This window comes from Lissotriton vulgaris, unplaced genomic scaffold, assembly GCF_964263255.1.
Source record: "Lissotriton vulgaris unplaced genomic scaffold, aLisVul1.2 SCAFFOLD_303, whole genome shotgun sequence".
Lineage (NCBI taxonomy): Eukaryota > Metazoa > Chordata > Amphibia > Caudata > Salamandridae > Lissotriton > Lissotriton vulgaris.
The window spans coordinates 595066-732506 of record NW_028246227.1 but is presented as its reverse complement, the minus strand read 5'-3'; the positions used below and the strand labels follow the sequence as shown (position 1 = coordinate 732506).

The following is a 137441-nucleotide window of genomic DNA, read 5'->3' as shown; positions in this document are numbered from 1 at the left end:
TTCCAAGCAGCCCTCTCAGGCAACTGGAATATCGAGACCTGGGATACGAGATACCAGCCCTCCACCATTCTAGAACTCAGGTACAGAACTGAATAACCCCTTACAGAGAATTCTTGAGTCAGTCCCTTGGCAAAGCAAACTAAACTTAAACTGTTACTTATCTACTCCCGCCCACGTATTAGGCTTAGGTCAGGTACACTGGGGTAGGCGTGGTTAGAAGCACCAGTTGAGTACGATTAGCCAATGTATATATGTATGTATCTATTTTATCCATTTTAAAACATCATATGGCTTAGAAACCATATCAATGCTTTTACAGTATTACTTTATAATTCTGCTTTTACTATATGCACTTTACTCAACTCTAAGTATTACAATAGTAGCGATCCATTTCTCTTGTACGAGAAAAGAGACTGATCAATAAATACCATCTTTTATTGAACACGCCCGTCTCTTCCTTTTCTCTACAATCTGGTGAAACTAAGAATGCACGTACTGACTGAGTAAAATAAGTTGTCTTTTGTTTTCACACGACTCTAGAGATACACTCTTGATTAGGGGAGAGCAAAGTTGTCATGTTCTATGGTTGTCAGAAACTAAATCCCTTCTTGTCTATCCAGGGAGGTTAAAACCCTCCTTGCCTATTCGAGAAAGTTTCTAGTGAACTCTGAGCTAGCTGGCAAACACAAAACTTTAAGTCTAATATCGTCAGTAGAAGACCTAGTTAACCTCTGCCCTAGGTCTATACTATTGAAGGTATTATTCCAATGCGCAGAGCCTATTGGGATAATAGGAACTACACTACATGGCTCCCAAACGTTTGGAAAGGCGATAAAACTAACGCAAGACATTAGAGTAACTCAGTCGTGCTTTTTCACACAGACCCCCTTTTTTCCCATAATTCTCCAAAGACGTCTGGAGTGGGTGAAAGGTTATATCCGCCAAACCTCGCAGGAGGAGACTCCTATGTATGGTTCTTGGTTTATTCAACGTTGAAGGATACACTGTTCCAAAATATTGTGGATCTAATCTTTGTTTCCGTGGAAACCTGATCTGTAAACAAAACAGAATAACCTTCCTGTCGGTAAAATGACAGACAGTGAAGAAGAAAGGGAGACAGCTAGAATAGCAGCTGAACTCCTAGCAGCTGATAATACTCTGCAGGAAAATGACCCGGATATAATACTCATCCCGGTCAACATAAGGAAATCTATAACTTTAAAACGTATAGAAAATGGACTGACACCAAGAGGTGGTACAGTCATATTTGTAATTGAGGCACACGAATATCGGCAGACAGAGGTATTCTATTCATGGATAAACTTTCCAGCAGCAAACGCTGTAACAAAGGTCTTCCACTATTACAAAACAGAGGAACCTCCTGATGAGTACATTCCTTTTGAGGAGGTGGAAATACCACTCAAATTCCAAGAGCACCTGCTCTTGTTTAATGGCGCCCTAAAACATAATAATCACATCACCAGGCTCAGTCCACTAGGTAGACCAGGAGCGACGTGGCCGGTCCCAGCTGGATACACACCACATCCAGACATTGAAGGAATGTCTGCAGCAGATCTTTTAGCACAGCTAAAACAATTAATAAAAATACATAGACAATTAGTCCAATATGTAATGCGGACTTCAACGGTCCAACCAGCAATTAAAATTCCACAGCTGACCCCTCATCAGGGGAACACAAATAAAATTACACCACAGAACATACAGTCCTGTCTAGGTAAAGTACCCGCAAAACGGGAACAAATACCTTTCTGGCTAGCACAAAAAAATCACTCAAATAGAGGCGTGTTTCCAGACACCACCCCGGTGGAAAAACACAGGATTCTGACTATCTGTCTTCCTATGGGAATCGCACCACACGTGGAGGACTGTGACACTTGGGGAACAGTCTTTGCTTCCATTTACACAAAAACACATGGTGTACCATCCATGTCAGTAATACCAGATGTGCTAAAACAAATTCAAGATGAATACGGTCCAGAACCCGCTTTAACTCTCGGGATGAAATTACTGAAAGACTTCAAGCAGGTCTCTGCAATATTACTAGCCAACATAAAGGGAGAAGCAGCAAATGTGGCGATCCGCCAAAGGTTAAAAGAAACAGATATAGCAGACCAACCACCTGAAATTGCCATAATCATAGAAAAATCCTATGAAGAACTAGGAAGAGATAGTTCGGGTGGAATACCGGTAAAACCGCAACTAATTGAAAGTCCTGAAAAGGTATTTATTAAAAATAATTTAAACACTCAAAAAAAGAGCTGGGATGGAAATAAACAATCCAATCCTAAAGAAAAAAGATTCCAATCCAGAGGAAGGTCTCCTCGGCGGAGAGAAAGATCTCCAAACCAAGGACGCAGGTCTCCCAAGAGGGAGCCCTCTGGGAAAAAATACAACCTTAGAAATAGGGATAATATAAAAAAACCTGATAGATATCAAGAAATTGATACACGTCCCTCTCAATCTTTTCAGACTTCCTCTCAGAAATCGGAAAGAAGAGGACGATCAGAACACAGGGAAGAGCACGTCAAGTCCAAAGACAAGGAGCCTGCTCATCTGAATAAAAAATTACAATTTCCAAAAAAGAAGGTAGCCAGTATTAAAGTAATCAACAATGCCGAGAATACTGAGGACACAGCTGAAAAACGGAGAATGGGCTCAGACAATGCTAGACAGCACAGCAGAAGTGAGCATAGCTCGCAAAGTCCTTATGAATCATCTGGAGACAGTGGACACGAATGAATACATTCAAGTGGAAACTGCAGATACCAGAGTTAGCAAACCCCATAAAATATATGAAATAACATTACGTATAGAGGGGGATAAGACTAGGAAAATAAGGGGTCTATTTTGGGATAATCTCTCCAAGGGCTATGACATCCTTCTAGCTGAAAAAGACTGGCCACCAGAGTTTGTCAGCGAGTGCCCTCATGGCGAAGGAATAATTATGCCTGCCTTCTCAAATCATATTCCAATACATAAAAAATATACACTTGCAAGAAAGTGGGCAGTAGCTCAAGCTCCTGCTTTATATAAAAATCATGCGGGATGGGATGAGGACTCTCCTCCTCACAAAATCCAGTTAAAATCACAACCTACTGCACAGAGGCAGTACCCAACTAAGCAAGAAGCTAAAAAAACAGGTAAAAGAGATCCTAGATCAACTTGAATACCAGGGGGTGATTGAAACTTGCACCTCACAAATGAACAACCCTTTGTTTCCTGTCTCCAAACCGGACAATTCATATTGTCTAGTTTTGTACTACAGACACCTTAACTCATGTTGCAAAACATTTGCAGTACAAAACTTGCATAGTGCTGCACTAATGAATAACATAGTGCGCAAAAAGTACAAAACAACGTTAGACATCTCTAATGGATTCTTTTGTCAGAATATAGCACCAGAGAGCAGATATTTGACCGCGTTGTCAATAAATGGCGCGCAAAAAAAATTCTGTCGTTTGCCCCAGGGGTTCAAGAACAGCCCAGGATTATTCTCAGCGAGAGTAACAGAGTTACTACAAACCTATGATGATGAGGCATTATCTTATGTCGACGACATCTATCTAACAGATGACGACTTGGATACTCACTTGAAGAGAGTGAACACCATAAACTTGGGTTCGCAGCAGAGGGTTACAAATTCAACTTTAAAAAGTCAAGAATTGCCCATCTAACAGTCCTGTTTTAGGATATGAACTATCAAGTGAAGGCAAAAGCCTGGCTGACAATTTCCTAGAGAAATGTGCTGTAATCCAAGCGCCTAGAACACTAAAAAACCTACAATCAATTCTAGGCTTCCTGAATTTCGGAAGAACTTACATTATAAATTACGCAGAAAGGGTCAAACCCCGTTATGATCTAATAAAACCAGATTTTAAAAGAAACAATTGGACTCAAAAACACACAGAAATTTTGAGATCTTTACAAACAGACATGTTAATTAAAACAAAATTACAAACACGTGACAACACACGCAACCTTGTGATTCGAGTCATCCCAGGAAGATGCGGATTCACATACCTGACCTCTAATGAGGGAGAAAAGGTACCAATTGCATACAAATCACACTTGTACACAAAAGCTGAAATGAAATTCAGCCCAACGGAAAAAATTCTAACCGCGGTACAGACTGCTGTAGCAAAAGAAAGAGCCTTAGCACAAGGTAAATGAATAATCATCGTAACACCGATACCAGCCCTGGAGGCGGTAACGAAGGCTAGCATTCCGAATGCTAAAGCACTCCATCCAAGATGGATACAATGGGCTAATTCTCTTGCAGCAACAGACGTGGTATACGAATTTGATCCCAACCTGAAAACACAAGAATTTCTCCAATATGAATTCGAATGTCCTCTGCCAACCGAAATTTTACCTCTAGAACATTACGGCTGTATAATATTTACAGACGGATCAGCACAACCCGCAGTAGGGGGTAAACAAGCTTACAGTGCTGCGTGCGCGATCGTTAAAGGTCGCTGGCACGAAGGAAAATTTAAACCACTGGTCACTAAAACGCAATCTCTAGGAGATTGCACAGCTCAAAGAGCAGAACTACGAGCATTCAAAATGGCGCTTGAAAATACCGATCGAGAATTCCCCACACTCATAGTGTGTGATTCGTATTACTGCGTCCAGTCTTATAATGAATACTTGCAGATCTGGGCTCAAAACGGCTTTAAAGATGCAAAAGGAGGCACAATCAAGCATAAAATTCTTTGGGAACAAGTAGTTCTTTTGCAAAAAGAACTACAAAAGACTCACGTGATCCATACACTGAGTCATCAACGTGATGGCGTTCACGTTGCAGGGAATTAATTGGCTGATGAGGCCGCGAAGGCAGCTGTACAAACGGCTTCCGTAGCTGCCATCACCCGGTCAAAAACAAAAATAGACAGCGAAATATTACAGGCTGTCAGCGCAACAGTAAAAAAAGCGATAGAAACACTCCCGAAAGGCTTTCCAGTAAAGTACTCATACATAACTGATGCAAATAATGTTCCGTTTGCTCGAATCCCTGGAGGGGGGGATAGGGCAATTCCAAACATGGAACATAGGTTAGGACTCATCATAGCGGCACACGAAAGGCTTGCTTCTGTACATGCTGGCGTTTCAGCCGCAGTATCATTATTAAAGCAGAGATACTGGTGGCCTCAAATGAGAAGACAGACAAGGAACTATGTTCTAGAATGTGAAATATGTCAAAGAATGAAGGTATCAACAGTGAGACGACCAGCGCAGACGCCCCTTCTAATCTCAGACAAACCATTAGCCTGTGTTTATCTGGACCACTGTGGTCCCTTACAAAGGGATGGTAACTATAAATATATCTTGGTCGCAGTGGATTCATGTACGAGATTCACATGGATGTGGCCCCAGCGACCGGCTGACGCCAGAACTGTTATAAAAGATTTGCGAGTCTTTATCGGCACATACGCAATTGGCATGCTACATTCTGACCAGGGTCCTGCTTTTAGCTCTCGGGCTTATACGGAGGCCATGACCAGCATGGGCATTGCATTGCGGTACTCTTGTCCATTTCATCCTGAGGGAAACAGAATCATAGAAAGAAAAAACCGTGACATAAAGCAATCTATAACAGCAAAGGTATTAGGTTCAGGAGCTGGGTGGGTCAAACATCTAATAAGTGTCCAACGTAGTCTAAATAACCTGCCAAGAGATTCTCTGAGGGGATTCAGTCCGTACGAACTATTGTTTGGGACTAGAATGATGATCCAAGATCTTGATAGTCAGACTTCAGTGGTTAAAGACAAAAGCTTTGATATCAAAGATCGTTTGGCTATTTTGCAGGACTTAAATGAAACAAGGAAAGACCTGAGCAACATAAAGTTGAAACAACAGCCAACAACCACTGAAGAAAAACCACCTGTCCCAGCAAGGCCTGTCTGGATTCCAAAAGTCGGGGATCTAGTCAGAGAGAAGATCGCGGTAAAGAAGGAATTTGGGCCTTCTTACAGAAAAGCAGTTCCTGTCCTGTCTGTCAACGGGACAAGATCAGTAGTACTACCGCCCCTTGCTGGTAAAAAGGAGAACAGAGTTGTATCCATCGACCTGGTAAAACCACAATCATGTGGCCGATAACAAATAGTAGGCCAAGTGGACTCCCAAGAAGTAGCAGAACACCAACGTTTGCTACAAATACAGAGGTTCAAACTGAGAGACTAATAACATTCGAAAACTCTACAGTAAATCAACAAGGACTATGCAACAAAGCAATGGAACTTAAACCTCTAAAAACCCAAATAAAAACATTTAGTCGAGACACACCAACCTACGATGAAGTAACAAATGAAACTTCTAGAACAAGAAGTAATCCAGAAGCAATTGGAACAATTGACAGAACGGCATCCGGCTACTTCATCAACTTCGATGATTTCTCTGAAGATCTGAGTGAATCTAAGAAACAGCCATCAATAAAAACTTTTAAAGATAAAACTAAGGAACTTTTTCAACAGCTGAAAGAAACCTATCTGATTTCTCCATGGATTGAATTTTGGGTGGCCTTAGGTGCATTTGTCCTCATACTTTGGTTCATCATGGTACTATGCTTGGGACATTTCATTGAGGGAAAATATGCTAAAATGGACACAGCAAGCCAGAAAATCAACTTGGTCCTTAAACCACACACATCTTCACACGTCGAGAAAAGAGAACTTTCTTCAGTCAACCTTACAGCCAACCCTATCCCCGGCGGGGTAGCATGGGACAATACTGATTATGAAATCTATGGTCCGGTTGAAATCCTGAAGTATCTACACCAATTTAAGATCTCATTGAGTGACTTTGTAAAACCAAGCACATTTGCTGATGATTGGGACTTTGAAAGTATTAATGATATGATGTCTGATCTTGTGATGTCTGCTAAATTTACAGAACATGATTATTTGCAGGGTTTGTCTATCTATGATGAGATGTTCTGCTACAACCACTATGGTAACCATTATCTACATAAATCTGCACAACCTAGAAATGTTTTAAATTATAACCAATGGGAACATTGTGCTACTCCTCCAAAAGGTAGCTCGAAAACATTTTATGATAAATATTCATACTTTTCAGGGTTTAACACAAGTAATGCAGAAACATTGTATTTCAAATTGTCAAATAAGACAGGTACAAAGACCATGCTTACAAACACAAAATTGATATATTCTGATTCATTTTTTGAGCAAATGAATACATTTGGTTTTGATTTCTGGAACAATAACATTGAAGCAAAAACTGTTTGGGGTACAAGAGATTGGCAAGTACAAGGTATAGAATCATTGTTTAGAGCCTGCATGATCCCAGAACAAATTATATTTTTGAATGACACTATTCAACAAACTACCTGTCTTGGCTTAGCCAAAATCAAAGATTTAAACAAACCGTCTATTCCAAAGCCAACAGTGAATAGTAATAGCTCTATAGATGTTGAGATAGACGTAAACCATATATTAAACCAAAACAGAACACATCCTGAATGGAAACAATGGTTGATCTGGCCCACAGATACAAATAACTGTCAAGACTGATTCCTGAACAAAATACAGGGGTTCACATTGACCAGGCCAGACCCTAGATATTCCCAAAGACAACATCCAGGGATAATAACCACTTACAGTGTGGGCAAGCTCTGCCTTCAATGGCTACAAACATCCACACTGGCAGAAATTAAGCAACACCTAACTTTACTTACAGAAGGTGCTGACTTGCGTGATTTCATCATGGGACCACGCAAACAGCGTCAAAAACGTTTCATAGCGGCCTCTATATATGCAGCTTATAACGAAGCCTGGAAAGAAGCTCAAATTGAGACAGCAGAGAAAATACGGGAAATTGACCGTATTCATTTGGAAAAATCGCTTTCTGTTGTGGACAATAGGTTAATGACTCTGTCTTCCAGAATATATTCTTTGGACAGCATTGCGTCTTCAGCAATCGATATAATATCGCAAAACTTACTGTTGTTACAACACGGTCAGTCCCAATTGCGTTCTATTGTACAGCTTGGCTGGACGTTACAAAACCTGCGTTCAGGCTATGTGCCTTGGCGTTTAATCAACACAACGTCATTATTTAATATCTTTAACCTTACTGATAAACAAATCAGTATGGCGCAGAAGGGTGCTGATTATACAATCCTGAGCATTGAAAAACTCGAAAGATTACCATTGACAATGTCAGAACGACCTGTCATTGAATGGATAATACATGGGATAATAAATATTCCGATATCTACTTTCAGGTTTCAGTACTGCCAAAAATATATACAGGCAGGCCAGTATGAAAGGTTGGGTAAAGGGTACATTAAGTCAACATGGAACTTACCCTATACACATGCTTGTGTCAGTAATAAAGGCCAGAAAGTGTTTCTTAGTGGCAATAATTGCGCGAGGTCATTAAGCGGTACACTTCTGTGTCGGGGTATTAGTTTGCATGGAGCCTGTGAAGGGACCTCAAATAACGTTTAATGTCACCAGCTAGGCACACCTGCAACACAAATAGAACCATTTTTTAGGAGACTCTCGAACGGGAGTTACATTCTAATAGTAGATCGCAGATGTTGTAGTTTGCTGCCCGGAAAACCTTATCTCATAACTGTGACTACAAAGGTCATGTGCTGTGAACGGGTATTGTTCCCCAGCGATTCCCCAGACAGGGAGGCAAGGTTATGGCCCAACTTGAAAATTGCTTCTATTCGAATTGATACTTTAAGCAGAATGAAGACAGTGCTCCTACAGATGCCGACCAGGCTAACGTCATCAAAAGAAACGTATGATCTCCAAGTTGCAAGGACAACGGCATAGATTCATTCATTGTTATCAACTAATTCCCCCATACATTTCGCAGAATTACTGAACGAAATCTTAAACATTTCTGATACCAGTGGTGTCTCAAGTGTATTTAAGACAGTGTTTTCGGGAGCCTTAACCCCATTTAAAGCCATTCTGGGTATCTTTCCAGACTTTGTCCATTCCATCTTTGGCGGACTTCCTCTCCTTTTGGGACTGGTGGCAGGCATCCTATTTTTGATCCTGTTATTTCGCTATGGCAAACCATGTCACAGACAAAACACCTGCGACAAGGGAAGAAACGATTCTAGCCATTGGCTACCGGGACCGCATAACTAGAGTCCTTGGACTAGCACGGCTACGGGACTTGAACATGACTTGGTTTCTTTCATTTAGACCAATGTGGCAACGTTGTGTTATGCCTGTATTAAGGTGCTTGCTATGCGGCGAAGAATGCGTGTTGGACACCTGTTTGACACTACAATCGGATGTGCCATTGGACGCAGAAACCTTGTTGGGTCCGGTAACGGCTCATGCATTGTGCTGCCCCCAGCGGCTACCTATCCTGATGACGGCATTCGTGGAGACTTCACCACTACGATTGAGGGGTAGTGAAGTACAAGATGAAAGCAGCATCGATCAGGTACGACCTTCTGTCAGCTATGCTGATCAAACCATCAATGAAGGCAATCATGCTCATGAATGCATTGTGGAAAAGTAAATTTTGCCATGTTCTGTGTCCCTACGTGTCCTCCATCTTATGTTATGTGTGCATGATTAATATGCATATGTACTCCCCATGTTTGATTAAAGACGCAATTACAGTTGTGTCCATCTCTGGTATGCCAGTTTCCAGTCTTCGTGAAAGCTACGAGTTTTAGGCCTATGTACAGCTACGTTGCCACGTTTCTCAGTGTGCACGTTATTTCATTGTAAAGTCCCCGTTTCTAGGCCTCAAAAGGGCCCGGACACCAGATTCAGCTCCTGTCTCTTGAACCCTCGCTGAGGAGCGATACGGCCCCCACCTGTATCCTCGACCCTTCATTTACTTCCTGCCTCATAGTGCCCGGCTCAGCCTGGCTCTGCCTACGAGTCTGCCAAGAGTATGTTATGATTCTAGTTATCAGTCCAGCCCTCCTTCTCTGCATTCCTAAGCTACTGAATCGCATCAATAGTTTCCGTCATTGTCTAGCCTTTACGTCTCTATGTAAGAGAAATACTGTATTTAATGGTCATTTAATATTCTTCATCACGCACTACATGTAGAATAATGCATGCTCCAGTCTTAGAGTCTGTTAGCCTTTCCCCTCCTGACTTCTAGTTTATATCAACATGTTCTCTAAACATTAGATACTCGATAGGGTTTAGGTACATGTTGCCCTGACTCTCCAGACTTCAGTCTCTGCTCCTAGCACAGAGTTCATAGCCCCCAGCTCCTCCTAGTAACACGTCATTGCCAGTTTGCGCGCACCATTAGGTCAGAGGTCCCGGCTCCTTAGGTAGCCCCCTCCATGTTTCCGCCCCATTCATGACATATTCTGTTACGTTTGCATCACATGTCTATGTATACGCCCTGTTACACCCACTTTCACTCTTATCTTTCGCGACTGCTACGCGTCACGCCTTCTGCTCCACCCACTGCTACGCCTACTGTATTCACTGTAATGCTATTGTTTTAGTATATATATGTTGTACATTGTTATTAAAAGTTAGAGCTCTCTTCCCTTCCTGCCCCCGGCAGCTGCCATTCTGTTCCCGTGCAGGTTGTCCTGTTCCTGTCCTTTATGCTGTATTAAACCTGCAAAACTCCTACTACCTCGAATCTTGACTCTTATTTATTGAGCTATCTGTCATTGCTATGTCCAGTAAAACCTAGATCCGGTATTATTTATTTATATACCACATAATGGCGCCCGAATAGGGACTTGCCCTTTCCCCACGCGCCGGTGAAGCCACGCCGGCCCCCTGACCCTCTGCAGCCGTGACGGAACCATACCGTGCACGTGCAGATATTTCTGCTTCAAGTATCCCTCAGGCCCACGGAGGAGACGGAGGTGGCGGTCCAGCATCCAGACGAGGCGGTGGAGGAACGCGGCGAGTCCCGACCAGAGCCCAAGCCGAGAGTCCAAGGTCCGAGGTATCCGGAGGCCCACCCGTAACAGAAGTCCGAAGTTCGTCCGTCCGGCGTCGAAGCAGTCCAGTCCAGTCCGAGGCCTTCCGTTCTTGCTGCCCGGTGAGTACCGTTGCTGGGGTAGTATCTAGACAGGGTCAATTTAATTAACTCTGGTCCGTGGGTTTTGGTGGTACACAGACCCAAAACGAAGTGTCCACTTCGGTGGATGCGGGTCCTGACGTGTCTCTTTATGAGACCGGTAAGTTTCGTACTGTTTCAGCAGTGCAGCTAGTTCTGTTCTAGTCAGTTCTGTTCTCGAGAAAATTCGTGTATTCTGTTTTCAGTATTCCAGGTAGTATTCTGTTCGAACTGTTATTCTAAATGTTCTGCATGTATTTTAACGTCGTGGTATGAATGTGGTGTAATTATCGTGTTCATTGTGTATTGTATTGTGTCTAGATTACAGTTCCGTCATGCCCTTGTTTTCTAAATTACGTCAGTTAAAAACCAGAAAAGGTCTGCTAGAAGCAGCAGTTCCTGTCCCGCCTAGGGACAGTCCAGGTCATTTTATGTATCAGAAGCATGGCATAAGTGCCATATTGTATCTAGATTTATGGGTGGAATACACCAAAGAGTTAGAGGAAAAGTATAGATGGCCCGTATCAGGTACGTGGGATGCCGAGTGCATCATGAGAGTAGAAGAGGCATTATGGAAAAAGAAAGCCAGACAGTCACAGAAAGATGCCATCGAGTTATGGTGCAAAGAATCTCATAAAAGAACCGAAAAAGAAATCAGAAAGTCAGAATTAAGTAGAGAATCCTTAGAACGAGCCCAAGAAAGGGAATTAATCGAGATAGGTGAACGAGTTAAAACCGAACAGTCAGACAGACAGAGGAATGCCCTCATTAAGGGTATGTACCCTCTTCTCGCCGAGGGCTTGCCAAAAGCAACCCCGGAGGCATCCAGCAATTTTCCGCCACCGTTGGTTCCGACCAAGCTACGTCACAAACCGACCGCAGCTGATATTTTCATCTCGTCCTATTTGGACGACACAGTCCCAGAATATGCAAATCCTGTTCCGCCAGCTCCCATAAATAATGTAAATCCTGCTCCTCCAGTCACCGGGGCACCTGCTACGGTACCCCCGGTCCAGCCTACATTACAATTTCCCACTCTACCAGCACGAAGAGTATCAGTCGACAATTCCAGTTTAGGGGCCGCAGGAGGAGGTCCTTCTGGTACCCCGCCACCACACCAACGTGTAACATCAGTCGAGTTACATGAACGTGCGTTACAGCGTACGCCTAAGTATAAGTCCGTTGCAGAAATCCGACGAGCCCTTACTGAATGCCGCTATGATCCAGTTACAGGTGATGATAGTACAGTTATATATTCCATCCGTGTAAGACGGGTGACCGGGTATTTGGACACCCTACCGGACATGAAAGAAGATCTAGACAGAATATATCGTTTCATCCGTACAGGGGATGATCCAGAAAGTATTGGCGAAGCCATGTCTCAAAGGAAAGCTGAGATCCAGCTCATGTTATTAAAATTTCTGATTAATTGTTTAATAAGAGAACAAGATTACCCTTCCAAAGATCCGGCCGAAATGAGAATCCTGACAAGGTGGAGTGAGAATATAGCCGAGGGTAAGCACAAGACCATCAGTAGTATAGAGAGTATGTACAAGAAAATTCGTAAAGAAATAATAAGGTTACACGAGAAACGCAAAGAAGCACAAGTCAGCGAGAAAGAAAATGACTCTTCTACTGAAGAGGTAGACGACGAGAATCCCACCAGAATAGCGTATGTGGGTAGAACTAGACTTTCCGACCGACATTCACGTCTAGATTACAAGAAAACTGTTCCTCATCCAGCACCAGAACAAGGTTCTCTAGAACAAGTATTTCAAGCTACCGATCATATTCTGAAATCACAAATCGGTTACAGTGAGTTAAGTACTATGCATGAACAAGAACTAGCCCGATCAGCAGTCCGATGGATTACTGATTCTACCACTTTTCCCGACGAAATAGTGGCACAAATGTTTCTGAAACTGCCCCCAGCCGAGCAGCGACTGGTGGGTATGTATATGATCCAGCACCTCATTACTCTGTATGAGGGTCAGCATTCCGATCCAGGTCCGTTACATGATGTTCTGAACGAGTTACTCCAGTATAGATGGAAAGGTCTAGGTACCGATTTAATTAGTGTCATTCTAGAACAGCGCCACAAATATAGAACGTTTTTAAACCCGCATTTCGTTCATGTCTCACCCCCAGAAAATAAACCGTTTTACATAGACAGACAGAATCCGTTACGAGAAGTCCACCCAGTTAGAGGAACGGGTGGCGAACTAGAGCGAGTGTTTGTTTACACCCCGATTACAAAGATGGAACTCTTAGAGATGAAGAAATTAATTCCCTGTCATGACAAAGATCCAGCAGGGTTCCATAGAGAATTAAAAGACATGCTCCGTATGGGAGAATACACGTATCCAGATATAATTAAAATGTTAAAGGTCCTGTTGCCCGCAGGGGTATACGAAAAACTCAAGGAAAAAGAATGGGAGGTGGGAGAGAAAAAGATCGATTGGGCAGTCCTAGAAGCTGAAGATAAGGCACGAGTACCAGGTACCGGTCTTGGAGAGAAATGTAAAGAATTACCTGAATTATTAATTCAAGTTTTGCCCAGATTATTAGCAACTAAAAAGGAAGACTGGGATGCAATCTCAGCCTGTAAACAGAAACAAGACGAAGACATTAGTGATTTTTATTCTAGATTTGAGAAATGCTTTAGTATAAACAGTGGCCTCAAGACAAGTAGCGAGTCATACCCTCATCTCTTTGTTACTAAATTAGTCGAGAATTCAAGTCCCCAAGTTAAGAATCGAGTTTTGAAAGTCGAAAGTACCTGGCAAGCTAATACCCCGTCCCAAATGTTACAGATGCTCCAATATCACCAGAATAGAATCAGAGAAGAACAGGATCATGAAAGAAAACGTATGAAAGACACGAAAATGAAAGTACTAGTTGCACAATCTGTCCCACAAGACAGTCAGAAGAGGGGTCCGAATCAAGCCAGTCATCCTGCAGTTCCTGTTAAAGGGACCTGCAATTATTGTAAACAGCCAGGTCATTATATAAACGAGTGTGCAGTTCTGAAACACAACATAGCTACCGGTAAGACTAAAGAAAGACCACGTCCGCCTAGACAAGAACAAGTTTCACAGACTTCCCAGTTACCACAGAATGCACCACAGACAGTTACAGTACCGCAGCCTATCGCTGCAACACAGCATGTTACACAGCAGATGTACCAGTATGCACAGTCCGAGTATCCAGAGTATCAGCCATATTCATGAAACAGCCTAGAGAGGGAGGTAGGCTTGCCTCTCATCGAGATACCTGTAGATCAAGAGGGTCCCTATGTACACAGTCAAGTATTAGGGAAAGACAGAAAGTTTCTGATTGATACAGGGGCAAGTAGGACCACCATTAGCCACGCCGAAGTTCCAGGGGCTCCGCTCTCAGGCTCAAGAAATGTTTCCCTTGGATTTTCAGGTAAACCTATTGTAAACGAAATATCAAAGCCAGTAACTCTAGAAGTAGGTCCATTGTCCCGCACTACTGATCTGTTACTTACAAAGTCATGCCCAGAAAATTTGTTAGGCATTAAAACACTGAAAGAATTAGGTGCAGTTATTTGCTGCTCCCCAGAGGGAATACGCTTGTTCCTACGTGACTTCAAGGGTCACTATGTATTACAAGATTTTGATCCAAGATTGTCCAATGTTCCACAGCATTTATGGGCACAAGGTCCAACTGATGTAGGCTATATGCAAATCACACCCCATCGTGTGACTCTCAAGCCAGGTGTAGTGTTACCACGAATCAGACAGTACAGATTGCCACCTGAGGCTGTAGCAGCCTTATCCAAAATTATTGACGAGCTCATCGCTCAAGGAGTAGTTGTAGAAACTGACTCCAATGTATGTAATTCTCCGATCATTCCAGTCATGAAACGCACTGATCCAAATGCACCCCCAGTATATCGATTAGTGATTGACCTTCGAGAACTCAATAAATGTATTATTCCCCAGTACCCAGTTGTCCCAGATATTTCTTCCCTATTGACAGCCATTGATTCCGAAGCCTCATTTTTCACAGTCATAGACCTCAAGAACGCATTTTTCAGTGTCCCCATTCATCCAGACAGCCAGTTTCTTTACGGATTCTGTTTAAATGGAAGGAGCTATATGTTCACACGAGCTCCTCAAGGTTTCACAGAAAGTCCTAGTATTTACAGTCAAGCACTTAAGAGACAACTAGATAATATTCACATGCCAACTGACACTGCCCTGCTCCAGTATGTCGATGATCTACTGATCACAGCCCGTTCTGAACGTGCTTGCGAGCGAGCGTCCCTTACAGTCTTGTATTTCTTAGCCGAGACGGGGCACAAGGTGTCCCCTTCAAAGCTCCAATTCTGTGTCCAGCAAGTAATCTATTTAGGCCACTTGCTGTCCAAGAGGGGTAGGCAGTTGACACCTGACCGTATCCAGTTAATAGCGAGTCTTCCTCAGCCCAAGACCCAGAAGGAGGTACGTGCTTTTATCGGCCTCACTTCTTATTGCCGACAATGGATTCCTCAGTATGCATTTCTAGCCAAGCCACTGATACAGTTAACGACACAGGAGGCAGCCGTATCGACTGTCCTCCCTTGGACATCTGAACATACACTTAGTTTTAATGAATTAAAGAAAGCTCTATGCCAAGCTCCAGTCCTAGCTACACCGAACTACAGTAAGCCTTTTACACTTTTCGTCACTGAACGTGAAGGTACAGCATTATCTGTTCTCACACAAGATCAAGCAGGACAATACAAGCCCTGTGCTTATTTTTCGAGCACATTAGATCCTGTAGCCCAGGCTCTGCCTGCGTGCCTCAAGTCAGTTGCAGCCACAGCACTAGCTATCAGACAAAGTGATTCCATAGTATTGGGACACTCCCTGACAGTACAAGTTCCACACTCCGTGGAAGTTCTTTTAAATCGAACACAGACTCAGCATTTGACAATTGCACGTTTAACAGGTTATGAATTGACACTGTTCCAGCCACACATAGAAATCAGACGCTGCAACGTTCTAAATCCTGCTACACTGTTACCGTCAGTTAATTCGAATCCCGCCACACACGACTGTGTGGAAGTAGTTAACACTATGACAAAGCCAAGGCAAGATCTGACAGATATCCCATTACCAGATCCCGACCTGACACTTTATGTGGATGGTTCATGCATGAGAACAAGTACAGGAGATCTAGTAGCCGCGTATGCAGTGACTACTGACACTGAAGTTATAGAGACACATCGTATTGACACTCTGTCCGCTCAAGCAGCAGAGCTAGTTGCTCTGACACAAGCCTGCATACACGCCAAGAACCAGAAAGTTAACATATATACAGATTCACGTTACGCATTTGGAGTCGTACACGACTTTGGAGTGCTCTGGCAGGAGAGAGGTTTCATGACTTCTCATGGAACCAAGATTCAGCATGGTCTCCTTATTCAAGCTCTGTTAGATGCCATACATTTACCGACTTCTATCGCTATCATGAAGTGCAAGGCACATACGAAAGTTACTGACATTATTTCTCAAGGTAACGATCTAGCAGATCGAACAGCCAAGCTTACAGCTCAGACTCCCGACATTCCAGTTAGCAAGACACTGACATCCACTCCAGATCAGACTACATGTATGACAGTTAAGGACCCCACTCAAGATGTCATAGATATCCAGTTGCATGCTACTCCCGATGAAATCAAGAAATGGTCCGAACAAGGAGGGGTCCAGACAGATCAGGGATGGGTGACGAAGGGAAAAGCCACATGGTTTCTCCCCGACTCGATGGTTCAAGTCATTATCAATACCGCACATAGTCCAGCACATTTAGGAGAAAAAGCTATGTTAGACAGTATCCAGAACATTTGGTTCAACAAGCATTTACGAGCTGCAGCCAGGCAGAAAGTCCGTACCTGTATTATATGTTGTCAGTTTAATCCAGGTAAAAGTGTCCCAGTGGAACAAGGGGGATTCCAGCCTCCTGACCACCCTTTTGAAGTCCTCCAGATAGATTATATTCAGATGGAGCGATGTCGAGGTTTCAAGTATGTCCTTGTAGTCGTATGCGCTTTGTCCAGATGGACAGAGGCATATCCAGTCCCAGATTACACAGCTGCGACCACTGCCAAGCAGTTGGTTCGTGAATTCTTCCCCCGTTATGGACTCCCTAGGGTCGTGTATTCTGACAACGGCCAGCCATTCTCATCTGAGCTTATGAAACATGTTTCCCTTTTATTAGGGTACCAGTGGAAGTTTCATTGTGTACGCCATCCTGAAGCAGCCGGTCTCGTAGAGAGACATAATCAGACCCTGAAAATCCGAATTGCCAAAGTATGTAAAGAGAAAGGTGTGGACTGGCTAGTAGCTCTGCCAGTTGCTTTGTTTTATATGCGCATGGTCGCACATTCCAGATCAGGTCTGTCCCCGTACGAGGTCGTATTCGGCCGCCCCCCTAATATGTGGGGTACACCTAGACCCCGAAGTATTACCGATGTTTCAAGTAAGATGCTGACAGATTACCTAGCTTCCTTGATGTCTGCCCTACACTCTTGTCGTTCACAGGTTGCCGCCGCATTTCCAGACAATACCGAGGTGGCACCGCATGAAATCGTTCCCGGATGCATGGTTCTTGTGAGGAACTTTGATCGTTCAAGTCCGCTGGAGCCTCGCTGGAAGGAACCCCGACAGGTCCTCCTTACCACCCGTACGGCCGTGAAGTTGGAAGGCCGCAAGGGGTGGGTGCACCTGTCGCACGTCAAAAAGTTTTATGGACTGAAACCTGTTACTAAGAACATTTCCCAGGATTTTAAGGACTGCCAAAGTACTGTTCTCAAGGACTGTCCCGCAAAAGACAATGATACTGAACCCTCCCTGTTAGAGAAAACTCCGCAGAAGGAGTATAAATCGAAATTAAGGTCTAGTAAAATAAGTCAGCCAGTTTGATTGTCTAAGTCCTCCCCTAGGTGAAACGGTTAGACCGGTTTCTGACATGTATATAATAGACCCCCACAGAGAGAGATTTAGTGAGAATTCTAAAAATTGCACTATTATTTTATGTTTTCTGCTATATCTCAGCCTCATGATTACCTGCACCAGTTATGCATTTTATTTGTGTTTTCCAGTTTCTCATGTAAATAAGTCTGCTAATGTTACAGTAGAGCACACGTTTAGTGATCTACCACCTCATGAACTCTCTTACCGCCTTGCTATGCGTAATAATTCCTTTATCCGCATGTTACATTATTCACACCAGACCAGCAATGCCACTAATTGTTGGGTGTGTGGTCGACTCCCCCCTTTCCAGACACCGAAGGGAGTTCTGCCACTCTTTCCTTATCCATTTTCACATAATGGTTCGTGTGGAGCATGGTCCACGTTAACGTCATCCTCAACAGATATGTCTTTTCTTAACAGTACATGTTTTCCAGACAAGCAAGGTCTTCCCCATAGAACCGGGTTAGATCTAGAAAATGAAGTGTATAATTTAGGTAATTATTCTTCGAATTTTATGGTCCTGAATGTTCAGTCTGATACTACTCCAGACTTACCTGCAATTTCAGTATTACCAGTCAAAGGTGAATTATGTGTCCGAAATAATGGTTCCGTACATGTAGGACATAGTGATTGTACTACTATTATCAAGTATAGTGACAGTGGGAAATCTATTTTCAAAGCCTCACGTCATTCTTATTTTATTTGTGGTCAGACCGCATATGTTCGCCTGCCCCTCGATTGGGATGGTACCTGTTACATTGCCTTCCTACTGCCACCAGTTTTCCTAGCCCCATCCGATTATCATAGAAACACACGTCTAGTACACATTAGACATAGAAGGGAGATCGAGTCCCCGATTGTCGATCAAACTGAAACCACTCTAGAACAGTATCAAGACTTTAATAAAGGATTCTTTTTCTTTATAGGTCCTGTCCAGAATAGTAAGCTAATCCGTATGTTAACCAGAACCCTTGAAGCAGTAGTGAATGAGACTACTTCTGCTCTAGGTAACTTAACCGAAGAGCAATCTGCTATGAGATTTGTAGTTTTGCAAAATCGTCTCGTCCTTGACGTCATACTGGCCGATAGGGGCGGGGCATGTAGAGTCATCGGATCTAGTTGCTGCATTTTCATTCCTAATAACGCGCCGTCTGTTTATTCAGCTATAACCAGACTTCATAAAATTGCCCATATGTTACACCAGAATCCAGGCACCTGGACATGGTCCGGTTGGCTCTGGAGTATAATTTCTGCCTGGGGATGGAAAGTATTGTCATTTCTAGGTATTGCAGTAGCGATCATATTCAGTTGCTGCCTCTGTTTACAATGTGGCCCTGCGATTTGCGGCATTTGTGCTACATCCTGTATTCCTAGTCCCAAGTCCCGTCCTAGATCCCGTTCCAGGAAAACTCGAGACGAGCAAATGATACTGTATGAAATGATAGATGGTATCATGAATATTGATGTTTCCTGATGGAAACGTAGTGACAAGGAGGGAATGTGGAAAAGTAAATTTTGCCATGTTCTGTGTCCCTACGTGTCCTCCATCTTATGTTATGTGTGCATGATTAATATGCATATGTACTCCCCATGTTTGATTAAAGATGCAATTACAGTTGTGTCCATCTCTGGTATGCCAGTTTCCAGTCTTCGTGAAAGCTACGAGTATTAGGCCTATGTACAGCTACGTTGCCACGTTTCTCAGTGTGCACGTTATTTCATTGTAAAGTCCCCGTTTCTAGGCCTCAAAAGGGCCCGGACACCAGATTCAGCTCCTGTCTCCTGAACCCTCGCTGAGGAGCGATACGGCCCCCACCTGTATCCTCGACCCTTCACTTACTTCCTGCCTCATAGTGCCCGGCTCAGCCTGGCTCTGCCTACGAGTCTGCCAAGAGTATGTTATGATTCTAGTTATCAGTCCAGCCCTCCTTCTCTGCATTCCTAAGCTACTGAATCGCATCAATAGTTTCCGTCATTGTCTAGCCTTTACGTCTCTATGTAAGAGAAATACTGTATTTAATGGTCATTTAATATTCTTCATCACGCACTACATGTAGAATAATGCATGCTCCAGTCTTAGAGTCTGTTAGCCTTTCCCCTCCTGACTTCTAGTTTATATCAACATGTTCTCTAAACATTAGATACTAGATAGGGTTTAGGTACATGTTGCCCTGACTCTCCAGACTTCAGTCTCTGCTCCTAGCACAGAGTTCATAGCCCCCAGCTCCTCCTAGTAACACGTCATTGCCAGTTTGCGCGCACCATTAGGTCAGAGGTCCCGGCTCCTTAGGTAGCCCCCTCCATGTTTCCGCCCCATTCATGACATATTCTGTTACGTTTGCATCACATGTCTATGTATACGCCCTGTTACACCCACTTTCACTCTTATCTTTCGCGACTGCTACGCGTCACGCCTTCTGCTCCACCCACTGCTACGCCTACTGTATTCACTGTAATGCTATTGTTTTAGTATATATATGTTGTACATTGTTATTAAAAGTTAGAGCTCTCTTCCCTTCCTGCCCCCGGCAGCTGCCATTCTGTTCCCGTGCAGGTTGTCCTGTTCCTGTCCTTTATGCTGTATTAAACCTGCAAAACTCCTACTACCTCGAATCTTGACTCTTATTTATTGAGCTATCTGTCATTGCTATGTCCAGTAAAACCTAGATCCGGTATTATTTATTTATATACCATAGCATGGTAACAACTTTTTCCGAGTTAATGGAACTTTCGCAAGAAGCAGTTGACAGTTTTTTCAAAAGTCTAAATGATATGATGTTTTCACCAGAACAGAAAGAATGACTTTGAGCAAACTAGCACACGGCGTTCCCCACACCCTGAATTTGTCCTCCAACTTTGAAAATAAAGCGATATGGAAATATTTCTCACCATTTTTTTCAGACAGCGGGAACCCTTTTCAAATCCAATAATATTTACAAATTTTTTTGGAACACTCATCTTCTGCTTAAGGTAGAACTATTCTTAGAGAACTAACTTTCTATTCTTAGGTACTCTAGAGACATTAGCTACCCTGTAGCATGTTCATAAGTATGTTATATTTTGTGATGGAATGGTCTCGAATTTTTTCTTCTGTATTAAGAGCCATTTCATGTGTAAATTACGCATTTTTTATTCATGCTGATTTATAATATGTGTTATATGTTTAGCATTATTATACTGCTTGAGTGCATATAGTACATGTAATTGTGTTTTGTATATTTCATAATTCCAAATTTCAGAATGCATATGAATGTATTTTGGGGTGGTACAGTATACACGAACACTACTAGTTTTTTTACTATGCCTAGATTTGTAAATATGGCCATAGTCTACGTGGAGTGGGTGTGATGTATTTCTATAGGTACTGTATCGATCCCCCTACTCCTGACCCTGGTTTGGTTAATAATTAACTAGCAGCCATCCAACGGTGCAAAAACCGCTATCTGATTGAGCCACACCACAGGACAGAAGCGCGTTATCTGATTAGGTCATAACGCATGCCATCTAATTAGGCAAGCACTAGTCCTCCAGCCCCTGATAAGGCATACGGAGTTCTCAAAACAAATCAAACCTACCGCGATCTGGGATTTTCCCGTAGCCATTGTTTTGATTTCACCGAGAACTTCAGTAAAGAATGTGCGAACAAACCCGTTCGTATGACATCCTTATTGACGTATATATGTCCATCCTTACGTCAATCTCGGCACCTTTCAGGTATAAATATTACCGACATTGCCTTAAGCAAACACACGCGGTGGTGACGAGATTGGAGCAGCGAGACTTGCCGAGGAGCCCAGCAAGGAGCGAAGCCCACAGGCGCTGCCCCGCCTTCCTGACGCGCTGAGAGAGAGACGCTGCCTTTCTCCTGCCGAGAAATCCAGCTCCGGCGTTTCCAAGCAGCCCTCGCAGGCAGCTGGAATATCGAGACCTGGGATACGAGATACCAGCCCTCCACCATTCTAGAACTCATTTTGCTTCACCCTCCTGTTTGACAGCAAACGTTGAGTTGCAGCTTGATCTGTTCTCTCCAGATTTGTATACCAGGTTTGTTCCTGCCAATCTCCGCCTTTTCGAGCTGTATTTTGCTTCACATGATATCAAATGTCCATTCACTTTTTTCTTGGCCCCCGCTTGACAAATCTTCCCGAGACTTTCAGGGAATGAATTTTACATCGATGCTTATATTACCAACATGACTTATTTTTCTTCTGCTAATTGCGAAATAGGTATTTACATATATTTTCACTGTTAGTTTTTAATAGCTGATAATACGTTTAATACTGGCGACTGAATTTGATTGTAATGTTATCCTCTACTGTGATGATGCACTTATTTAGCGCTTACTATCCCTGACCAGGCGTCAAATCGCTTTTTCAGTGAGTAGCGTGCTACTCCAGAACCCAAAAATGATTAGTGGTGAATTAGTATAGTGAAATGTGAAAGTGATTTGAGTGGTGGACATGTTAGTCAGTTATTTCGATTCAGAAGGTTGGCGAAGGGACAGAAGAGGGAAAAAGGTTTACAATAATATAACACTTGTTACCCCATATGGGGTGTTGCAGTGCTCTTTTGGCGAGTAGCAGGCTACTCCAGAAACTATAAAGGATTAGTGGATAATTAGTATAGTAAAATACACCTGGAAGTTGTGGAGGCTGTCATCCGACCCTGTGCTCTCGGGTCCAACTCTGCTGGGCTGCCCCCTGTTGCCGCTGCCTCTCGCCGCACCCGCTCCGCGGGTGCCGCTTCGCGGCTTGAAGGAGGGAGAGGCGAAAACCAAGCGCTGTCACTGGGAGGCGCCTGGACTGACCATCTTGTCGGCGCTAAGCAGGGACTCGGAAGACCAGGAGTCCCTGCTTCCCCAGCTGCACAGGCGGACGCGCCCACAATCAGACACGCCCCCGCCTGACCAGAGAAAAGGCGCGGGTTGCTCTGCTCCCAGCGGGACTCACCTGGAAGTTGTGGAGGCTGTCATCCGACCCTGTGCTCTCGGGTCCAACTCTGCTGGGCTGCCCCCTGTTGCCGCTGCCTCTCGCCGCACCCGCTCCGCGGGTGCCGCTTCGCGGCTTGAAGGAGGGAGAGGCGAAAACCAAGCGCTGTCACTGGGAGGCGCCTGAACTGACCATCTTGTCGGCGCTAAGCAGGGACTCGGAAGACCAGGAGTCCCTGCTTCCCCAGCTGCACAGGCGGACGCGCCCACAATCAGACACGCCCCCGCCTGACCAGAGAAAAGGCGCGGGTTGCTCTGCTCCCAGCGGGACTCACCTGGAAGTTGTGGAGGCTGTCATCCGACCCTGTGCTCTCGGGTCCAACTCTGCTGGGCTGCCCCCTGTTGCCGCTGCCTCTCGCCGCACCCGCTCCGCGGGTGCCGCTTCGCGGCTTGAAGGAGGGAGAGGCGAAAACCAAGCGCTGTCACTGGGAGGCGCCTGGACTGACCATCTTGTCGGCGCTAAGCAGGGACTCGGAAGACCAGGAGTCCCTGCTTCCCCAGCTGCACAGGCGGACGCGCCCACAATCAAACACGCCCCCGCCTGCAACGCCCCCTATTTTAAGAACAGCTTCACGCTCAGCGGGACGCGAGCGGGACGCCGAGCGAAGCCCGGGCAAAGGGCGGGCCGTCTGTGGCCGTCCGGGGCAGGAGGAGGCAGGGCAGGGCCACCCCCCTGACACCCACCGTACAGGTCCCAGTTCGTGGCACCTCACTGTGGGGCCGGAACCCAGCATGTCAACACGTTCCGGTAAGGCCTTGAGGGGTGGCGGTGAAAGTGCCCCTGGGGGCACTATGTTTGGCTCTATGGACAAATTCCTCACTAGGGTGGCGGCTGTCATCGACAATGAACTCGCCATATCAGAACGGCGCCTTTCTTTTGACTTTCCTCCCTCCAAAACCACATCTCCAGCAATAGTGTTGTCCTCACAAAACTCCATTCCCCATGCACTCTTGCCTGGGGACCTACCTGGGGATTCTTACATTGCACCATTAGAGGGTGGTATAGATGGGGCAGAAAGCTCGCAGACTGGTAATCACTCCACCAGCCCTTGTGCTGTGCTTATAGAGCCCTGCACCGAGTCTTCCATAGCATGTCCACCTGGCAACCAGTCCCAACATTGCCCTGATGCTCCTGCTCTTGACCCACAACCTCCGCCTAAGATTCGATCTACTCAGGGGCTTAACAAAAGGAAGGGGAAAAGAGCAATTAACATTCGAAAGGGCTGTCCATCCTCGCTTATTAAGCACGCCAGGTACCCGCCCCAGAGGGGTCTTTTCCCCCGGGGCGTCGTAGGACCTGTATCTTCAGGGATTCCCATTACCGCTCCAATTGTAGCTGACACAGTATTACCTTCCTTGCTGGTCCCATCAGCGCCTGACCTAGCCAATGTGGGTCCCTCTCTGGAGTCGATCGAGAAGCTGGTCAGGTCCCTTTTGGTACCACTTACTGACCAAGTTAAGAGGTTGGGGGATAGGCTCGACTGCTTTGAACAGGCAACCAGGGACAATTTTTTCTCCCTTAAAACCCTGTTCAAACTTCAGCCAAAGCTCAGTGAGGATAAGACAGACAGGATAGATAAGAACACTAGGATAGAGGTTCCAGTGAGACCCCCTTCAGGAGAACAGTTGCCACGGCCGCCCAAGCGACCAGTCTCTGGGAATACTATCTCGGTTGCCCCTGAGGATGGCCCTAGGCAGACAAGGCCGAATGTCTCCACCCATGCTGCCCAAGTGCATGCTATCCCCCCCCCAGTAGTAACAACCTCGGCGCCTATTCAAGGCCTAAGGCAACATCAGAAGGGAGGGACGGGCCCAACTTCGCAACCTGGGGCCGCTTCACCTGTTACAACTGGCGGTATAGCATCAACTCCTAAGGCTATACCCATTCCTGTCCCACCAACAAACCCTCCTCCTTCAGGTTTTCCTCAGAATATTAGACGAAAGTGTCCCCCAGTTAATCTCCCCCCTGAGTGCCACCCGTATGTTGTTATCCTCACCAAAGTCCCCCCTATCAGGAGTACCCAGCAGGAAAACCATCAGGCACTTAAGAATAAGGTCATCCACTGGCTGAGAGCCAACAGGCCCTTGCCTCCGGGAGTGGATGGTATAATTCTTGGTGTACGCAGGGTGGGATGGATTGGAAACGGGAAAAAATCTCTTGAAGGGGATTGCGTGGTGATAAATTTCCAAGATGTTAGGGTTGCCCATCTGATATGCTCCCAAGGACAACCCACGGTTGGAACGGTATCGACGTAGTCGACTTAACATTCTTTTACCCCCGGTCCATTACGACCACTTCCTCCTCTCACCTTGGACAATCCACCCACACTAGCAGTCCTGGGGGCCAATTTCCTGTGGAGAATACCGTTCACGGCCACTCTCCCCCGGGAGTTTTCCCACAGCAGCTATTCCTAGCTCCAGTGATACCGAACTGGGGATCCTGGGGTTGCTGACTCTGTGATGTTCCCGGGGAGGTCCCTGTGGCTTCGAGCCCTGCTGTTGAGCCAATACCTTACCTTAAAACCAATAGCTCCTCGTCCTCATCGCAAATTCAGGCTACGGCCGAGTTTGTAGAAGAGCAAGGGGAGACCGGGGCATCTTTTAACCTTCCGGCTAGCCTCCCTGGTGTGGGTGTTTTGGACTTACCGCTCCCTGTCGAGGACTGTCGCATTACGGCTGTGACGGACCCCCCGATTAGGGTTTTCAGCTGGAATGTGGCGGGCCTCGAGAGGAAGCTAGCGCTGCCGGACTGGAACGAGCTTGTGGAGCAATACTCCATATGCCTGTTCCAGGAAACCTGGAGTCGGGTGCCCCTACACAAGGCGGGATATTCCACCCACTTTTTGCCGGCAGTACATAGTGCAACTGGTAGGGGCCGCCCTTCAGGTGGCCTACTTATCTGGGTGGCCTCAAAACTCAATTGCAGGGTGGTGGAGCGGGACACCAATTGCCCGGATCTCCTTAATATATTGCTGAGAAACTCCCAGGGCCGAGTCATCTTAAACATTTTCAACATCTACGCCCGAGGCACAAAGGGGGGCAGAGAATCCCCAGTAATAGCCTGTCTGGAAGCCCAGCTCCGCTCATCTTCTCATAGGTCCTGTACCTTGTTGGCGGGTGACCTGAACTGCACTTTTGAGCCCCTGGACCTTGAAATCCTAACAGACCAAGAGGAATATGATAGTGGGTGGGGGATTCCGCCCCTCGAGCTTAGTCCTATTAAAAAGTGGACAGAAGTGGCCCTCCAGATCAACTCACTAGCTATGGAGTTTGGTCTCAGGGCTGCCAATGGCAGGACAAGGTCCGACAAAGCAGGGGCCCACACCTACAACAGGCCAGGGCACATGTCACGGATTGATTATTTTCGCCTTGACATACACCTGTGGAGCATGGTGGAGGACATGGTGATTGTACCATCGGTTGAGAGTGATCACAATCTCCTGTCCCTCACCCTGTCCTACAGGTGTCTTAATATCACCGCGAGTAGATTTTCTAGTAACCCCGCCCCGGACCTGTCAGTGGTTACAAACTGTGGAAGACGGCTAAAGTGGGCGAAGTTGGCACTTTCAGAGGAGAAAACTTCTGCCATTAGGCAGCTCCTTGCCTCAGCCCTAGTCAATCTCGACCCCCAAGAGGAAGGGCTGATGGAGGTGGCACCCAGGTACTGTGTCATAACTCAGGCTATTAGTGACCTCTTTGTAGTTCCAGCTAATTCGAGCAGAAGGAAACCAGGCTCACGATCGGGACAGGGCTGGTACAATCAGAAGTGTAGGGAGGCGAAGTCACTCCTCATTGAGGCAGTCAAGTCCAAATTACCATCCATGGCTAGGGAGGCAAGAAGACACTATGCACTATGCCAAAAAAATGCTAGGATGGAGTGGGAGGATAATTTCTGGCAGGACCTCCTGGCTGCCAGTCGTGGGAAAGATGCCAAAGGTTTTTGGGACATGGTGGGCAAAAGGAACCGTCCTGAAGATACCCGGAGGACCTGTACCATCAATGCCCAGACTTGGTTCTCTCACTTCCAAAAACTTTACTCTGCTGTTGAAGGCCCACTTAACGATTCTTTTAACCTCCCACCCTTTACCCTAGTTCGTGACCTGGAACTTTTTTCTGTTTTGGATGTAACAAAGCAGATTAAAACCCTGGTTCCATTGAAAGCAGCTGGTCCGGATGGCCTACCAGGGGATATCCTCCGCGCTTATCCGGAAGAATGGGGGGTACTAATCTCTGCACTCCTCAACGCAATCATTGGGGGAGGCCACGTGCCTGACTCCTGGAGAGGTGCGGAGGTGGTCCCCATCTACAAAAAGGGCAGTCGGGATCTACCCGGGAACTATAGGCCTATAAGCCTAATAGATTCAAGCCAGAAATTGGCGGGGAAAGCCATTTTGGGGAGGATCTCCCAATGGGTGGACGATAATCACATCCTGTCCGATATGCAAGCTGGGTTCCGTTCAGGTACAGGAACTATCGAACAGGTCTTCAGGCTCTTGTTATTATACTGGAAGGTGGTGGTACTGGGCAAAGGCAGTCTTTATTTGGCCTTTATTGACCTTAAGACTGCCTTTGACCTGGTACCTAGGGAGGAACTCTGGAGGGTTCTTTACGGTTTAGGGATGCCCCCGTACATACTAAACCTCCTTATCAACCTGCACACCAACACCTATGCCCAGGTTAGATGGGGATTGAACGGGGAAAAGACCGATAAGATCAGGGTCGAGAGGGGAGTAAGGCAGGGCTGCGTTCTGGCCCCTACCTTATTCTCCCTCTACATTAACGGGGTGGTAGATCACCTACTGGGCGAACCAGCAGACGCTCCCACCCTGGGAGGAGTAAAAATTCCAACCTTGTTGTTCGCCGACGACACCCTCCTCATCTCTAAAACCCCCCAAGGTCTCCAGACACTGCTGAACCGCTTTCAGGACTTCTGTACCTCTAAGGGCCTTGTCATCAACGTAGATAAGACTAAGTACCTAGTTATGCATCCACCTCGCAAACTTGGCCGCCCTCCCATTCTGAACTCCATACCTCTAGAAAGAGTGGCAGAATTTGATTATCTGGGAATCCGACTGAACGACGTGATGAGCTGGACTGCCCACATTGACAAAATGACTTTGGCCCACAAAAGGGTGGGGGGCGCCCTTCTTAAGGAGTTCAACAACTCTTCAAAACATTGTGTTGCCCTTCTACTTGAGATATATAAAGCACGTGTGGTCCCTGCGTCACTTTATGGAGCGGAACTGTGGGGCTCGGGCAAAGTTGACTCACTGAGAAAGGCTGAAAATAAATTCATCAAGGATCTCCTTGCCATTCCATCGAGTAGCCCGACCATCCCAGTGCTCATGGACACTGGCTGCAAAGCCATAAGGGACCAGGCTCGGCTTCGACCCCTTTTGCTTTGGGCACGTTTGTGGAGGGTCACGGAGCTAAAATCCTATGCCAATGGTCTGGCAGAGGTGATGCACTCTGACGGTTGGCGTAGCATTAAATGGCTGAAGGACATAAAACACCTTTTAGGGGACCTAGGCCTGGACTCTTGCTGGCATAGCCACTCCGCTCCCCCGAAGGAGACTTTAAAAAAACTTTTCTGGGAGTGGGTTTGTATGAAGCGTTTGAGAAGCCAGCAGCACTGCAAAACCACCGCAGCTTTTCTGCTGCTAAAAGACGCTGTCATGTATGAGCCGTACATGGACATTATATCAGTGGCTATGGATAGGTCCTTGTACATCAAATTTCGGTTAGGAACCCTACCCTTGGCCGACTTTTGCTCGAGGTGGAATAAATCCCAGCCTATATCATGCTTCTGTGCTCTTTGTTGTGATAAGCCAGAGACGGTGCCACATTTTCTTTTTGAATGCCCGGACTATGGTCGCCCCAGATCACGTTGGCTTGGTCCCATCTGCAGAGAACTGGGTACTCGTCAGCACTCCGTTGCACTCCGGATTCTTTTAACTAACACAGCCCCTCCCATTGTTTGTGCTGTTGCTAAGTTTTTAAAATGGGCTTGGTTGATTAGAATTAGAAGACTGTCCATATCAATTTAATTCTCTTTTTATCTAATTTATGCTGACCTAACATGTTTTATTATTATACTAAATGTACAGTCTTACTTTTTTCGACATGCTGTTTTTATCTTTTGTACTGCTTTTATGATATGTGCATATCGAAATAAAGCATCAATCAATCAATCAATATGAAAGTAATTTAAGTGGTGGATATTAGTCAGTTATTTTGATTGAGGAGAATAGCTGAGAGATAGAAGAGGGAAAAAGGTTTGCATTTATATAGTCCTTGCAGCCCCTGATGGAGTTGTAAAGCATTTCTTTTAACAAGTATAGGTTAGAATTGTGTGGAGGGAGCCTGGAGGCATTTTAGAGTTCTTAGAGTGCTGGTAGAGTGTTGTTCTTGGGCCACCTGTGAAAGGGGATGGCGTTGTTTGGGGTTCTGATGGCATATTCACAGGTAAAGACAGTCTCAAGGTAAGTCATGCACCACACTAATTAACCAGCTCATTTCTCCAACTGTCATCTACCTATAGTGGCCTAAACAGCCTTGGTGCTCTCTCTGTGTCTTTTACTCACTATTATCTTTTGCAGTTTTCCACTCTTAGTCGCTCATTAGAAATTCAGTTTTTGGCCCGACTCCTTATTATCTGTTTGTGAACCTTGGTATTTGACTCACACACACCCCTACATATACAGAAGCATATCTGGCAGTCATGCGCTCTCCTCCCTCCTAAAGCCAGGGATGATCGCCCCCTGTGCATCAGAGTCACCACCTCCGTGCTTGAATTCCACTAGAAAGTGAAGACCTGGCTCTTGATCTAGCACCTACTCTGGCCTAAATATTTCCTGGTTCAGCTCCAGAATACCCTTCTGGGATAACATGACATGACATGGATATCTGACATCATGCACAGGCCTCTAGCTGCATGGCTTGTTTGATGAACCTCCAGCAAGCATTGGCCTCTTGGTATCATGTTGTCAGGGGGATGGTCAGATCGGTAGTTATTCTAGAAGCAGCGTCCTGTTCTGTGACTATCTTTTGATCTCAGCTTGGATAAACAATGAGCTTAGCCTTGCGTGACCTTGCGGACAGTGCAGAGTGAATGGAACTGCTATACCCTGCATAATAAATAGCAGTCTAACTTATCAGAAAAGGATACAGAGAAGCATACTGTCTTGTCTGACAAGTGTGTGGATATAAACCAGTGGAAAATCAGTCGCGTTTGATTTGGGGGTGAGCTAGGGTGACCAATGTCTTTTTGGAAGTGATTTTATTGCCCTTGGTTTAGCTCTACATGGTTTCACTAACTGTGTTCTGCATGAGAGTTTCTGATAGAATGCTCTGCCTCTGAAATTGCTACTTTCAATCCAACTCTGTATAGTAAATGGGCAAATAAATGGATGGGTGTGATTTGGGGATGTGTGACTTGTAGTACTTAATCATTAAATTATGTTTTTTCTTCACAAGGTGGAAACCGTACTCACGAGAACACTGTGATGAAGGTGAAGAAGATGAACAATCACGTCACGCTGGAAAGACTGTTGGATGTTGCCAAAGAAAAATCATTCAGGTAAGTCGGTGACTAGAAGGTATACCAAATCTGTGGACCTCCCGGGAAGCATCTTGGTATACGCTCTAGGAATCCGGATCTAGTTCTAACTCTTACAATAAGAGGAGCATAGGGTCAGGTTATAGACATTTCCTTTTTTCCTTCCTAGGTGGACCAGGAACTTCAACAATAGTCAACTACACGTTTAGCTTAGGGACAGCTTGTAAGTTTATGGCAGCTTGCCTTGAGCTAATGGCCTCACTGAGGTGCGTTTACTGCCAGCAGAGCCACAGCACCCCTTTGTACCGTTGGTTCAAGGTAACCTGCCTCTCGTTTTGTATCTCCTCACTTTGCCATGAATGTTTAGAACAGGGACAGGTTGTAGGCACACTCTCTCTCTTTTCCCCCTTCTAGGTGGACCAGAACTTCAACAACCATCACCTACAAGGGTTTAGCCTAGGGACAGCTTGTAGGTACATGCTTTGCAGCTTGCCTTGAGCTAATGCCCTCACTGAGGTGCGTTTGCTGCCAGCAAAGCCACAGCACCCCTTTGTACAGTTGGTTCAAGGTAACCTGCCTCTCGTTTTGTATCTCCTCACTTTGCCATGAATGTTTAGAACAGGGACAGGTTGTAGGCACACTCTCTCTCTTTTTCCCATTCTAGGTGGACCAGAACTTCGACAACTATCCACAACACATGTTTAGCCTAGGGACAGCTGTAGGTACATGCTTTGCCGCTTGCCTTGAGCTAATGCCCTCACTGAGGTGCGTTTACTGCCAGCAGAGCCACAGCACCCCTTTGTACAGTTGGTTCAAGGTAACCTGCCTCTCGTTTTGTATCTCCTCACTTTGCCATGAATGTTTAGAACAGGGACAGGTTGTAGGCACACTCTCTCTCTTTTTCCCATTCTAGGTGGACCAGAACTTCGACAACTATCCACAACACATGTTTAGCCTAGGGACAGCTGTAGGTACATGCTTTGCTGCTTGCCTTGAGCTAATGCCCTCACTGAGGTGCGTTTACTGCCAGCAGAGCCACAGCACCCCTTTGTACAGTTGGTTCAAGGTAACCTGCCTCTCGTTTTGTATCTCCTCACTTTGCCATGAATGTTTAGAACAGGGACAGGTTGTAGGCACACTCTCTCTCTTTTCCCCCTTCTAGGTGGACCAGAACTTCAACAACCATCACCTACAAGGGTTTAGCCTAGGGACAGCTTGTAGGTACATGCTTTGCAGCTTGCCTTGAGCTAATGCCCTCACTGAGGTGCGTTTGCTGCCAGCAGAGCCACAGCACCCCTTTGTACCGTTGGTTCAAGGTAACCTGCCTCTCGTTTTGTATCTCCTCACTTTGCCATGAATGTTTAGAACAGGGACAGGTTGTAGGCACACTCTCTCTCTTTTCCCCCTTCTAGGTGGACCAGAACTTCAACAACCATCACCTACAAGGGTTTAGCCTAGGGACAGCTTGTAGGTACATGCTCTGCAGCTTTCCTTGAGCTAATGCCCGCACTGAGGTGCGTTTACTGCCAGCAAAGCCACAGCACTGCTTTTGACAGTTGGTTCAAGGTAACCTCGCTCTTGTTTTGTCTCCCCTGGCTCTGCCAAGAATGTTATTTTTTTAACATATCTTTATTGCCATTTTACAATATACATTGCAATCATATATTCAAAGCACTTTACAAGGATTTAATTAATCACCTTACAGTTATCCCCAATATGAGATATGACCACACATGCAACCCCGGCTGGTGATACCATAGGGTTTCCACATGTGTCCATGGGATACTATTTCTGCCTGTCTGACGTATTCATCCAGATGTTAGTCATTTATTCTCCCTGTGCGTAAAATACCTCTAAGGGAGTTTCCAGGATACCAGGAAACTGTATAATATGTTTTTTACATTTTGCAGTGCTCCACATGTGTCTAAGATAGGAACTATTGCAGTGGCCATTCAACAAAACAAAGGGTAAACTTATAACAACAAACAATCCTAACAGTGTTAATTCTGGGCCGTATAGTGCGCTCTCAGCTTTTTGTCGTAGAAATCGCTCACAACACTCCAGGACCACAGACAACAGAATCTCCTGCCGTAGGAGGTCAGCCTTTCAAGCCAGAAGCTTCTCTAGTAATGCTTCTTTAGGAGTAAATCTACCCGCCAGGCAAGTTTCCTCCCAGCAGGAACCAGCTGTCCACTGTGCTACCCACTGTAGGTTGTCGGACAAATAATAACATTCGAAGTCAGGGGCTCCCAAGCCTCCATCAATGGGAGAGCATCGAAGAGTCTCCATTGGCAACCTGTGTTGACCACCGTCCCACACCGGCTCTCAAGAAATGCTGCCAGGCCATGCTGGTCTAGCAAGTCTGGTCTTTCCAATGGAGACTGGGAATGCCTAGAGCCACACTGCTTGCAGATAAGGAGATTGGTTGCAGGTCCCAAGTTTTGGGGTTAGCACAAGCACAGGGGGGGGAGCTTCAAACAGAACTAAACATACACCACTAGGGACACAGGGGTGGCCATGTGCAGGGTGCCAATTAAGTGCCAGGCGCCCAATGCTTCTCAATGGAGTTTCTTCTTTTGATAAAAAGTCTGCAGGCGTGGCACCGGAGGATGCCGTCAAGAGACCAATGATAGCAGACGTAAGTAGAGGTGTAAGGGGTCATAGGGGCAGGAAGAATCCAGCCGTAATGCATTAATGACATTGAAAGACTTAGAAAAGTGTTATTAGAGGTCAAAGGTCAAGAGACATGATCCCCAACACCAATTAAAATAATGAAAATGAAAGTATTTATCAAGACAATTACAATAATGCAACACTAGTAACAAATGATGCAAGGGTTGTGCAAAAACAACCTTGATGCACCTAAACATGTATAATTAGAGGTCAAAGGTCAAAAAGCATAACCTCCTCCAACACAGTAACTAAGGAGGATGTAGGTACTCATCTTTACTATTCCAATAATGCCTCAATTGTAACAAATGATCTAACAGTAATGGATTAATGACTATGAAACACTTGGATCAGTGGAAATAGAGGTCAAAGGTCAAACTACATGACCCCCTCCCACCAATTTAATGAAAAAAAATGTAAGTACTTATCATTACAAATCAAACACTGCAACACTTGTAAACACTGGTCTCACCATAATGGAATAAACACCTATAAACACCAACACCAACAAAAAGGGAAAATAGAGGTCTCGTGGCTATGTGCAGAGGACTGGCGGTCTCGTGGCTATGTGCGGAGGACTGGTGGTCTCGGGGCTATGTGCTGAGGACTGGCGGTCTTGGGGCTATGTGCGGAGGACTGGCGGTCTCATGCGCGGAGGACTGGCGGTCTCGGGGCTATGTGCAGAGGACTGGCGGTCTCGGGGCTATGTGCGGAGGACTGGTGGTCTCGGGGCTATGTGCGGAGGACTGGCGGTCTCGGGGCTATGTGCGGAGGACTGGCGGTGTCCTGCACGGAGGACTGGCGGTGTCATGCACGGAGGCCTGGCGGTGTCATGCACGGAGGCCTGGTGGTGTAATGCACAGAGGCCTGGCGGTGTAATGCACGGAGGCCTGGCGGTGTCATGCACGGAGGCCTGGCGATGTCATGCACAGAGGACTGGCGGTGTCATGCACGGAGGACTGGCGGTGTCATGCACGGAGGACTGGCGGTGTCATGCACAGAGGACTGGCGGTGTCATGCACGGAGGCCTGGCGGTGTCATGCAGCACGGAGGCCTGGCGGTGTCATGCAGCACGGAGGCCTGGCGGTGTCATGCAGCACGGAGGCCTGGCGGTGTCATGCAGCACGGAGGCCTGGCGGTGTCATGCAGCACGGAGGCCTGGCGGTGTCATGCACGGAGGCCTGGCGGTGTCATGCAGCACGGTGGCCTGGCGGTGTCATGCACGGAGGCCTGGCGGTGTCATGCACGGAGGCCTGGCGGTGTCATGCAGCACGGAGGCCTGGCGGTGTCATGCAGCACGGAGGCCTGGCGGTGTCATGCAGCACGGAGGCCTGGCGGTGTCATGCAGCACGGAGGCCTGGCGGTGTCATGCATGGAGGCCTGGCGGTGTCATGCAGCACGGAGGCCTGGCGGTGTCATGCAGCATGGAGGCCTGGCGGTGTCATGCAGCACGGAGGCCTGGCGGTGTCATGCACGGAGGCCTGGCAGTGTCATGCACGGAGGCCTGGCGGTGTCATACAGCACGGAGGCCTGGCGGTGTCATGCAGCACGGAGGCCTGGCGGTGTCATGCAGCATGGAGGCCTGGCGGTGTCATGCACGGAGGCCAGGCGGTGTCATGCAGCACGGAGGCCTGGCGGTGTCATGCAGCACGGAGGCCTGGCGGTGTCATGCAGCACGGAGGCCTGGCGGTGTCATGCAGCACGGAGGCCTGGCGGTGTCATGCAGCACAGAGGCCTGGCGGTGTCATGCACGGAGGCCTGGCGGTGTCATGCAGCATGGAGGCCTGGCGGTGTCATGCAGCACGGAGGCCTGGCGGTGTCATGCAGCACGGACGCCTGGCGGTGTCATGCACGGAGGCCTGGCGGTGTCATGCAGCACGGAGGCCTGGCGGTGTCATGCAGCACGGAGGCCGGGCGGTGTCATGCATGGAGGCCTGGCGGTGTCATGCAGCACGGAGGCCTGGCGGTGTCATGCAGCATGGAGGCCTGGCGGTGTCATGCAGCACGGAGGCCTGGCGGTGTCATGCAGCACGGAGGCCTGGCGGTGTCATGCAGCACGGAGGCCTGGCGGTGTCATGCAGCACGGAGGCCTGGCGGTGTCATGCACGGAGGCCTGGCAGTGTCATGCAGCACGGAGGCCTGGCGGTGTTATGCACGGAGGCCTGGCGGTGTCATGCAGCACGGAGGCCTGGCGGTGTCATGCAGCACGGAGGCCTGGCGGTGTCATGCAGCACGGAGGCCTGGCGGTGTCATGCAGCACGGAGGCCTGGCAGTGTCATGCAGCATGGAGGCCTGGCGGTGTCATGCAGCACAGAGGCCTGGCGGTGTCATGCACGGAGGCCTGGCGGTGTCATGCACGGAGGCCTGGCGGTGTCATGCACGGAGGCCTGGCGGTGTCATGCAGCACGGAGGCCTGGCGGTGTCATGCAGCACGGAGGCCTGGCAGTGTCATGCAGCACGGAGGCCTGGCGGTGTCATGCAGCACGGAGGCCTGGCGGTGTCATGCAGCACGGAGGCCTGGTGGTGTCAAGCAGCACGGAGGCCTGGGGGTGTCATGCAGCACGGAGGCCTGGCGGTGTCATGCAGCACGGAGGCCTAGCGGTGTCATGCACGGAGGCCTGGCGGTGTCATGCAGCACGGAGGCCTGGCGGTGTCATGCAGCACGGAGGCCTGGCGGTGTCATGCAGCACGGAGGCCTGGCGGTGTCATGCAGCACGGAGGCCTGGCGGTGTCATGCAGCACGGAGGCCTGGCGGTGTCATGCAGCACGGAGGCCTGGCGGTGTCATGCAGCACGGAGGCCTGGCGGTGTCATGCAGCACGGAGGCCTGGCGGTGTCATGCAGCACGGAGGCCTGGCGGTGTCATGCAGCACGGAGGCCTGGCGGTGTCATGCAGCACGGAGGCCTGGCGGTGTCATGCACGGAGGCCTGGCTGCGTCATGCAGCACGGAGGCCTGGCGGTGTCATGCAGCACGGAGGCCTGGCGGTGTCATGCAGCACGGAGGCCTGGCGGTGTCATGCAGCACGGAGGCCTGGCGGTGTCATGCAGCACGGAGGCCTGGCGGTGTCAGGCAGCACGGAGGCCTGGCGGTGTCATGCAGCACGGAGGCCTGGCGGTGTCATGCAGCACGGAGGCCTGGCGGTGTCATGCAGCACGGAGGCCTGGCGGTGTCATGCAGCACGGAGGCCTGGCGGTGTCATGCAGCATAGAGGCCTGGCGGTGTCATGCACGGAGGCCTGGCTGTGTCATGCACGGAGGCCTGGCGGTGTCATGCAGCACGGAGGCCTGGCGGTGTCATACACGGAGGCCTGGCGGTGTCATACACGGAGGCCTGGCGGTGTCATGCACGGAGGCCTGGCGGTGTCATGCAGCACGGAGGCCTGGCGGTGTCATGCACGGAGGCCTGGCGGTGTCATGCACGGAGGCCTGGCGGTGTCATGCACGGAGGCCTGGCGGTGTCATGCAGCACGGAGGCCTGGCGGTGTCATGCAGCACGGAGGCCTGGCGGTGTCATGCAGCACGGAGGCCTGGCGGTGTCATGCAGCACGGAGGCCTGGCGGTGTCATGCAGCACGGAGGCCTGGTGGTGTCAAGCAGCACGGAGGCCTGGGGGTGTCATGCAGCACGGAGGCCTGGCGGTGTCATGCAGCACGGAGGCCTAGCGGTGTCATGCACGGAGGCCTGGCGGTGTCATGCAGCACGGAGGCCTGGCGGTGTCATGCAGCACGGAGGCCTGGCGGTGTCATGCAGCACGGAGGCCTGGCGGTGTCATGCAGCACGGAGGCCTGGCGGTGTCATGCAGCACGGAGGCCTGGCGGTGTCATGCAGCACGGAGGCCTGGCGGTGTCATGCAGCACGGAGGCCTGGCGGTGTCATGCAGCACGGAGGCCTGGCGGTGTCATGCAGCACGGAGGCCTGGCGGTGTCATGCACGGAGGCCTGGCTGCGTCATGCAGCACGGAGGCCTGGCGGTGTCATGCAGCACGGAGGCCTGGCGGTGTCATGCAGCACGGAGGCCTGGCGGTGTCATGCAGCACGGAGGCCTGGCGGTGTCATGCAGCACGGAGGCCTGGCGGTGTCAGGCAGCACGGAGGCCTGGCGGTGTCATGCAGCACGGAGGCCTGGCGGTGTCATGCAGCACGGAGGCCTGGCGGTGTCATGCAGCACGGAGGCCTGGCGGTGTCATGCAGCATAGAGGCCTGGCGGTGTCATGCACGGAGGCCTGGCTGTGTCATGCACGGAGGCCTGGCGGTGTCATGCAGCACGGAGGCCTGGCGGTGTCATACACGGAGGCCTGGCGGTGTCATACACGGAGGCCTGGCGGTGTCATGCACGGAGGCCTGGCGGTGTCATGCACGGAGGCCTGGCGGTGTCATGCAGCACGGTGGCCTGGCGGTGTCATGCACGGAGGCCTGGCGGTGTCATGCACGGAGGCCTGGCGGTGTCATGCAGCACGGAGGCCTGGCGGTGTCATGCAGCACGGAGGCCTGGCGGTGTCATGCAGCACGGAGGCCTGGCGGTGTCATGCAGCACGGAGGCCTGGCGGTGTCATGCATGGAGGCCTGGCAGTGTCATGCAGCACGGAGGCCTGGCGGTGTCATGCAGCATGGAGGCCTGGCGGTGTCATGCAGCACGGAGGCCTGGCGGTGTCATGCACGGAGGCCTGGCAGTGTCATGCACGGAGGCCTGGCGGTGTCATACAGCACGGAGGCCTGGCGGTGTCATGCAGCACGGAGGCCTGGCGGTGTCATGCAGCATGGAGGCCTGGCGGTGTCATGCACGGAGGCCAGGCGGTGTCATGCAGCACGGAGGCCTGGCGGTGTCATGCAGCACGGAGGCCTGGCGGTGTCATGCAGCACGGAGGCCTGGCGGTGTCATGCAGCACAGAGGCCTGGCGGTGTCATGCACGGAGGCCTGGCGGTGTCATGCAGCATGGAGGCCTGGCGGTGTCATGCAGCACGGAGGCCTGGCGGTGTCATGCAGCACGGACGCCTGGCGGTGTCATGCACGGAGGCCTGGCGGTGTCATGCAGCACGGAGGCCTGGCGGTGTCATGCAGCACGGAGGCCGGGCGGTGTCATGCATGGAGGCCTGGCGGTGTCATGCAGCACGGAGGCCTGGCGGTGTCATGCAGCATGGAGGCCTGGCGGTGTCATGCAGCACGGAGGCCTGGCGGTGTCATGCAGCACGGAGGCCTGGCGGTGTCATGCAGCACGGAGGCCTGGCGGTGTCATGCAGCACGGAGGCCTGGCGGTGTCATGCACGGAGGCCTGGCAGTGTCATGCAGCACGGAGGCCTGGCGGTGTTATGCACGGAGGCCTGGCGGTGTCATGCAGCACGGAGGCCTGGCGGTGTCATGCAGCACGGAGGCCTGGCGGTGTCATGCAGCACGGAGGCCTGGCGGTGTCATGCAGCACGGAGGCCTGGCGGTGTCATGCAGCATGGAGGCCTGGCGGTGTCATGCAGCACAGAGGCCTGGCGGTGTCATGCACGGAGGCCTGGCGGTGTCATGCACGGAGGCCTGGCGGTGTCATGCACGGAGGCCTGGCGGTGTCATGCAGCACGGAGGCCTGGCGGTGTCATGCAGCACGGAGGCCTGGCGGTGTCATGCAGCACGGAGGCCTGGCGGTGTCATGCAGCACGGAGGCCTGGCGGTGTCATGCAGCACGGAGGCCTGGTGGTGTCAAGCAGCACGGAGGCCTGGGGGTGTCATGCAGCACGGAGGCCTGGCGGTGTCATGCAGCACGGAGGCCTAGCGGTGTCATGCACGGAGGCCTGGCGGTGTCATGCAGCACGGAGGCCTGGCGGTGTCATGCAGCACAGAGGCCTGGCGGTGTCATGCAGCACGGAGGCCTGGCGGTGTCATGCAGCACGGAGGCCTGGCGGTGTCATGCAGCACGGAGGCCTGGCGGTGTCATGCAGCACGGAGGCCTGGCGGTGTCATGCAGCACGGAGGCCTGGCGGTGTCATGCAGCACGGAGGCCTGGCGGTGTCATGCAGCACGGAGGCCTGGCGGTGTCATGCAGCACGGAGGCCTGGCGGTGTCATGCAGCACGGAGGCCTGGCGGTGTCATGCACGGAGGCCTGGCTGCGTCATGCAGCACGGAGGCCTGGCGGTGTCATGCAGCACGGAGGCCTGGCGGTGTCATGCAGCACGGAGGCCTGGCGGTGTCATGCAGCACGGAGGCCTGGCGGTGTCATGCAGCACGGAGGCCTGGCGGTGTCAGGCAGCACGGAGGCCTGGCGGTGTCATGCAGCACGGAGGCCTGGCGGTGTCATGCAGCACGGAGGCCTGGCGGTGTCATGCAGCACGGAGGCCTGGCGGTGTCATGCAGCATAGAGGCCTGGCGGTGTCATGCACGGAGGCCTGGCTGTGTCATGCACGGAGGCCTGGCGGTGTCATGCAGCACGGAGGCCTGGCGGTGTCATACACGGAGGCCTGGCGGTGTCATACACGGAGGCCTGGCGGTGTCATGCACGGAGGCCTGGCGGTGTCATGCAGCACGGAGGCCTGGCGGTGTCATGCACGGAGGCCTGGTGGTGTCATGCAGCACGGAGGCCTGGCGGTATCATGCAGCACGGAGGCCTGGCGGTGTCATGCAGCACGGAGGCCTGGCGGTGTCATGCAGCACGGAGGCCTGGCGGTGTCATGCAGCACGGAGGCCTGGCGGTGTCATGCAGCACGGAGGCCTGGCGGTGTCCTGCAGCACGGAAGCCTGGCAGTGTCATGCAGCACAGAGGCCTGGCGGTGTCATGCAGCACGGAGGCCTGGTGGTGTCATGCAGCACGGAGGCCTGGCGGTGTCATGCACGGAGGCCTGGCGGTGTCATGCACGGAGGCCTGGCGGTATCATGCAGCACGGAGGCCTGGCGGTATCATGCAGCACGGAGGCCTGGCGGTGTCATGCAGCACGGAGGCCTGGTGGTGTCATGCAGCACGGAGGCCTGGCGGTGTCATGCAGCACGGAGGCCTGGCGGTGTCATGCAGCACGGAGGCCTGGCGGTGTCATGCAGCACGGAGGCCTGGCGGTGTCATGCACGGAGGCCTGGCGGTGTCATGCAGCACGGAGGCCTGGCGGTGTCATGCAGCACGGAGGCCTGGCGGTGTGTTGCAGCACAGGGGCCTGGCGGTGTCATGCACGGAGGCCTGGCGGTGTCATGCACGGAGGCCTGGCGGTGTCATGCAGCACGGAGGCCTGGCGGTGTCAGCACCGGCAGTTATGTCAGTCTGGCACATGGTGGTGCTCTTTGCCTAATTTAACAATGAGCACAACAACAGTAGCTTATTAATTTCATATTCATTCAAAATGACTGATGCCTGCCACACAAGCACTTCTCATAGCTTTTGGAGCCTGGAATAATCTGAATTGTCACACTTGTAGGAGTGCGATGGTTAGTAGTTGTGTTGGTACTATCATTGGCAGCGTCAATGTGTGATGCCTGCTGCAGTGACCTCCTGATGAGGGCCGAGGCACTTATTTTTTACAAATTAAACCCTGCATTTCTGCCATCTGCACTGCCCAGACATCACGTTGAGAGGTCAATGTCGAGCACAGCTGTGTACCTGTACGACACACGGCCATCGTGGCTACCGTCCTTGCCACGCTCCCTGTCCTTGCCACGCTCCCTTTCCTAGCCACGCTCCCTGGCGATGACGCTTGATTTTGTTTCTTGACCAGTGTTTCTAGGGGGAGGGTGACAAATGTGACTGTGGTTGGTTTTGTAATAATAGGTAAGGTTATACTTGCTGAGAGTTATCGTATAGGCCTGCTTATCATACTGGGGTAAAGTTCTGTAAGGCTTTAAGCTTTTGTTCATCTGAAGGTTTACACACTATTTACTAAATGGTACTTTTTACTCTTTTTATGGGTATGGATCACTTTCTCAAATTTTGGGGAGTCCAGATTATGGCAGTATATTTTGCTTCACCCTCCTGTTTGACAGCAAACGTTGAGTTGCAGCTTGATCTGTTCTCTCCAGATTTGTATACCAGGTTTGTTCCTGCCAATCTCCGCCTTTTCGAGCTGTATTTTGCTTCACATGATATCAAATGTCCATTCACTTTTTTCTTGGCCCCCGCTTGACAAATCTTCCCGAGACTTTCAGGGAATGAATTTTACATCGATGCTTATATTACCAACATGACTTATTTTTCTTCTGCTAATTGCGAAATAGGTATTTACATATATTTTCACTGTTAGTTTTTAATAGCTGATAATACGTTTAATACTGGTGACTGAATTTGATTGTAATGTTAACCTCTACTGTGATGATGCACTTATTTAGCGCTTACTATCCCTGACCAGGCGTCAAATCGCTTTTTCAGTGAGTAGCATGCTACTCCAGAACCCAAAAATGATTAGTGGTGAATTAGTATAGTGAAATGTGAAAGTGATTTGAGTGGTGGACATGTTAGTCAGTTATTTTGATTCAGAAGGTTGGCGAAGGGACAGAAGAGGGAAAAAGGTTTACAATAATATAACACTTGTTACCCCATATGGGGTGTTGCAGTGCTCTTTTGGCGAGTAGCACGCTACTCCAGAAACTATAAAGGATTAGTGGATAATTAGTATAGTAAAATATGAAAGTAATTTAAGTGGTGGATATTAGTCAGTTATTTTGATTGAGGAGAATAGCTGAGAGATAGAAGAGGGAAAAAGGTTTGCATTTATATAGTCCTTGCAGCCCCTGATGGAGTTGTAAAGCATTTCTTTTAACAAGTATAGGTTAGAATTGTGTGGAGGGAGCCTAGAGGCATTTTAGAGTTCTTAGAGTGCTGGTAGAGTGTTGTTCTTGGGCCACCTGTGAAAGGGGATGGCGTTGTTTGGGGTTCTGATGGCATATTCACAGGTAAAGACAGTCTCAAGGTAAGTCATGCACCACACTAATTAACCAGCTCATTTCTCCAACTGTAATCTACCTATAGTGGCCTAAACAGCCTTGGTGCTCTCTCTGTGTCTTTTACTCACTATTATCTTTTGCAGTTTTCCCCTCTTAGTCGCTCATTAGAAATTCAGTTTTTGGCCCGACTCCTTATTATCTGTTTGTGAACCTTGGTATTTGACTCACACACACCCCTGCATATACAGAAGCATATCTGGCAGTCATGCGCTCTCCTCCCTCCTAAAGCCAGGGATGATCGCCCCCTGTGCATCAGAGTCACCACCTCCGTGCTTGAATTCCACTAGAAAGTGAAGACCTGGCTCTTGATCTAGCACCTACTCTGGCCTAAATATTTCCTGGTTCAGCTCCAGAATACCCTTCTGGGATAATATGACATGACATGGATATCTGACATCATGCACAGGCCTCTAGCTGCATGGCTTGTTTGATGAACCTCCAGCAAGCATTGGCCTCTTGGTATCATGTTGTCAGGGGGATGGTCAGATCGGTAGTTATTCTAGAAGCAGCGTCCTGTTCTGTGACTATCTTTTGATCTCAGCTTGGATAAACAATGAGCTTAGCCTTGCGTGACCTTGCGGACAGTGCAGAGTGAATGGAACTGCTATACCCTGCATAATAAATAGCAGTCTAACTTATCAGAAAAGGATACAGAGAAGCATACTGTCTTGTCTGACAAGTGTGTGGATATAAACCAGTGGAAAATCAGTCGCATTTGATTTGGGGGTGAGCTAGGGTGACCAATGTCTTTTTGGAAGTGATTTTATTGCCCTTGGTTTAGCTCTACATGGTTTCACTAACTGTGTTCTGCATGAGAGTTTCTGATAGAATGCTCTGCCTCTGAAATTGCTACTTTCAATCCAACTCTGTATAGTAAATGGGCAAATAAATGGATGGGTGTGATTTGGGGATGTGTGACTTGTAGTACTTAATCATTAAATTATGTTTTTTCTTCACAAGGTGGAAACCGTACTCACGAGAACACTGTGATGAAGGTGAAGAAGATAAAAAATCACGTCACGCTGGAAAGACTGTTGGATGTTGCCAAAGAAACATCATTCAGGTAAGTCGGTGACTAGAAGGTATACCAAATCTGTGGACCTCCCGGGAAGCATCTTGGTATACGCTCTAGGAATCCGGATCTAGTTCTAACTCTTACAATAAGAGGAGCATAGGGTCAGGTTACAGACATTTCCTTTTTTCCTTCCTAGGTGGACCAGGAACTTCAACAATAGTCAACTACACGTTTAGCTTAGGGACAGCTTGTAAGTTTATGGCAGCTTGCCTTGAGCTAATGCCCTCACTGAGGTGCGTTTACTGCCAGCAGAGCCACAGCACCCCTTTGTACCGTTGGTTCAAGGTAACCTGCCTCTCGTTTTGTATCTCCTCACTTTGCCATGAATGTTTAGAACAGGGACAGGTTGTAGGCACACTCTCTCTCTTTTCCCCCTTCTAGGTGGACCAGAACTTCAACAACCATCACCTACAAGGGTTTAGCCTAGGGACAGCTTGTAGGTACATGCTTTGCAGCTTGCCTTGAGCTAATGCCCTCACTGAGGTGCGTTTGCTGCCAGCAAAGCCACAGCACCCCTTTGTACAGTTGGTTCAAGGTAACCTGCCTCTCGTTTTGTATCTCCTCACTTTGCCATGAATGTTTAGAACAGGGACAGGTTGTAGGCACACTCTCTCTCTTTTTCCCATTCTAGGTGGACCAGAACTTCGACAACTATCCACAACACATGTTTAGCCTAGGGACAGCTGTAGGTACATGCTTTGCCGCTTGCCTTGAGCTAATGCCCTCACTGAGGTGCGTTTACTGCCAGCAGAGCCACAGCACCCCTTTGTACAGTTGGTTTAAGGTAACCTGCCTCTCGTTTTGTATCTCCTCACTTTGCCATGAATGTTTAGAACAGGGACAGGTTGTAGGCACACTCTCTCTCTTTTTCCCATTCTAGGTGGACCAGAACTTCGACAACTATCCACAACACATGTTTAGCCTAGGGACAGCTGTAGGTACATGCTTTGCTGCTTGCCTTGAGCTAATGCCCTCACTGAGGTGCGTTTACTGCCAGCAGAGCCACAGCACCCCTTTGTACAGTTGGTTCAAGGTAACCTGCCTCTCGTTTTGTATCTCCTCACTTTGCCATGAATGTTTAGAACAGGGACAGGTTGTAGGCACACTCTCTCTCTTTTCCCCCTTCTAGGTGGACCAGAACTTCAACAACCATCACCTACAAGGGTTTAGCTTAGGGACAGCTTGTAGGTACATGCTTTGCAGCTTGCCTTGAGCTAATGCCCTCACTGAGGTGCGTTTGCTGCCAGCAGAGCCACAGCACCCCTTTGTACCGTTGGTTCAAGGTAACCTGCCTCTCGTTTTGTATCTCCTCACTTTGCCATGAATGTTTAGAACAGGGACAGGTTGTAGGCACACTCTCTCTCTTTTCCCCCTTCTAGGTGGACCAGAACTTCAACAACCATCACCTACAAGGGTTTAGCCTAGGGACAGCTTGTAGGTACATGCTCTGCAGCTTTCCTTGAGCTAATGCCCGCACTGAGGTGCGTTTACTGCCAGCAAAGCCACAGCACTGCTTTTGACAGTTGGTTCAAGGTAACCTCGCTCTTGTTTTGTCTCCCCTGGCTCTGCCAAGAATGTTATTTTTTTAACATATCTTTATTGCCATTTTACAATATACATTGCAATCATATATTCAAAGCACTTTACAAGGATTTAATTAATCACCTTACAGTTATCCCCAATATGAGATATGACCACACATGCAACCCCGGCTGGTGATACCATAGGGTTTCCACATGTGTCCATGGGATACTATTTCTGCCTGTCTGACGTATTCATCCAGATGTTAGTCATTTATTCTCCCTGTGCGTAAAATACCTCTAAGGGAGTTTCCAGGATACCAGGAAACTGTATAATATGTTTTGACATTTTGCAGTGCTCCACATGTGTCTAAGATAGGAACTATTGCAGTGGCCATTCAACAAAACAAAGGGTAAACTTATAACAACAAACAATCCTAACAGTGTTAATTCTGGGCCGTATAGTGCGCTCTCAGCTTTTTGTCGTAGAAATCGCTCACAACACTCCAGGACCACAGACAACAGAATCTCCTGCCGTAGGAGGTCAGCCTTTCAAGCCAGAAGCTTCTCTAGTAATGCTTCTTTAGGAGTAAATCTACCCGCCAGGCAAGTTTCCTCCCAGCAGGAACCAGCTGTCCACTGTGCTACCCACTGTAGGTTGTCAGACAAATAATAACATTCGAAGTCAGGGGCTCCCAAGCCTCCATCAATGGGAGAGCATCGAAGAGTCTCCATTGGCAACCTGTGTTGACCACCGTCCCACACCGGCTCTCAAGAAATGCTGCCAGGCCATGCTGGTCTAGCAAGTCTGGTCTTTCCAATGGAGACTGGGAATGCCTAGAGCCACACTGCTTGCAGATAAGGAGATTGGTTGCAGGTCCCAAGTTTTGGGGTTAGCACAAGCACAGGGGGGGGAGCTTCAAACAGAACTAAACATACACCACTAGGGGCACAGGGGTGGCCATGTGCAGGGTGCCAATTAAGTGCCAGGCGCCCAATGCTTCTCAATGGAGTTTCTTTTTTTGATAAAAAGTCTGCAGGCGTGGCACCGGAGGATGCCGTCAAGAGACCAATGATAGCAGACGTAAGTAGAGGTGTAAGGGGTCATAGGGGCAGGAAGAATCCAGCCGTAATGCATTAATGACATTGAAAGACTTAGAAAAGTGTTATTAGAGGTCAAAGGTCAAGAGACATGATCCCCAACACCAATTAAAATAATGAAAATGAAAGTATTTATCAAGACAATTACAATAATGCAACACTAGTAACAAATGATCCAAGGGTTGTGCAATAACAACCTCGATGCACCTAAACATGTATAATTAGAGGTCAAAGGTCAAAAAGCATAACCTCCTCCAACACAGTAACTAAGGAGGATGTAGGTACTCATCTTTACAATTCCAATAATGCCTCAATTGTAACAAATGATCTAACAGTAATGGATTAATGACTATGAAACACTTAGATCAGTGGAAATAGAGGTCAAAGGTCAAACTACATGACCCCCTCCCACCAATTTAATGAAAAAAAAATGTAAGTACTTATCATTACAAATCAAACACTGCAACACTTGTAAACACTGGTCTCACCATAATGGAATAAACACCTATAAACACCAACACCAACAAAAAGGGAAAATAGAGGTCTCGTGGCTATGTGCAGAGGGTTGGCGGTCTCGTGGCTATGTGCGGAGGACTGGCGGTCTCATGCACGGAGGACTGGCGGTCTCGGGGCTATGTGCGGAGGACTGGTGGTCTCGGGGCTATGTGCGGAGGACTGGCGGTCTTGGGGCTATGTGCGGAGGACTGGCGGTCTCATGCGCGGAGGACTGGCGGTGTCATGCAGCACGGAGGCCTGGCGGTGTCATGCAGCACGGAGGCCTGGCGGTGTCATGCAGCACGGAGGCCTGGCGGTGTCATGCAGCACGGAGGCCTGGCGGTGTCATGCACGGAGGCCTGGCGGTGTCATGCACGGAGGCCTGGCGGTGTCATGCAGCACGGAGGCCTGGCGGTGTCATGCAGCACGGAGGCCTGGCGGTGTCATGCAGCACGGAGGCCTGGCGGTGTCATGCAGCACGGAGGCCTGGCGGTGTCATGCAGCACAGAGGCCTGGCGGTGTCATGCACGGAGGCCTGGCGGTGTCATGCAGCATGGAGGCCTGGCGGTGTCATGCAGCACGGAGGCCTGGCGGTGTCATGCAGCACGGACGCCTGGCGGTGTCATGCACGGAGGCCTGGCGGTGTCATGCAGCACGGAGGCCTGGCGGTGTCATGCAGCACGGAGGCCTGGCGGTGTCATGCAGCACGGAGGCCTGGCGGTGTCATGCAGCACGGAGGCCTGGCGGTGTCATGCAGCACGGAGGCCTGGCGGTGTCATGCAGCACGGAGGCCTGGCGGTGTCATGCACGGAGGCCTGGCGGTGTCATGCAGCACGGTGGCCTGGCGGTGTCATGCACGGAGGCCTGGCGGTGTCATGCACGGAGGCCTGGCGGTGTCATGCAGCACGGAGGCCTGGCGGTGTCATGCACGGAGGCCTGGCGGTGTCATGCAGCACAGAGGCCTGGCGGTGTCATGCACGGAGGCCTGGCGGTGTCATGCAGCATGGAGGCCTGGCGGTGTCATGCAGCACGGAGGCCTGGCGGTGTCATGCAGCACGGACGCCTGGCGGTGTCATGCACGGAGGCCTGGCGGTGTCATGCAGCACGGAGGCCTGGCGGTGTCATGCAGCACGGAGGCCTGGCGGTGTCATGCAGCACGGAGGCCTGGCGGTGTCATGCAGCACGGAGGCCTGGCGGTGTCATGCAGCACGGAGGCCTGGCGGTGTCATGCAGCACGGAGGCCTGGCGGTGTCATGCAGCACGGTGGCCTGGCGGTGTCATGCACGGAGGCCTGGCGGTGTCATGCACGGAGGCCTGGCGGTGTCATGCAGCACGGAGGCCTGGCGGTGTCATGCACGGAGGCCTGGCGGTGTCATGCAGCACGGAGGACTGGCGGTGTCATGCAGCACGGAGGCCTGGCGGTGTCATGCAGCACGGAGGCCTGGCGGTGTCCTGCACGGAGGCCTGGCGGTGTCATGCAGCACGGAGGCCTGGCGGTGTAATGCATGGAGGCCTGGCGGTGTGATGCAGCACGGAGGCCTGGCGGTGTCATGCACGGAGGCCTGACGGTGTCATGCAGCACGGAGGCCTGGCGGTGTCATGCAGCACGGAGGCCTGGCGGTGTCATGCAGCACGGAGGCCTGGCGGTGTCATGCAGCACGGAAGCCTGGCGGTGTCATGCAGCACGGAGGCCTGGCGGTGTCATGCAGCACGGAGGCCTGGCGGTGTCATGCAGCACGGAGGCCTGGCGGTGTCATGCAGCACGGAGGCCTGGCGGTGTCATGCAGCACGGAAGCCTGGCGGTGTCATGCAGCACGGAGGTCTGGCGGTGTCATGCAGCACGGAGGCCTGGCGGTGTCATGCAGCACGGAGGCCTGGCGGTGTCATGCAGCACGTAGGCCTGGCGGTGTCATGCACGGAGGCCTGGCGGTGTCATGCACGGAGTCCTGGCGGTGTCATGCAGCACGGAGGCCTGGCGGTGTCATGCAGCACGGAGGCCTGGCGGTGTCATGCAGCACGGAGGCCTGGCGGTGTCATGCAGCACGGAGGCCTGGCGGTGTCATGCACGGAGGCCTGGCGGTGTCATGCAGCACGGAGGCCTGGCGGTGTCATGCACGGAGGCCTGGCGGTGTCATGCAGCACGGAGGACTGGCGGTGTCATGCAGCACGGAGGCCTGGCGGTGTCATGCAGCACGGAGGCCTGGCGGTGTCCTGCACGGAGGCCTGGCGGTGTCATGCAGCACGGAGGCCTGGCGGTGTAATGCATGGAGGCCTGGCGGTGTGATGCAGCACGGAGGCCTGGCGGTGTCATGCACGGAGGCCTGACGGTGTCATGCACAGAGGCCTGGCAGTGTCATGCAGCACGGAGGCCTGGCGGTGTCATGCAGCACGGAGGCCTGGCGATGTCATGCAGCACGGAGGCCTGGCGGTGTCATGCAGCACGGAGGCCTGGCGGTGTCATGCAGCACAGAGGCCTGGTGGTGTCATGCAGCATGGATGCCTGGCGGTGTCATGCAGCACGGAAGCCTGGCGGTGTCATGCAGCACGGAAGCCTGGCGGTGTCATGCAGCACGGAGGCCTGGCGGTGTCATGCAGCACGGAGGCCTGGCGGTGTCATGCAGCACGGAGGCCTGGCGGTGTCATGCAGCACGGAGGCCTGGCGGTGTCCTGCACGGAGGCCTGGCGGTGTCATGCAGCACGGAGGCCTGGCGGTGTAATGCATGGAGGCCTGGCGGTGTGATGCAGCACGGAGGCCTGGCGGTGTCATGCACGGAGGCCTGACGGTGTCATGCACAGAGGCCTGGCAGTGTCATGCAGCACGGAGGCCTGGCGGTGTCATGCAGCACGGAGGCCTGGCGATGTCATGCAGCACGGAGGCCTGGCGGTGTCATGCAGCACGGAGGCCTGGCGGTGTCATGCAGCACAGAGGCCTGGTGGTGTCATGCAGCATGGATGCCTGGCGGTGTCATGCAGCACGGAAGCCTGGCGGTGTCATGCAGCACGGAAGCCTGGCGGTGTCATGCAGCACGGAGGCCTGGCGGTGTCATGCAGCACGGAGGCCTGGCGGTGTCATGCAGCACGGAGGCCTGGCGGTGTCATGCAGCACTTAGGCCTGGCGGTGTCATGCAGCACGGAGGCCTGGCGGTGTCATGCAGCACGGAGGCCTGGCGGTGTCATGCAGCACGGCGGCCTGGCGGTGTGCTGCAGCACGGAGGCCTGGCGGTGTCATGCAGCACGGAGGCCTGGCGGTGTCATGCAGCACGGAGGCCTGGCAGTGTCATGCACGGAGGCCTGGCGGTGTCATGCAGCACGGAGGCCTGGCGGTGTCATGCACGGAGGCCTGGCGGTGTAATGCACGGAGGCCTGGTGGTGTCATGCAGCACGGAGGCCTGGCGGTGTCATGCACGGAGGCCTGGCGGTGTCATGCAGCACGGAGGCCTGGCGGTGTCATGCACGGAGGCCTGGCGGTGTCATGCAGCACGGAGGACTGGCGGTGTCATGCAGCACGGAGGCCTGGCGGTGTCATGCAGCACGGAGGCCTGGCGGTGTCCTGCACGGAGGCCTGGCGGTGTCATGCAGCACGGAGGCCTGGCGGTGTAATGCATGGAGGCCTGGCGGTGTGATGCAGCACGGAGGCCTGGCGGTGTCATGCACGGAGGCCTGACGGTGTCATGCACAGAGGCCTGGCAGTGTCATGCAGCACGGAGGCCTGGCGGTGTCATGCAGCACGGAGGCCTGGCGATGTCATGCAGCACGGAGGCCTGGCGGTGTCATGCAGCACGGAGGCCTGGCGGTGTCATGCAGCACAGAGGCCTGGTGGTGTCATGCAGCATGGATGCCTGGCGGTGTCATGCAGCACGGAAGCCTGGCGGTGTCATGCAGCACGGAAGCCTGGCGGTGTCATGCAGCACGGAGGCCTGGCGGTGTCATGCAGCACGGAGGCCTGGCGGTGTCATGCAGCACGGAGGCCTGGCGGTGTCATGCAGCACGGAGGCCTGGCGGTGTCATGCAGCACGGAGGCCTGGCGGTATCATGCACGGAGGCCTGGCGGTGTCATGCAATACGGAGGCCTGGCGGTGTCATGCAGCACGGAGGCCTGGCGGTGTCATGCAGCACGGAGGCCTGGCGGTGTCATGCAGCACGGAGGCCTTGCGGTGTCATGCAGCACGCAGGCCTTGCGGTGTCATGCAGCACGGAGGCCTGGCGGTGTCATGCAGCACGGAGGCCTGGCGGTGTCATGCAGCACGGAGGCCTGGCGGTGTCATGCAGCACGGAGGCCTGGCGGTGTCATGCACGGAGGCCTGGCGGTGTCGTGCAGCACAGAGGCCTGGCGGTGTCATGCAGCACGGAGGCCTGGCGGTGTCATGCATGGAGGCCTGGCGGTGTCATGCAGCACGGAGGCCTGGCGGTATCACGCAGCACGGAGGCCTGGCGGTGTCATGCAGCACGGAGGCCTGGCGGTGTCATGCAGCACGGAGGCCTGGCGGTGTCATGCAGCACGGAGGCCTGGCGGTGTCATGCAGCACGGAAGCCTGGCGGTGTCATGCAGCACGGAGGTCTGGCGGTGTCATGCAGCACGGAGGCCTGGCGGTGTCATGCAGCACGGAGGCCTGGCGGTGTCATGCAGCACGTAGGCCTGGCGGTGTCATGCACGGAGGCCTGGCGGTGTCATGCACGGAGTCCTGGCGGTGTCATGCAGCACGGAGGCCTGGCGGTGTCATGCAGCACGGAGGCCTGGCGGTGTCATGCAGCACGGAGGCCTGGCGGTGTCATGCAGCACGGAGGCCTGGCGGTGTCATGCAAGGAGGCCTGGCGGTGTCATGCAGCACGGAGGCCTGGCGGTGTCATGCAGCACGGAGGCCTGGCGGTGTCATGCACGGAGGCCTGGCGGTGTCATGCACGGAGGCCTGGCGGTGTCATGCAGCACGGAGGCCTGGCGGTGTTATGCACGGAGGCCTGGCGGTGTCATGCAGCCAGAGGCCTGGCGGTGTCATGCAGCACGGAGGCCTGGCGGTGTCATGCACGGAGGCCTGGCGGTGTCATGCAGCACGGAGGCCTGGCGGTGTCATGCAGCACGGAGGCCTGGCGGTGTCATGCAGCACGGAGGCCTGGCGGTGTCATGCAGCACGGAGGCCTGGCGGTGTCATGCAGCACGGAGGCCTGGCGGTGTCATGCAGCACGGAGGCCTGGCGGTGTCATGCAGCACGGAGGCCTGGCGGTGTCATGCAGCACGGAGGCCTGGCGGTGTCATGCAGCACGGAGGCCTGGCGGTGTCATGCACGGAGGCCTGGCGGTGTCATGCAGCACGGAGGCCTGGCGGTGTCATGCAGCACGGAGGCCTGGCGGTGTCATGCATGGAGGCCTGGCGGTGTCATGCAGCACGGAGGCCTGGCGCTGTCATGCAGCACGGAGGCCTGGCGGTGTCATGCACGGAGGCCTGGCGGTGTCATGCAGCATGGAGGCCTGGCGGTGTCATGCACGGAGGCCTGGCGGTGTCATGCAGCACGGAGGCCTGGCGGTGTCATGCAGCACGGAGGCCTGGCGGTGTCATGCAGCACGGAGGCCTGGCGGTGTCATGCGCGGAGGCCTGGCGGTGTCATGCAGCACGGAGGCCTGGCGGTGTCATGCAGCATGGAGGCCTGGCGGTGTCATGCAAGGAGGCCTGGCGGTGTCATGCAGCACGGAGGCCTGGCGGTGTCATGCAGCACGGAGGCCTGGCGGTGTCATGCAGCACGGAGGCCTGGCGGTGTCATGCAGCACGGAGGCCTGGCGGTGTCATGCACGGAGGCCTGGCGGTGTCATGCAGCACGGAGGCCTGGCGGTGTTATGCACGGAGGCCTGGCGGTGTCATGCACGGAGGCCTGGCGGTGTCATGCAGCACGGAGGCCTGGCGGTGTCATGCACGGAGGCCTGGTGGTGTCATGCAGCACGGAGGCCTGGCGGTGTCAAGCACGGAGGCCTGGCGGTGTCATGCAGCATGGAGGCCTGGCGGTGTCATGCAGCACGGAGGCCTGGCGGTGTCATGCAGCACGGAGGCCTGGCGGTGTCATGCAGCACGGAGGCCTGGCGGTGTCATGCAGCATGGAGGCCTGGCGGTGTCATGCAGCACGGAGGCCTGGCGGTGTCATGCAGCATGGAGGCCTGGCGGCGTCATGCAGCACGGAGGCCTGGCGGTGTCATGCACGGAGGCCTGGCGGCGTCATGCAGCACGGAGGCCTGGCGGCGTCATGCAGCACGGAGGCCTGGCGGCGTCATGCAGCACGGAGGCCTGGCGGTGTCATGCTGCACGGAGGCCTGGCGGTGTCATGCATGAAGGCCTGGCGGTGTCATGCAGCATGGAGGCCTGGCGGTGTCATGCACGGAGGCCTGGCGGTGTCATGCAGCACGGAGGCCTGGCGGTGTCATGCAGCACGGAGGCCTGGCGGTGTCATGCAGCACGGAGGCCTGGCGATGTCATGCACAGAGGCCTGGCGGTGTCATGCAGCACAGAGGCCTGGCGGTGTCATGCAGCACGGAGGCCTGGCGGTGTCATGCAGCACGGAGGCCTGGCGGTGTCATGCAGCACGGAGGCCTGGCGGTGTCATGCAGCACGGGGGCCTGGCGGTGTCATGCAGCACGGAGGCCTGGCAGTGTCATGCAGCACGGATGCCTGGCGGTGTCATGCAGCACGGAGGCCTGGCGGTGTCATGCAGCACGGAGGCCTGGCGGTGTCATGCAGCACGGAGGCCTGGCGGTGTCATGCAGCACGGAGGCCTGGCGATGTCATGCACGGAGGCCTGGCGGTGTCATGCAGCACGGAGGCCTGGCGGTGTCATGCAGCACGGAGGCCTGGCCGTGTCATGCACGGAGGCCTGGCGGTGTCATGCAGCACGGAGGCCTGGCGGTGTCATGCAGCACGGAGGCCTGGCGGTGTCATGCAGCACGGAGGCCTGGCGGTGTCATGCACGGAGGCCTGGCGGTGTCATGCAGCACGGAGGCCTGGCGGTGTAATGCACGGAGGCCTGGCGGTGTGATGCAGCACGGAGGCCTGGCGGAGTCATGCAGCACGGAGGCCTGGCGGAGTCATGCAGGGAGGCCTGACGGTGTCATGCACAGAGGCCTGGCAGTGTCATGCAGCACGGAGGCCTGGCGGTGTCATGCAGCACGGAGGCCTGGCGATGTCATGCAGCACGGAGGCCTGGCGGTGTCATGCAGCACGGAGGCCTGGCGGTGTCATGCAGCACGGAGGCCTGGCGGTGTCATGCAGCACGGAGGCCTGGCGGTGTCATGCAGCATGGAGGCCTGGCGGTGTCATGCAGCACGGAGGCCTGGTGGTGTCATGCAGCACGGAGGCCTGGTGGTGTCATGCAGCATGGAGGCCTGGTGGTGTCATGCACGGAGGCCTGGCGGTGTCATGCAGCACGGAGGCCTTGCGGTGTCATGCAGCACGGAGGCCTGGCGGTGTCATGCAGCACGGAGGCCTGGCGGTGTCATGCACGGAGGCCTGGCGGTGTCATGCAGCACGGAGGCCTGGCGGTGTCATGCAGCACGGAGGCCTGGCGGTGTTATGCAGCACGGAGGCCTGGCGGTGTCATGCAGCACGGAGGCCTGGCGGTGTCATGCAGCACGGAGGCCTGGCGGTGTCATGCACGGAGGCCTGGCGGTGTCATGCAGCACGGAAGCCTGGCGGTGTCATGCAGCACGGAGGCCTGGCGGTGTCATGCAGCACGGAGGCCTGGCGGTGTCATGCAGCATGGAGGCCTGGCGGTGTCATGCAGCACGGAGGTCTGGCGGTGTAATGCACGGAGGCCTGGCGGTGTCATGCAGCACGGACGCCTGGCGGTGTCATGCACGGAGGCCTGGCGGTGTCATGCAGCATGGAGGCCTGGCGGTGTCATGCAGCACGGAGGCCTGGCGGTGTCATGCAGCACGGAGGCCTGGCGGTGTCATGCAGCACGTAGGCCTGGCGGTGTCATGCAGCACGTAGGCCTGGCGGTGTCATGCAGCACCCAGGCCTGGCGGTGTCATGCACGGAGGCCTGGCGGTGTCATGAGGCACGGAGGCCTGGCGGTGTCATGCACGGAGGCCTGGCGGTGTCATGCAGCACGGAGGCCTGGCGGTGTCATGCAGCACGGAGGCCTGGCGGTGTCATGCAGCACGGAGGCCTGGCGGTGTCATGCAGCACGGAGGCCTGGCAGTGTCATGCAGCACGGAGGCCTGGCGGTGTCATGCACGGAGGCCTGGCGGTGTCATGCAGCACGGAGGCCTGGGGGTGTCATGCAGCACGGAGGCCTGGCGGTGTCATGCAGCACGGAGGCCTGGCGGTGTCATGCAGCACGGAGGCCTGGCTGTGTCATGCAGCACGGAGGCCTGGCGGTGTCATGCAGGGAGGCCTGACGGTGTCATGCACGGAGGCCTGGCGGTGTCATGCAGCACGGAGGCCTGGCGGTGTCATGCACGGAGGCCTGGCAGTGTCATGCAGCACGGAGGCCTGGCGGTGTCATGCAGCACGGAGGCCTGGCGGTGTCATGCAGCACAGAGGCCTGGCGGTGTCATGCAGCACGAAGGCCTGGCGGTGTCATGCAGCACGGAGGCCTGGCGGTGTCATGCAGCACGGAGGCCTGGCGGTGTCATGCAGCACGGAGGCCTGGCGGTGTCATGCAGCACGGAGGCCTGGCGGTGTCATGCACGGAGGCCTGGTGGTGTCATGCAGCACGGAAACTGGTGGTGTCATGCACGGAGGCCTGGCGGTGTCATGCACGGAGGCCTGGCGGTGTCATGCAGCACGGAGGCCTGGCGGTGTCATGCAGCACGGAGGCCTGGCGGTGTCATGCAGCACGGAGGCCTGGCGGTGCCATGCAGCACGGAGGCCTGGCGGTGTCATGCAGCACGGAGGCCTGGCGGTGTCCTGCAGCTCGGAGGCCTGGCGGTGTCATGCAGCACGGAGGCCTGGCGGTGTCATGCAGCACAGAGGCCTGGCGGTGTCATGCACGGAGGCCTGGCGGTGTCATGCAGCACGGAGGCCTGGCGGTGTCATGCACGGAGGCCTGGCGGTGTCATGCACGGAGGCCTGGCGGTGTCATGCAGCACGGAGGCCTGGCGGTGTCATGCAGCACGGAGGCCTGGCGGTGTCATGCAGCACGGAGGCCTGGCGGTGTCATGCAGCACGGAGGCCTGGCGGTGTCATGCACGGAGGCCTGGCGGTGTCATGCACGGAGGCCTGGCGGTGTAATGCACGGAGGCCTGGTGGTGTCATGCAGCACGGAGGCCTGGCGGTGTCATGCATGGAGGCCTGGCGGTGTCATGCAGCATGGAGGCCTGGCGGTGTCATGCAGCACGGAGGCCTGGCGGTGTCATGCAGCACGGAGGCCTGGCGGTGTCATGCAGCACGGAGGCCTGGCGGTGTCTTGCAGCACGTAGGCCTGGCAGTGTCATGCAGCACGTAGGCCTGGCGGTGTCATGCACGGAGGCCTGGCGGTGTCATGCAGCACGGAGGCCTGGCGTTGTCATGCACGGAGGCCTAGCGGTGTCATGCAGCACGGAGGCCTGGCGGTGTCATGCATGGAGGCCTGGCGGTGTCATGCTGCACGGAGGCCTGGCGGTGTCATGCACGGAGGCCTGGTGGTGTCATGCAGCACGGAGGCCTGGCGGTGTCATGCACGGAGGCCTGGCGGTGTCATGCAGCACGTAGGCCTGGCGGTGTCATGCGGCACGGAGGCCTGGCGGTGTCATGCAGCACGGAGGCCTGGCGGTGTCATGCACGGAGGCCTGGCGGTGTCATGCACGGAGGCCTGGCGGTGTCATGCACGGAGGCCTGGCGGTGTCATGCAGCACGGAGGCCTGGCGGTGTCATGCAGCACGGAGGCCTGGCGGTGTCATGCAGCACGGAGGCCTGGCAGTGTCATGCACGGAGGCCTGGCGGTGTCATGCAGCACGGAGGCCTGGCGGTGTCATGCACGGAGGCCTGGCGGTGTAATGCACGGAGGCCTGGTGGTGTCATGCAGCACGGAGGCCTGGCGGTGTCATGCATGGAGGCCTGGCGGTGTCATGCAGCATGGAGGCCTGGCGGTGTCATGCAGCACGGAGGCCTGGCTGTGTCATGCAGCACGGAGGCCTGGCGGTGTCATGCAGCACGGAGGCCTGGCGGTGTCTTGCAGCACGTAGGCCTGGCAGTGTCATGCAGCACGTAGGCCTGGCGGTGTCATGCACGGAGGCCTGGCGGTGTCATGCAGCACGGAGGCCTGGCGTTGTCATGCACGGAGGCCTGGCGGTGTCATGCACGGAGGCCTGGCGGTGTCATGCAGCACGGAGGCCTGGCGGTGTCATGCATGGAGGCCTGGCGGTGTCATGCTGCACGGAGGCCTGGCGGTGTCATGCACGGAGGCCTGGCGGTGTCATGCAGCACGGAGGCCTGGCGGTGTCATGCACAGAGGCCTGGCGGTGTCATGCAGCACGTAGGCCTGGCGGTGTCATGCGGCACGGAGGCCTGGCGGTGTCATGCAGCACGGAGGCCTGGCGGTGTCATGCAGCACGGAGGCCTGGCTGTGTCATGCAGCACGGAGGCCTGGCGGTGTCATGCAGGGAGGCCTGGCGGTGTCATGCACGGAGGCCTGGCGGTGTCATGCAGCACGGAGGCCTGGCGGTGTCATGCAGCACGGAGGCCTGGCGGTGTCATGCAGCACGGAGGCCTGGCGGTGTCATGCAGCACGGAGGCCTGGCGGTGTCATGCAGCACAGAGGCCTGGCGGTGTCATGCAGCACGGAGGCCTGGCGGTGTCATGCAGCACGGGGGCCTGGCGGTGTCATGCAGCACGGAGGCCTGGCGGTGTCATGCAGCATGGAGGCCTGGCGGTGTCATGCAGCACGGAGGCCTGGCGGTGTCATGCTGCACGGAGGCCTGGCGGTGTCATGCACGGAGGCCTGGCGGTGTCATGCAGCACGGAGGCCTGGCGGTGTCATGCAGCACGGAGGCCTGGCGGTGTCATGCAGCACGGAGGCCTGGCGGTGTCATGCAGCACGGAGGCCTGGCGGTGTCATGCAGCACGGAGGCCTGGCGGTGTCATGCAGCACGGAGGCCTGGCGGTGTCATGCAGCACTTAGGCCTGGCGGTGTCATGCAGCACGGAGGCCTGGCGGTGTCAAGCAGCACGGAGGCCTGGCGGTGTCATGCAGCACGGAGGCCTGGCGGTGTCATGCAGCACGGAGGCCTGGCGGTGTCATGCAGCACGGAGGCCTGGTGGTGTCATGCACGGAGGCCTGGCGGTGTCATGCAGCACGGAGGCCTGGTGGTGTCATGCAGCACAGAGGCCTGGCGGTGTCATGCAGCACGGATGCCTGGCGGTGTCATGCAGCACGGAGGCCTGGCGGTGTCATGCAGCACGGAGGCCTGGCGGTGTCATGCATGGAGGCCTGGCGGTGTCATGCAGCACGGAGGCCTGGCGGTGTCATGCAGCACGGAGGCCTGGCGGTGTCATGCAGCACGGAGGCCTGGCGGTGTCATGCAGCACGGAGGCCTGGCGGTGTCATGCAGCACGGAGGCCTGGCGGTGTCATGCAGCACGGAGGCCTGGCGGTGTCATGCAGCACGGCGGCCTGGCGGTGTGCTGCAGCACGGAGGCCTGGCGGTGTCATGCAGCACGGAGGCCTGGCGGTGTCATGCAGCACGGAGGCCTGGCGGTGTCATGCACGGAGGCCTGGCGGTGTCATGCAGCATGGAGGCCTGGCGGTGTCATGCAGCACGGAGGCCTGGCGGTGTCATGCAGCACGGAGGCCTGGCGGTGGCATGCAACAGAGGCCTGGCGGTGTCATGCAGCACGGAGGCCTGGCGGTGGCATGCAACAGAGGCCTGGCGGTGTCATGCAGCACGGAGGCCTGGCGGTGTCATGCAGCACGGAGGCCTGGCGGTGTCATGCAGCACGGAGGCCTGGCGGTGCCATGCAGCACGGAGGCCTGGCGGTGTCATGCAGCACGGAGGCCTGGCGGTGTCCTGCAGCTCGGAGGCCTGGCGGTGTCATGCAGCACGGAGGCCTGGCGGTGTCATGCAGCACAGAGGCCTGGCGGTGTCATGCACGGAGGCCTGGCGGTGTCATGCAGCACGGAGGCCTGGCGGTGTCATGCACGGAGGCCTGGCGGTGTCATGCACGGAGGCCTGGCGGTGTCATGCAGCACGGAGGCCTGGCGGTGTCATGCAGCACGGAGGCCTGGCGGTGTCATGCAGCACGGAGGCCTGGCGGTGTCATGCAGCACGGAGGCCTGGCGGTGTCATGCAGCACGGAGGCCTGGCGGTGTCATGCACGGAGGCCTGGCGGTGTAATGCACGGAGGCCTGGTGGTGTCATGCAGCACGGAGGCCTGGCGGTGTCATGCATGGAGGCCTGGCGGTGTCATGCAGCATGGAGGCCTGGCGGTGTCATGCAGCACGGAGGCCTGGCGGTGTCATGCAGCACGGAGGCCTGGCGGTGTCATGCAGCACGGAGGCCTGGCGGTGTCATGCAGCACGGAGGCCTGGCGGTGTCTTGCAGCACGTAGGCCTGGCAGTGTCATGCAGCACGTAGGCCTGGCGGTGTCATGCACGGAGGCCTGGCGGTGTCATGCAGCACGGAGGCCTAGCGGTGTCATGCACGGAGGCCTGGCGGTGTCATGCAGCACGGAGGCCTGGCGGTGTCATGCATGGAGGCCTGGCGGTGTCATGCTGCACGGAGGCCTGGCGGTGTCATGCACGGAGGCCTGGCGGTGTCATGCAGCACGGAGGCCTGGCGGTGTCATGCACGGAGGCCTGGCGGTGTCATGCAGCACGTAGGCCTGGCGGTGTCATGCGGCACGGAGGCCTGGCGGTGTCATGCAGCACGGAGGCCTGGCGGTGTCATGCACGGAGGCCTGGCGGTGTCATGCACGGAGGCCTGGCGGTGTCATGCACGGAGGCCTGGCGGTGTCATGCAGCACGGAGGCCTGGCGGTGTCATGCAGCACGGAGGCCTGGCGGTGTCATGCAGCACGGAGGCCTGGCAGTGTCATGCACGGAGGCCTGGCGGTGTCATGCAGCACGGAGGCCTGGCGGTGTCATGCACGGAGGCCTGGCGGTGTAATGCACGGAGGCCTGGTGGTGTCATGCAGCACGGAGGCCTGGCGGTGTCATGCATGGAGGCCTGGCGGTGTCATGCAGCATGGAGGCCTGGCGGTGTCATGCAGCATGGAGGCCTGGCTGTGTCATGCAGCACGGAGGCCTGGCGGTGTCATGCAGCACGGAGGCCTGGCGGTGTCTTGCAGCACGTAGGCCTGGCAGTGTCATGCAGCACGTAGGCCTGGCGGTGTCATGCACGGAGGCCTGGCGGTGTCATGCAGCACGGAGGCCTGGCGTTGTCATGCACGGAGGCCTGGCGGTGTCATGCACGGAGGCCTGGCGGTGTCATGCAGCACGGAGGCCTGGCGGTGTCATGCATGGAGGCCTGGCGGTGTCATGCTGCACGGAGGCCTGGCGGTGTCATGCACGGAGGCCTGGCGGTGTCATGCAGCACGGAGGCCTGGCGGTGTCATGCACAGAGGCCTGGCGGTGTCATGCAGCACGTAGGCCTGGCGGTGTCATGCGGCACGGAGGCCTGGCGGTGTCATGCAGCACGGAGGCCTGGCGGTGTCATGCAGCACGGAGGCCTGGCGATGTCATGCAGCACGGAGGCCTGGCGGTGTCATGCAGCACGGAGGCCTGGCTGTGTCATGCAGCACGGAGGCCTGGCGGTGTCATGCAGCACGGAGGCCTGGCTGTGTCATGCAGCACGGAGGCCTGGCGGTGTCATGCAGGGAGGCCTGGCGGTGTCATGCACGGAGGCCTGGCGGTGTCATGCAGCACGGAGGCCTGGCGGTGTCATGCAGCACGGAGGCCTGGCGGTGTCATGCAGCACGGAGGCCTGGCGGTGTCATGCAGCACAGAGGCCTGGCGGTGTCATGCAGCACGGAGGCCTGGCGGTGTCATGCAGCACGGAGGCCTGGCGGTGTCATGCAGCACGGAGGCCTGGCGGTGTCATGCAGCATGGAGGCCTGGCGGTGTCATGCAGCACGGAGGCCTGGCGGTGTCATGCTGCACGGAGGCCTGGCGGTGTCATGCACGGAGGCCTGGCGGTGTCATGCAGCACGGAGGCCTGGCGGTGTCATGCAGCACGGAGGCCTGGCGGTGTCATGCAGCACGGAGGCCTGGCGGTGTCATGCAGCACTTAGGCCTGGCGGTGTCATGCAGCACGGAGGCCTGGCGGTGTCAAGCAGCACGGAGGCCTGGCGGTGTCATGCAGCACGGAGGCCTGGCGGTGTCATGCAGCACGGAGGCCTGGCGGTGTCATGCAGCACGGAGGCCTGGTGGTGTCATGCACGGAGGCCTGGCGGTGTCATGCAGCACGGAGGCCTGGCGGTGTCATGCAGCACAGAGGCCTGGCGGTGTCATGCAGCACGGATGCCTGGCGGTGTCATGCAGCACGGAGGCCTGGCGGTGTCATGCAGCACGGAGGCCTGGCGGTGTCATGCATGGAGGCCTGGCGGTGTCATGCACGGAGGCCTGGCGGTGTCATGCAGCACGGAGGCCTGGCGGTGTCATGCAGCACGGAGGCCTGGCGGTGTCATGCAGCACGGAGGCCTGGCGGTGTCATGCAGCACGGAGGCCTGGCGGTGTCATGCAGCACGGAGGCCTGGCGGTGTCATGCAGCACGGCGGCCTGGCGGTGTGCTGCAGCACGGAGGCCTGGCGGTGTCATGCAGCACGGAGGCCTGGCGGTGTCATGCAGCACGGAGGCCTGGCGGTGTCATGCACGGAGGCCTGGCGGTGTCATGCAGCATGGAGGCCTGGCGGTGTCATGCAGCACGGAGGCCTGGCGGTGTCATGCAGCACGGAGGCCTGGCGGTGGCATGCAACAGAGGCCTGGCGGTGTCATGCAGCACGGAGGCCTGGCGGTGGCATGCAACAGAGGCCTGGCGGTGTCATGCAGCACGGAGGCCTGGCGGTGTCATGCAGCACGGAGGCCTGGCGGTGTCATGCAGCACGGAGGCCTGGCGGTGCCATGCAGCACGGAGGCCTGGCGGTGTCATGCAGCACGGAGGCCTGGCGGTGTCCTGCAGCTCGGAGGCCTGGCGGTGTCATGCAGCACGGAGGCCTGGCGGTGTCATGCAGCACAGAGGCCTGGCGGTGTCATGCACGGAGGCCTGGCGGTGTCATGCAGCACAGAGGCCTGGCGGTGTCATGCACGGAGGCCTGGCGGTGTCATGCACGGAGGCCTGGCGGTGTCATGCAGCACGGAGGCCTGGCGGTGTCATGCAGCACGGAGGCCTGGCGGTGTCATGCAGCACGGAGGCCTGGCGGTGTCATGCAGCACGGAGGCCTGGCGGTGTCATGCAGCACGGAGGCCTGGCGGTGTCATGCACGGAGGCCTGGCGGTGTAATGCACGGAGGCCTGGTGGTGTCATGCAGCACGGAGGCCTGGCGGTGTCATGCATGGAGGCCTGGCGGTGTCATGCAGCATGGAGGCCTGGCGGTGTCATGCAGCACGGAGGCCTGGCGGTGTCATGCAGCACGGAGGCCTGGCGGTGTCATGCAGCACGGAGGCCTGGCGGTGTCTTGCAGCACGTAGGCCTGGCAGTGTCATGCAGCACGTAGGCCTGGCGGTGTCATGCACGGAGGCCTGGTGGTGTCATGCAGCACGGAGGCCTGGCGTTGTCATGCACGGAGGCCTAGCGGTGTCATGCACGGAGGCCTGGCGGTGTCATGCAGCACGGAGGCCTGGCGGTGTCATGCATGGAGGCCTGGCGGTGTCATGCTGCACGGAGGCCTGGCGGTGTCATGCACGGAGGCCTGGCGGTGTCATGCAGCACGGAGGCCTGGCGGTGTCATGCACGGAGGCCTGGCGGTGTCATGCAGCACGTAGGCCTGGCGGTGTCATGCGGCACGGAGGCCTGGCGGTGTCATGCAGCACGGAGGCCTGGCGGTGTCATGCACGGAGGCCTGGCGGTGTCATGCACGGAGGCCTGGCGGTGTCATGCACGGAGGCCTGGCGGTGTCATGCAGCACGGAGGCCTGGCGGTGTCATGCAGCACGGAGGCCTGGCGGTGTCATGCAGCATGGAGGCCTGGCAGTGTCATGCACGGAGGCCTGGCGGTGTCATGCAGCACGGAGGCCTGGCGGTGTCATGCACGGAGGCCTGGCGGTGTAATGCACGGAGGCCTGGTGGTGTCATGCAGCACGGAGGCCTGGCGGTGTCATGCATGGAGGCCTGGCGGTGTCATGCAGCATGGAGGCCTGGCGGTGTCATGCAGCACGGAGGCCTGGCTGTGTCATGCAGCACGGAGGCCTGGCGGTGTCATGCAGCACGGAGGCCTGGCGGTGTCTTGCAGCACGTAGGCCTGGCAGTGTCATGCAGCACGTAGGCCTGGCGGTGTCATGCACGGAGGCCTGGCGGTGTCATGCAGCACTGAGGCCTGGCGTTGTCATGCACGGAGGCCTGGCGGTGTCATGCACGGAGGCCTGGCGGTGTCATGCACGGAGGCCTGGCGGTGTCATGCAGCACGGAGGCCTGGCGGTGTCATGCATGGAGGCCTGGCGGTGTCATGCTGCATGGAGGCCTGGCGGTGTCATGCACGGAGGCCTGGCGGTGTCATGCAGCACGGAGGCCTGGCGGTGTCATGCACAGAGGCCTGGCGGTGTCATGCAGCACGTAGGCCTGGCGGTGTCATGCGGCACGGAGGCCTGGCGGTGTCATGCAGCACGGAGGCCTGGCGGTGTCATGCAGCACGGAGGCCTGGCGATGTCATGCAGCACGGAGGCCTGGCGGTGTCATGCAGCACGGAGGCCTGGCTGTGTCATGCAGCACGGAGGCCTGGCGGTGTCATGCAGCACGGAGGCCTGGCTGTGTCATGCAGCACGGAGGCCTGGCGGTGTCATGCAGGGAGGCCTGGCGGTGTCATGCACGGAGGCCTGGCGGTGTCATGCAGCACGGAGGCCTGGCGGTGTCATGCAGCACGGAGGCCTGGCGGTGTCATGCAGCACGGAGGCCTGGCGGTGTCATGCAGCACAGAGGCCTGGCGGTGTCATGCAGCACGGAGGCCTGGCGGTGTCATGCAGCACGGAGGCCTGGCGGTGTCATGCAGCACGGAGGCCTGGCGGTGTCATGCAGCACGGAGGCCTGGCGGTGTCATGCTGCACGGAGGCCTGGCGGTGTCATGCACGGAGGCCTGGCGGTGTCATGCAGCACGGAGGCCTGGCGGTGTCATGCAGCACGGAGGCCTGGCGGTGTCATGCAGCACGGAGGCCTGGCGGTGTCATGCAGCACTTAGGCCTGGCGGTGTCATGCAGCACGGAGGCCTGGCGGTGTCAAGCAGCACGGAGGCCTGGCGGTGTCATGCAGCACGGAGGCCTGGCGGTGTCATGCAGCACGGAGGCCTGGCGGTGTCATGCAGCACGGAGGCCTGGTGGTGTCATGCACGGAGGCCTGGCGGTGTCATGCAGCACGGAGGCCTGGCGGTGTCATGCAGCACAGAGGCCTGGCGGTGTCATGCAGCACGGATGCCTGGCGGTGTCATGCAGCACGGAGGCCTGGCGGTGTCATGCAGCACGGAGGCCTGGCGGTGTCATGCATGGAGGCCTGGCGGTGTCATGCACGGAGGCCTGGCGGTGTCATGCAGCACGGAGGCCTGGCGGTGTCATGCAGCACGGAGGCCTGGCGGTGTCATGCAGCACGGAGGCCTGGCGGTGTCATGCAGCACGGAGGCCTGGCGGTGTCATGCAGCACGGAGGCCTGGCGGTGTCATGCAGCACGGCGGCCTGGCGGTGTGCTGCAGCACGGAGGCCTGGCGGTGTCATGCAGCACGGAGGCCTGGCGGTGTCATGCAGCACGGAGGCCTGGCGGTGTCATGCACGGAGGCCTGGCGGTGTCATGCAGCATGGAGGCCTGGCGGTGTCATGCAGCACGGAGGCCTGGCGGTGTCATGCAGCACGGAGGCCTGGCGGTGGCATGCAACAGAGGCCTGGCGGTGTCATGCAGCACGGAGGCCTGGCGGTGGCATGCAACAGAGGCCTGGCGGTGTCATGCAGCACGGAGGCCTGGCGGTGTCATGCAGCACGGAGGCCTGGCGGTGTCATGCAGCACGGAGGCCTGGCGGTGCCATGCAGCACGGAGGCCTGGCGGTGTCATGCAGCACGGAGGCCTGGCGGTGTCCTGCAGCTCGGAGGCCTGGCGGTGTCATGCAGCACGGAGGCCTGGCGGTGTCATGCAGCACAGAGGCCTGGCGGTGTCATGCACGGAGGCCTGGCGGTGTCATGCAGCACGGAGGCCTGGCGGTGTCATGCAGCACGGAGGCCTGGCGGTGTCATGCACGGAGGCCTGGCGGTGTAATGCACGGAGGCCTGGTGGTGTCATGCAGCACGGAGGCCTGGCGGTGTCATGCATGGAGGCCTGGCGGTGTCATGCAGCATGGAGGCCTGGCGGTGTCATGCAGCACGGAGGCCTGGCGGTGTCATGCAGCACGGAGGCCTGGCGGTGTCATGCAGCACGGAGGCCTGGCGGTGTCTTGCAGCACGTAGGCCTGGCAGTGTCATGCAGCACGTAGGCCTGGCGGTGTCATGCACGGAGGCCTGGCGGTGTCATGCAGCACGGAGGCCTGGCGTTGTCATGCACGGAGGCCTAGCGGTGTCATGCACGGAGGCCTGGCGGTGTCATGCAGCACGGAGGCCTGGCGGTGTCATGCATGGAGGCCTGGCGGTGTCATGCTGCACGGAGGCCTGGCGGTGTCATGCACGGAGGCCTGGCGGTGTCATGCAGCACGGAGGCCTGGCGGTGTCATGCACGGAGGCCTGGCGGTGTCATGCAGCACGTAGGCCTGGCGGTGTCATGCGGCACGGAGGCCTGGCGGTGTCATGCAGCACGGAGGCCTGGCGGTGTCATGCACGGAGGCCTGGCGGTGTCATGCACGGAGGCCTGGCGGTGTCATGCACGGAGGCCTGGCGGTGTCATGCAGCACGGAGGCCTGGCGGTGTCATGCAGCACGGAGGCCTGGCGGTGTCATGCAGCATGGAGGCCTGGCAGTGTCATGCACGGAGGCCTGGCGGTGTCATGCAGCACGGAGGCCTGGCGGTGTCATGCACGGAGGCCTGGCGGTGTAATGCACGGAGGCCTGGTGGTGTCATGCAGCACGGAGGCCTGGCGGTGTCATGCATGGAGGCCTGGCGGTGTCATGCAGCATGGAGGCCTGGCGGTGTCATGCAGCACGGAGGCCTGGCTGTGTCATGCAGCACGGAGGCCTGGCGGTGTCATGCAGCACGGAGGCCTGGCGGTGTCTTGCAGCACGTAGGCCTGGCAGTGTCATGCAGCACGTAGGCCTGGCGGTGTCATGCACGGAGGCCTGGCGGTGTCATGCAGCACGGAGGCCTGGCGTTGTCATGCACGGAGGCCTGGCGGTGTCATGCACGGAGGCCTGGCGGTGTCATGCACGGAGGCCTGGCGGTGTCATGCAGCACGGAGGCCTGGCGGTGTCATGCATGGAGGCCTGGCGGTGTCATGCTGCACGGAGGCCTGGCGGTGTCATGCACGGAGGCCTGGCGGTGTCATGCAGCACGGAGGCCTGGCGGTGTCATGCACAGAGGCCTGGCGGTGTCATGCAGCACGTAGGCCTGGCGGTGTCATGCGGCACGGAGGCCTGGCGGTGTCATGCAGCACGGAGGCCTGGCGGTGTCATGCAGCACGGAGGCCTGGCGATGTCATGCAGCACGGAGGCCTGGCGGTGTCATGCAGCACGGAGGCCTGGCTGTGTCATGCAGCACGGAGGCCTGGCGGTGTCATGCAGCACGGAGGCCTGGCTGTGTCATGCAGCACGGAGGCCTGGCGGTGTCATGCAGGGAGGCCTGGCGGTGTCATGCACGGAGGCCTGGCGGTGTCATGCAGCACGGAGGCCTGGCGGTGTCATGCAGCACGGAGGCCTGGCGGTGTCATGCAGCACGGAGGCCTGGCGGTGTCATGCAGCACAGAGGCCTGGCGGTGTCATGCAGCACGGAGGCCTGGCGGTGTCATGCAGCACGGAGGCCTGGCGGTGTCATGCAGCACGGAGGCCTGGCGGTGTCATGCAGCACGGAGGCCTGGCGGTGTCATGCTGCACGGAGGCCTGGCGGTGTCATGCACGGAGGCCTGGCGGTGTCATGCAGCACGGAGGCCTGGCGGTGTCATGCAGCACGGAGGCCTGGCGGTGTCATGCAGCACGGAGGCCTGGCGGTGTCATGCAGCACTTAGGCCTGGCGGTGTCATGCAGCACGGAGGCCTGGCGGTGTCAAGCAGCACGGAGGCCTGGCGGTGTCATGCAGCACGGAGGCCTGGCGGTGTCATGCAGCACGGAGGCCTGGCGGTGTCATGCAGCACGGAGGCCTGGTGGTGTCATGCACGGAGGCCTGGCGGTGTCATGCAGCACGGAGGCCTGGCGGTGTCATGCAGCACAGAGGCCTGGCGGTGTCATGCAGCACGGATGCCTGGCGGTGTCATGCAGCACGGAGGCCTGGCGGTGTCATGCAGCACGGAGGCCTGGCGGTGTCATGCATGGAGGCCTGGCGGTGTCATGCACGGAGGCCTGGCGGTGTCATGCAGCACGGAGGCCTGGCGGTGTCATGCAGCACGGAGGCCTGGCGGTGTCATGCAGCACGGAGGCCTGGCGGTGTCATGCAGCACGGAGGCCTGGCGGTGTCATGCAGCACGGCGGCCTGGCGGTGTGCTGCAGCACGGAGGCCTGGCGGTGTCATGCAGCACGGAGGCCTGGCGGTGTCATGCAGCACGGAGGCCTGGCGGTGTCATGCACGGAGGCCTGGCGGTGTCATGCAGCATGGAGGCCTGGCGGTGTCATGCAGCACGGAGGCCTGGCGGTGTCATGCAGCACGGAGGCCTGGCGGTGGCATGCAACAGAGGCCTGGCGGTGTCATGCAGCACGGAGGCCTGGCGGTGGCATGCAACAGAGGCCTGGCGGTGTCATGCAGCACGGAGGCCTGGCGGTGTCATGCAGCACGGAGGCCTGGCGGTGTCATGCAGCACGGAGGCCTGGCGGTGCCATGCAGCACGGAGGCCTGGCGGTGTCATGCAGCACGGAGGCCTGGCGGTGTCCTGCAGCTCGGAGGCCTGGCGGTGTCATGCAGCACGGAGGCCTGGCGGTGTCATGCAGCACAGAGGCCTGGCGGTGTCATGCACGGAGGCCTGGCGGTGTCATGCAGCACGGAGGCCTGGCGGTGTCATGCACGGAGGCCTGGCGGTGTCATGCACGGAGGCCTGGCGGTGTCATGCAGCACGGAGGCCTGGCGGTGTCATGCAGCACGGAGGCCTGGCGGTGTCATTCAGCACGGAGGCCTGGCGGTGTCATGCAGCACGGAGGCCTGGCGGTGTCATGCAGCACGGAGGCCTGGCGGTGTCATGCACGGAGGCCTGGCGGTGTAATGCACGGAGGCCTGGTGGTGTCATGCAGCACGGAGGCCTGGCGGTGTCATGCATGGAGGCCTGGCGGTGTCATGCAGCATGGAGGCCTGGCGGTGTCATGCAGCACGGAGGCCTGGCGGTGTCATGCAGCACGGAGGCCTGGCGGTGTCATGCAGCACGGAGGCCTGGCGGTGTCTTGCAGCACGTAGGCCTGGCAGTGTCATGCAGCACGTAGGCCTGGCGGTGTCATGCACGGAGGCCTGGCGGTGTCATGCAGCACGGAGGCCTGGCGTTGTCATGCACGGAGGCCTAGCGGTGTCATGCACGGAGGCCTGGCGGTGTCATGCAGCACGGAGGCCTGGCGGTGTCATGCATGGAGGCCTGGCGGTGTCATGCTGCACGGAGGCCTGGCGGTGTCATGCACGGAGGCCTGGCGGTGTCATGCAGCACGGAGGCCTGGCGGTGTCATGCACGGAGGCCTGGCGGTGTCATGCAGCACGTAGGCCTGGCGGTGTCATGCGGCACGGAGGCCTGGCGGTGTCATGCAGCACGGAGGCCTGGCGGTGTCATGCACGGAGGCCTGGCGGTGTCATGCATGGAGGCCTGGCGGTGTCATGCACGGAGGCCTGGCGGTGTCATGCAGCACGGAGGCCTGGCGGTGTCATGCAGCACGGAGGCCTGGCGGTGTCATGCAGCACGGAGGCCTGGCAGTGTCATGCACGGAGGCCTGGCGGTGTCATGCAGCACGGAGGCCTGGCGGTGTCATGCACGGAGGCCTGGTGGTGTAATGCACGGAGGCCTGGTGGTGTCATGCAGCACGGAGGCCTGGCGGTGTCATGCATGGAGGCCTGGCGGTGTCATGCAGCATGGAGGCCTGGCGGTGTCATGCAGCACGGAGGCCTGGCTGTGTCATGCAGCACGGAGGCCTGGCGGTGTCATGCAGCACGGAGGCCTGGCGGTGTCTTGCAGCACGTAGGCCTGGCAGTGTCATGCAGCACGTAGGCCTGGCGGTGTCATGCACGGAGGCCTGGCGGTGTCATGCAGCACGGAGGCCTGGCGTTGTCATGCACGGAGGCCTGGCGGTGTCATGCACGGAGGCCTGGCGGTGTCATGCAGCACGGAGGCCTGGCGGTGTCATGCATGGAGGCCTGGCGGTGTCATGCTGCACGGAGGCCTGGCGGTGTCATGCACGGAGGCCTGGCGGTGTCATGCAGCACGGAGGCCTGGCGGTGTCATGCACAGAGGCCTGGCGGTGTCATGCAGCACGTAGGCCTGGCGGTGTCATGCGGCACGGAGGCCTGGCGGTGTCATGCAGCACGGAGGCCTGGCGGTGTCATGCAGCACGGAGGCCTGGCGATGTCATGCAGCACGGAGGCCTGGCGGTGTCATGCAGCACGGAGGCCTGGCTGTGTCATGCAGCACGGAGGCCTGGCTGCGTCATGCAGCACGGAGGCCTGGCGGTGTCATGCAGGGAGGCCTGGCGGTGTCATGCACGGAGGCCTGGCGGTGTCATGCAGCACGGAGGCCTGGCGGTGTCATGCAGCACGGAGGCCTGGCGGTGTCATGCAGCACGGAGGCCTGGCGGTGTCATGCAGCACAGAGGCCTGGCGGTGTCATGCAGCACGGAGGCCTGGCGGTGTCATGCAGCACGGAGGCCTGGCGGTGTCATGCAGCACGGAGGCCTGGCGGTGTCATGCAGCACGGAGGCCTGGCGGTGTCATGCAGCACGGAGGCCTGGCGGTGTCATGCTGCACGGAGGCCTGGCGGTGTCATGCACGGAGGCCTGGCGGTGTCATGCAGCACGGAGGCCTGGCGGTGTCATGCAGCACGGAGGCCTGGCGGTGTCATGCAGCACGGAGGCCTGGCGGTGTCATGCAGCACTTAGGCCTGGCGGTGTCATGCAGCACGGAGGCCTGGCGGTGTCAAGCAGCACGGAGGCCTGGCGGTGTCATGCAGCACGGAGGCCTGGCGGTGTCATGCAGCACGGAGGCCTGGCGGTGTCATGCAGCACGGAGGCCTGGTGGTGTCATGCACGGAGGCCTGGCGGTGTCATGCAGCACGGAGGCCTGGCGGTGTCATGCAGCACAGAGGCCTGGCGGTGTCATGCAGCACGGATGCCTGGCGGTGTCATGCAGCACGGAGGCCTGGCGGTGTCATGCAGCACGGAGGCCTGGCGGTGTCATGCATGGAGGCCTGGCGGTGTCATGCACGGAGGCCTGGCGGTGTCATGCAGCACGGAGGCCTGGCGGTGTCATGCAGCACGGAGGCCTGGCGGTGTCATGCAGCACGGAGGCCTGGCGGTGTCATGCAGCACGGAGGCCTGGCGGTGTCATGCAGCACGGCGGCCTGGCGGTGTGCTGCAGCACGGAGGCCTGGCGGTGTCATGCAGCACGGAGGCCTGGCGGTGTCATGCAGCACGGAGGCCTGGCGGTGTCATGCACGGAGGCCTGGCGGTGTCATGCAGCATGGAGGCCTGGCGGTGTCATGCAGCACGGAGGCCTGGCGGTGTCATGCAGCACGGAGGCCTGGCGGTGGCATGCAACAGAGGCCTGGCGGTGTCATGCAGCACGGAGGCCTGGCGGTGGCATGCAACAGAGGCCTGGCGGTGTCATGCAGCACGGAGGCCTGGCGGTGTCATGCAGCACGGAGGCCTGGCGGTGTCATGCAGCATGGAGGCCTGGCGGTGCCATGCAGCACGGAGGCCTGGCGGTGTCATGCAGCACGGAGGCCTGGCGGTGTCCTGCAGCTCGGAGGCCTGGCGGTGTCATGCAGCACGGAGGCCTGGCGGTGTCATGCAGCACAGAGGCCTGGCGGTGTCATGCACGGAGGCCTGGCGGTGTCATGCAGCACGGAGGCCTGGCGGTGTCATGCACGGAGGCCTGGCGGTGTCATGCAGCACGGAGGCCTGGCGGTGTCATGCAGCACGGAGGCCTGGCGGTGTCATGCAGCACGGAGGCCTGGCGGTGTCATGCAGCACGGAGGCCTGGCGGTGTCATGCAGCACGGAGGCCTGGCGGTGTCATGCACGGAGGCCTGGCGGTGTAATGCACGGAGGCCTGGTGGTGTCATGCAGCACGGAGGCCTGGCGGTGTCATGCATGGAGGCCTGGCGGTGTCATGCATGGAGGCCTGGCGGTGTCATGCAGCATGGAGGCCTGGCGGTGTCATGCAGCACGGAGGCCTGGCGGTGTCATGCAGCACGGAGGCCTGGCAGTGTCATGCAGCACGGAGGCCTGGCGGTGTCTTGCAGCACGTAGGCCTGGCAGTGTCATGCAGCACGTAGGCCTGGCGGTGTCATGCACGGAGGCCTGGCGGTGTCATGCAGCACGGAGGCCTGGCGTTGTCATGCACGGAGGCCTAGCGGTGTCATGCACGGAGGCCTGGCGGTGTCATGCAGCACGGAGGCCTGGCGGTGTCATGCATGGAGGCCTGGCGGTGTCATGCTGCACGGAGGCCTGGCGGTGTCATGCACGGAGGCCTGGCGGTGTCATGCAGCACGGAGGCCTGGCGGTGTCATGCACGGAGGCCTGGCGGTGTCATGCAGCACGTAGGCCTGGCGGTGTCATGCGGCACGGAGGCCTGGCGGTGTCATGCAGCACGGAGGCCTGGCGGTGTCATGCACGGAGGCCTGGCGGTGTCATGCACGGAGGCCTGGCGGTGTCATGCACGGAGGCCTGGCGTTGTCATGCAGCACGGAGGCCTGGCGGTGTCATGCAGCACGGAGGCCTGGCGGTGTCATGCAGCACGGAGGCCTGGCAGTGTCATGCACGGAGGCCTGGCGGTGTCATGCAGCACGGAGGCCTGGCGGTGTCATGCACGGAGGCCTGGCGGTGTAATGCACGGAGGCCTGGTGGTGTCATGCAGCACGGAGGCCTGGCGGTGTCATGCATGGAGGCCTGGCGGTGTCATGCAGCATGGAGGCCTGGCGGTGTCATGCAGCCTGGAGGCCTGGCTGTGTCATGCAGCACGGAGGCCTGGCGGTGTCATGCAGCACGGAGGCCTGGCGGTGTCTTGCAGCACGTAGGCCTGGCAGTGTCATGCAGCACGTAGGCCTGGCGGTGTCATGCACGGAGGCCTGGCGGTGTCATGCAGCACGGAGGCCTGGCGTTGTCATGCACGGAGGCCTGGCGGTGTCATGCACGGAGGCCTGGCGGTGTCATGCAGCACGGAGGCCTGGCGGTGTCATGCATGGAGGCCTGGCGGTGTCATGCTGCACGGAGGCCTGGCGGTGTCATGCACGGAGGCCTGGCGGTGTCATGCAGCACGGAGGCCTGGCGGTGTCATGCACAGAGGCCTGGCGGTGTCATGCAGCACGTAGGCCTGGCGGTGTCATGCGGCACGGAGGCCTGGCGGTGTCATGCAGCACGGAGGCCTGGCGGTGTCATGCAGCACGGAGGCCTGGCGATGTCATGCAGCACGGAGGCCTGGCGGTGTCATGCAGCACGGAGGCCTGGCTGTGTCATGCAGCACGGAGGCCTGGCGGTGTCATGCAGCACGGAGGCCTGGCTGTGTCATGCAGCACGGAGGCCTGGCGGTGTCATGCAGGGAGGCCTGGCGGTGTCATGCACGGAGGCCTGGCGGTGTCATGCAGCACGGAGGCCTGGCGGTGTCATGCAGCACGGAGGCCTGGCGGTGTCCTGCAGCACGGAGGCCTGGCGGTGTCATGCAGCACAGAGGCCTGGCGGTGTCATGCAGCACGGAGGCCTGGCGGTGTCATGCAGCATGGAGGCCTGGCGGTGTCATGCAGCACGGAGGCCTGGCGGTGTCATGCAGCATGGAGGCCTGGCGGTGTCATGCAGCACGGAGGCCTGGCGGTGTCATGCTGCACGGAGGCCTGGCGGTGTCATGCACGGAGGCCTGGCGGTGTCATGCAGCACGGAGGCCTGGCGGTGTCATGCAGCACGGAGGCCTGGCGGTGTCATGCAGCACGGAGGCCTGGCGGTGTCATGCAGCACTTAGGCCTGGCGGTGTCATGCAGCACGGAGGCCTGGCGGTGTCAAGCAGCACGGAGGCCTGGCGGTGTCATGCAGCACGGAGGCCTGGCGGTGTCATGCAGCACGGAGGCCTGGCGGTGTCATGCAGCACGGAGGCCTGGTGGTGTCATGCACAGAGGCCTGGCGGTGTCATGCAGCACGGAGGCCTGGTGGTGTCATGCAGCACAGAGGCCTGGCGGTGTCATGCAGCACGGATGCCTGGCGGTGTCATGCAGCACGGAGGCCTGGCGGTGTCATGCAGCACGGAGGCCTGGCGGTGTCATGCACGGAGGCCTGGCGGTGTCATGCACGGAGGCCTGGCGGTGTCATGCAGCACGGAGGCCTGGCGGTGTCATGCAGCACGGAGGCCTGGCGGTGTCATGCAGCACGGAGGCCTGGCGGTGTCATGCAGCACGGAGGCCTGGCGGTGTCATGCAGCACGGCGGCCTGGCGGTGTGCTGCAGCACGGAGGCCTGGCGGTGTCATGCAGCACGGAGGCCTGGCGGTGTCATGCAGCACGGAGGCCTGGCGGTGTCATGCACGGAGGCCTGGCGGTGTCATGCAGCATGGAGGCCTGGCGGTGTCATGCAGCACGGAGGCCTGGCGGTGTCATGCAGCACGGAGGCCTGGCGGTGGCATGCAACAGAGGCCTGGCGGTGTCATGCAGCACGGAGGCCTGGCGGTGGCATGCAACAGAGGCCTGGCGGTGTCATGCAGCACGGAGGCCTGGCGGTGTCATGCAGCACGGAGGCCTGGCGGTGTCATGCAGCACGGAGGCCTGGCGGTGCCATGCAGCACGGAGGCCTGGCGGTGTCATGCAGCACGGAGGCCTGGCGGTGTCCTGCAGCTCGGAGGCCTGGCGGTGTCATGCAGCACGGAGGCCTGGCGGTGTCATGCAGCACAGAGGCCTGGCGGTGTCATGCACGGAGGCCTGGCGGTGTCATGCAGCACGGAGGCCTGGCGGTGTCATGCACGGAGGCCTGGCGGTGTCATGCACGGAGGCCTGGCGGTGTCATGCAGCACGGAGGCCTGGCGGTGTCATGCAGCACGGAGGCCTGGCGGTGTCATGCAGCACGGAGGCCTGGCGGTGTCATGCAGCACGGAGGCCTGGCGGTGTCATGCAGCACGGAGGCCTGGCGGTGTCATGCAGCACGGAGGCCTGGCGGTGTCATGCACGGAGGCCTGGCGGTGTAATGCACGGAGGCCTGGTGGTGTCATGCAGCACGGAGGCCTGGCGGTGTCATGCATGGAGGCCTGGCGGTGTCATGCATGGAGGCCTGGCGGTGTCATGCAGCATGGAGGCCTGGCGGTGTCATGCAGCACGGAGGCCTGGCGGTGTCATGCAGCACGGAGGCCTGGCGGTGTCATGCAGCACGGAGGCCTGGCGGTGTCTTGCAGCACGTAGGCCTGGCAGTGTCATGCAGCACGTAGGCCTGGCGGTGTCATGCACGGAGGCCTGGCGGTGTCATGCAGCACGGAGGCCTGGCGTTGTCATGCACGGAGGCCTAGCGGTGTCATGCACGGAGGCCTGGCGGTGTCATGCAGCACGGAGGCCTGGCGGTGTCATGCATGGAGGCCTGGCGGTGTCATGCTGCACGGAGGCCTGGCGGTGTCATGCACGGAGGCCTGGCGGTGTCATGCAGCACGGAGGCCTGGCGGTGTCATGCACGGAGGCCTGGCGGTGTCATGCAGCACGTAGGCCTGGCGGTGTCATGCGGCACGGAGGCCTGGCGGTGTCATGCAGCACGGAGGCCTGGCGGTGTCATGCACGGAGGCCTGGCGGTGTCATGCACGGAGGCCTGGCGGTGTCATGCACGGAGGCCTGGCGTTGTCATGCAGCACGGAGGCCTGGCGGTGTCATGCAGCACGGAGGCCTGGCGGTGTCATGCAGCACGGAGGCCTGGCAGTGTCATGCACGGAGGCCTGGCGGTGTCATGCAGCACGGAGGCCTGGCGGTGTCATGCACGGAGGCCTGGCGGTGTAATGCACGGAGGCCTGGTGGTGTCATGCAGCACGGACGCCTGGCGGTGTCATGCATGGAGGCCTGGCGGTGTCATGCAGCATGGAGGCCTGGCGGTGTCATGCAGCACGGAGGCCTGGCTGTGTCATGCAGCACGGAGGCCTGGCGGTGTCATGCAGCACGGAGGCCTGGCGGTGTCTTGCAGCACGTAGGCCTGGCAGTGTCATGCAGCACGTAGGCCTGGCGGTGTCATGCACGGAGGCCTGGCGGTGTCATGCAGCACGGAGGCCTGGCGTTGTCATGCACGGAGGCCTGGCGGTGTCATGCACGGAGGCCTGGCGGTGTCATGCAGCACGGAGGCCTGGCGGTGTCATGCATGGAGGCCTGGCGGTGTCATGCTGCACGGAGGCCTGGCGGTGTCATGCACGGAGGCCTGGCGGTGTCATGCAGCACGGAGGCCTGGCGGTGTCATGCACAGAGGCCTGGCGGTGTCATGCAGCACGTAGGCCTGGCGGTGTCATGCGGCACGGAGGCCTGGCGGTGTCATGCAGCACGGAGGCCTGGCGGTGTCATGCAGCACGGAGGCCTGGCGGTGTCATGCAGCACGGAGGCCTGGCGGTGTCATGCAGCACGGAGGCCTGGTGGTGTCATGCACGGAGGCCTGGCGGTGTCATGCAGCACGGAGGCCTGGCGGTGTCATGCAGCACAGAGGCCTGGCGGTGTCATGCAGCACGGAGGCCTGGCGGTGTCATGCAGCACGGAGGCCTGGCGGTGTCATGCAGCACGGAGGCCTGGCGGTGTCATGCAGCACGGAGGCCTGGCGGTGTCATGCAGCACGGAGGCCTGGCGGTGTCATGCAGCACGGAGGCCTGGCGGTGTCATGCACGGAGGCCTGGCGGTGTCATGCAGCACGGAGGCCTGGCGGTGTCATGCAGCACAGAGGCCTGGCGGTGTCATGCAGCACGGATGCCTGGCGGTGTCATGCAGCACGGAGGCCTGGCGGTGTCATGCAGCACGGAGGCCTGGCGGTGTCATGCATGGAGGCCTGGCGGTGTCATGCACGGAGGCCTGGCGGTGTCATGCAGCACGGAGGCCTGGCGGTGTCATGCAGCACGGAGGCCTGGCGGTGTCATGCAGCACGGAGGCCTGGCGGTGTCATGCAGCACGGAGGCCTGGCGGTGTCATGCAGCACGGCGGCCTGGCGGTGTGCTGCAGCACGGAGGCCTGGCGGTGTCATGCAGCACGGAGGCCTGGCGGTGTCATGCAGCACGGAGGCCTGGCGGTGTCATGCATGGAGGCCTGGCGGTGTCATGCAGCATGGAGGCCTGGCGGTGTCATGCAGCACGGAGGCCTGGCGGTGTCATGCAGCACGGAGGCCTGGCGGTGGCATGCAACAGAGGCCTGGCGGTGTCATGCAGCACGGAGGCCTGGCGGTGGCATGCAACAGAGGCCTGGCGGTGTCATGCAGCACGGAGGCCTGGCGGTGTCATGCAGCACGGAGGCCTGGCGGTGTCATGCAGCACGGAGGCCTGGCGGTGCCATGCAGCACGGAGGCCTGGCGGTGTCATGCAGCACGGAGGCCTGGCGGTGTCCTGCAGCTCGGAGGCCTGGCGGTGTCATGCAGCACGGAGGCCTGGCGGTGTCATGCAGCACAGAGGCCTGGCAGTGTCATGCACGGAGGCCTGGCGGTGTCATGCAGCACGGAGGCCTGGCGGTGTCATGCACGGAGGCCTGGCGGTGTCAAGCACGGAGGCCTGGCGGTGTCATGCAGCACGGAGGCCTGGCGGTGTCATGCAGCACTGAGGCCTGGCGGTGTCATGCAGCACGGAGGCCTGGCGGTGTCATGCAGCACGGAGGCCTGGCGGTGTCATGCAGCACGGAGGCCTGGCGGTGTAATGCACGGAGGCCTGGTGGTGTCATGCAGCACGGAGGCCTGGCGGTGTCATGCATGGAGGCCTGGCGGTGTCATGCAGCACGGAGGCCTGGCGGTGTCATGCAGCACGGAGGCCTGGCGGTGTCATGCAGCACGGAGGCCTGGCGGTGTCATGCAGCACGGAGGCCTGGCGGTGTCTTGCAGCACGTAGGCCTGGCAGTGTCATGCAGCACGTAGGCCTGGCGGTGTCATGCACGGAGGCCTGGCGGTGTCATGCAGCACGGAGGCCTGGCGTTGTCATGCACGGAGGCCTAGCGGTGTCATGCACGGAGGCCTGGCGGTGTCATGCAGCACGGAGGCCTGGCGGTGTCATGCATGGAGGCCTGGCGGTGTCATGCTGCACGGAGGCCTGGCGGTGTCATGCACGGAGGCCTGGCGGTGTCATGCAGCACGGAGGCCTGGCGGTGTCATGCACGGAGGCCTGGCGGTGTCATGCAGCACGTAGGCCTGGCGGTGTCATGCGGCACGGAGGCCTGGCGGTGTCATGCAGCACGGAGGCCTGGCGGTGTCATGCACGGAGGCCTGGCGGTGTCATGCACGGAGGCCTGGCGGTGTCATGCACGGAGGCCTGGCGGTGTCATGCAGCACGGAGGCCTGGCGGTGTCATGCAGCACGGAGGCCTGGCGGTGTCATGCAGCACGGAGGCCTGGCAGTGTCATGCACGGAGGCCTGGCGGTGTCATGCAGCACGGAGGCCTGGCGGTGTCATGCACGGAGGCCTGGCGGTGTAATGCACGGAGGCCTGGTGGTGTCATGCAGCACGGAGGCCTGGCGGTGTCATGCATGGAGGCCTGGCGGTGTCATGCAGCATGGAGGCCTGGCGGTGTCATGCAGCACGGAGGCCTGGCTGTGTCATGCAGCACGGAGGCCTGGCTGTGTCATGCAGCACGGAGGCCTGGCGGTGTCATGCAGCACGGAGGCCTGGCGGTGTCTTGCAGCACGTAGGCCTGGCAGTGTCATGCAGCACGTAGGCCTGGCGGTGTCATGCACGGAGGCCTGGCGGTGTCATGCAGCACGGAGGCCTGGCGTTGTCATGCACGGAGGCCTGGCGGTGTCATGCACGGAGGCCTGGCGGTGTCATGCAGCACGGAGGCCTGGCGGTGTCATGCATGGAGGCCTGGCGGTGTCATGCTGCACGGAGGCCTGGCGGTGTCATGCACGGAGGCCTGGCGGTGTCATGCAGCACGGAGGCCTGGCGGTGTCATGCACAGAGGCCTGGCGGTGTCATGCAGCACGTAGGCCTGGCGGTGTCATGCGGCACGGAGGCCTGGCGGTGTCATGCAGCACGGAGGCCTGGCGGTGTCATGCAGCACGGAGGCCTGGCGATGTCATGCAGCACGGAGGCCTGGCGGTGTCATGCAGCACGGAGGCCTGGCTGTGTCATGCAGCACGGAGGCCTGGCTGTGTCATGCAGCACGGAGGCCTGGCGGTGTCATGCAGCACGGAGGCCTGGCGGTGTCATGCAGGGAGGCCTGGCGGTGTCATGCACGGAGGCCTGGCGGTGTCATGCAGCACGGAGGCCTGGCGGTGTCATGCAGCACGGAGGCCTGGCGGTGTCATGCAGCACGGAGGCCTGGCGGTGTAATGCAGCACAGAGGCCTGGCGGTGTCATGCAGCACAGAGGCCTGGCGGTGTCATGCAGCACGGAGGCCTGGCGGTGTCATGCAGCACGGAGGCCTGGCGGTGTCATGCAGCACGGAGGCCTGGCGGTGTCATGCAGCATGGAGGCCTGGCGGTGTCATGCAGCACGGAGGCCTGGCGGTGTCATGCTACACGGAGGCCTGGCGGTGTCATGCACGGAGGCCTGGCGGTGTCATGCAGCACGGAGGCCTGGCGGTGTCATGCAGCACGGAGGCCTGGCGGTGTCATGCAGCACGGAGGCCTGGCGGTGTCATGCAGCACTTAGGCCTGGCGGTGTCATGCAGCACGGAGGCCTGGCGGTGTCAAGCAGCACGGAGGCCTGGCGGTGTCATGCAGCACGGAGGCCTGGCGGTGTCATGCAGCACGGAGGCCTGGCGGTGTCATGCAGCACGGAGGCCTGGCGGTGTCATGCAGCACGGAGGCCTGGTGGTGTCATGCACGGAGGCCTGGCGGTGTCATGCAGCACGGAGGCCTGGCGGTGTCATGCAGCACAGAGGCCTGGCGGTGTCATGCAGCACGGATGCCTGGCGGTGTCATGCAGCACGGAGGCCTGGCGGTGTCATGCAGCACGGAGGCCTGGCGGTGTCATGCATGGAGGCCTGGCGGTGTCATGCACGGAGGCCTGGCGGTGTCATGCAGCACGGAGGCCTGGCGGTGTCATGCAGCACGGAGGCCTGGCGGTGTCATGCAGCACGGAGGCCTGGCGGTGTCATGCAGCACGGAGGCCTGGCGGTGTCATGCAGCACGGCGGCCTGGCGGTGTGCTGCAGCACGGAGGCCTGGCGGTGTCATGCAGCACGGAGGCCTGGCGGTGTCATGCAGCACGGAGGCCTGGCGGTGTCATGCACGGAGGCCTGGCGGTGTCATGCAGCATGGAGGCCTGGCGGTGTCATGCAGCACGGAGGCCTGGCGGTGTCATGCAGCACGGAGGCCTGGCGGTGGCATGCAACAGAGGCCTGGCGGTGTCATGCAGCACGGAGGCCTGGCGGTGGCATGCAACAGAGGCCTGGCGGTGTCATGCAGCACGGAGGCCTGGCGGTGTCATGCAGCACGGAGGCCTGGCGGTGTCATGCAGCACGGAGGCCTGGCGGTGCCATGCAGCACGGAGGCCTGGCGGTGTCATGCAGCACGGAGGCCTGGCGGTGTCCTGCAGCTCGGAGGCCTGGCGGTGTCATGCAGCACGGAGGCCTGGCGGTGTCATGCAGCACAGAGGCCTGGCGGTGTCATGCACGGAGGCCTGGCGGTGTCATGCAGCACGGAGGCCTGGCGGTGTCATGCACGGAGGCCTGGCGGTGTCATGCACGGAGGCCTGGCGGTGTCATGCAGCACGGAGGCCTGGCGGTGTCATGCAGCACGGAGGCCTGGCGGTGTCATGCAGCACGGAGGCCTGGCGGTGTCATGCAGCACGGAGGCCTGGCGGTGTCATGCACGGAGGCCTGGCGGTGTAATGCACGGAGGCCTGGTGGTGTCATGCAGCACGGAGGCCTGGCGGTGTCATGCATGGAGGCCTGGCGGTGTCATGCAGCATGGAGGCCTGGCGGTGTCATGCAGCACGGAGGCCTGGCGGTGTCATGCAGCACGGAGGCCTGGCGGTGTCATGCAGCACGGAGGCCTGGCGGTGTCTTGCAGCACGTAGGCCTGGCAGTGTCATGCAGCACGTAGGCCTGGCGGTGTCATGCACGGAGGCCTGGCGGTGTCATGCAGCACGGAGGCCTGGCGTTGTCATGCACGGAGGCCTAGCGGTGTCATGCACGGAGGCCTGGCGGTGTCATGCAGCACGGAGGCCTGGCGGTGTCATGCATGGAGGCCTGGCGGTGTCATGCTGCACGGAGGCCTGGCGGTGTCATGCACGGAGGCCTGGCGGTGTCATGCAGCACGGAGGCCTGGCGGTGTCATGCACGGAGGCCTGGCGGTGTCATGCAGCACGTAGGCCTGGCGGTGTCATGCGGCACGGAGGCCTGGCGGTGTCATGCAGCACGGAGGCCTGGCGGTGTCATGCACGGAGGCCTGGCGGTGTCATGCACGGAGGCCTGGCGGTGTCATGCACGGAGGCCTGGCGGTGTCATGCAGCACGGAGGCCTGGCGGTGTCATGCAGCACGGAGGCCTGGCGGTGTCATGCAGCACGGAGGCCTGGCAGTGTCATGCACGGAGGCCTGGCGGTGTCATGCAGCACGGAGGCCTGGCGGTGTCATGCACGGAGGCCTGGCGGTGTAATGCACAGAGGCCTGGTGGTGTCATGCAGCACGGAGGCCTGGCGGTGTCATGCATGGAGGCCTGGCGGTGTCATGCAGCATGGAGGCCTGGCGGTGTCATGCAGCACGGAGGCCTGGCTGTGTCATGCAGCACGGAGGCCTGGCGGTGTCATGCAGCACGGAGGCCTGGCGGTGTCTTGCAGCACGTAGGCCTGGCAGTGTCATGCAGCACGTAGGCCTGGCGGTGTCATGCACGGAGGCCTGGCGGTGTCATGCAGCACGGAGGCCTGGCGTTGTCATGCACGGAGGCCTGGCGGTGTCATGCACGGAGGCCTGGCGGTGTCATGCAGCACGGAGGCCTGGCGGTGTCATGCATGGAGGCCTGGCGGTGTCATGCTGCACGGAGGCCTGGCGGTGTCATGCACGGAGGCCTGGCGGTGTCATGCAGCACGGAGGCCTGGCGGTGTCATGCACAGAGGCCTGGCGGTGTCATGCAGCACGTAGGCCTGGCGGTGTCATGCGGCACGGAGGCCTGGCGGTGTCATGCAGCACGGAGGCCTGGCGGTGTCATGCAGCACGGAGGCCTGGCGATGTCATGCAGCACGGAGGCCTGGCGGTGTCATGCAGCACGGAGGCCTGGCTGTGTCATGCAGCACGGAGGCCTGGCGGTGTCATGCAGCACGGAGGCCTGGCTGTGTCATGCAGCACGGAGGCCTGGCGGTGTCATGCAGGGAGGCCTGGCGGTGTCATGCACGGAGGCCTGGCGGTGTCATGCAGCACGGAGGCCTGGCGGTGTCATGCAGCACGGAGGCCTGGCGGTGTCATGCAGCACGGAGGCCTGGCGGTGTCATGCAGCACAGAGGCCTGGCGGTGTCATGCAGCACGGAGGCCTGGCGGTGTCATGCAGCACGGAGGCCTGGCGGTGTCATGCAGCACGGAGGCCTGGCGGTGTCATGCAGCATGGAGGCCTGGCGGTGTCATGCAGCACGGAGGCCTGGCGGTGTCATGCTGCACGGAGGCCTGGCGGTGTCATGCACGGAGGCCTGGCGTTGTCATGCAGCACGGAGGCCTGGCGGTGTCATGCAGCACGGAGGCCTGGCGGTGTCATGCAGCACGGAGGCCTGGCGGTGTCATGCAGCACTTAGGCCTGGCGGTGTCATGCAGCACGGAGGCCTGGCGGTGTCAAGCAGCACGGAGGCCTGGCGGTGTCATGCAGCACGGAGGCCTGGCGGTGTCATGCAGCACGGAGGCCTGGCGGTGTCATGCAGCACGGAGGCCTGGTGGTGTCATGCACGGAGGCCTGGCGGTGTCATGCAGCACGGAGGCCTGGCGGTGTCATGCAGCACAGAGGCCTGGCGGTGTCATGCAGCACGGATGCCTGGCGGTGTCATGCAGCACGGAGGCCTGGCGGTGTCATGCAGCACGGAGGCCTGGCGGTGTCATGCATGGAGGCCTGGCGGTGTCATGCACGGAGGCCTGGCGGTGTCATGCAGCACGGAGGCCTGGCGGTGTCATGCAGCACGGAGGCCTGGCGGTGTCATGCAGCACGGAGGCCTGGCGGTGTCATGCAGCACGGCGGCCTGGCGGTGTCATGCAGCACGGAGGCCTGGCGGTGTCATGCAGCACGGAGGCCTGGCGGTGTCATGCACGGAGGCCTGGCGGTGTCATGCAGCATGGAGGCCTGGCGGTGTCATGCAGCACGGAGGCCTGGCGGTGTCATGCAGCACGGAGGCCTGGCGGTGGCATGCAACAGAGGCCTGGCGGTGTCATGCAGCACGGAGGCCTGGCGGTGGCATGCAACAGAGGCCTGGCGGTGTCATGCAGCACGGAGGCCTGGCGGTGTCATGCAGCACGGAGGCCTGGCGGTGTCATGCAGCACGGAGGCCTGGCGGTGCCATGCAGCACGGAGGCCTGGCGGTGTCATGCAGCACGGAGGCCTGGCGGTGTCCTGCAGCTCGGAGGCCTGGCGGTGTCATGCAGCACGGAGGCCTGGCGGTGTCATGCAGCACAGAGGCCTGGCGGTGTCATGCACGGAGGCCTGGCGGTGTCATGCAGCACGGAGGCCTGGCGGTGTCATGCACGGAGGCCTGGCGGTGTCATGCACGGAGGCCTGGCGGTGTCATGCAGCACGGAGGCCTGGCGGTGTCATGCAGCACGGAGGCCTGTCGGTGTCATGCAGCACGGAGGCCTGGCGGTGTCATGCAGCACGGAGGCCTGGCGGTGTCATGCAGCACGGAGGCCTGGCGGTGTCATGCACGGAGGCCTGGCGGTGTAATGCACGGAGGCCTGGTGGTGTCATGCAGCACGGAGGCCTGGCGGTGTCATGCATGGAGGCCTGGCGGTGTCATGCAGCATGGAGGCCTGGCGGTGTCATGCAGCACGGAGGCCTGGCGGTGTCATGCAGCACGGAGGCCTGGCGGTGTCATGCACCACGGAGGCCTGGCGGTGTCTTGCAGCACGTAGGCCTGGCAGTGTCATGCAGCACGTAGGCCTGGCGGTGTCATGCACGGAGGCCTGGCGGTGTCATGCAGCACGGAGGCCTGGCGTTGTCATGCACGGAGGCCTAGCGGTGTCATGCACGGAGGCCTGGCGGTGTCATGCAGCACGGAGGCCTGGCGGTGTCATGCATGGAGGCCTGGCGGTGTCATGCTGCACGGAGGCCTGGCGGTGTCATGCATGGAGGCCTGGCGGTGTCATGCAGCACGGAGGCCTGGCGGTGTCATGCACGGAGGCCTGGCGGTGTCATGCAGCACGTAGGCCTGGCGGTGTCATGCGGCACGGAGGCCTGGCGGTGTCATGCAGCACGGAGGCCTGGCGGTGTCATGCACGGAGGCCTGGCGGTGTCATGCACGGAGGCCTGGCGGTGTCATGCACGGAGGCCTGGCGGTGTCATGCAGCACGGAGGCCTGGCGGTGTCATGCAGCATGGAGGCCTGGCGGTGTCATGCACGGAGGCCTGGCGGTGTCATGCAGCACGGAGGCCTGGCGGTGTCATGCAGCACGGAGGCCTGGCGGTGTCATGCAGCACGGACGCCTGGCGGTGTCATGCAGCACGGAGGCCTGGCGGTGTCATGCAGCACGGCGGCCTGGCGGTGTGCTGCAGCACGGAGGCCTGGCGGTGTCATGCAGCATGGAGGTCTGGCGGTGTCATGCATGGAGGCCTGGCGGTGTCATGCTGCACGGAGGCCTGGCGGTGTCATGCACGGAGGCCTGGCGGTGTCATGCAGCACGGAGGCCTGGCGGTGTCATGCACGGAGGCCTGGCGGTGTCATGCAGCACGTAGGCCTGGCGGTGTCATGCGGCACGGAGGCCTGGCGGTGTCATGCAGCACGGAGGCCTGGCGGTGTCATGCACGGAGGCCTGGCGGTGTCATGCACGGAGGCCTGGCGGTGTCATGCAGCACGGAGGCCTGGCGGTGTCATGCACGGAGGCCTGGCGGTGTCATGCAGCACGGAGGCCTGGCGTTGTCATGCAGCACTTAGGCCTGGCGGTGTCATGCAGCACAGAGGCCTGGCGGTGTCATGCAGCACAGAGGCCTGGCGGTGTCATGCACGGAGGCCTGGCGGTGTCATGCACGGAGGCCTGGCGGTGTCATGCACGGAGGCCTGGCGGTGTCATGCAGCACGGAGGCCTGGCGGTGTCATGCACGGAGGCCTGGCGGTGTCATGCAGCATGGAGGCCTGGCGGTGTCATGCAGCACGGAGGCCTGGCGGTATCATGCAGCACAGAGGCCTGGCGGTGTCATGCAGCACAGAGGCCTGGCGGTGTCATGCACGGAGGCCTGGCGGTGTCATGCAGGGATGCCTGACGGTGTAATGCACGGAGGCCTGGCGGTGTCATGCAGCACGGAGGCCTGGCGGTGTCATGCACGGAGGCCTGGCGGTGTCATGCAGCACGGAGGCCTGGCGGTGTCATGCAGCACGGAGGCCTGGCGGTGTCATGCAGCACGGAGGCCTGGCGGTGTAATGCAGCACGGAGGCCTGGTGGTGTCATGCAGCACGGAGGCCTGGCGGTGTCATGCACGGAGGCCTGGCGGTGTCATGCAGGGATGCCTGACGGTGTCATGCAGCACGGAGGCCTGGCGGTGTCATGCAGCACGGAGGCCTGGCGGTGTCATGCAGCACGGAGGCCTGGCGGTGTCATGCAGCACGGAGGCCTGGCGGTGTCATGCAGCACGGAGGCCTGGCGGTGTCATGCAGCACGGAGGCCTGGCGGTGTCATGCACGGAGGCCTGGCAGTGTCATGCACGGAGGCCTGGCGGTGTCATGCACGGAGGCCTGGCGGTGTCATGCAGCACGGAGGCCTGGCGGTGTCATGCAGCACGGAGGCCTGGCGGTGTCATGCAGCACGGAGGCCTGGCGGTGTCATGCAGCACGGAGGCCTGGCGGTGTCATGCAGCACGGAGGCCTGGCGGTGTCATGTAGCACGGAGGCCTGGCGGTGTCATGCAGCACGGAGGCCTGGCGGTGTCATGCAGCACGGAGGCCTGGCGGTGTCATGCAGCACGGAGGCCTAGCGGTGTCATGCAGCACAGAGGCCTGGCGGTGTCATGCAGCACGGAGGCCTGGCGGTGTCATGCAGCACGGAGGCCTGGCGGTGTCATGCAGCACGGAGGCCTGGCGGTGTCATGCAGCACGGAGGCCTGGCGGTGTCATGCAGCACGGAGGCCTGGCGGTGTCATGCACGGAGGCCTGGCTGCGTCATGCAGCACGGAGGCCTGGCGGTGTCATGCAGCACGGAGGCCTGGCGGTGTCATGCAGCACGGAGGCCTGGCAGTGTCATGCAGCACGGAAGCCTGGCGGTGTCATGCAGCACGGAGGCCTGGCGGTGTCATGCAGCACGGAGGCCTGGCGGTGTCATGCAGCACGGAGGCCTGGCGGTGTCATGCAGCACGGAGGCCTGGCGGTGTCATGCAGCACGGAGGCCTGGCGGTGTCATGCAGCACGGAGGCCTGGCGGTGTCATGCAGCATAGAGGCCTGGCGGTGTCATGCACGGAGGCCTGGCTGTGTCATGCACGGAGGCCTGGCGGTGTCATGCAGCACGGAGGCCTGGCGGTGTCATACACGGAGGCCTGGCGGTGTCATGCACGGAGGCCTGGCGGTGTCATGCAGCACGGAGGCCTGGCGGTGTCATGCACGGAGGCCTGGTGGTGTCATGCAGCACGGAGGCCTGGCGGTGTAATGCAGCACGGAGGCCTGGCGGTGTCATGCACGGAGGCCTGGCGGTGTCATGCAGCACGGAGGCTGGCGGTGTCATGCAGCACGGAGGCCTGGCGGTGTCATGCACGGAGGCCTGGCGGTGTCATGCACGGAGGCCTGGCGGTGTCATGCAGCACGGAGGCCTGGCTGTGTCATGCAGCACGGAGGCCTGGCGGTGTCATGCAGCACGGAGGCCTGGCGGTGTCATGCAGCACGGAGGCCTGGCGGTGTCATGCAGCACGGAGGCCTGGCGGTGTCATGCAGCACGGAGGCCTGGCGGTGTCATGCAGCACGGAGGCCTGGCGGTGTCATGCAGCACGGAGGCCTGGCGGTGTCATGCAGCACGGAGGCCTGGCGGTGTCATGCAGCACGGAGACCTGGCGGTGTCATGCACGGAGGCCTGGCGGTGTCATGCAGCACGGAGGCCTGGCGGTGTCCTGCAGCACGGAAGCCGAGCAGTGTCATGCAGCACAGAGGCCTGGCGGTGTCATGCAGCACGGAGGCCTGGTGGTGTCATGCAGCACGGAGGCCTGGCGGTGTCATGCACGGAGGCCTGGCGGTGTCATGCACGGAGGCCTGGCGGTGTCATGCACGGAGGCCTGGCGGTGTCATGCAGCACGGAGGCCTGGCGGTGTCATGCAGCACGGAGGCCTGGCGGTGTCATGCAGCACGGAGGCCTGGCGGTGTCATGCAGCACGGAGGCCTGGCGGTGTCATGCAGCACGGAGGCCTGGCGGTGTCATGCAGCACGGAGGCCTGGCGGTGTCATGCAGCACGGAGGCCTGGCGGTGTCATGCAGCACGGAGGCCTGGCGGTGTCATGCAGCACGGAGGCCTGGCGGTGTCATGCAGCACGGAGGCCTGGCGGTGTCATGCACGGAGGCCTGGCGGTGTCATGCAGCACGGAGGCCTGGCGGTGTCATGCAGCACAGGGGCCTGGCGGTGTCATGCACGGAGGCCTGGCGGTGTCATGCACGGAGGCCTGGCGGTGTCATGCAGCACGGAGGCCTGGCGGTGTCAGCACCGGCAGTTATGTCAGTCTGGCACATGGTGGTGCTCTTTGCCTAATTTAACAATGAGCACAACAACAGTAGCTTATTAATTTCATATTCATTCAAAATGACTGATGCCTGCCACACAAGCACTTCTTATAGCTTTTGGAGCCTGGAATAATCTGAATTGTCACACTTGTAGGAGTGCGATGGTTAGTAGTTGTGTTGGTACTATCATTGGCAGCGTCAATGTGTGATGCCTGCTGCAGTGACCTCCTGATGAGGGCCGAGGCACTTATTTTTTACAAATTAAACCCTGCATTTCTGCCATCTGCACTGCCCAGACATCACGTTGAGAGGTCAATGTCGAGCACAGCTGTGTACCTGTACGACACACGGCCATCGTGGCTACCGTCCTTGCCACGCTCCCTGTCCTTGCCACGCTCCCTTTCCTAGCCACGCTCCCTGGCGATGACGCTTGATTTTGTTTCTTGACCAGTGTTTCTAGGGGGAGGGTGACAAATGTGACTGTGGTTGGTTTTGTAATAATAGGTAAGGTTATACTTGCTGAGAGTTATCGTATAGGCCTGCTTATCATACTGGGGTAAAGTTCTGCAAGGCTTTAAGCTTTTGTTCATCTGAAGGTTTACACACTATTTACTAAATGGTACTTTTTACTCTTTTTATGGGTATGGATCACTTTCTCAAATTTTGGGGAGTCCAGATTATGGCAGTATATTTTGCTTCACCCTCCTGTTTGACAGCAAACGTTGAGTTGCAGCTTGATCTGTTCTCTCCAGATTTGTATACCAGGTTTGTTCCTGCCAATCTCCGCCTTTTCGAGCTGTATTTTGCTTCACATGATATCAAATGTCCATTCACTTTTTTCTTGGCCCCCGCTTGACAAATCTTCCCGAGACTTTCAGGGAATGAATTTTACATCGATGCTTATATTACCAACATGACTTATTTTTCTTCTGCTAATTGCGAAATAGGTATTTACATATATTTTCACTGTTAGTTTTTAATAGCTGATAATACGTTTAATACTGGTGACTGAATTTGATTGTAATGTTAACCTCTACTGTGATGATGCACTTATTTAGCGCTTACTATCCCTGACCAGGCGTCAAATCGCTTTTTCAGTGAGTAGCATGCTACTCCAGAACCCAAAAATGATTAGTGGTGAATTAGTATAGTGAAATGTGAAAGTGATTTGAGTGGTGGACATGTTAGTCAGTTATTTTGATTCAGAAGGTTGGCGAAGGGACAGAAGAGGGAAAAAGGTTTACAATAATATAACACTTGTTACCCCATATGGGGTGTTGCAGTGCTCTTTTGGCGAGTAGCACGCTACTCCAGAAACTATAAAGGATTAGTGGATAATTAGTATAGTAAAATATGAAAGTAATTTAAGTGGTGGATATTAGTCAGTTATTTTGATTGAGGAGAATAGCTGAGAGATAGAAGAGGGAAAAAGGTTTGCATTTATATAGTCCTTGCAGCCCCTGATGGAGTTGTAAAGCATTTCTTTTAACAAGTATAGGTTAGAATTGTGTGGAGGGAGCCTAGAGGCATTTTAGAGTTCTTAGAGTGCTGGTAGAGTGTTGTTCTTGGGCCACCTGTGAAAGGGGATGGCGTTGTTTGGGTATCTGATGGCATATTCACAGGTAAAGACAGTCTCAAGGTAAGTCATGCACCACACTAATTAACCAGCTCATTTCTCCAACTGTCATCTACCTATAGTGGCCTAAACAGCCTTGGTGCTCTCTCTGTGTCTTTTACTCACTATTATCTTTTGCAGTTTTCCCCTCTTAGTCGCTCATTAGAAATTCAGTTTTTGGCCCGACTCCTTATTATGTGTTTGTGAACCTTGGTATTTGACTCACACACACCCCTACATATACAGAAGCATATCTGGCAGTCATGCGCTCTCCTCCCTCCTAAAGCCAGGGATGATCGCCCCCTGTGCATCAGAGTCACCACCTCCGTGCTTGAATTCCACTAGAAAGTGAAGACCTGGCTCTTGATCTAGCACCTACTCTGGCCTAAATATTTCCTGGTTCAGCTCCAGAATACCCTTCTGGGATAACATGACATGACATGGATATCTGACATCATGCACAGGCCTCTAGCTGCATGGCTTGTTTGATGAACCTCCAGCAAGCATTGGCCTCTTGGTATCATGTTGTCAGGGGGATGGTCAGATCGGTAGTTATTCTAGAAGCAGCGTCCTGTTCTGTGACTATCTTTTGATCTCAGCTTGGATAAACAATGAGCTTAGCCTTGCGTGACCTTGCGGACAGTGCAGAGTGAATGGAACTGCTCTACCCTGCATAATAAATAGCAGTCTAACTTATCAGAAAAGGATACAGAGAAGCATACTGTCTTGTCTGACAAGTGTGTGGATATAAACCAGTGGAAAATCAGTCGCGTTTGATTTGGGGGTGAGCTAGGGTGACCAATGTCTTTGTGGAAGTGATTTTATTGCCCTTGGTTTAGCTCTACATGGTTTCACTAACTGTGTTCTGCATGGGAGTTTCTGATAGAATGCTCTGCCTCTGAAATTGCTACTTTCAATCCAACTCTGTATAGTAAATGGGCAAATAAATGGATGGGTGTGATTTGGGGATGTGTGACTTTTAGTACTTAATCATTAAATTATGTTTTTTCTTCACAAGGTGGAAACCGTACTCACGAGAACACTGTGATGAAGGTGAAGAAGATGAACAATCACGTCACGCTGGAAAGACTGTTGGATGTTGCCAAAGAAACATCATTCAGGTAAGTCGGTGACTAGAAGGTATACCAAATCTGTGGACCTCCCGGGAAGCATCTTGGTATACGCTCTAGGAATCCGGATCTAGTTCTAACTCTTACAATAAGAGGAGCATAGGGTCAGGTTATAGACATTTCCTTTTTTCCTTCCTAGGTGGACCAGGAACTTCAACAATAGTCAACTACACGTTTAGCTTAGGGACAGCTTGTAAGTTTATGGCAGCTTGCCTTGAGCTAATGCCCTCACTGAGGTGCGTTTACTGCCAGCAGAGCCACAGCACCCCTTTGTACAGTTGGTTCAAGGTAACCTGCCTCTCGTTTTGTATCTCCTCACTTTGCCATGAATGTTTAGAACAGGGACAGGTTGTAGGCACACTCTCTCTCTTTTTCCCATTCTAGGTGGACCAGAACTTCGACAACTATCCACAACACATGTTTAGCCTAGGGACAGCTGTAGGTACATGCTTTGCAGCTTGCCTTGAGCTAATGGCCTCACTGAGGTGCGTTTACTGCCAGCAGAGCCACAGCACCCCTTTGTACCGTTGGTTCAAGGTAACCTGCCTCTTGTTTTGTATCTCCTCACTTTGCCATGAATGTTTAGAACAGGGACAGGTTGTAGGCACACTCTCTCTCTTTTTCCCATTCTAGGTGGACCAGAACTTCAACAACCATCACCTACAAGGGTTTAGCCTAGGGACAGCTTGTTAGTACATGCTTTGCAGCTTGCCTTGAGCTAATGCCCGCACTGAGGTGCGTTTACTGCCAGCAAAGCCACAGCACTGCTTTTGACAGTTGGTTCAAGGTAACCTCGCTCTTGTTTTGTCTCCCCTGGCTCTGCCAAGAATGTTATTTTTTTAACATATCTTTATTGCCATTTTACAATATACATTGCAATCATATATTCAAAGCACTTTACAAGGATACCACTATCCAGCACATCAAAGCGCTATGCGTTGTTGTAGGAAGAGGGAGGCTCTAGTTGGCGCAGTGCAACACTAGCGACAAGCAGGGACTCTCTCTTCCTCGTCAGGGCGGAGGGTTACCTTCCAGACAACCTCTGCTTACCCTCTAGGTAGTGTGGCTTAAGCAGTCGTAGGCTAATCTTTGGGGCACATAGGGTTAAACACTTGCAATATTACACCCTCGCAACCAACCCACCACACAATGAGACCAAACTGTATTCTGTAAAAATATATCTTTCTATAAGGTTTTAAGCAGGCTTATGAATACAGTTATCACTTCAAGGTATCGGTTTCAAGTTACTTAGTTCAAGTTGCCACAGTTCGTTCTAGCAATAAGAGTTCTTTAGGGCCTTCTGCCCAGTTCAACAAAGTTCTTGTGGAGCAGGCGGCTCTCAGGGGATCTGTCCCACGTCGCGTTGCCTTCCCGGGGTCGCTGTTCGTTGCGGCTCTCAGCCGAGCAGTTCACGGGTCATCCGGGGCAGCGGTGTTCTGTGGCGGCAGGGTCCTTTCCTCGTCGTCCGCTCCGACCCTGGAGTCGGCGGTTGCGTGGTGGCGGCAAGTGGCAGTACGGTCCTCAAGTGCAGGACGTACCCAGCCAAGTGCCGGTGCAGCTATGCGCTCACAGCTGAGCTGTCGGGCAAGGTACCGACCTAGGGGACTCTCATAGGGCGGCTGTCCGTCTTTGCAAGTGGATTGGCTGCTCGTTGCGCAGTCAACTCGAGAGCTCGGACCGGACGGGTCCTCCTTCACTTTGCTCTCGGGCTCCCGGTGCAGTTGCGGTCACGGTGTTCGGGCCAGCGGCGGCTGGTCCTCACTTTGCTTTCGCTGTTGCTTTGGGCCCCGGTCACGGTGGTCAGGTGGATGTCGTGCCTTGGAGGAGAGTCCTCCGTCGGTACTGCGACGAGGAGCAGCACACGCAGTTGCTTTCTTCAGGGTGTAGCGCCCACTGGTCCTGGGACGCTGGTCAGGGGGCAAGCTCAGTTTCAAGCCCTTGGAGATCTTTTAGCAGAGTTCGGCACAAAGTCTTGTAAAGCAAAAGTCTTTTCGTAGTCTTTCCTTTTCCTCTCCTTCGGCAGCAAGGCACCAGACACAGGCAAGAGACAGCACTCTTCCTTGTCCTTCCCGGTCCTTCTCGTCGGGCAGAGTTCCTTCTGTAGCCCAAACAGGATCTAATTTTCAAGGAGCAGGGCTCCTTCTTTTATAGGGCATTTCTTTTGTTCTCACAGGCCAGGGGGGCCTTTGCATAGCCACTCTCAGTCCTCGAGTACCCTGGCGGGTGTACTCCGGCTTCTGCTTTCAGTGTGAGGGGCAGGCTCATCAGACGCCCCACAGGAGGTGGAGCCAGCATTGTGCGGACAGGGGCAGCCAGAGTACCTTGTTGATGGGGCTTCGCCCTTCCTGGGCCAGGTGTCGGCTGAACCATCCGACACTCCCCAGGAGGGTGGAGCCAGCATTGTGGTGGCAGAGCACAGCAAGATCCAGAGTCAAGAGCCACTCCTACCTCCCACTAAGGTGTAATCTGCGCATTCACCACCTGTCATCCCCCCAGCCCTGTCACTCACACATCCCAGACAGTCAGATACACATACCAGCAGAGGCGGGCTGAAATGGCTAGGCAAGCAAATGCTAACTTTCTAAAAGTAGCATTTGCAAACCCAGGATACTAAAATAAACTTTACTAAAAGAAATATTTTATCATCCTGAGTTCAGGCATACTAAACACGACGCGCTACCATGCTCCTTGAGCCTGCTGGGATTATAGGGTGTAATAATTCCAGCAGCTCAGTCTGGCCTAATGGAGCAGGTAGCCTTTAATAGTGAAATACGGTCTTGGTTGTAAGTCACTACTAGGACATGCCACACACATCAGGGCTTGTCCTACCTTACACCTATAACGCACCCTGCCCGCAGGCCTACCATAGGGGTGACTAACATGTAGTCAAGGGAAGGTTCGGGGGCTGGCAAGTGGGTGCACTTGCCCAGCTAGCGTGACAGTACGAGACCGCACGCGGGTTCTGCGGTCGCAGTTCCCAGACACATCTTTACGGCTGCTTCGGTGGGTGGCGCAACCAGCGCTGCAGGCCCACTAGCAGTATTGGCATCTACAAGCCCCGGCACTCCTAGTGTACTTTACTAGGGTCTAACAGTAAATCCAATGAACCAATCATGGATACCAATCGCATGTACAATTTACAGTAGGGAGCACTTGCACTGCGGCACGGGTCAGCCGTGGCGCAGTGCCCTGAGTATCGGAAAACCAGCAAAACATCGGAGGCACATCAGCAAAAAGTGGAAGGGAGACTCACGCCAAGGTGCCAGGTCTAACATGTGTCCCCTCCAGCTGAAATGTGGGGGGAACTACCCTTCCCCAGGGAGTTCCACATCACTAAGGCGGAAAAATCTGGACAGACCGTCAGCGTGATCGGTGCCAGGGCGGTGTTCCACCGTAAAGTCCATACTCTGTAGAGAAATGGACCACCTCAACAGTTTCGGGTTCTCACCCCTCATTTGCATCAACCATCTGAGGGGCCTGTGGTCCGTCTGAACTCGGAAGTGAGACCCAAACAAGTAGGGTCTTAGCTTCTTCAGCGCCCAGACCACAGCAAATGCTTCACGCTCTATTGCACTCCACCTACTTTCCCGTGGAAGTAACCTCCTACTTATGAAGGCTACGGGTTGGTCAAAGCCCTCCTCAGTCATCTGTGAAAGAACGGCCCCTACACCATGCTCTGAAGCGTCTGTTTGCACTATGAATTCCTTGGAGAAATCAGGAGCCAGGAGCACGGGCGCCGTGCACATGGCAGTCTTCAGGGTGTCAAAAGCCTTCTGACAGGTGTCAGTCCAAATCACATTCCTGGGCTGCTTCTTCGAAGTCAGCTCTGTCAAGGGGGTCACGATCGTGCCATAGCCCTTGACAAACCTCCTGTAATACCCAGTGAGCCCCAGGAAGGCTCTCACTGCAGTCTGGGTCTTGGGGGGTTCCCAAGCCAGGATGGTCTCAATTTTGGGCTGCAAGGGTGCTACCTTGCCACTCCCAACTTGGTGTCCCAAGTACACCACTGAACCCTGCCCAATCTGGCACTTGCTTGCCTTGATTGTGAGGCCTGCTCTGCGCAGAGCCATCAACACTTCCCAGAGGTGTCGCAGGTGTTCTGGCCAGGTGCCACTGAACACCGCGATGTCATCCAGGTAGGCGGCACTGAACTCGTCCAGCCCAGCCAACACCTGGTTGACCAATCTCTGAAAGGTGGCAGGGGCATTCTTCATTCCAAATGGCATAACCCGGAACTGGAAATGCCCATCTGGTGTAGAGAATGCCGACCTCTCCTTTGCCCCATCGGTCAAGGCGATCTGCCAGTACCCAGACGTTAAATCAAACGTACTGAGGAACCGAGCAGCCCCTAGCCGATCAATGAGCTCATCAGCTCTGGGGATGGGGTGCGCGTCAGTCTTCGTGACTGAATTGAGCCTCTGTAGTCCACACAGAACCGGAGTTCGGGTGTGGCTCCCGGCGCAGCAGCCTTCGGAACCAAGACCACGGGGCTGGACAAAGGACTGCTGGAAGACTCAATCACCCCCAGGGCAAGCATCTTGGAGACCTCCTCCTTGATGCAGGCCCGGACCCTGTCAGTCACCCTGTAAGCCTTATGCTTCACAGGTAAGCTGTCTCCAGTGTCCACATCATGGACGCACCAATCTGTGACACTCGGAACCAGGGAGAACAGATCTGGAAACTGCCCCAGCAACTGGCGACAGTCTTCCTGTTGTTCGGGGGTCAGGGTGGGTGAGAGGTTAACTCCATCCACTGACCCATCTTTCTCACAGGCCACTAAGAGGTCAGGAAGAGGCTCCGACTCCTCCTCCATTCCGTCATCAGTTGCCAACAACATGCCCACTTCGGACCTTCGCAAGTGGGGCTTGAGGCGGTCGACATGTAGGACCCGCAAAGGGTTCCTGGGCGTCTTCATGTCTACCAAGTATGTCACGGGGCTCTTGCGCTCCACAACCTCGAATGGACCTGTCCACTTATCCTGAAGGGCACAGGGCTCCACCGGGGCCAGGACATACACCTCTTGTCCAGGCTGAAGCTCGACCAGAGTGGCATTCTGGTCGTACCACCGCTTCATCTCCTCCTGGCTCGCTTCCAGATTTGCCTCGGCAAGTTGTCTGAAGCGTCTGGTTTGGTTTCTCAAGGCCAGCATGTAGCTATATACATTCTGGGGAGGTTTCCTGGGAGATTGCTCCCAGCCTTCCTTTACCAAACTCAGTGGTCCTCTCACGGGGTGACCGTACAGTAGCTCAAAGGGACTGAACCCTAGGGACTTCTGTGGTACCTCGCGATACGCAAAGAGTAGGCATGGTAAGAGGACGTCCCACTTACGTCTCATCGGACCTTCTAGGCCCATGATCATGCCTTTCAGGGTTCGGTTGAATCTTTCAACCAACCCGTTACCTTGGGGATGGTAAGGCGTGGTAAACTTATAGGTTACGCCACACTCTTGCCAAAGGGACTTCATATACTTGGATATGAAATTGGTCCCCCTGTCGCTCACCACCTCTAGAGGGAATCCTACTCGTGAGAAAATTCCCATCAGTGCACGTCCCACCACGGGGGCCGTCACTGTCCTCAGAGGGATGGCTTCAGGGTACCGGGTGGCATGGTCCACCAAGACCAGGATGAACCTGTTGCCCATGGCTGTCTTGGGGTCCAGAGGCCCAACGATGTCAATACCCACTCGCTGGAATGGCGTACCGACCACAGGGAAGGGTTGGAGGGGAGCCTTCTTCTTCCCTCCGGTCTTCCCACTTGCCTGGCAAGTCGGACAGGTTCTGCAATGAGCGTCTGAACTCTTATGCATTTGGGGCCAGTAAAAGTGGGTGACAAGCCTGTCATAGGTCTTGTCCATCCCCAAATGTCCTGCTAAAGGCACATCATGAGCCAGACCCAGTAGGAAGGCTCTGAACTTCTGGGGTACCACCAGCACACGGGCTGACCCAGGTTCAGCAGTCTTAGGCTCTGAATACAGGAGGTCGTTCTCCCAGTACACGTAATGTGTTTTGGCCTGAACACCATTGGCCTGGTGTGCAGCCTGCTGCCGCATACCCATGAGAGAGGGGCACTCCTTCTGCTCCTTGCAGAATTCCCCCCTGGAGGGTCCTCCTTCTTGCTGCCAATGGGTCAGCTCAGGCAGGTCCCCCAGTTCGGCGATCTGTTCCCCTGTAGGCTCCAGGGCATCCCCCTCAAGGTCTGCTTCCTCCTGGACCGTGGGAACCTCAGGGGCCGGTTTCCCGCGCCCCCTGCGCCCTCTCCCTAAGGCCGGTTCCTGGGCCTCTCCTTCAGGCCCCAGGACCTCTTGATCACCCCTACTGGCTGTCATTGACCGGGTGGTCACGCACGCCCAGTCAGGCAGACCCACCATCCGCAGGTGCGTCGTTTTCTCCACCTTTTTCCAAGGGGAGTGCTCCAAGTCATTCCCTAGCAAACAGTCAACAGGCATGGTTTTTCTTACACAGACCTGCAGAGTACCAGAGACCCCCCCCCCACTCGAAGGGAACTTGAGCCATCGGACACTGACTCTCAGAATTATCAGCGTTGATAACCCTACAGTAGGCATGGGGTACAACCTGCTCTTGAGACACCAGGTGCTGCCTCACTGCAGTCACACTGGCTCCTGTGTCTCGAAGAGCCTCAGCTTCCTTGCCATTGATGATCACCATCTGCCCATATTTCTTAGTGTTAGAGGGCAGGTAGTTCGTAGGGATCATCTCACTGTCTCCTAGCGAGATTAGGGTCATCTGAACGGGATCTCCACCCCCCGGGACCATCACTTCTTCTCCTAAGTGAACACTAGTCACTTGACGGGGCGGAGCACCAGTGGGTGCGGGTTTTCCAAACAGGCGACACTTGGGGTCAATGGATATGTGCCCAAGCTCGCCACATTTGTAACAATTGAAGGGCCCCTTTGGAACAGGTTTACCTGCCGGGGCCCCATTCTGCTTTGGGGGTGGGGGAGGCTGAGAACCCTGCTGCGGGCTCCCCTGGGAACTACTTTGGGGGCATTTTTGGAACCCTTTCTGTTTTCCCCCCTTGTCCCCCCCACTCTTCTGCTGGGGACCCTGCCCACTCTTGGCGGAGTCTCCCACGGGACCCTTGTGGACCCTGGTGCTGAGCCAGCGGTCCGCCTCCTCAGCAAGCTTCCTCGGGTTGGACAGCTTGCTATCGATCAGGTGTTGGCGTAACTCAGGAAAACAGTGATCAGACAAGTGCTCCCATGCAATTAAATCAAAGAGACCTTGAAAATCATTCACTTTGCTACCCTTCACCCAACCATCCAGTGCTCTGCAAAAATAAGTCACATACTCCACATACGTATTCCCAGGCCGCTTAGTACATCCCCTAAACTTCTGTCTATACATTTCAGGGGTAAGCCCGTACCTGCGCATTAAAGCTTCTTTCATGTGGGAATAGGATCTCTGTTTCTCAACGGGCAAATCTAGCAAGGTATCTCGCCCTTCGCTAAGGAACCTTCCCCACAACCCCGCTCCCCAATCCTTGTCAGGGACCCGGTGGGAGGACATGGCTACCTCGTATGCCCTAAACCACTGTCCTATGTCATCCCCCTTAAAGAACTCCTTAACTACGTCCTTCGGGATGTGCACTCTTGACTCTACCTGCACTGGCGATGTGCTGCCACCAGAGGGAGGACGATCCAAGTCTCTCTCCTTGAGACTTATCTCCCTCATTTTCACCTCATAATCCATTTGGTGCTTTCGCTCTTCCAGCGCCATTCTTTTTGTTTCCAACTCCAGTTGGATTTTCAATTGCCAGCTTTCTTTCGTGATTCCTTGTTTCCTTCCTGTCTGCCAGCTCCTCTGGCGACAGGCCTTTACCAAAGCTGTGCACGCTGTCTTGCCTTTCGAGATCCACCAGATCCATAGGTGCATTCTGCTCTTCAGTCGCATCTTGCTCCGCGAGGGAATCTTGATCCTCCGGGGCCTTTCTGGACTCTATCCAGGCTTTCAGGGCCTTGTAGAATTCTGGCTTATTCTTGCAACCAGCGTGCGGAACTTTGAGTTTTTTACAGAAAAACTTCAGCTCCGTCTTTGAGTATTTGTCCAGCTTTGCGGCGTCCCACTCCACCTCCAACACCTCAGAGGTCGTGGACTCCGCTCCATCCAGGCTCTTCGTGCCCGGCATGGTTCTCACACTCGGAATCTTCTTTCAGCGAAAAGCAAAGTCTGTGGCTAAGTAACTAGACTGAAATCACTGTGCAATGGTCGGAAGCTAAGGTATAGATCGCGCAAGTGTAAATTCGAAAAATCCCACCGCTGCCACCAATGTAGGAAGGGGGAGGCTCTAGTTGGCGCAGTGCAACACTAGCGACAAGCAGGGACTCTCTCTTCCTCGTCAGGGCGGAGGGTTACCTTCCAGACAACCTCTGCTTACCCTCTAGGTAGTGTGGCTTAAGCAGTCGTAGGCTAATCTTTGGGGCACATAGGGTTAAACACTTGCAATATTACACCCTCGCAACCAACCCACCACACAATGAGACCAAACTGTATTCTGTAAAAATATATCTTTATATAAGGTTTTAAGCAGGCTTATGAATACAGTTATCACTCACTTCAAGGTATCGGTTTCAAGTTACTTAGTTCAAGTTGCCACAGTTCGTTCTAGCAATAAGAGTTCTTTAGGGCCTTCTGCCCAGTTCAACAAAGTTCTTGTGGAGCAGGCGGCTCTCAGGGGATCTGTCCCACGTCGCGTTGCCTTCCCGGGGTCGCTGTTCGTTGCGGCTCTCAGCCGAGCAGTTCACGGGTCATCCGGGGCAGCGGTGTTCTGTGGCGGCAGGGTCCTTTCCTCGTCGTCCGCTCCGACCCTGGAGTCGGCGGTTGCGTGGTGGCGGCAAGTGGCAGTACGGTCCTCAAGTGCAGGACGTACCCAGCCAAGTGCCGGTGCAGCTATGCGCTCACAGCTGAGCTGTCGGGCAAGGTACCGACCTAGGGGACTCTCCCAGGGCGGCTGTCCGTCTTTGCAAGTGGATTGGCTGCTCGTTGCGCAGTCAACTCGAGAGCTCGGACCGGACGGGTCCTCCTTCGCTTTGCTCTCGGGCTCCCGGTGCAGTTGCGGTCACGGTGTTCGGGCCAGCGGCGGCTGGTCCTCCCTTTGCTTTCGCTGTTGCTTTGGGCCCCGGTCACGGTGGTCAGGTGGATGTCGTGCCTTGGAGGAGAGTCCTCCGTCGGTACTGCCACGAGGAGCAGCACACGCAGTTGCTTTCTTCAGGGTGTAGCGCCCACTGGTCCTGGGACGCTGGTCAGGGGGCAAGCTCAGTTTCAAGCCCTTGGAGATCTTTTAGCAGAGTTCGGCACAAAGTCTTGTATAGCAAAAGTCTTTTCGTAGTCTTTCCTTTTCCTCTCCTTCGGCAGCAAGGCACCAGACACAGGCAAGAGACAGCACTCTTCCTTGTCCTTCCCGGTCCTTCTCGTCGGGCAGAGTTCCTTCTGTAGCCCAAACAGGATCTAATTTTCAAGGAGCAGGGCTCCTTCTTTTATAGGACATTTCTTTTGTTCTCGCAGGCCAGGGGGGCCTTTGCATAGCCACTCTCAGTCCTCGAGTACCCTGGTGGGTGTACTCCGGCTTCTGATTTCAGTGTGAGGGGCAGGCTCATCAGACGCCCCACAGGAGGTGGAGCCAGCATTGTGCGGACAGGGGCAGCCAGAGTACCTTGTTGATGGGGCTTCGCCCTTCCTGGGCCAGGTGTCGGCTGAACCATCCGACGCTCCCCAGGAGGGTGGAGCCAGCATTGTGGTGGCAGAGCACAGCAAGATCCAGAGTCAAGAGCCACTCCTACCTCCCACTAAGGTGTAATCTGCGCATTCACCACCTGTCATCCCCCCAGCCCTGTCACTCACACATCCCAGACAGTCAGATACACATACTAGCAGAGGCGGGCTGAAATGGCTAGGCAAGCAAATGCTAACTTTCTAAAAGTAGCATTTGCAAACCCAGGATACTAAAATAAACTTTACTAAAAGAAATATTTTATCATCCTGAGTTCAGGCATACTAAACACGACGCGCTACCATGCTCCTTGAGCCTGCTGGGATTATAGGGTGTAATAATTCCAGCAGCTCAGTCTGGCCTAATGGAGCAGGTAGCCTTCAATAGTGAAATACGGTCTTGGTTGTAAGTCACTACTAGGACATGCCACACACATCAGGGCTTGTCCTACCTTACACCTACAACGCACCCTGCCCGCAGGCCTACCATAGGGGTGACTAACATGTAGTCAAGGGAAGGTTCGGGGGCTGGCAAGTGGGTGCACTTGCCCAGCTAGCGTGACAGTACGAGACCGCACGCGGGTTCTGCGGTCGCAGTTCCCAGACACATCTTTACGGCTGCTTCGGTGGGTGGCGCAACCAGCGCTGCAGGCCCACTAGCAGTATTGGCATCTACAAGCCCCGGCACTCCTAGTGCACTTTACTAGGGTCTAACAGTAAATCCAATGAACCAATCATGGATACCAATCGCATGTACAATTTACAGTAGGGAGCACTTGCACTGCGGCACGGGTCAGCCGTGGCGCAGTGCCCTGAGTATCGGAAAACCAGCAAAACATCGGAGGCACATCAGCAAAAAGTGGAAGGGAGACTCACGCCAAGGTGCCAGGTCTAACAGTTGTAATGGTATGCGTTGTAATGGTCGCGTTGTAACGGTAGGTAGTTGTAATGGTATGCGTTGTAACATGGTACATCCCCCGATCCAAGGGCCTGGCAGACGAGACCCGGGCCAAGGGCCTGGCAGACGAGACCCGGGCCAAGGGCCTGGCAGATGAGACCCGAGCCAAGGGCCTGGCAGACGAAACCCGAGCCAAGGGCCTGGCAGACGAGACCCGAGCCAAGGGCCTGGCAGACGAGACCCGAGCCAAGGGCCTGGCAGACGAGACCCGAGCCAAGGGCCTGGCAGATGAGACCCGAGCCAAGGGCCTGGCAGACGAAACCCGAGCCAAGGGCCTGGCAGACGAGACCCGAGCCAAGGGCCTGGCAGACGAGACCCGAGCCAAGGGCCTGGCAGACGAGACCCGAGCCAAGGGCCTGGCAGACGAGACCCGAGCCAAGGGCCCGGCAGAGATTCGAGCCAAGGACCTGGCAGAAGGACCCATTATATCACTGCATTTAGAGGCTTTTAAATATGACTTTTTAAACATTCATGCCTCCACCCCCCCAATGAAGTTGTTGTTTATGAAATACGAGGCAAAGCACCTGTCTCGTTCACCCTATATGTGGCCTGTATTATTTTTGTGTGTTGAGCAACATTATAGTAGGGGTCACTCGAATTATACTATTGTCTTCCGCTATTTAGAAATTTACCACATAATCCATTATCTTCTCCAAAGTCCAAAGCGTGCAGATTTTAGCAAAAATATATTTGTTTTCAACTTTAAACGGATGAAGTGTATATTTTTTTAAAAACTCCCCCTCCTTTTGCTGCACAGTGGCAGGCCTTTTGACACACATACACAGGTCACCTTTCAGTCCGTGATTGCTGTTTTGAGGTGCTAAAGATATTTAGGTCAAACCGGTAATCATGCAGTGTTAACGTTTAAAAATTATTGAGCAATGCTGCTTCAAAATGTGGTGCATAACAGTGCATTGCCACATAATTTGTACCTCCCATGCCACTTAATTTCAGCGGCCTTGTATATTACACCCCAGTCACCCTGCAGAGCACACATCCTAAGCTCACGCCTCAAGTGCTCTCATATGCATTATTGAAGGGTCTCCTCAGGAGGGGAGAACTGGTCAGTGTAGTTTGTCCAAATGATATGGACATTAATGAGGATTGGAAGCTTCCTAGTGCACAAATTCCTGGTGCCTGAGTTTAGGATGCAAGAAGCCACATAAAAAGCTCGTAGCATGTTAGAGTGGAAGGATCCCAGCCAGAGCTCGGCATCTGGATTAACCCTTAAAGATCTTGCCCACTTTTGCCATCAGGTTCACTTTTACGTTGGAAAATAAAGAGTGCTTAATTTGTAAACGGACTAGTGCTGGCGTCAAACGTTTTTCTAAGAGGATTGTGGCTGGCGATAAATAGCAGGGCTGGATAGTCTGGTGTCTCCCTCATGCATCTTTTATCCACCATCACACTCCCTTACTCCTTCTCCTTGTGCTCATGTATAGCACTCCTATACCATTGAGTCAGGCTTGGAAAATAAGAAAACAAGCATTTACAATGCAATAGGTCTCGCATTTACGCAAGTTTGAGCTATTGGCATTGTAAATGACAATGACTTCTATTCATGTGTTTTTTTAAACCTAAATAAAATACATCGTCTTTTACAATGCCAATAGCTTAAAGTATTGCAAATGGGAGACCTATTGCATTGAAAATGCTTATTTAATTATGTGAATAGTGAATAATATTGCTCACTGTTAGTGGTCTCTGAAATGGAGTATATTAGCTAGAATATGAAGCCATCTGGAAGCTAAGGGAAGTAAAAGCAGTGGCGCCAGCAAACTGTGCACCATATATGTCGGGGGGATGGAGAGAGTGGGTGGAAGCAAGAGGACGGCCTGCAGGCGGGGACGACTGTGATTGGTCCTCCACGGTAGAGCCTGTGAGGCGATGGTATGATGCAGTCTGCAGCTGGAGTGAACATTGATATGTGAGTATAATACTGTACGACCAGAGAAACTCATGTCCCAAGGGGGCTTTGGATGTGGCAGAGGTGAAAAACACCGTGAACTCCCTGGACCTAGGGTGACCAACCGTCCGTAATTTGGGCCTCTTGTCCGTTGTCCGTGAAGGATTCTTTCACGGACGCCTTTTGTCTGTAATTTTAGCTGCCCCCTGCAAGCTGTCTGAGAGTCCTGTGCATGTCACAGCAGGGGCCAGCTCGCGCCCTGTAGAAGCCCCTCCCCGACCGGGCACAGACTGCTATCAGGCCCGTTATCCTTCTGTGTGTCGGCCTCACTATCGCGTACAGAGTGATAGTGGGCCAGGGCCTCCTCTTTCACTCACTCACTGCTCTTCTCAGGGATCCATCGTGTGTGCAGCGGCATTGCTCAGTGAGCGTTACCAGCCGCCACTTTCATCTTTAAGGCCAAGGGGTTCCAATAATGGCGCCAGGGAAGCTTTCTAAACTCCAGTTTATGCTGTGCCTCCTACTCGCTCAGCATTGCTAGGGTGGACAGCTGGGAGAGCAGAGGTATGACTAACAACAAGCATTTGCAATGCATTAGGTCTCGCATTTAAGCTATTGGCATGGTAACTGACAATGCCTTACATTTATGTTTTAAAATGAAAACAAAAAGAAGGCATTGTTATTTACAATGTGAATAGTTCAAATCCGCATGAATGCGAAACCTTTTGCATCGCACATGCTATTTGTCTGTGGTATGCCCTGGAATTCCTTTGTACTTGGGAGAGGGCAACCTTGTGAAGAGCTCTGTCCTGATAATGATCACTTGGGCCACGTTGGGTTTTGCTTACAATGACTTTAGGGAGATTTCCTCAGATGTAAGGTTGGCACTCTGCCAGAACAGGGGACATCTTAAGCCAGTGTCTGTGCTACTTGGAATAATCCCGTCCCAACAGCAGGGAGCAATATCCAACTCTTCTCATGAATCCACTGAAAAACATACTGGTTACCAGCAACATGTTTGCCTGTTGTGTAGGTCGGTATATTGTAGCATTATCCCTGTGATTTTTGTCACTTACCATTCCTTTACCATTTTGTTCAAATGAATATATTCCTTTAATTTTTAACAGCATTGTTGCTTTGTTACAAACACCACAAGAGGGCACACTACCAATAAACACTGGCAAAGCCAATAGGTATGGCTTGTTTAGGTTTATGTGTTGAATGTTCTTCAGTAACATGGTTGTATACTGCATGAACAGAAGAAACACATCTAAGCTCTCCAAATGCACAGTGCACATATACACTCAGAAACACACAGAGAAATGTATGTAGATATGCATTCAGTCAAACAACACATATAAGTGCCCATACAGTCATATTTATATGACAGGTGGATGAATGGCTGTGTAAAGAAGGGTGAGTAGGTACTTCAAAGCTGTGCGTGTCTACAGTGTTGTGGGGAGATTGAAGCAGTTGTATTGTTGGACTGATGCATGCAGACTTGGTGTGGGTGGACCGGTGAATGCATGGATGTTGGTGGTGGATATGACCTGGAGAGACGGCGAATGGTGGAACCAAGGCCGGGATAGGTGGATGCATGGATGTTGGTGGTGGATATGACCTGGAGAGACGGCGAATGGTGGAACCATGGCCGGGATAGGTGGATGCATGGATGTTGGTGGTGGATATGACCTGGAGAGACGGTGAATGGTGGAACCATGGCCGGGATAGGTGGATGCATGGATGTTGGTGGTGGATATGACCTGGAGAGACGGTGAATGGTGGAACCATGGCCGGGATAGGTGGATGCATGGATGTTGGTGGTGGATATGACCTGGAGAGACGGCGAATGGTGGAACCATGGCCGGGATAGGTGGATGCATGGATGTTGGTGGTGGATATGACCTGGAGAGACGGTGAATGGTGGAACCATGGCCGGGATAGGTGGATGCATGGATGTTGGTGGTGGATATGACCTGGAGAGACGGTGAATGGTGGAACCATGGCCGGAATAGGTGGATGCATGGATGTTGGTGGTGGATATGACCTGGAGAGATGGCGAATGGTGGAACCATGGCCGGGATAGGTGGATGCATGCCTGTGTGTAGGCACAGGAGGCTGACGGCCCAGAAAGAGCATCAGGTGGAAAGGGAGCATACGAGCAATGTAAAGGTGTCAAGCGATAGCACAGAAACACTGTACTGGAACCGAGGGAACACAGGCAGCACAAGGGGTTGATTGTCTAAAAACTAGGTGGAGATAAGGGAGAGGGCCTGGCAGGAGGGAAGACAGAGGCTGGGGCTCGAGAGGAGCCAAGGCAGCTATGTGGTTATATCAAATAGGTGGTTCCCTACGTCAAATCTCCCTATTGATGTAATATCGACACTTTCGCAGTTGCTTTATTAACCTTCTTGCTTTCTCAAATATTCTTGGAAAGGCACCATTTGCCCATTCTTTTTGCAAACTTTTCTCAGGCAAGAACCCCCCTAACACCACCACCTCTCCTAATGACTTTCAGGCTCACTCGCTGCTCTCGCCACCGGGCACTCATCACAAATTTTTACGCCCACCACTTTCAAATGTAACCAGCGGCAACTGCTCCTGCGGAGGCCAGGGCATGGCAAAGTGTTTATCGGCTCCTGTCACCTCACCAGGGGTCAAGCTCTGGGGTGGGGGTTTCATTTTGGCTCATGTTACCCAGGTGCATCCAATATGCAAACGCAGGTATTTAAGTTTCACTCCGGCACTCAACAGATGCAGTGCAAGGTTCTCTCAATCTAATATAACCTTATTTTGACTTGTGCTTGTGTTGGTTCTCTGTTTACTTATGTAATATTGCACGACCTCCTCTGATGTGTCGGTAAAATATACCTTTTGTCCCGAATTTTGACCCTTTGTCTTGAATTTTTAGACTCACTGTCCTGAATGTGCACCCATGCCAGTTAGTCACCCTATGTGGGGGACACAGGGGATCATGCCCCCAACCCCCAGATTTCGGAGTGGGGGGACAATGAACCACAATCATTTCCCCTCTCCCTTGCGAGATTAGCGGTGCCATTAGTGCACACAAACGCTTGTAAAGTGGCCCTGCACTCACCCTGTGCCCTTTCTCCCGTCACAGAGGCCGCCTGCCCTGTGAGGTGCTGCCCCCTGCACAGAAAGAGCCCCACCCTGTGGGTGAGGCTTGGCCGCTCCAAGACAGCCGAGAAGGGAAGCAGGATGAGAAGAGCACAGATATGAAACCATCACATTCACATCCATGCTGTGAATGACACAGGGGGTCCCTGCTGTGCACAGGGTGCATCCCACTAGGGGGGCTGAGACACCCCACAGGCAGCAGCAGGTAGGCAAGCATCCCCCACGCACGAAGCTTCCACAGCAGAGCGAGCAAAGGATGCAAAACGCTGCCCCCAGCAAGTACCATTGGCATATGTTGCGACGATATTTTAAAAAGATCTTTCACCCTTGAGATCACGCGTGCTATATTCTGTTCCCTTATGGACCGTTTAGTCACTTAGACTCACTAAAAGTCACCAGATATGTTCTGTTCTGTGTTCCTTAAACTGAATTTTTCAATTTTCTTTTCCCCTAGGCTATTGTGTAGAACAGTTTTTAGGCATAATACTTTGTGTCCTGATGATGATTCCTTGCATTTTGGTTATGGAATCGAAACGTCGTCGACCTCTTGTCACACCATATATGAATATGTATATTTATTGAGATATGCAATTAATGGTGTCTATGAATTTCTGTCATTGCTTCAATTAACAGAAATCGCTCACTTTCTGCCTAAATATCTTTCTCTTTCCCTGCCCTTTCACTTTGCCAATCTGTAAGCGTGAAGGCACAGGCTTGTGTCTCACTCTTGGTTGAATGTAAGAGAATTTTTCGTTGTCCATTTTATTTATATTAAAGATGTTTGTGATCACTGTCCGGCTGGACAAATCACTTCAACCAATATAGTTCCACTGTGTCTATATTATTACAGTCTTCATTCCTAATCTTGCATGGGACCACTGTTGTTAGATATAAAATATGTTGCGGCGGGGGCATCTTTTCCTTAAGTAACCCCTCCGGCTGCGGCACTGCAAGCTCCCCTCACAGACGAGGGCGGAATATTCAGGAGGTCAGCCCAAGACTTTTCTTAAAAGACAAACCTCTCTCTTCCAGCGCCCTACACTCCACTCCTCTCCATGTCACTTTAACAGGTTCTTTTTTAACCCTTCGTCTGCCCACCCCGGCACAAATGAAGCTCTGCGATATCTGGCACAGCACACGTTCATCCATCTAGTAGCTCAGCTCGCCAATGGGGTGAACCGAGGGTTGACGCTCTTCTCCTGCGCGTGACTTGTGAGGGGGGGGGGGGGGGGGGGGGGGAGGCTGGTCACCCTGCTTGTCATTCTTTATCTGGCCTTTGCTGGCCTGTGAGCCCCACGGGTGTGGCGGCCTGGCTTCACCCTCACTGCAGGAACAGGATCTGAGCTCACTCCCACCCTCCATGGAGGACCGAGCAGAAAAAAGACACATGAATCACCACCAGCAGCGCTGCTTGCTGGCAGCGGAGAGAGAGCGCCTAGAAGCATCCCTGGCCTCAGGTATATAAAGGCCGGGCCTGGCCCGACCGCAGCTGAACCTGATTTGGGCTCCCAGCCAGTGGTGAGCAACTGGAGGGCCTGCCCCCACCACGTGGAGTTGGACCTGGGCGAGGGCACTAGCCGGGAGGGCTCTACCTCAACCCCCAGGACGTGCGGGCCCTCCTGGAGGCAGAGCAGGCCTTTGCACAGGAGCTCTATGAGCAGGCCTGGGGGCTGCCCTCCATGGTGGCCATCATGGGACACTGGTGACCGCACTCTGTGCTTGTAAATAAATGATGATGCTGCCTCTCGGTCCCTGTTCCTCAGCCTCCCACCTCTGAGCCAGAGATGGCGGGTGCTCCGCCGCCTCCGAGAGGGGCAAGGTGGCCCTGCGCCACCTGCCCGCCCTCTGCCAACCCCAGGACGTGGCCTGCCTGCTGCTGCTGGTGCACAGCAAGTAGGCGCCTCAGTAGCTGGGCCTTTGCACAGCAGCTCTACGAGCAGGCCTGGGGGATGGCCATCAGGCCAGACTGAGCGGCCCTCTGTGCCTTTCTATATCTAAATAAATGATAATGTGTGCACTGCACCTCGAGTCCGTGGCACTCTGTTCACAGCGACGCTCTAGTTACAACACTAAAGACTCCTCCTTTTGCCTCTCCGTCTTTTCTCTTCCCTCCACAATCCTCCACTTCTCTCCCCTGGCTGCGCTCCTATCCTGCTCCTGTCTTGTGTGCTTTCAACCCTATTTTTAGCATCCCTCTCTTCGGCTTCTTCCTCTGTGTAGTCTCTCTTACACGTTTTGTAATTTTTCTATTTCTTCAGCATTCGTAAAGTGATGATTCGCGCGGGGAGTAATGAAAATGCTTTCATTTATTTCAATTACCGCAGTGTCCTATTTAATCTACTTTCACAACCTTAGAAAAAGCCTGTTCGGAGGTGCGGCATACATCACACACACAAATCCATGTAGAGCTGAAATCCAGACCGAACATACATATGCTGCTGTTGTGGCAAGAAAGCAGAGTCTATAGCTGCAGTGCAGACTTTTAAAGGGAGGATAGACGGATAGCTAAAGTATAACATGGCTGCATTTAGATAGGATGCTAGGCCCCCTGGATGAGATTGCAAAACTCAAGAGGACTCCTTTTGTCGGCTTTATAATGGTACCAAGATTCAAACCTGTGTCCAAATGATCCTGTTCAGATCTCTGCAGCGGGTGCATTAGTCAACTGAGCCACCAACCCACAGTACAGCTCAGTGCAGAGGCAAGAATGAGGATATAGAAAGATTCCAAAGGGAGGGAGACACACTGAGAAAGAATTGAGGAAACACAAAAGCGCGGTTGAAAGAGGCAGAAAGGGGAGCTACATATTAAATTTAACAGCAACTGCAGTGAGATAGGAAGAAAGAGCTAGGAAACAGGAAGAGAGATGGTGGGACTGTTAGAATTGGGGGTCTCTGGTTGGCACAGTGCAGCACTGGCTACAAGCAGGGACCCTCCCCTCTAAGTCAGGGCAAAGGATTACTCACAGAAATAACCCCTGCTCACCCTCTAGGTAGTGTGGCGCAAGCAGTCTAGGCTAAACTCTGGAGTGCATAAGGTTAAACATTTGCAGTATCACACACAATATTCATCAACCTCCACACAATGACACTAGACTGTATTTCTATAAAAATATCTTCTTTATATATATTTAAAGCACGCTTGTAAATACGGTCTTTGTACAAAAAATGGTTCCAGTTTCTTGTTCAGCTTCTTAAAGTCTCTAAAATGTAATCTTTGGGGCCTTCTGCCCAGTTTCTACCAAGTACAGCGGTTCCCAGCGCCTCCGGACGCTTCTGGCGAGTGAATCGGGCCCGGCCTGCCAAAGCTCACGCTTCTCGCGTGAGAGGCGTAAGGCACGGCCGGGTCTAACTCCAAGTGCGAGTCGTACTGCTGTGTGCGACTCGATGCGGAGGGGGCGCCGGCCACGGGGAGCCAAGAGCGGTGCGAGCCTCGCTGGAGGGGGGCAGCTCGTATTGCGGTGCAGGTTCACACGCTGTGGGGCTCCCGGGGGCAGCAGAGGGACACAGAGCGGTGCGAGCTTTGAAGGCAGTACGGCTCGCACCGCGGGGGCAAGGTCGGCTCGGTGTACCGTGTCGCAGTGTCTTCCTTCCTGGGCCGGTCAGAGCGGCGGCTCGGCTCGGGCTCGAAGGTTGGCGTTGCGGCACGGGCCGGGTCAGGGAGTCACAGCGCCTCGGGTCCCAGAAAGAGGGGGCGGCGCCCCGGGCAGCAGAGTGAGGCACAAACAAGCCTTGGCAAGCACAGGGGGTGCTCCTTTTCTCCCCACGCCGCTGCTGCACACGAACGGCGGCGGCTGGGGCTTTAAGGCACTTTCTCCTTTAGGAGCAGGCGGCAAAAGGCAGAGTCCGGTCTTGCGGTGCAGTCCGCAGTTAGGCAGGTGACAGGCACGGTGCTGGGGCCAGCGAGGCTGGTCCTGGTGATGTTAGCTGGGGCCTGCCAGGTAGCAGATGCGTTGCTCGGCGGGATGGGGGTGCCAAGGGCCTTTCAGGGGGCGCAGTGATTCCTTCTCAGGGCACTCAGCTTTTCCTCAGGAGGGTTTACCAGGCAGATGCAGATCTCACGGCAGCTTCTCTTTCCAGGTGGGGGTAGCGCCCACTGTTCCTGGGGCGCAGTACAGGGGGCAAGTTCCACAGCAAGCCCTTGGAGATCTTGGTAAAAGGTTGGCACAAGTTGAAATGAAGCAAAGTCTTTCAGTCTTTCTTCTCCTGCTCTCCTTCAGCAGCAAGGCACCCACCACAGGCCAGTCTCTTGGGGTCAGAGTCAGTACTTCTCCATGCAGCTTCCAGGGTCCACCTCTTCAGGCAGAGCTTCTTCTTTGCGCAAACTGGATCTAATTTACAAAAAGCAGGGCTCCTACTTTTATGCAGCTTTTTCTTCGTTCTTGCAGGCCAGGGGGGCCTCTGCATAACTCCTTTCAGTCTCTGAGCACTTGTGGGGTGTACTCTGGCTGTTGCTTTCAGTGTGAGGGGCAGGCACATCAGACGCTCCACAGAGAGGCCGAGCCAGCATTGTGGTGGCAGAGCACAGCCTGATTAAGAGTCCAGGGGCACTCCCACTTCCCACTAAGGTGTAATCCTTGCATTCACCATCTGTCATCCCCCAGCCCTGTCACTCACACATCAGAGGTGGGCTGAAATGGTTAGGCAAGAAAAGGCTAACTTTCTAAAAGTAGCATTTGCAAACACAGGATATTAAAATAAACTTTACTAAAAGAAGTATTTTATTATTCTGAGTTCAGGCATACTAAACTTTATTTTCTACCATGTTCCCTGAGCCTGCTGGGATTATAGAGTGTAATAATTCCAGCAGCCCATCTGGCCTTACAATAGTGAAAAACGAATTTGGCTGTAATTCACTATTAGGACATGCCACACACATCAGGGCATGTCCTACCTTACACTTACAACGCACCCTGCCCTTGGGCCTACCATAGGGGTGAATAATATGAAGTTAAGGGAAGGTTTAGAGGCTGGCAAGTGTGTGCATTTGCCCAGCCAGCATGACAGTACCAGACTGCACGCAGGTTCTGCAATGGCAGACCCTAGACACATTTTAAGGCTGCTTCTGTGGGTGGCGCAACCAGCGCTGCAGGCCCACTAGCAGTATTGGCATTTACAAGCCCTGGCACTCCTGGTGCACTTTACTAGGGACTAACAGTAAATCCAATGAACCAATCAGGTATACCAATCACAGTTATACTTTTCATAGGGAGCACTTGCACTGCGGCACGGGTTGGCCGTGGCGCAGTGCCCTGAGCGGCGGACACCAGCAAAAACATCTGAGGCACATCAGCAAAAAGTGGAAGGGAAACTCACGCCAAGGTGCCAGGTCTAACAGGGACATTCAGAAACAAGCCGGGTTCGCCACAGTTGGGCTCATCATGTCCTCTCTGCCTTTATAAAAGTCTTGGGGTGTGTGTGCTGCATCTTACTCCTGGGTCACTATTGTGCAAATGCAGTTGCACAATAGTTTCCGAAGTAGTGCAGCAACTGCTACACTATAGGGGATTAGTGGCTAGACCGTTCTTAGCGGGCATCAGGTGGTTTCTGATGTTTGCCACCTCCAAACCCTCCAGCCTCATTGGTAGAAAGTTATCCTTCCAACTCCGTGACTCTTCTCCGGTAAATCACCAGCAGTGGCGGTGACGTTACTATTTCAGCTCTTCTTACACCTCCAGATCGTCAGAGGGCCCAAAGTTTATTGTGATTGTACGATTGCTTAAAAGCACAAAAGTATAACAGAGCTGGACCATACAAGTAAAAAAAAAAAACACACTAAAAGGTTTTTTTCCGGACAGATAAACATTGCTTAATGATTAAAAGAACTAGTTCTCTCTCTCTCTATTCTTGTCACTATCTCTGTTTGCCTCCCTCTGTATCAGTCTCCGCGTCACTTTCCTGTGCTTCACCTTCCTTTGACACTCTCCTCTCTCTTGTTTTATTTCTGATGTTTCCTCTTTTCTTTTCACTACCTTCGTGCCATCTCTTTCTCATTCTCTCCCTCCCTCTTTTATATACTGTCTCTCTGCATTAATTCTCTCTCTTCCCTGGTTTTTATCTCTACTCTCCCGCTCTCTCGACCCCCATCCCTTTCTATTGTATGTGTGAATGGTGTTATTTCTCTCCAGTATTGAGGAAGGCTTCTGTTTCATATGCAATTGTATTTATGGCCCGCTTTGAGATATTTTAACAGAGTAAGCCATGCGTAGTTGGGAGTAAAATTAACCCGCAAAATAAAGGTCATTTCCCGTTCCGGAGTCACTGCACATTGGCTCCTGCAAACTTGTTATACTGGTTGTAAACGTTAATAATCACGGTTCATACTTTGAAGCGCTTAGATTATCACACCATTATGTGAAGCGCTCCCATAGGAAAACTCAATAAAGAAAAGTGTTCCTGTTAGATTACTGAACAGATAGCATGGTCGGTCGCGCACTTGTTGCACAGATCTACTGACTGCACCCCGTGTCGCGTCTGAGCCGGTCACCATTCCAGTATTTGATACAACTTACAACATTCAGTTGAGCATTAACAACGCGTCCTAGTGAAGCACACACAGGCAATTGTGCATGTAGTGTCACTACATCAAATATCCCCATTATTATTATTACACCCACCAGACTGACCGACGTCTGGATCTAAGGGGTTGAATCCCAGATTGATGGGCGGAAGGCAACCGCCCCCAGCTCTGTGGGCTGCCTTGCCAGCCCACCCCAATGTTCTTTAGGTTCCTCTGATGGGCGGCTGTGCTTGTGTTCAGACTGAGGTGCCCCGGATGCTCCCTCAGGGCCAGGGAGGGAGGGCAGGTAGTGTGTTAGTAGTTAGGGGTTGGGGGGCTCAGATGGAAATCTGTTTGGGAGGGTGGCGAGGGTTGTTGCGTTGCCTGATAACATCTGCACACTTGGTTGTGAAACAGCATCGGGCTAGTGCGGGGGCAGCTTGCCCGCAGGACCCTCTATACGCACCCAGTCCTATGGTTTATAACTTTAAACCCTACTGCACCCTGTGCAGAGTGTGATGTGACTTAAAAACAGGCCTCCGGCACCTCCCTTCTAACATTAAAAGTAAAGGGCGGGTGCAGCGATTATACCAATACTATTTTACCATATGTGGCTCCGTTGGGCAATAATTACCATCACTATGCCAGCGCAAACAGCAGACTCAAAAGTATAATACCACATTCACTTCTCACACTCATTTTCACTAACTTGCAATCATTCCATAACGCTCACTCTTACTTTGACGCAATCCTACTTCCCCACTCAGTTACTTAGACTCCCTTTCACTCACTCCATCACTCTCACTAAATTTCACTCACATTATCACAATTTCTAACATTCCCTCACACTCGTTCATTCTGACTCACTCACAGTCACATTCACACATTATCACTCACATGAGCATACACACTCTTACTGACAGTCACATTCACACATTATCACTCACTATCACTCACATGAGCATACACACTCTGTCACATCAACGCACTCTCAAAATACACAGCTGCCAGGTAAGGTTCCATTCCAGCCAACTGTACTCTATTTTTTTTGCACGCTTCTAGTGAAATATTATTTACTAGTAGTGTAATGAAAGACTGGTAGAAAACCAGAGGTGAGCCCCGTCTTTCGCCCATAAGAACAAGCTGGCACAGGGTTGCAAAGGCAGTGCCAGGGGAAAGACAGATGCGACCTCTGATCAACCCTAAATGATGTCATACTATAGAATACTACATAGAAGTGTATTTGGAACGGTAGCTTCTTCATAACCGAAATGGGAGATTAGCTGGTCCGCAGGTGTCCGCTGGTATTTTCTGCAGTCTCTCTTTTAGGCCTAAGTGACCTAATTTGCATTGCTTTGACTCCCTTTGAGTTGAACCTTTTTTAGGTCGAGCCTGGGAAGCGCGTGCGCTGCTCTGCGAGGCGTACTGCATTGAGGTAGGGACTTGAAGCTCTGCCCACTTTCCGCCTACATTTTTAATTGGCTTGTGTCATTGTCCACTGTAAACTGTAGCTGTTCATTGGTCAAAAAATTTAGTAGTCCCTCCTTAGTACCACCGTCTCTCATTTACGTGTGTTGAGAAGTGTGGCTCAATGGTTACAGCGGCAGACCCTGATGCAGAGGTCTAGCCCGGGACCAGGTTTCAATTCCCCGCCTCGGCGGGTCTTGGGCTCTAAATTCCACGGGCCTGATAATTCTCGCCTCGGTGCCTATTCCAATCATGGAGTCCCACTCTGCAACTCTGGGCAATAGCTTGCTTAATCTCCACAACGGCCCCCACAATGCTAAGGATGCCTGGCCTCCACCTTGGGGCTGCCCAGGAGTGGACACCTCACAGGTTGGGTTCCACAGCGGTATTCGTACAAGCGCCTTGAGACCCTTGCGGGTGAGTAGTGCGCTACACAAGTATCAATTTACATTTACATTTTTTGTTGTCCAGTAGGCTTTAATGACAGCTGCCAAGCACTAATTTCTCAAATAGCTTTGTCCTGCCTGCTGTTGCAGTAAGGACACACTCTTCTAAGGTTTTTATAGCACGCAGTTGCAATGTATTACGTCTCGCATTTGCGAGAGTTTAAGATATTGGCATTGTAAAAGACAATGCCTTTTTTTTTAATCTGTTTTAAAAACAGCACATACATAAAAGGCATTGTCATTTACAGAGCCAATAGCTCCAACGCTCATAAATGCCAGACCTATTGCAATTGCTTGTTTAGCTACCCGATTCACTATTGGGGACACTTATTTTGGTGCCCTAGTCTGTTTTCTGACCCTGCCTCCAGTACTTGTGACAACCTTGTGGGTCGCACAATGAGGCTGCTGTCACGAAGGTCCTCCCCAAAGAGACCAATGCAATGTTGTGCATATGAAAACTCTAGGAACTGTGTTCCTGAGTATAATGTGGAGGCCGGGTCAGACATTTGACTACAAAGGGCTTGGTCAACAGTTTAGGCAGAACCAGAATAAAACCAGACCGTTTCTACCCTGCAACTTCACTTGGCCCCCACTGCACTTCAGCAACCTCAGCAAGGCACACGGACTTTCTATCTACACATTCCCAGGGCTAGCCCCACTGCGCTTCAGCAACCTCAGTGAGGCACGTACACACTGTATCTACACATTCCCAGGGCTAGCACCACTGCGCTTCAGCACCCTCAGCGAGGCACACACTCTGTATCTACACATTGCCTGGGCTAGCCCCACTGCGCTTCAGCACCCTCAGCAAGGCACACACTCTTTCTATCTACACATTCCCAGGGCTAGCCCCAGTGTGCTTCAGCAACCTCAGCGAGGCATAAACACTTTCTATCTACACATTCCCAGGGCTAGCCCCACTGCACTTCAGCAACCTCGGCGAGGCACACACACTGTATCTACACATTCCCAGAGTTAGCCCCACTGCGCTTCAGCAACCTCAGCGAGGCATGTACACATTGCCAGGGCTAGCCCCACTCCTCTACAGCACCCTCAGCAAGGCACACACACTTTCTATCTACACATTGCCAGGGCTAGCCTCACTGCACTTCAGCAACCTCGGCGAGGCACACACACTTTCTATTTACACATTGCCTGGGCTAGCCCCACTGCGCTTCAGCAACCTCAGTGAGGCACACACACTTTCTATCTACACATTCCCAGAGTTAGCCCCACTGCGCTTCAGCAACCTCAGCGAGGCATGTACACATTCCCAGGGCTAGCCCCACTGCTCTACAGCACCCTCAGCAAGGCACACACACTTTCTATCTACACATTGCCTGGGCTAGCCCCACTGCGCTTCAGCAACCTCAGTGAGGCACACACACTGTATCTACACATTCCCAGAGTTAGCCCCACTGCGCTTCAGCAACCTCAGCGAGGCATGTACACATTCCCAGGGCTAGCCCCACTGCTCAACAGCACCCTCAGCAAGGCACACACACTTTCTATCTACACATTCCCAGGGCTAGCCCCACTGCTCTTCAGCACCCTCAGCGAGGCACACACTCTTTTTATCTACACATTCCCAGGGCTAGCCCCACTGCACTTCAGCAACCTCGGCGAGGCACACACACTTTCTATCTACACATTGCTAGGGCTAGCCCCACTGCTCTTCAGCAACCTCAGCAAGGCACACACACTTTCTATCTACACATTGCTAGGGCTAGCCCCACTGCACTTCAGCACCCTCAGCGAGGCACACACACTTTCTATCTACACATTGCTAGGGCTAGCCTCACTGTGCTTCAGCACCCTCAGCAAGGCACACACTCTTTCTATCTACACATTGCCTGGGCTAGCCCCACTGCTCTTCAGCACCCTCAGCGAGGCACACACTCTTTCTATCACATTGCCAGGGCTAGCCCCACTGCGCTTCAGCAACCTTTGAAAGGAACAAGCAGATGGGCCCAAACAACCTCCCTTTTTCCCAACTTACACCTTAGTGGCATCAAAGAATGCTCCTCCTTTCCTGACTGCCCCACTTATGATGCGGAGGCCTGACTGCCCCACTCCATTTGTGAGCAACACGAGGTGCTGCCTTTGCGGATTGCCCCAGTCTGTGAGTAAAAAAGACCATGGAAAAAGAGAAGATAGATCTATTTCAAGGCTCCCACCTCCAGCTAAAGCGCTCTACCTTGTCTCTGCTTTGAGACACATTTAGTATGTTTTGTTCAGTATCCAGTCTTTTTAACACCCCCAGAGCACATTTACAAAATAGATGTGGATTATCAGCGTGTAGTCAGGCAAGTTGGGTGCCTTCTGACCATAAATCTGTTTAGGAGAGCTACCTGTTTTTCAAAATACATTTGGTTGTATTTCATCTTGGGGAGAGGACGTGACATTATGGCCAGAGATGCAGACTTTGAAACTGGGGAACTTGATTCAAGTCTTAGTATCAGCTCAGCAGCCTGTGATTCTGGACAAATCACTTCATCTTCCTGTGCCAAAAAAGTAAATAAATGTGATCTTGTATAATGTACCGGGTCGATTTCCTGCTATATAAAGCTGTAAAAAGAATCGCTTACAACCATGCCCTCATAGTATAGAAAATGACAAGGGTTAAAAATATACATATCCAGTAGCTCTCCTGATATGAACCTTTGAAGGATGAAGAGCAGGACCTGCAGAGATTCAAACCGTGAAATCCGGGTTGCGTTTGGCCTTTTGCAGCAGATGTCTTGACTCCCTGAAATACCCTACATTAGGCTGGTTTTGATAAAACCACGCCTGAACTTTGTATGAGGTTATATTAATATCACTATTTTACTTCAAAACTCTGATTGTACAGGTTTATCAGAGCCAGCGGTGTGAAGATAGAGTGCAGCCGATTTGATTCGGGTCACCGAGGCTAAGCATGCCCCCCCCCACCCCAGAAATGTAGTGTCTCCTACGCCCTTGGATTTGAGGTAGAGACATCGGGTAAATAAAGGACCTTCATTCATCTCACTTTTCTTCCGCTAGCTTCTCATGCGAAAGTGACCCAATTAAGAACATGGCGGCTGACCCTGCTTTTGATGTAATGCCCTTTTGGCTGAGGTCGTTAAGCAAGTGATCCAAGAGGCGTCTACATGTCGCAGACCACTAAGAGAGGCCCTGATACTTGATAGCTAAATGTTTCCTAAACCATTAGAAGCCATATGTATGCCAAAACGAAACACCATTTGAATGATATTTAACAAATATATGACTTCTCTCTGCATTCTTCCACATAGGGCCAACAGAGCTGAAAGAAGTTAACATTTGAATGAGATAACCGATTTGTGTATTAATTCTAGCGTCCCCGCTCAAGGCCAGGAGTAACAATGCTTTTTGAGCGTGCGTGCAATGAGTCCTGGTTTACGATTCTCCTCTTCTTTCAGACAGGGTTTGCATTACCCTCTGCAGCGGGTAGGGAGGTAGTGGTAGGCACAGGGTGGTATAGAGAGAACGCGTACAGAACGGTGTTTTGAGAGGGAGTTGATGTAGCTGATGTAGAGAGAGCGGGCGGGTACGTAAAGATGTAGCAATAGGATGAGAGAGAGCGAGAAGAGATGACCTGGAGTAAGGGCAGAAACTTCAGACAGAAAGATGATTTATTTAATGTAATTCAGCTGACTCATAATACAAGGGTTTCGTGTGAGCAGGCGAGGGTAAAAATGCTTGGATTCAGTGACTTCTGCATGCCCATCAGTCACACTTAAAATGATATTTTTTCTGGACTCCATTGTTATAGCGGGCTTGTTCTGATCACGTCACCAGGGGCTGCTTGGAAGGTGGAGCCCCGGGTAATTCTTCATTTTGCCAATGTGTTAAAGCAGCTCTGCTCATGATGCCCCCCTTCCTCGTCCCCTGCAGTGCCTCAGGCTCCCATGCACTTATCCACCCCTCACAGCACCCCAGCTCCCCCTGTACATCTTGTATTGTTAAAGTGGCCCACCCTCCCCAGTAAACAAACCCTTTAGCTCACAGTGTCCACTGGTCCAAGGACTGAGCCTCCCCCAAGGATGGGACCCAATGCAGGCTATTCAGGTGTCCTGTGCTCAAGGACAAGGCCCAGGGGTTTGGGCCTTGGAGTATCGGAGGTTATTAGGGAATTGTGTGTAGGAAGGAAAGCTAGGGCTCAAAGAAGGCACTGGAGAATCGCACGAGCAACAGAGACCATTTCGGGGAGGGTCTGCTGATTCCCCCTGTGAAGCTAGTGCGCATACCCTACCACCAGTGTTGTCTCTGTATTTGTGCACAGACATCTGTGCTGTCCTGCTCATTCTCACTTGTCTGACGGTAGCAAAAGGGCCTGGGTGGTCTGTCCTATGGGGTCAGGGGAAAATGGCGGCCGCACCACTATCAAACTTCACCAGCCGCCACTGCCCGTGGGTATCACAGCACTTCACATACACAAAGGAAAAGAAAAACTGCATTGCATCGCAGCACATGAGGGCGCCTAAATATAAAAGCAAAGACAAAATACTTATGTATCCAGTGAGGGGAGAGAGACGCAGGGAGTTTACACCATCGGGTAATCACCATCCTTGAAGTTCAGAGTGGGGCGGGGTCCATTAGGTTATTGATATCTAGGATGGTTGCCCTTGTTCGGTAAAGTATTGGTTGAGGAGAAGTTTCATTGACTTCGATAGGGAGAGAGTTCTTCATCCTGGGTACGTTGCCAGAGAAGGACCGGTATTGAGTCGTTTTCTTTTTCAGTTTTGGAGGGATGAGAAGAAGTGAGTTGGTGATTCTCAGAGATCTGGATTTTTCAACTTTTTCTAGTTTGCTGTTTAGGTAGTTGGGAGACTTGGCTTGAAGGGCCTTGTGAGTGTGTTGTATGGCGGCTGTTCCGCCGTTCCGGGCACCATGGGACACATACAGGATCGGAATACTCACTTCCGGCCGGAAGTGGTGTCCCGGTCTAGTCCTCCTTCTGACCAAACACTTCCGGGGGAATACGCTTAAATGCGTGTTGCACCGCCGGTTCGGTGCTTCTGATTCAGATTCGGATTCATTCACGGAGCCCAGCAGACGTCGACAGACCAGGTTTTCAGCTCTACGAGTTTCCTGAAAGGTCCGTTGCTCTTTGAGTCACGGTAACGCTGCCCGGAGTCTTCACGCGTTACGTGACGCTCTTGGTCCCGTTTGTTTTCTTTTTCCTCTCCTTTCCACAGCCGCCCAGGAGCGCTGTTGTGGGCACTTTTGGGCTGATCGCCGTGAGCGCTTGGATTCCTTGTTGGGACAGGACTGACTCTGTCCTTGGCAGTCTATTACTTTGCATTTCCCCTTCTGGGCGTGGCGCAGGAGCGCAGTGACATTATTTCTTGGATTACTTTTCTTGTAGCAGTGGCGCAGGAGCGCTTCTGCTAGTTTCAACTTGTATCACGAAAGGGAGCGCTGTTAGGCTAATGCAGGTGGCGCAGGAGCGTTACACAGACTTGCACTGGGCTGCGCTATAGCGCTTACCCTGGAGTTCCAGTTATTAGTACCCCGACGCGCAGAAGCGCCCTTTTTGTTGTTTGTGCTTTGGTGGTTCATAAGCAGGAGAGCCTTCTTCCATTTCCACGCCGAGGCATCAAGCTCCTGGACGCTACGTGGTGGGCCTCTTCCTTGGATCAACGCGAACAGCGTGTCTTGGTGAGTACCAGAGACAAGGGCTCCCTCCTGTATGTGTCTTGTGGGGTGGCGTAGTAGTACATCATCCTAATTGGGTCTTTGTCTTGTTCCCTCAGTTGTGCCAAGCCCCTACCACCAAAGGCCACTCCATTTCCTTATTTGGCCCCCATCCCTGGATCCATCTTGTCCTTGTCGGGTGTTACTCCCCGCGGAGGTAGGTTGGAGTCAGGGGCGGTGGTTTCCGTCGTCTCTGCAGAATTACTTCACAAGCCCTGTGGGGTACCTGGCAGAATCAGAAGCCCACGTTCATACATTCTGCCCAGACGACATGGGAGAACCGGAGGTAACACTGCAGGACATAGCAGCCTTGTTGGCTGCCATGCAGGCAGAAAACCTCAGCTTACGCCAAGACATGACGGCCCTACAGGGCCATGTGGCGGCTGGCTTCACCAACCCTTGGGGAACCCTTCCTAGTTCCAGAGTCCGACAAGAGGGGTTGCTTAGACCACCTACATTCTCCTTTGGAGGGCCCTCCTCTGCTAGTCAAGTCAAGTCAAGTCATAAAATTTATATAGCGCACTACATACCCAGAGGGTTTCAAGGCGCTTAGGAAGGGGAGGGGGGTTATTTGTCAAAAATCCACGTTTTAAGCTGTTTTCTGAATGCTAGGTGATTCTGGGTGAGGCGAAGGTAAGCGGGGAGTGAGTTCCATGTTTTGGCAGCCAGGTATGAAAAGGATCTGCCTCCCATGGTGGTCTTGTTGATGCGAGGTACAGTGGCGAGGGCTTGGCTGGAAGAGCGAAGTTGGCGGGAGGGGGTGTAGAAGGACAGTCGAGAATTGAGGCAGTCTGGTCCGATGTCGTAGAGTGATTTGTGTGCGTGGGTAAGCAGACGGAAAGTAATCCTCTTATTGACTGGTAGCCAGTGGAGGTCTTTAAGGTGACCAGAGATGTGTTCGTTGCGTGGGATGTCTAATATGAGCCTGGCTGAGGCGTTTTGGATTTGTTGTAGTTTCTTCTGGAGTTTAGCGGTGGTACCTGCGTAGAGGGTGTTTCCGTAGTCCAGTCGGCTCGTAACCAGGGCATGGGTGACTGTTTTCCTTGTTTCGGTGGGGATCCAGCGAAATGTTTTTCTGAGCATGCGAAGAATGTTAAAGCAGGAAGAGGATACGGCGCTGACTTGTCTGTTCATTGAGAGTGAAGAATCCAGGATGACGCCAAGGTTCCGTGCGTGGTCTGTCGGGGTGGGTGCATTTCCGAGGGCTTCCGGCCACCAGGAGTCGTCCCATGCAGAGGGGGATTTACCTAGGATGAGGACTTCTGTTTTGTCTGAGTTCAGTTTCAGACGGCTTTGTTTCATCCATTCGGCGACTTCTTTCATTCCCTCGTGTAGGTTAGTTTTGGCGGTGCTGGGGTCCTTGGTGAGAGATAGGATCAGTTGAGTGTCATCCGCGTAAGAGATGATGTTGAGGTTGTGTTGGCGGGCGATGGCCGCGAGGGGGCTCATGTATACGTTGAAGAGGGTGGGACTGAGTGAGGATCCTTGTGGTACGCCGCAGATGATTTCAGAGGCCTCGGACTTGAATGGTGGGAGGCGGACTCTCTGAGTTCTTCCGGTGAGGAACGAGGTGATCCATTCCAGTGCCTTTCCTTGGATTCCGATGTTTCTGAGGCGTTGTAAAAGGGTGCTGTGGCAGACTGTGTCGAAGGCTGCAGAGAGGTCGAGGAGGATGAGGGCGACTGTGTCTCCATTGTCCAGTAGAGTTCGAATGTCGTCTGTTGCTGCGATGAGGGCGGTCTCAGTGCTGTGTTTGGCTCGGAAGCCAGATTGTGAGGGGTCGAGTGATTTGTTGGCTTCGAGGAAGGCGGCGAGCTGGTTGTTGACAGCTTTCTCGATGACTTTGGCCGGGAATGGAAGAAGCGAGATGGGGCGGTAGTTTTTGAGTTCGGTGGGGTCTGCTGTTGGTTTTTTCAGAAGGGCGGTGAGTTCAGCGTGTTTCCAGTCTTCTGGGAAGGTAGCGGAGTTGAAGGAGCAGTTGATGACGTCTCGGAGGTGCGGTGCTATGATGGAGTCTGCTTTGTTGAAGATGTGGTGAGGGCATGGGTCTGTGGGGGATCCAGAGTGGATGGAATTCATCAGGCGGATGGTGTCCTCAGTGGAGATTGGGTTCCAGGCGTTAAGGGTGTTAACGAGGGGAAGATGGTCCGCTGATGGTAGGGTGGGTTGGCTTCCGGGTTGGTTGTCAAAGCTGTTGTGGATGTCAGCAATCTTGTTGTGGAAAAAAGAGGCTAGGGAATCGCAGAGGGTTTGAGAGGGGGTGATGTCGTTGGAGTTGGCCGAGGGGTTGGAAAATTCCTTGACAGGTCATCACGCCTCAACCGGTGCAACTGGCTCCACCCAAACGCTTCTATGGCGACAGCACCAAGTTTGGCGTCTTTATCCACCAATGCCATCTGCATTTCATGGCCAGAACAGCTGCCTTCCCTGACGATGCATCAAAGGTGGCATTCATACTGTCCTACATGGGCGGGGATGCTGCGCAGTGGTCCATCTCGCTGGTAGAAAATGACGACCCCATGCTAAACCACTTGCCAACGTTCAAAGAGACCATGCGACGGATGTTCGCTCGCCATACGTTTGTACAAGCCGCAGACAACCAGCTGCTCGGGCTAAAGCAAGGAAACAGCGACATGCTCCACTATATCACGACCTTCAGTCGCCTAGTCATTGAGGCGCAGTGGCCTGAGGATAAAAAGGTGTCAGTGTTTTACCGAGGGTTGAGGGATGACCTGAAGGACCTTATTGCCCAACACCCCGACTCTCCAGATATGATAGGGCCATTCATCGACATGGTGGTCAAGATGAACTTCCGGTTGCAAGAGAGGAAAACCGAAAAAAGGAAAAACAGCGACAACCGTTTCCTCCCATTTGCGGAGAAGGCCTCCGACAAAGGCAAGGAGGATGCAACCTCGCCTAGCGACACCCAGGAACATATGCAGATAGGCGGCATCAGAGGGGCCCTAACCAGCCAAGAGAGAGAAAGAAAGAGGAAACAGAACCAGTGCCTCTATTGCGGTAAGAGCGGTCACTTCATCAGGGAGTGCCCGGTAAAACCAAGCCGCACACGGAACAAACGGCCTTTCGCCTTGCCCATCGACAAAGGAAGCAAGGCGGGAAACGAGACAACCCAGTAGACATGGGGGTCCGTCCTCTGGGTTTTTCTTCCTGCACCACAGAGATCCCTGCAGTCTTCAATGGCAACCATCACATAGGCATGGAAGAGACCTTGCGGAACCAAACAGGCGCTACTTGGAATGTCATCGCGATGCTTGATTCCGGAGCCACCGGCAATTTCATCGACACCGTCTATTTACAAACCCTGGGAATGAGCACGGTGCCTAAAAAGCAACCAGAGACGGTAAAGGCAGTCGATGGTACGGATCTGACCTCCGGTCTCATCAGGCATCAGACCGAAGCCATGAGCCATGTGCTTCACGAACAATCACGCCGAATCCATCAGCTTTGACGTCATAGACGCACCACAGTTTAAAGTTATCCTGGGCCTGCCATGGCTGGTAAACCACAATCCCCGAGTCGACTGGGTGTCTCGGGTTATTTGTTTGGATTCCGAACACTGCTGTAGCACCTGCTACGAAGAGGACAACATGCAGGGTACCCGTTCCATACAAGCTCAATCGCTACCAGGACAAGGCATGGGAATGGTGTCTCATGCCGAAGTACCAGAGGACTATCAGGATCTGGCAGAAGTGTTCGATAAAAAGGGAGCCAACACCTTACCACCGCATTGTTCCTTCGATTGTCGGATTGATCTTATACCCGGCTCTACGTTGCCCTGTAGCAGGATCTATTCCCTTACTGAAAAGGAGAACGTCCATCTACGTTCCTATCTGGATGAGTACTTGGACAATGGGTTCATCCGCCATTCCAGGTCCCCGGTGTCATCTCCCCTTTTCTTACTGTCGAAGAAGGAAGGGGAGCTGAGAACTTGCATCGACTTCAGGGCGATGAACACAATCACGGTCAAAAACCGATACCCGCTCCTGCTCATCTCCAACCTCCTGGACCAAGTCAAGAACGCCTCAGTTTATACCAAACTGGATCTGCGGGTGCCTACCATCTGGGCAGGGTCCGGAAGGGTGACGAATGGAAGACCGCCTTTCGGACCAAATACAGCCTGTTTGAGTACCAGGTCATGCCTTTCGGACACTGCAATGCTCCTGCAGCGTTGCAGTACTTCATCGATGAGGTATTGAGGGAGTTCCTCAACGTCTTCTGTATCGTGTACATAGACGATATCCTGATTTTCTAACAAACCATCACCGAACACGTACAACACGTGCGTTCGGTTCTACGACAACTGGGTAAACACCGGCTGTACGTAAAACTGGAGAAAAGCATTTTTCACGTTACCTCCGTGGAGTTCCTGGGACATGTCATCACTCCAGCAGGGATACAGATGGACAACAAGAAGGTAGAGGCCATCCTCCTTTGGCCCGCTCCGGACTCCGTGAAAGGGGTACAGCTGTCTTTGGGTTTTGCCAACTACTACCGCCGTTTCATCTCTTGATTCTCCGGAATGGTGGCACCTATCTCGCGCTTACTGCGCAAAGGACAGCGCTTTTGTTTGGACCAGAAAGCAGACACTGCATTCCAGGAACTAAAGAGGCGGTTCACCACAGCCCCGGTGCTGATTCATCCAGCCGCCGATCAACCTTTCGTAGTAGAGGCAGATGCCTTGGGAGGCGTGTTATCACAGAGGGATGCCAACACCGGACGGCTACATCCGGTGGCCTTTTACTCCAAGAAGCTACAGCCTGCAGAAAAGAACTACACAGTGTCGTATAGGGAGCTCCTGGCAATCAAGATGGTGTTCGAAGAATGGTGTCATTACCTGAAGGACGCAAAACACATGGTCACCATTTACACGGATCACAGGAACTTGCAGTTCTTACGGTCAGCACGCGCCCTTACCGCCCGACAGTTACGATGGACCCTGTTCTTTAATGAATACAATTTCACCATCACTTACTGACCCGGTAAGGACAACGCCAAAGCGGTTTTTCTCTCACGGTTGGATGAGTCTGAGGATACCGCCGAAAACACCGAACCTGTTCCCGTCATCTCGGACGAACGCTTCCAAGGAGTAGTGGCCTCCACGGACTTCATGACCCAGTACGTAAGGACATGGATGGAATAGAACCAGCGGCCCTAGAGAAAGGACACAAAGGGGTGGTTCACAAGAACGGATACCTGGTCAAAGGAAACAAGGTGTACCTGCCTGGGGAGCCCTTTCAACAACGAGTGATCCATAGGTGTCATGATCATGTTCTCTCCGGTCATCCGGGATACCATGAGACGCTTGATCTGGTACAAAGACGGTTCTGGTGGCCAACAGTAGAAACAGACACAAAAAACCACGTCTTCCATTGTGCCATATGTCTACAAGGCAAGAACAGGTCAGAAACCCCTGTGGGCCTTCTACGTCCCATCCCGGCACACCCTATCCATGGCTTTCGTGGTGGAGCTTCCACTGACCAACACCGGCCATACCACAGTGCTCACCGTGGTAGATCACCTCACCAAGATGGCTCATTTCGTGCCTCTGCCCAAAGTACCCACCGCGGCAGAACTGGCATTGGTGTTCCTGAACAACGTGGTTCGCTTCCATGGCGTTCCTGAGATGGTGATAACGGATCGGGGGTCGCAATTCGTGTCCTGCTTCTGGAGAGCAGTGTGCAGAATCATGGAGATGGATGTTCGTCTCTCTTCTGCCTACCACCCTCAGACAGACGGGCAAGCGGAAAGGACCAACCACACCATGGAAAAATACCTGCACTGCTTGTTGCTCACGGTCGAGAGGGACTGGTCCGATGTACTGTGGATGGCGTAGTATGCTTACAACAACAGCAAACATTTGGCCATAGGGATGATCCCCTTTTTCTGCCTACCAGGGAAACACCCCCGCCCCTCGGCGTGGGACGTTCCAGCGGATAGCCCTTTGCTCACGGTGCGGGCATATCACAAGACACTGTGTCAGCTCTGGCAACAAGCCCGGTTCGAGCTGGCCAAAGCTAAAGACTCCTACAAGGCACACGCGGACGCTCACAGGCAAAAAGAACCCGAGTATCGCATCGGCGACAAGGTGTGGCTCTCCATTCGACATCTCAACGTGCATGGTCCCAAGAAGCTGCTGCCTGGGTTCGTGGGTCCTTTTGCCATTGAGAAGGTGATCAACCCTGTGGCCATGAGACTGTCGCTCCCGGCTCACATGAAGATGCACCCGGTGTTCCATGTCTCTCTTCTGCATGCGGTCCATCCAGACTGCGCCATCCCCTCTTCTCCTTCTCCGGTGGTAGTGGAGGACCATGTGGAGTATGAGGTCTGAGCCATACTGGGTTCTCGCCGTACCAGGGGGAGGTTGTACTACCTGATTGACTGGAAGGGTTACGGTCCTGAGGAACGGTCCTGGGAACCACGGTCCCATGTCCGCCATGCCCCTGTCCTGGTCCGTGCTTTCCATCTGAGCCACCCCCTGAGCCTGCGCCCTGCTTCCCCTCTCTGACTTCCGGGTGGGGGTTCTGTTTTTAAGGGGGGGTACTGTCGTATGGCGGCTGTTCCACCGTTCCGGGCACCACGGGAAACATACAGGATCAGAATACTCACTTCCGGCCGGAAGTGGTGTCCCGGTCTAGTCCTCCTTCTGACCAAGCACTTCCGGGGGAATACGCTTAAATGCGTGTTGCACCGCCGGTTCGGTGCTTCTGATTCGGATTCATTCACGGAGACCAGCAGACGTCGACGGACGGGGTTTTCAGCTCTACAGGTTTCCTGAAAGGTCCGTTGCTCTTTGAGTCACGGTAACGCTGCCCGGAGTCTTCACGCGTTACGTGACGTTCTTGGTCCCGTTTGTTTTCTTTTTCCTCTCCTTTGCGCAGGAGCGCTGTTGTGGGCACTTTTAGGCTGAGCGCCGTGAGCGCTTGGATTCCTTGTTGGGACAGGACTGACTCTGTCCTTGGCAGTCTATTACTTTGCATTTGCCCTTCTGGGCGTGGCGCAGGAGCGCAGTGACATTATTTCCTGGATTTCTTTTCTTGTAGCAGTGGCGCGGGAGCGCTGTTAGGCTAATGCAGGTGGCGCAGGAGCGTTACACAGACTTGCACTGGGCCGCGATATAGCGCTTACCCTGGAGTTCCAGTTATTAGTACCCTGACACGCAGAAGCGCCCTTTTTCTTTTGTTTGGCGCTTTGGTGGTTCATAAGCAGGAGAGCCTTCTTCCTTTTCCACGCCGAGGCCTCAAGCTCCTGGACGGTACGTGGTGGGCCTCTTCCTTTGATCAACGCGAACAGCGTGTCTTGGTGAGTACCGGAGACAAGGGCTCCCTCCTGTATGTGTCTTGTGGGGTGGCGTAGTAGTACCTCGTCCTAATTGGGTCTTTTGTCTTGTTCCCTCAGCTGTGCCAAGACCCTACCCAGCTGTACCACAACCCTACCCAACGCCCCTACCACCAAAGGCCACTCCGTTTCCTTATTTGGCCCCCATCCCTGGATCCATCTTGTCCTTGTCGGGTGTTACTCCCCGTGAGGGTAGGTTGGAGTCAGGGGCGGTGGTTTCTGTCGTCTCTTCAGAATTACTTCACAAGTCCAGCTGAGTCTTGTGGGGTACCTGACAGAGTGATGCAGGCCAGTTTGTAAATACAACTACTCTCTACGGGCAGCCAGTTGAAATTGTTGAGGGTTGGTGAGATGTGTTCAAATATTTTTACACCAGTTATGAGTCGAACTGCCATGTTAAGGACTGACATTAGGGGGGCTAGGTGAGCTTTTGGAGACCCTGTTAGGATAGCATTTCCATAGTCTGTTTAGAAAGGACTAAGGATTGTACGTTTGTCTTGCGATATGAAAGGTTTAATTTTCTTGAGGTGATTTACAGAGTGAAGCACACTTTTTGCAGAGTTCTTGTGTTGGTCCTTCATTGCCACGTGACTTTACCGAGTCGGATAGGACGAGGGAGCAGATTAGAGCATCAAGCTCCTTGAGCCAGTCTTGAATTGGTCATGGTTACTTTTCGGAGAGAACGGTATTAATTCCGTTTTGTCTGGGTTCAGTTTTAAGTGGTTTGCGTTAAACCAGGTTTGCATCTTGGTTAGCGTGACATTGAAATGTTGGACGTCACTGGATGATTTGATTTTGTAATAGATTTGTGTCATCTGTTTATAGGTGGTATTGAACCCCTGAAGGTTTCAGAATAATTGCGAGAGATTCCATGAAGATTTTGAAGTTTGACTCCTGTTCGTACAGAGAGGCAGGAGTTGATTTTAATCAGTTTGCGAACGGTGCTGCAAGAAGGAAGTGAACCATTAATAGCAGCGTGCCTCTTTGGAGTCTCAAGTAAAGCTCGGTGGTTGATTGTGTCAAATGCTGCTGATAAGTCAATAAGGATCAGGAGGCAGGCTTCATTGTCCATGCTCGTGTACATAAATAAATGTGTCTTCGCTGCACCGGCAGTCTCTTTAGATGAAGCCACCTTTATTGATCTGTCAAACAATGAAAACATTTGAGATACCGGCGGGCCTGGTTACTCACTTGGCGTCCTTGTATGATGATGACATGCTCTTGTATCTCAGAGATCTACGTCTGGAAATGCATACATTGGTCTCCTTGCTAACACGATTTGGCACCCTCTTAGGATAACTGACCAATGCCTCCAAATCCATTGCACACTCTTTATACAACTCATGCAAATTGCCAGTAGAATAGATTGGTAGAGTACAACTCCGGTCACTTTTAGATACTTAGCCATCCAGATATACAGAGACATATAGGATACACTGGAAGGGAATCTAGTGCACAAAATCAACTTGAACTCACAAGTGGCCTTATGGGTTAAATTACCCTTATCCACAGCAGGTCGACTGGCAGTGACCAAAATGATGATGCTGCGGAGATTGTGATATCATTTTGCAAATATTGATCCAACCCTGGGTATTTAAACTCTTGGACTCATCTGGACGGAAGGTAGCAGTCGGATTTTCCTCCGTAAACTATAATTACCAAAGACTAGGGGTGGTATGGGGGCCCCGGACTTTAAAGCATTTTGTATAGTTGGACAACTACAGTGGTTGACGTACTGGCTAGCAGGTCACAATTTGGCTTGCACTAGGTTTTAAGAAGGAGAGTAGGGGAACAGGAGGCTTAAATGGGCACAGATTGCCCCGGCCATTTCCACGAGTCCATCTTAGCCAAATGCTAAGAGGAAATCCAAATCTGTGTGGTGGTCCAGAGCTACCCGGACGTACAAGTAGTTAATGCTTTTGAATCCATTTGCTTCTCCATTGCTGACCAATTGCCGACCTCCACCCCGAATCACCAACAAGACACGGCTCCAAAATGGTTAGATATAACATGTTTTCGTGCGGCTATGTCCCTCAAAGCAGCCCTGCATGCCGACCCGAGAGATAGAGGACTCGTTAAAACACGTAGAACACAGCACCTAAAAAACAAAGATACCTTGAAGGAGGACGCTTGGGGAAAGCTAATGGAGCCTAGTACCATTAGGAACAGTACCAAGTTATGGGGCATAAATAACAGCCCAATCCTGGGAGTAGAGACTGCTAGTGCTCTCGAAGCGCACATCACAGAGGATGACTGGGTCAGCCACTATGAGGGTATGTTCAGGGGTACCACAACCCAGATATCTAATAGGGGACTAAATGAAAGGTCTGTACTAACTGTCTCAGATGAAGAGGTGAGGCGGGGATAGCAGGTATGATTTGAAATAAGGCCCCCAGTCCGGTCTGCATCTTGCCCGACCTTCACATGTCCAACTAAGAGTTATGGCTCCGGTACTTTCTGGTGTTATTAATGCGGTTGTCAGGGTGGATTGCCCGTCCTCATGGGCCACCTCACCATTGGCCCAGTTTTTTAAAAAGGGAACAGAGAGAGTTCAAGTTCAAGTTCAAGTTTGGAAATTTGTATAGCGCACTACTCACCCAGACGGTCTCAAGGCGCTTCAGGGAGGGGGGGTGCATTACTTATCGAATATCCAAGTTTTTAGTTGCTTTCTGAATGATAGGTGGTTCTGTGTAAGGCGGAGGTGGGTGGGGAGAGAATTCCAGGTTTTCGCCGCTAAGTAGGAGAAGGATCTACCCCCCCATGGTGGAATTATGGATGCGCGGAATATCGGCGAGGGCTTGATTGGACGATCGTAGATGGCCGGTGGGGATGTAGAAGGACAGTCGTGTGTTGAGGTATTCGGGTCCTAGTTTGTAAAGGGCTTTGTGTGCGTGGATGAGGAGACAAAACGTTATTCTCTTGTTGACGGGAAGCCAGTGGAGGTCTTTCAGGTGATCGGAATGTCTAGGATGAGTCTGGCTGAGGCGTTTTGGATGCGTTGGAGTTTTTCTGTAGTTTGGCTGTGGTTCCGGCGTAAAGGGTATTTCCGTAATCCAGGCGGCTTGTGACCAGTGCATGGGTGACCGTCTTTCTTGTTTCGGTGGGGATCCAACGGAAGATTTTTTTGAGTATGCGTAGGATGTTGAAGCATGATGAAGAGACGGCGTTGACTTGTCTGGTCATCGAGAGGGAAGAGTCCAGGATGAAGCCCAGGTTACGTGCGTGATCCATGGGTATGGGTGCGGTTCCCAGGGCGGTGGCCACCATGAGTCGTCCCAGGCAGAGGGGGATGAACCAAGGATGAGGACTTCCGTCTTGTCCGAGTTTAGTTTTAAACGGCTGTTCTTCATCCACTTGGCTACTTCTTTCATTCCGTCGTGTAAGTTGGTTTTGGCGGTGTTTGGGTCTTTGGTGAGTGAAAGGATCAGCTGGGTGTTGTCTGCGTAGGAGATGATGTTGAGGTTATGTTGGCGCGTGATGGATGCGAGGGGACTCATGTATACGTTGAAGAGGGTGGGACTGAGTGATGAACCTTGTGGTACGCCGCAGATGACTTCGGTGGCCTCTGATTTGAAAGGGGAGAGGCAGACTCTTTGTGTTCTTCCAGCGAGGAACGAGATGATCCAGTCTAATGCTTTTCCTTGTATACCGATGTTGTTGAGGCGTTGTATGAGGGTGCTATGACAGACTGTGTCAAAGGCTGCCGATAGGTCAAGTAGGATGAGGGCGGCTGTTTCTCTGTTGTCCAGTAGAGTTCGAATGTCGTCTGTTGCTGCGATGAGGGCGGTCTCGGTGCTGTGTTTGGCTCGGAAGCCGGACTGAGATGAGTCGAGGGATTTGTAGGAATCAAGGAAGGCGGCAAGCTGATTATTGACGGCCTTCTCAATGACTTTGGCAGGAAAAGGGAGGAGCGAGATGGGGCGGTAGTTCTTAAGTTCGGTGGGGTCTGCTGTGGGTTTCTTCAGAAGGGCGCTGAGCTCGGCATGTTTCCAGCTTTCCGGGAAGGTGGCGGAGCTGAAGGAGCAGTTGATGACGTCGCGGAGATGGGGTGCGATAATGGAGTCTGCTTTGTTGAAAATGTGGTGGGGACATGGGTCGGTTGGAGTTCATCAGGCGGATGGTGTCTTCAGTGGTGATTGGGTTCCAGGCGCTAAGGTTGTTAGAGTGTGGTCTTGGTTCGGAGGTTGGTGGAGTGGATAGGTCTTCGGACTGGTTTTCGAAGCTGTTATGTATGTCGATGATTTTGTTGTGGAAGAATGATGAAAGAGAGTCGCAAAGGTGTTGGGAGGGAGTGATGTTGTTGTTGCAGGCGGTGGGGTTGGTAAATTCTTTGACGATGTTGAATAGTTCTTTGCTGTTTTGGGCGTTGTTATCAAGTCAATCCTTGAATGCTGATTTCTTGGTGGAATGGATCAGCTGGTGGTGTTTGTGGGTGGCGTTCTTGAAGGTGGCCAGGTTGTCCGTGGTTGGGTTTTTTCTCCAGGCTTTCTCGAGGGTACGGCAGAACTTCTTGGATTTCTTAAGGTCATCGTTGAACCAGGGGGCTTTTTTGCTACCTTGTTTGATTTGATGGTTTTTCAAGGGTGCTAATTCGTCGGCGCTGTGGGTGATCCATTGTGTGAGGTTGGTGGCTGCTTGGTTTGGGTCCGATGATATGGCAAGATGGTTTTGGTGAAGCGAAGTGAAGAGGTGGTTGGTGGTAATTTTGTTCCAGTTTCTTCGGGGAATAGGTTGTGGGGGGTTGAGGGTCGTGTTTTTTTTGTAGTTGAAGTGAAAAAGCTGTGGTCCGTCCAATGGAGAGCTGTGGTGTGATCAAAGGAGATATGCTTGCTGGAGGTGAAGATTGGGTTGAGCTTGTGTCCAGCATAGTGGGTGGGGGTATTGACAAGTTGTTCGAGTCCGAGGTTGGCCAGGTTGTCCAGGAGGGTGGTGGTGTTGCTGTCCTTTTTGTTTTCCAGGTGGAAGTTGAGGTCTCCCAGTAGAAAGTAGTTCTCAGAGGGGAGGGCATGTGGGGTGATGAAGTCAACGATGTCATCACTGAATTGTGTGTGGGGTCCTGGTGGCCTGTAGATGAGGGTGCCTCTGAGTGTGGTCTTGGGGTCGGTGTGGATCTTGAAGTGAAGGTGTTCGGCGGCTGCGAGTTTATCGTCGGTACTGGTCGTGATGCGGATGTTGTTCTTATGGACAATGGCAATTCCTCCTCCTGTTTGGTTGGTGCGGTCCTTTCGGATGATTTTGTAGCCGTCTGGGATGGCTATGGCGATGTCGGGCGCTGATGAGGCGTTCATCTAGGTTTCTGTAAGGAAGGCGACGTCCGGCGATGTAGTGTTGAGTAGGTTCCAGAGTTCGATGGAGTGTCTGTGGACCGAGCGGGTGTTGAGCAGGAAGCACTTTAGGTGGTTAGTGTCGGGGCTCTGTTTGGTGATTGTGGATTTGGTGTGGGTCTTGGTGCAGTCAAACTTGCAGGAGTGGCAGGCGAAGGGTCCATGGGTAAATCCTGGGGCAGCTTGGTAGCAGTCTTGGAGACGGCCGGGGTTGAGTGCTGAGTGCTGAGAGGGTTGCGGCGTCATAAGTTATGAGGGTGGAATGGGATTCGCGAGGACCAGGGGGTCTGGCGCTGGGCGCGGTCCAGGCACGGGCGGGCTTACCTTTGGCGTGAACGCTGCGGCCAAAGGCATCTGTCATATGTGGATAGTGGAGGGGCGAGGGAGGAGCAGCTGGGAGGCGGGAGCGGGGTGGAGAGCCGGGCAGGGAGGCACAAGCAACAAACAGCAAAATGGATGGCTGCGAGCCAAAAGCGAAAGAGGATTGGGGCACAAACTTTAAAACGCGATCAAATTGGCAATGGCACCGGCAAAGGAGATATAATTAGGCAAAGGCAGCACAGCACAGTACAATGAACGTGAAAGCGCACTTTCGCAGTATAGCGCTATTATACAAATATAATGAGCAGTCAGGCACTATTAATTTCGTGAGCAATGCGAGCATTAATCTGGCAGTCTGGCGCTACGATACCAATCAGCAGGGAGCTGGGAGCAGCGTGAGGAGCGACCGCTTCTGATCAGATCAGGACGGTCACAGCGCTACCACGGGAGAGCGGAGCCTGCAGTATCAGTGGGAGGGAGGAGCAGCTGGGAGGCGGGAGCGGGGTGGAGAGCCGGGCAGGGAGGCACAAACAACAAAATGGATGGCTGCGAGCCAAAAGCGAAAGAGGATTGGGGCACAAACTTTAAAACGCGATCAAATTGGCAATGGCACCGGCACAATCAGGCACAGGAGATATAATTAGGCAAAGGCAGCACAGCACAGTACAATGAACGTGAAAGTGCACTTTCGCAGTATAGCGCTATTATACAAATATAATGAGCAGTCAGCACTATTAATTTTGTGAGCAATGCGAGCTAGCGAGTATTATTCTGGAAGTCTGGCGCTACGATACCAATCAGCAGGGAGCAGCGTGAGGAGCGATCGCTTCTGATCTGATCTGATCAGATCAGCAAACACTGTTATAGGCCCATCTCCCTATTGGACTCTGTGGTCAAAGTGGTTTGACGAATCCTGTTAGCTCGGTTGTCCACCTGGGGCGCAGAGAACAACATCTTGTCAGACACCCAATATGGGCTTCGCTCCTGTTGCTCAACCACAGAGCAATGTCTGAACCTCTTCCTGATAGTGAATAAGTATTTGGTTGCCCGCACTGGTCCTATTTTCTTAGCCTTCAAGGACCTTTCCTCCGCATTTGATTGCGTGAATAGAAGCAGGCTGTGGCATACCCTGCTCTCCTTGGGGTGGATAAGGAAATAGTCCTTTTCCTACAGGATCTTCATCAAGACTCCAGGGCGGTTGTGTGTTACTCTGGAGGCATGAAGGCCTCACGCTTGTTCCCTATCAGGAGAGGGGTAAGACAGAGTTGTATCCTAGCACCTTTCTTATTGAATATATACATCAACAGCCTAGAGAATACCCTCCGAGAGACCAGGGTGGATTTCCAGCATGTCCTACCAGTGCTAGGGGTTCGCCCTTCTCTGCATGCAAGTCCTCAGACCAATAGAATTGAAGTTGGCACAGAAACTGGAATATAAAACAGAGTAATTTCTTAACCTCATGGGTGGAACTACATTCACACAACACTGTTCGGTAATGTATGAAGTAGCACACTGAACAGAAGGAACATGGACCTTTTATACCGACACAGGGGCTCAAAAGAAGGCAGTACAAGTACAGAAAGAAGGTTTTATGTACATTTAAGGTCATACAGAAAATGCACAGTCAACAAGAGGGAGGAGCTAACAGTTGCTAATTCTAGCAAACACATCCTGACAGTTACAGATTGGAGACAGCTGCAAGATCATCGGAGCATGTGCAAAGTAAAAGAGTCTAAATATAACTTGTTCACAGGCAGAATACAAGAGCAAACAACAGAAAGGAAGGTCAGAGCACATGGTTAGCACATGGCAAACAAGATGGCTTCAGCTAGATGCTAACCCCGATCGCTGACAAATTAAAACACGCTGGCAGGACAGCGTGGCCTTCCCGTCTTGCTGAATGCAGACAATTCCGTCCTGATGGCCAGTACAGAACGGAGGCTACAAAGGTTAATTAACTCCTTTTTGGAGTTTATGGGGGAGCAGGATCTTGTGGTTAACAACTCTAAGTCTTTTGTTATACAAATAAGGGCCCGCCCTACTAGGCCATACACCTGTAAGGTAGGGTCATCTATCGTCTCAAGAACAAGCGTTTTCTCTTATTTAGGAGTTTTATTGGATGAGAAAGTAAAATGGGGGCCTCAACTTACCAGTAAGAGGAATGATCTTTCCAGACAAATCGCAGCCATGTTTAACTTTTCAACCAGATTGGGGAAAGACCTGTGGGAGCTGTATTAAATCTATTCAGCACCATTTGTCTCTCTAAGGTATTATATGGCAGTGAGATTTGGGGGTATACTAACACAAAGGACCTCCAAATTGTGGAAATAAGTTCTTTAGACAGCTCCTATCAGTTCCTCAAGGCACCCCATCCTTCTCAATACATGAGGAGCTTGGTACGAAATACCCAACTGATGTGATACGACCCGTCATAGCATGGTTAAAAATGTGGGCAGGTAAGGGGACAACATGAAACAAACCCATCCTAAATGATTGTCTGGCCCTTGACCATGCCACTCGAATACCATGGTTGAAGTTTATTGACGAGACCTTAACGGGCGTGGGGAGACGTGATCTTTTTACTGACCCGGATCGGATGACCAAGAGAGATCTGAACCCATAAATGCGAGCCTCATGGAGAAGAGGGTAGTGAGGGAGCTCCTCAAGCCTAGTGTACGACGATTTGTTATGTTAAAAACTACTAATTCGGCAGAGACTTACTTACTGGGACTCATAAATTTGCAGGTCAGATTCCTGCTCACGAGGTTCCGGTTAGACCTTTTTCACCTACTTCTTGCTCATCCCAGGGGCTGTACCAAGGGCCAAACTTTGATGTCCTGTGGCTACGATGGTCAATCGCCACAGGACATGATCTATTTTATGATACCCTTTGAAAGTCTTTTATAATTCTGATATTAAAAAGAGCTCATTTTATGCAAACACGCCCAGCTTTTGTTTATTTACAAATGCTGACAGGTAGTGCTGTGTTTTATGTACCTGAATTTTTAAAATCTGCCTTCAGACTTAGATCCAGTTGCGACTAACCAGCACTTCCCACAAAGCCCTTGATGATTTGTTTCTATTGTTGTAGCATTTATGTAACTCGAAGCCAGTCGTCGGCTTGGTACAGATATTTTCATCACTGGGTGTGGCCGGTTTTATTTTGACTAGATTTATCATTGTATTCCATATTTATTGTGTGCTTTTATGATTTTAATATCTATAACCCATCAATCTGCTACCAGAAACTGTGTGGGCACTAAGGACCCACCAAGATGGTTCAGTTTCCATACACCCACTTATACTCTCGACATGGACAATCCTTGTGGCTCCGGAAAGGTCAATCGACCCTTTCCACTGTATGCAAATTAGAGCCGTACCATAGACTTTTAGAATTTTAATGAATAGTCAATGATGAGAGGTTGTTAAAGTTTTGAAGCCTTTCTTTAAGGTTAGGATCTCTAATTATCTTTATTCAGTTTAGGTTGTTTACAGAAACAATAAGATTGGTTAGAAGTCAGAATACTAAAAGTAATACACAGTGTTCCATAATGAACCTCAATAAACTAACTAATAACCTAATCTAAATGGAACTCATAAATAGTTCTTTGGGAAACAGCAAGAGCAATGAAACTCTCATAAGAGTATTGCACCATCCTCAGAGCGGGGGCCGTCAACGATGAATAGCACCTTAAAGCAGGAGGTAGACGTCTTCGAGGAGGCGTGGGGGCTGCCCAAGAGGGAGGTCGGGGCATGCATGATGGAGGTCAGGCTTCCCTTCTACAAATAAACATACAATAAAACCTTTACACATTATGCCTAGTCAACAGACTTGTATTTGCATGTCTCCCACAAGCTGTCATAAACAAAAGCAGATTCATTGAGGGTCAGACCTAGATGAAACAGGGCAAAACGCTTACAAAGTGACCACTTTTGTTCCATGTTAAAAGGGATGTTTGGGAGAAGCTCCATAATTTTGTCTAATGTATTTACTTGCAAATGTTCCTCTTGTGTTGGCTTTGATTGATTCAGGCTATATGAACCACCTACTATTGTAACAGACAAAACGGAATTAATACTGTTCTCTCCGAAAAGTAACCATCAAACAATTCAAGAGTGGCTCAGGAGCTGGATGCTCTAAACTGCTCCCTCGTCTTATCCGACTCGGTAAAATCACTTGGCATTACCCTGGATAAGAACTTGGCAATGTCTTTAACATGGTAGCTCGACTCATAACTGGTGTACAAATATTTGAACACATCTCACCAACCCTCAACAATCTCAACTGGCTGCCCGTAGAGAGTAGTTGTATTTACAAACTGGCCTGCATCACTCACAAGGCCCTTCACGCCCGATCCCCTAACTACCTAAACAGCCAACTAGGAAAAGTAGAAAAATCCAGAACTCTGAGAAGCACCAACTCACTTCTTCTCATCCCTCCAAAACTGAAAAAGAAAACAACCCAATACCGGTCCATCTCTGGCAACGTACCCAGGATGTGGAACGCACTCCCTATCAATCAATCAATCAATCAATCAAAGCATTTATATAGCGCACTACTCACCCGGAGGGTCTCAAGGCGCTAGGGGAGGGGGGGTCCGCTACTGCTCGAACAGCCAGGTCTTGAGCTGCTTCCTGAAGGCGAGGTGGTCCTGGGTCAGGCGGAGGTGGGTCGGGAGGGAGTTCCAAGTCTTGGCGGCCAGGTAGGAGAAGGACCTTCCCCCTCTGGTGGCTCTTCGGAAGCGGGGGACGGCGGCGAGGGCGTGGCCGGTCGATCGAAGCTGGCGTGTGGGAGCGTAGAAGTTGAGGCGGCTGTTGAGGTATCCTGGGCCTAGGTTGTGTAGGGCTTTGTGTGCGTGGGTCAGGAGACGGAAGGTGATTCTCTTGTTGACCGGGAGCCAGTGCAGGTCTCTCAGGTGTCTGGAGATGTGGCTGCGATGGGGGATGTCCAGTATGAGTCGTGCTGAGGCGTTCTGGATCCGCTGGAGTCTCTTCTGGAGTTTGGCGGTGGTTCCGGCGTAGAGGGAGTTGCCGTAGTCCAGACGGCTGGTGACGAGGGCCTGGGTGACCGTCTTCCTGGTCTCGGTGGGGATCCACCGGAAGATCTTACGTAGCATGCGCAGGATGTTGAAGCACGACGAGGAGACAGTGTTGATTTGTCTGGTCATGGAGAGGGAGGAGTCCAGGATGAAG

General features: G+C 54.9%; 3 protein-coding genes and 2 pseudogenes across 3 annotated transcripts; all 5 read left to right on the top strand.

Moving 5' to 3' along the window:
* The first annotated feature begins 1089 nt into the window (after positions 1 to 1089).
* Positions 1090 to 2760, top strand: LOC147666029 (uncharacterized). The gene is made up of 2 exons (XM_086949312.1): positions 1090 to 2208; positions 2278 to 2760. Exons 1-2 carry the CDS (start codon positions 1090 to 1092, stop codon positions 2758 to 2760), a joined length of 1602 nt encoding a protein of 533 aa, XP_086805438.1.
* A 1347-nt stretch (positions 2761 to 4107) lies between these two features.
* LOC147666028 (uncharacterized) lies at positions 4108 to 5786 on the top strand (annotated as a pseudogene).
* Positions 5787 to 6107: 321 nt separating this feature from the next.
* LOC147666027 (uncharacterized) lies at positions 6108 to 9152 on the top strand (annotated as a pseudogene).
* A 2247-nt stretch (positions 9153 to 11399) lies between these two features.
* LOC147666026 (uncharacterized) lies at positions 11400 to 14294 on the top strand. The gene has a single exon (XM_086949314.1). It carries the CDS (start codon positions 11400 to 11402, stop codon positions 14292 to 14294), a length of 2895 nt encoding a protein of 964 aa, XP_086805440.1.
* A 1857-nt stretch (positions 14295 to 16151) lies between these two features.
* Positions 16152 to 105602, top strand: LOC147666025 (uncharacterized). The gene is made up of 7 exons (XM_086949306.1): positions 16152 to 17098; positions 30511 to 30613; positions 31007 to 31061; positions 43120 to 43222; positions 89298 to 89400; positions 100122 to 100607; positions 105591 to 105602. The coding sequence occupies exons 1-7, from the start codon at positions 16152 to 16154 to the stop codon at positions 105600 to 105602; spliced, it is 1809 nt and encodes a 602-aa protein (XP_086805432.1).
* Positions 105603 to 137441: the final 31839 nt, after the last annotated feature.

Bases quoted from the DNA above. Each gene is read 5' to 3' on its own strand.
- LOC147666025 (XM_086949306.1), top strand. From the start codon at position 16,152: ATGACAAAGCCAAGGCAAGATCTGACAGATATCCCATTACCAGATCCC. The intron at 17,099-30,510 runs GTATGTCCTTGT...TTTCTTCACAAG, and splicing joins GAGCGATGTCGAGGTTTCAA to GTGGAAACCGTACTCACGAG. The intron at 89,401-100,121 runs GTAAGTCGGTGA...CCCCGATCCAAG, and splicing joins GCCAAAGAAACATCATTCAG to GGCCTGGCAGACGAGACCCG.
- LOC147666029 (XM_086949312.1), top strand. From the start codon at position 1,090: ATGACAGACAGTGAAGAAGAAAGGGAGACAGCTAGAATAGCAGCTGAA. The intron at 2,209-2,277 runs GTAAAACCGCAA...ACTCAAAAAAAG, and splicing joins ATAGTTCGGGTGGAATACCG to AGCTGGGATGGAAATAAACA.
- LOC147666026 (XM_086949314.1), top strand. From the start codon at position 11,400: ATGCCCTTGTTTTCTAAATTACGTCAGTTAAAAACCAGAAAAGGTCTG.